General features: G+C 42.3%; 5 protein-coding genes across 8 annotated transcripts; 1 reads left to right on the forward strand and 4 right to left on the reverse strand.

Annotated features, from left to right (window-relative positions):
* Positions 1–8,970: 8,970 nt before the first annotated feature.
* On the reverse strand, positions 8,971–28,656 carry ANXA5 (annexin A5). Its single transcript, XM_063157049.1, has 13 exons — positions 28,556–28,656; positions 28,429–28,471; positions 21,883–21,967; positions 20,776–20,870; positions 20,293–20,406; positions 17,643–17,733; positions 16,631–16,710; positions 16,151–16,207; positions 13,654–13,747; positions 13,190–13,285; positions 12,694–12,752; positions 10,552–10,674; positions 8,971–9,503 (listed from the first exon to the last, which is right to left on the reverse strand). Exons 2-13 carry the CDS (start codon positions 28,435–28,437, stop codon positions 9,441–9,443), a joined length of 966 nt encoding a protein of 321 aa, XP_063013119.1. The 5' UTR covers positions 28,438–28,471; positions 28,556–28,656; the 3' UTR covers positions 8,971–9,440.
* Positions 28,657–50,698: 22,042 nt separating this feature from the next.
* On the forward strand, positions 50,699–55,488 carry EXOSC9 (exosome component 9). 2 transcript variants are annotated; one of them, XM_063157050.1, is made up of 12 exons: positions 50,699–50,814; positions 50,949–51,043; positions 51,655–51,774; positions 51,861–51,963; positions 52,362–52,499; positions 52,613–52,695; positions 52,854–52,986; positions 53,450–53,538; positions 53,720–53,866; positions 54,173–54,363; positions 54,664–54,742; positions 55,238–55,488. In XM_063157050.1, the coding sequence occupies exons 1-12, from the start codon at positions 50,749–50,751 to the stop codon at positions 55,317–55,319; spliced, it is 1,326 nt and encodes a 441-aa protein (XP_063013120.1). In that variant the 5' UTR covers positions 50,699–50,748; the 3' UTR covers positions 55,320–55,488. The 2 variants fall into 2 exon arrangements, with proteins under 2 accessions (XP_063013120.1, XP_063013121.1); XM_063157051.1 differs by having other exon boundaries at positions 54,182–54,363.
* Positions 55,489–55,689: 201 nt separating this feature from the next.
* Positions 55,690–63,126, reverse strand: CCNA2 (cyclin A2). Its single transcript, XM_063157052.1, is given in 8 exon segments — positions 55,690–58,776; positions 59,144–59,277; positions 59,553–59,666; positions 60,437–60,641; positions 61,166–61,389; positions 61,721–61,836; positions 62,662–62,967; positions 62,970–63,126. Coding segments are annotated over 8 exon segments (1,308 nt in total). The 3' UTR covers positions 55,690–58,724.
* A 998-nt stretch (positions 63,127–64,124) lies between these two features.
* Positions 64,125–80,465, reverse strand: BBS7 (Bardet-Biedl syndrome 7). Its single transcript, XM_063157054.1, has 19 exons — positions 80,374–80,465; positions 80,154–80,219; positions 78,832–78,894; positions 77,849–78,024; positions 77,122–77,308; positions 76,395–76,467; positions 75,367–75,483; positions 74,406–74,536; positions 73,718–73,802; positions 72,211–72,313; positions 71,445–71,637; positions 70,386–70,460; positions 69,262–69,327; positions 68,202–68,341; positions 67,085–67,249; positions 66,891–67,000; positions 66,680–66,783; positions 65,093–65,216; positions 64,125–64,793 (listed from the first exon to the last, which is right to left on the reverse strand). The coding sequence occupies exons 1-19, from the start codon at positions 80,407–80,409 to the stop codon at positions 64,660–64,662; spliced, it is 2,148 nt and encodes a 715-aa protein (XP_063013124.1). The 5' UTR covers positions 80,410–80,465; the 3' UTR covers positions 64,125–64,659.
* Positions 80,466–80,929: 464 nt separating this feature from the next.
* On the reverse strand, positions 80,930–114,634 carry TRPC3 (transient receptor potential cation channel subfamily C member 3). Of its 3 annotated transcripts, XM_063157056.1 has the most exons (13): positions 113,299–113,907; positions 104,559–105,330; positions 96,447–96,632; positions 91,828–91,992; positions 89,533–89,749; positions 88,244–88,477; positions 86,885–87,149; positions 86,179–86,374; positions 84,893–85,102; positions 84,311–84,394; positions 83,750–83,825; positions 81,910–81,945; positions 81,350–81,486 (listed from the first exon to the last, which is right to left on the reverse strand). In XM_063157056.1, the coding sequence occupies exons 1-12, from the start codon at positions 113,520–113,522 to the stop codon at positions 81,935–81,937; spliced, it is 2,640 nt and encodes an 879-aa protein (XP_063013126.1). In that variant the 5' UTR covers positions 113,523–113,907; the 3' UTR covers positions 81,350–81,486; positions 81,910–81,934. The 3 variants fall into 3 exon arrangements, with proteins under 3 accessions (XP_063013127.1, XP_063013125.1, XP_063013126.1); XM_063157057.1 differs by lacking the exons at positions 81,910–81,945; positions 113,299–113,907 and adding an exon at positions 114,561–114,634 and having other exon boundaries at positions 80,930–81,486; XM_063157055.1 differs by lacking the exon at positions 81,910–81,945 and having other exon boundaries at positions 80,930–81,486.
* Positions 114,635–121,896: the final 7,262 nt, after the last annotated feature.

The following is a 121,896-nucleotide window of genomic DNA, read 5'->3' on the forward strand; positions in this document are numbered from 1 at the left end:
TTCCACTACCCCAAAAAAAGGCAAAATTCAATCTTCATTTGTGAAAGGCTCTCATATGGGTTAAGCAGATGGATAAAGAACATCTTTCTTGCTTACTCCCTTCGGGCTTTGGTGGGAGATAGAGATTTAGGTTCAGAAATTATCAGTCCATCATTCTTTGGCAGACACAGAAAAAACATAAGTACTGCAAACCTACACTGAAGCTGCTTAAACACAATGTCTGATTTGGGGCATGTCCACAAGTGCAACCAATTTTATGGGAGCTCAGTCAGCTCTTCCAAGTGGAATTTGCAGCAAAATCTTCAGTGACATGTTCTGAAGTGGGCAGTCCATCTCTAAAGTAGGTATGACTACAGGTATTAAGAATTCTGTTAACTAAGCACTGAGTTAGAAATAGCGTGGTAACAGGCTCAGTGCAAAAGGTTCTGTTTGCTACGTACTAAACCAAACCAGCTTCTGAGTAACTGGTGACACAGGATGGATTCTGTTTCTCCTTGCTCTCTTCATGAGTTTCTATAATGTGCTTTGTTACTGTAGCACTTGCTAGAAAAACGATGAGGAAAAAAATAAGCTTACACAGTCTGGCATCAGAAGGCAATTTTTTCAGACCAGCCATGGTGTTCTGCAAGGTTTTCATTATGTGAGCATCAAATGAGACCAAAAGGCAATCAAAAGTTGTTCTGAAAGTGCCATAAAACCTTGATTTCTTCCTGTTATTCTATTCTCTAGAAACTTGCCCACATTGCAGCTTTCAGTGGTGTGACTTGACACTGCTTAACCCTAATCACAGCTCTCTCTCCCTGAAAGCCCTTTGCCACACTGCTTTCTCTAGGACTGACAGCATATTTATGGAATTAAAACCACCCTGCTCATCTGTCCCATTTCTCTGTGCAAGCCAACAACAAATGAATGCACTGCTCCTTGGAGCAAAGAGGTGTCAGGGAAGGAATATCACCAGGTCAGTGTTTTCTAGGCTAACTTCAGAGTGACATAATATCCCAAAGACCCTAACTGTGGTGATCCAAGGCCAAAATCAAATCATACTTCCAGAACTCAGGGAGGAATAATACTTTGCTCTATATTGCTCTGTTCATTCCACTTCTCAGTAACAGCGGACTGAGCACTGACAGTATCAGAAATTACATTCTTTTTTTAGACAAAACCCCATAATCTTGCAAGAAATTTTAGGGGAAAGAAGAATGCAGCTAAGCACATTGACAAGTCTTTTTATGGACAATGGCCAGTTTTGAACTTGCAGAAAAGGTTTAGACTTCACCAGAGAAGCAGTGAACAAAACTTCTGACCAGCAAAGCAGCAAGGTCACTTCTTTTCCAACTTGCCTCTAGGACCGCTGCTGTGAAAGCCTGTTACACCTGCACTCAGAGAATGCTGAGATTACAGCTCCCAGAGAAAAAACATCCAGACCTGTCCAAATGGAAAAAATGTGACAATTACAGACTCTGTAGAAGTTGTCAATCCATCGAAAATGCACTCAGCCATGGAGTCCTCAGAGCCCCTCTGGCAGAGCTCTAACCAAAGGTCAAACTTTAATCCCATTTCTTTAATGCATGTGGCAGCCTGACTGCTATTTCCTACATGGGACCTTGTAAAAAGCACCTTAAAGCCCAAGCTGCATCCAAGTCTTCCAATAGAGCTCTTGTGTGATTCAATCCACAAGGACAAGACAGTGTAAGAACAGGTTTTGTTAAAGCTTCTGCACTGTTGCAATCGACACATGCAAGATTCTCAGTAATTTTGGATAGCTGATACAAGCCCATGCACCCCCTCCCTGTGTCACCAACCCAAGACACTCAGGCTGGAAGCCCCTTCCTGCCTTCTGCTTGCCAGGGCCATAGGACTGCCAGGAAGTATCAGCCACTGTATTGGAATGGAATCTTTAAAAAGATGGGTTTCTCACCACCCACTGGGAACAGACATGACCTTCAGAACATCTACCAGGAGATACCAGGGCAGTCCCAGTCTGCAGAGCCTTGTTGGTGAAACAGATGTGTTCAAGTGATCATATACAGCAAAGCCCACTGCTCCAGGGAGCAGGTTTTGTACAGCAGCACAAAAGGTTATAGAGCAGAACACTGCAGCAGGAGGGCAATCACTGTCAGAAGCAACAGGGGACTTTCAGTCTAGCAGAGAAAAACTGGGCTCTACAATGTAATCATGCCTCTGTCCTTTCTAACCACTAACTATTTCAGACTGAAAACAGATTGTATGTTCAAAACTGGGGCTATAGAGTGAAAGAAATCAGACTTTGATGTGGTCAAGTATCAATTTGACTGTATTACACCAATCTGCTTCAATGACAGCTTTAAGTGTTGCCAATATCATGAAAGATACCCTAAAGCAAATCCAGCCAATACTCAAATAAGACATTTTTGTCTACACAAGTCTCACATCTATGAGTTTCATGTTCTCATTTTAAAAATAACAAGTCCCTTGCCTCAGGATGCCTGGAAAGCTTTGTGCTATTGACTGTTTGACCTTTCCCTTGCAGTTACTGGGGAGGCTGAGCTGACCAGCTTGAGGAAGGGACTTCAAAACCCAACTGTTCAATTGTCAGGCCTTCAAAAGTAAATTTGTCCTGAGCAAGCAGTGTGTGCAGAAAGAAGGGAATGCAGCTGGAAAGGAATAGTGGCACCTTTTAGCACATGTGGATAAACATTAATGTGGCTGTTCCCACTGGCAGTTACTCAAAGAATTTAGTCTGTTCATTTATAACTGGAGTGGCCAGGTTCAGTGTCCTGCACTGAGAGCTGTGGGAACCCTAAAATATAAAACAAAAAAGAGACAGACCTGCTTCTGTTGCCATCAGATCCTTGCTGTCCATCAGTTTGGCATTGCTGCAGGCATACACAACACCTGGAAAGGAGCAAGGTGGGATACCTCTCCCCCTCCACTGTTTCCAAGACTAGGAAATGGCCAAAGTCTGCTTATAACTAAACTTGGGCACACAGCCCTACAAACCACTGCAAATATTTACCAGAAAGGTCTTGTTCACCTCCACACACAACACATATCCTGTGCAAATGAATAAAATTAGAGGGAATTAGGGAGGGACAGATGCATATCCAAAGCTTTCTTTAATTTGTGTTGACTTCAGTTTTGTTTTTCCAGAATGTTTAGGTGAGTCTTCAACCAAAGCAGGTTGAAAAATACTGCCTCATCTTCTTTCCCTAAGGCAGGACCAGCCATCTACAACACTCTTGACAGACTGATCTCCACTGAAAGGTTTCAGCTCATCTTGGCTGAGGTCAAACTCATCAAGGTCAGTCCCAAGAGGCCATTAATTAACAACCTCCTGATTAAGTTGGCATTTTCTTGTGTAGAGAAAGTCTTACAGGAAGAATTTGCAGTTTTAACTTGTGACTCAGTAGGCAGCCATGGGGAAGACAAACTACCTGCTAGCCAGGGAGGTAGGGAGGGGAAATAAACTGGCAGCCGGTAGGGGATGGGCAATTTAATCCAATAACTGGCTGCCAGCAGTGAGAATCACGAATCCATCACCAACAGGGCTCCCAGCTGCTTCCCAGGAAAAGCAGCAGGGAACAGTGGGAGCTACACTCTGCATCTGGTTTAAAACTTACCCATGGACCTCTGCATGAACTTGTCTTGTTAGCTTCTAAGAGTAATTTAGAGCCATGGTCTCCTCAGTGCCACGAAACAGCAAATTCTGTAGCTTAATCACGACACAACGCTTTTTTCCTTTCATTTTGTTTCTAAACTGCCTACCTGGCCATATTGCTGAGGTCCCTGTGGTTCTTCTAGTCTGTGGACAGTAAATAATGACTCCTTTTCTCCTAGTCACTCATCAGTTTGCAGTCTTCTCTCATCCTTGCTTCCCACCAGTCATTTTCAGACTCTAGGCAATGTATGCAGTCTATAGGTCACCATACCATCAAGGCTCTACGTGCACATGGACTGAAGCAAAGTGTGACAAGTGATCTTTTGTTTCAATTCAGTGTTCACTCAAGCCATGCCTGCTTGGACCTCATCTGCCACACAAGAGCCTGGTAAGGCAGATGAAACAAACAAGGAGGCTCTAAACAAATACACATGATGATACATCACTGTGGAGTGAAGGTGACACAGTAGGTGCTGAGCCAAGGCAAAACACAACATAAACAGGTTAAATAATTAGGCAATCATTCTGACTTGGTTTTATTTCCTCTAGCCGGGGGATGCCTTTGACAGATCACAGAGTATTTTTACTCAATGTAAATGGCATTAAGAGGTGATTGCTCTGTTATGCCCCGAAGGTTAACAGATGCTTTATACCCAGCTGCATGGGAGAATCACTGTGTATGCTCCTCATGAAGCAGCAAGTCAGATTACCTGCAGATGACAGCCTCTATAAAACGTTTTCACATCTAAGCATAAAGCAGGAAGGAAAAGGGGAGAGGGTAAAAGGGAAAAAAACCCCAAAAAACAAAATTAAAAAACCCCAACCTCATTCTTCCCTTCACAGGTCATGTCAGCCATGCCTGTACCATTGCTAAGGCAAATTTTGGTTGTGTCCATTAGTGAATAACCTCACAGACCATTTCAAGTGAGGTCCACATGTGAGACCACCCAGGCTGAAAGCAGAGCTGCTCAGACAGTGAATATTATCAAGTGCAAGAAGTGACAAAGCTTCTCGATTTCCTCCAGTTATCCTTATCACCACAAGATTCTTTTCTGAAAGTAAACATAAAATGGCAGAAGGGTGAGCAGAGATAAATAAGTAAAGTAGTTAATGAAGCTATAGAGGCATCCACAGAGTAACTTCCCTGATTTAATATTTCTGCATACAAAGACAAAGCAATCAGTGTGAAAGAACAGAACGTGTGATGAATACTTGGCAACTGATACAGAGCAAGACTTCTAATGACATCTTCACTGGATTTCAGAGATACTACCATCCCTCATTATATGCAACCTGTAGCTTTCTCTTATTGAAGGAGGCTTTGAGAACAGCAAAGGTAAGAGGAAAACACATTTACTGCAAAGCGTGTGGAAATAATCACCCACACCATTTGGCTTTTCTCTCTATTTCCTTCCTTCTGGTTCCCTCAATGTCATGACACATTTCATAGGTGTGTGTAAGAATAACCAAGACTTTTGTTATACCATTCTGCTACCTATTGAAATAAAGGCTAGAATTAGCCAAAAAGTTAAAGCTACCAGATTATTCTCTGGCTGAAATTCTATTCCCATGTGCTCTAGATCCAGGAAGGTTTATGAGCCCATTTCCCACAGATACCAGTGTACAATTACTTTGGCCATTTTTTCTTGTGGTAGCAGACCAGATTTGCGTCTTAAAACATTCTTCCCTTCTCTGCCTTAAGAGTTTGTCATGACATCCTACAAATGCCACATCTGTTACGACAACTGTTTGAAAGTAAAAACAAACCAAAAACCCAAAACGTCATCTTTCCTATCCTTTCCACCCCACACGTTTTTCCTGCTAATTACACTGTTACTTTCTGAAAGAGCAGATCCAGCACAGCCTTCCAATTTCTTTAGAGAGTGCAGGGCACTTATGCTGGTGCTTGAATGATACAAAATAACACCCTGGGCTTACTAAAACCCAGCAGTAATTCAGGTAGTGCAGGTTAGAAATCTTTGTGAATCAAATAATACTGCACAGGAAAATCTGTTCCACTAGATTCCCAATTGTAAATGCGTGAGTTGAGCAAAAACTCATTTTCTCATTTCCCATAATTGAGGAGTTAGAGTGGATATTGTCTATGTTCAGACTGCAGCAGCTAAATGCTTAACATTAATAATGTCATGTGTATAAACACAGCTTCTATTTCCAATCAAGTATTTGTTCACTGCTCTCTCTCATTTCATAGAGGACACAAGATTACATACAAAGATGCTGAAAACATTACCAAAAATTCAATTTTCTGACTCATGCTTTAGGTAAAGGAAAACAGATAAAGCAACCTGAAAAAGGTACAACAGAAAAACAACAACAAAAAAAAAATCAGTAAGGGATTGAAGAGAGAATGAGAGAGCCTGAGCACCACCCCAGCCTGAATGAGATTAGCTGGAACAACAGCACCATCCCCTGCCCACATGGCAAATGGCACAGGCCTGGGGAAAATGACACTCCTTCCCATTTGGGAAATGGGAATTCAACTCACTGCACCGACACCCAGAGCAACTGGAGCTGTGACCAAAGGCAGGAAGAGCTGAAACAAGGTTTTCCACTTAGCTCTGTTTGCTGATTATAGCAACACCTCTTGAAGGCACAGCTAGAAAAAGCCTTGTGTGGTTCATGTGCAGCCACTCCATGAAGCTTCAGTGTTTCTGCAGATGCTTTGTTGGGACAGGAAGAAACTAAGCACATGCCAAAAGCTTTGTTGGGACAAAGAGGTGAAGACTTTTCATTTCCATGTCACAAGTGCCGTGTCAGGACCAATTACAGACAGTGGGCAGGTGAGTTTCCCACCAAGTGCTGTTTAGCCACGTTCCATGTACCTATTCCAGATAAGCCATCAAGTGCCATTTCCAGAGGACACCAGAAATACCCCAACACCACCAAAGCTGTGATCCACCACTCCTCACTGTAATCACTCGCCAATTCTCTGGCTTCCAGATGAATTCTACACTAAATCAAAAAGAAAAGTTATTGCTCAGGCTTTTCATGCATAACATGGCCTTGTTCGTGAATTACTGCTTTCAGCACATATTTGAAAAACTGGATGCCCACAGCAATTCCAGCTGTCAGGGAGCTGAAGTGAGATCAAGAAACAATATGAATAGCACTTATCAATCTAAACCAAGCAAAATCATAATTTGATTATGCATGAATAAGAAAACTGAGGGAAAAGAAATCAAGTAAAGAAGCTCCTTTTTCCCCCTCACTGTGTTCAATAATGCAAAGACAAACATACTGTGATGAAAGCAAATAAAGAATATCATACTTCTGGCAGTAAAATAGGAGCCTCTTAACACAATCCTGTGGGAGGAAGAGAAAGAAAGCAGGAAGGGACAGCAGCTCTCCAGGGAAAACCAACAATATTGTACTTACTGAAGTTTGACTTTGCAAAGAGATGGATAGGATTTCTCAACACTTCTGAATTGTGGCAAAACGGACACAACACAAATTTTCATTACTCAAAATCAGAAGATGGAGAGAAAAAGCCAAACACACCAATGATTAACTATTGCCACAGAGGGAGTAATTAATTCATTGGCAGCTGTAATTGAAAGCTCTCTTAGGAATGCACTGCACTGAAGATTCCAAATCTGGTATTCCTAGAGGAACTTTACACAGTAAATACTACAAATATTATGATTCAATTAACCTCTTTATATGTTAATTAGACTTCTTAGAGTAAGAAATGTTCTCAGATTTTGTTTTCTCTGTTTAATTTCTTCAAAAGGGAAATTCAAATGCTTTTGTCCATTTGCATCTTAAAACTTTCTGCAGATGACTGACCTGGAGTTGTTAGGGGTCAGTGTGGTATCAGAGTCACTACTTAAAAATTCTGCAAGTAATTAAGACCACTCAATTTAAACAATAAGCATCAGGTTTTTGACAAGGGTCAGACTCCACTGGAATAGCTTCACATGTGAACCAAAAATCTACTGAAGAACTAAAAAAAGATCATTAAGATCAGATGATGCTTTCCTAAGAATGCTAAAGAAACTGAAGGAAGCTGAAAAATTACATAAAGTCTAATCTCTAAACGAGTAGAAAGCAGTGCCTTAAAGATTTTTGTACGTGATTTTGCCTTCGCAAATTTTAAGTCATTAAAAAAAAAATGAAACCCATAACTACCAAAACCCCCCAAAACCTCCTGCTATCCATCCCAAGGTATTTCCACACCAGTGGTCATGCCAAGCCGGCAGTGTGTGCAGCTGGCTACGTCATTCCAGGATGAGGAGCTGTAAATTAATCCTTGCTAACACATCTGTAAAGGTTGCACAAAAAGCAAAACTGAAACACTGACAATTCATTTCAGCAAAAGGAAATAAACAACATCTGAACATATATATATATATATATATATCTGAAGATAATTTTTTCTTCTGCCTATTCTACACTGACAACAAAGCACTTAGTAGCAAGAGATCATGACAGTACTAATTAAGAATTACAATGCAGAAAACTTAAACTTCACATTTATTCAACATGAAAGTTTTAAAGCTCTTAATAACGTATAAAGACTCAGTTTCAGAACAAGTATTAACAAGTGCAGTTTCTGCAGCTGGTGTGACTGATTGATAAGCCAAGTTTATAGCCACAGTGTTCAGGCCTTACCAAGGCACGAAAGAGAAGCCTCTTCATTCTCCTTCACACATGTCAATTTGATTTTCAGATCCAGTCATAAATGCTGAACCAAAGCAGAGAATTCAAGGCAGCCCACCAAACAGGCTGGTGCTTCGCTCATCCTGCACTCTGCTCCCTGATAACCCTGAGGGGAGGGATGCTGCAGCCATCCTCCTTTCTCACAAGACCCCTGCCATCTCCGCCCAGCGCAGAACCTTGTTATCCCAAACCGATAAATCACAAGTACAAACTCCTCTGCCAAAGCAATAATTGACAAAGAGCTTTCTTATCTGAAGAACAGATGCCATCTCTTCCTCACCTGCTTCCATTCCAGACCTCCTTGACTGGTTCCTAGAGTGCAGGACATCTACTCTACATTGGCCCTGCACAGCAACTCTCCTTCCTTCCCTGCCCCAGCTTTAGAGGAGAAGAAAAACACAAAGCAGCACAAAATGAGAATGCCATGCCCAAGCAAGCACCAATACTTTGGTTTTCCAACTCTACTGAACAATGGCATCACCACAGCACCCATATCCTAGGCTAGACATGAGGATGGAGAGCTGCAAAGCACCATAGGTACCACAAAACCTCAATAATGGGAGGAAATATATACCAACAGTCTGAGGCAGTGAAATCATATCAAAGGGAAAATGCATCAAAAACATTAGATTAAAAACCACATACAACTGTGATAAGAGGGGAAAAATTTATTGGTCCTTTAGATTTCCAATGATTGCTTGTAATATGTTCAGCAAATTCATTCCAATATTACATACAAAGGATTTCCTTGCTTGCCATGTTAGAATTAGCTTAACATTCAGTGGAAATGTAAGGAATAAAAAGCAAAAAGGATACTCTTGAATTTATTGTCAAATACATTATTATTTTTTCCTATTTCAGCAAAACACCTGTAAAGGACTGGGTTCTGTGCTCAGCACCCACCTTCCACAAAGGTGACTCTCGCAGATCACAGAAGGCACTTGAAATTCCTGGAAGCTGGGACGTGGGGAAGAGGAGGGATAGCAATGCGCTCCTTTTTACTAAGTGCAATCCTAGTATAAATTCAAGCAGCCACAAAGCATTTAGATACAAAACCTCAGGCAGACATGCTAATGAAGGGCTGCAAAGCTGGAGGGCAAGGAGAGCTGCGTGTCCCCGCCCGTCAGTCGTCGTCTCCGCCGCAGAGGAGCAGCAGCGCTTTCCTGTAGTCCCCAGACGTGTCTTTCTGTCAAGGCAGCACAGCAGCACCGTGAGTCACCAGGGCAGCTGCCAAGGAGGGCCCCAGCCTGTGACACACTCATCCCACCCACAGGAAATCCACATGGATGACTCTCTGCTCAGGAACGACGCAAGGAAATTCTCTGCCTCTGACATGAGAGCTGTATTTACACAGACAGGCTGCCAGAAACAAAAAATCTCCAAAAGCTTTACTAGAAAACAGAGCTGCCTGCTGCACATTTGACACATTTGTCTGCAGGGGAAAGTCCAAAGGAGAAGCCCAAAGCAGCACCAGAAGTAACTCATGGGGCAAAGTGCACCTGCCACTGCCTAGAAAGGCACCAGCTCTGCTCCCTGTAATCAATGGGAAGCTCTGATATGAAATCTGTATGGGCCTGGCAGGCATTGCCAAAAAAAACTCCACCCAGGCTAGTTAAGGGAGCATAATGTCAGGAATGACAACAAAAATCATAAAAAGCAGGACTTTCAGTATAAAACCAGAGGAGAAAAATAAAAGTCTTTTGGTTTAACTTTGCAGCAACAGCTGGCTCCAGATTTCTTGCTGGCTCCTTCCCTTCCTGTTCCTTCCCATCCACTCAAAGGAAATTCTGACTCAGAGCAGTTCCACAGTGAAATCCTTTTCATTTGGAAATGTTGCCAAAGGACCCACATCACAAACCCAAGATCTAAACTTCAACCTCATGGTAATTCAGACTCCCAACCCCAGAGTTCTCTGGAGTCAGCACCCTCTCTGAAGCACTGCACAATAAGGAACCCAGACAAGAACAAGGAAATGATGCAGTAGCTAAATATGGTGTATGAGTAAGTGCAGTTTCAGAAAACCACATCATCTGCCCTAGTGAACACTGGAAGGAAACATTTTCCATAGGAAGTGTCCCCCTCTTCAACAATGCCATGTCAAAACTGCAGAGGAAACTCCATCTCAGAGTCCAGGTCACCCAGCTCTACCCACACCCATCCTCTGCCAAGAAAAACAACAGTGAAAACAATGACATCTCAATCACCCCTGCATTCCCTGAAAACAGTAAATTTACCTGAATCATTTGATACAAGGACTTCGCAAAATTCTTTCTGAATTCTTGTCTAATATCCAGCAGATCAACTTCACTTCTTGAAACCATGACTCTGATCAGGGTGTCATCATCAGTGCCAGCCCCCTAAAGGAAAAAGACCAAATAATTTTCAAATATGAGTCTGCTCTGGACAGATGCTGCAACAAAACACGAAATACAAACAAGTATTGTACAACATGAAAGCAACAAGTGGCATCTCAAACCACTCCTGCATTACTGTTCAGCTCCAAAACAGAATATTTGGGACAGCATCATGAGACATTCACACTGAAATGCAGGGAACAGAGAAGCTCTGATCCCTGGACCTCTATCAAGTGCCAGATTCTCAGGCCTCTTATTTCATGTTTCATCTCAGGCTTCAGCTGTGAATGCCCACATAAATGTAAAAGACCCCAGTTCCAAGCTCAGGCAGTAGCACAGCTGCTCACCACAATCGGAACCACGTGTAAACCCCCCTGCAGTGCTCCCTGAGGCTGCAGAACTGCATTCACTTCTGGAACTGGGCACCTCAGTCCCAACGGTGACCAGGACAAAGCAACATCCTACAGCAGGACACAAGCAGAGCAACTTACCCCACCAACTCTCCTGCTGCTCATTATGGGAGCACAGCTTCACAAACCTTTTCCAACCACACAAACATGCCCCACTCTGTTTGTCATGCTCAGTGCTTGAAACATTTCACCTTCCTGTGTGGACCAAGGCCCTGACCCCTCTGCTCAGACAAGGCAGACTCCACACAAGCTGAAGCTGTACAAACTTTGATGTGCTGACCTGCGGATGCACCTCAGGGAAGGACTTGGCAGAGCCCCCACGGTCATCTTCAGCCTAACTTCCAGGGCCACTCAATCCTTCTGGGTGCAATAGTCCTGGATTACACCTAAAAATGCCCTGAAGCTGCTCAGAAGTTATGCCATGAGTCCGGTGGTTTCTGAGGAATAAAAGCCAAGATCTACCCTACCTAATCATGAAAGCCAGTTCTGCCCAGTGCAGAACCTTGTTATGCCCAACTGATAAATTAGAAGTAAAAACTTCCCTGTCAAAGTAATAATTGACAAAAAGCTTTCTTATCTGAAGTGTTGAACGATTTTATTTATATTCAAAAAAACCTCAGGGGATCTCACCAGCACACATTGGTCAGGCTCCTCACAACAGAAGTGTATAAGAATCTAAAGCCTACAGGAAAATTGCAGTCTTTAAAAAATAAAAATAAATAAGAGCAAAGTAATCCTCCTCAGACAGCTCATCCTACTGATACAATACTTTCTATTTTTCACCTGAACCTAATTCTACATTGGTATCCACAGAAGCAGTAAAGGACTTTTAAAAATTAAGCTATCATTTTATGTCTCATCACTAACTCTCAAGCTGCCACCTCATCTTCTGACAAATGCACTTTCAGGGCTCTCCAGCAAGGGCAAGGGAGGAACTCCTCAAGGAAGCTGATAACTTGTCTGAAAACAATAGAGTACCTGACTCTGGTTTAATTAATATTATCCACTGGGAGTTAAAAATTACAGCTTTCCTTGCTTATCTCTTCCCATCCAAGAGAAGGTGAAGCCAACAGAAACATGGATGCACTGCTAATATAATTCCCACATGTAATATTTTGCAGCTGTTTAAGCCTTTCCTTTTCTCTGCTGAGTTTCTTTTGCTTCTCCAAACAGGATGGATAGTAACCAAAATGTGTTCCAAAGCTACCCAATGCCCTCAGTCTGTAAACACTCACATCCAAATCATAGAGTACTAATTTGCACAATCTACAATTCTTTCCTTCCTCAGTACATCCACCACCTAAAGACACTGGCATTTAATCAGCTGGGAAGTGCCCAGTGGATATTGTCAGATGTTCTCCAGTGTAGCAACAGCAAACCAAAGAACAGCTGATGAGACTAAAAGGTCTGTGGTCTGACAAATCCATAACGAACTCCAAGGAAACCATGAATTATTTGTATCCTCTCCCAGCCCTGCACTCCCTGAACCTTTTGCAGATAGTTAGTGATACTGTCAGCATTTACAGTGGCCAAAGAAATTAAGAACAAGCTAAAGGGAGAGGAATTGTAGCTGGGGAAGATGCAAAGTGACCTAGGGAAAACATTTACATACCTTCATGGAATAATACAGGGTCTCAGCAAAATAGGCAGGCACACTTCGGATGCATTTTACTGGAAAAGACAAATTATTTACTGCTATCAAACACAGGGCAATCTCTTATTGCCAAGACAAGGTGTTTGTCACTGGGTCATTCTCTCCAGAGGTGTCACATGGTCTCTTCCTCTGTAACAACTCTTTGAGTTCTGAGATGTAGAACAAATTTATTTCTGATAGCAGAGAGACTTTATTAGTCAAACTCTCCAACACTGTCCTAGATAAGCTGCCAGGAATGCAGGTAAAGGCAGAGCTCTGTCTCAGCTCTGGCAGAGGTGCACATGACCACACAGAAAGCAGTTCACCACCTCTTCTCCAGACAAAAATAGATGCCAGGTGATTATGTTACTAAAGGAACCCTGTTTTCCCACCAGCCTCTGTGACACCTGCAATTTCAGGAGGCCTGGGAGTAAGCCAAGGCAGCCTAGGGCCAGACACGCCAGGACTCCATTACCCACTGCCAGGAGCAGCCTCTCCAGATCACCCGAGGTCTCGCGGTCAATGGTCTCCTCAATCTGGAAGCCAGAAATGGTCATGTACTTGTCAAACACTGCAAAACAAAGGGTGCTCAGTCAGGGAGCAGCCAACATTGCTGCCAGTGCCCCTGAGGACAATGCCCCCTGTGTGTGAATCTACAGCTCAGGTGCTATTGGCCACTCACTGTCTTGTTCTGAGCACCAATTTCCCATCAGATGCCCCCTGTACAACCCCTCCCTGCACCTGGAAGGAACAGCTCCATGTATTATTCCCAATGACCTAAGCAGATTGGTAAAGGGGACTTCTGGATGAGCAAGGAGCAGGAAAAAAGCTATTGTCCCTCTATTATCAGCTCAAAGTAGGCACCTCAATATGGGCTGAGGTTTGCCAGGCTGGATTTCAGGCAGAGGTTCTCAGCCCCTCATTAACCACACTACCTACCCCTCCTCAAGTGGGAAACACTGCGGGTTCCCAAGATAGTGATGAACTTTTCTTCATCTGTTCCCCACTTCAGCTCCCCAGCTCTGAACAAAACCTGTTACAAATTCAAAATATCAAAACATCAGCATTTGTTTTGTGTCCACACCTCCTGTTGAAAAGCTCTATTTGTCTCACTCTAAGGAGAATTAAATTTACTAACAAGCCATAGCTGGAAGGAAAAAATGAAATTAAATTGCCAAGTACTGAGTTCATCTTCGAAATAAATGAAAAATATCTGAAATTGACTGTGAAGGCATTTCCATGAGTAATGCAGCTTCAGGCCCTGAAACTGACTGTGCACAGTCCTCTTCATAAGGACTCAAGTTTGCTGAAGCTGTGATAATACAGATAAAATCTATTCCCAGTACTGCCTTTTCTGCCCTTTTAACCCTTTCCTTGTTCATATGGCATAAAATTTGTTACATGATTGGCTTCAACAGCAAAACCACACCAACCTGGCCCAGGAGGAAGTTCTCCAAGAAGGAGGGGAAGATGGATCTAGAAGCTCTCACAAAAAGGATTTTCAGGCTGATATATTCTTAGCTGTTTGAAACCAGATTTTAATCATGGTTTTAGCACATCTGTGGCTTTTCAGGCAAGTCTGTATTTGCTGCAAAGACCTGGGTGCATTTTCAGCACCAGGAAAGTAAAGCACTTCAAGAAGCTGGAATGAGCAAGAGTCAGGAGAGAACAAGAAAGAAAAAGCAATTTGGAAAATGAAACCATTTCTTTTTCCTGACAGCTGGAAAACTTTGCCCTTTTCCAAACTGTGCTAAGCTTCTCTGTAAGGAGAAAGGTTGTACATACTGTAGTATATATGATCTTTTTAATATTCATGGTACAAAGTGAAAAAAAGGTGGAGAGGAAAAATCTCTCAAGGCATTCACTGCCAGGATATTTATTACAAATAACATATGCTAAGCCCTGCAAATGAATCCAGCACTCTCCATCCAGTAAAAAAATGAGAAGTCCCAGTACAGCATTTAGAAAAATAGCAGCAAAAGACAGATTTAGAGATACTAAAATTTGCAAACAGAACTTTATGTCAGCTTTAAGTAGGTACCTGCCTTGCCACTGGGCAATACACAAAACATACCTCAACTGTATAACTTGAAAGAAGTGATATTCACAAAAGCTTTTTCAACAAGACAGACTTTCTCCTTCAGGCATTCTCAGAAAAGTCCCACAATTGCTTTGAATTAATATTTAGTAATCATAAGAAATTTAAACATCACTACTGAGCAAAAAGTTTGCCTTCTAATGTATCAAGTCCTTTCCAGAATACATGACTCAAAAAAAAAAAGATTGGGAAGCCAAAAATACTCCTACATCTGCACAGTCATGTACCCCAGTTCTGACCATCTGTACCTGGCAATAGCAATTATGAAGTGACTGAATCTGTTCCCGCTGTGTTGGTGGTGAATGGCAAAGTCCATTGACTCAAGGTCCCAGCCCAAGTTAAATGCATGCAGCAAACCACAGAGACTGTTTGGAAAACCAGGACCTTCTCAAGAGCTGGGTTTTAGTGCCTCCTAAATTTAGCTGCTCATTTAAACCCAATTAAAGAGGCCAAAAGGAATCTACCTGCCTACCAGGGCCAGTGCTTCATACGTTTCCTCAATTACATAGGCCCAGCTAAAAGCAAGGCTGAAAATTTTATGGAACAGTCTAGTGCACAATTCAAACATTTGCCCCTCTAATTTTCCAGCTGTAATTGTCACAGGAAATTAACTTTGACAGCAAAACAACAATGCCTTCTGCATTTAAGTGACAAAGGATAGGCCTGTACCAGTAAAATATATTTTGCCAATCTGTCTCTCCATCTTGCTGTGCTTTCAGGAGAATGTTTTATTGATCTAATATTTGGTGTTTACTCTTGTCACCTTGAAACAATCCAATTTCTTTGATCTCAGCAGACAATTTATGAGAGGAAAATGTCTCATGCAGAGTTGTCTGAAATAACTGAGAAGAACCATGTATTAACTGAGTTGTAATCAAATCACTGAAATATCAACCATCACTCCAACAAAGCAAATGGCACCAGCTAGAGACAGGCAAGGACAGGGTTAACTGCAGGCATTCCTCTCCATCCAGAGCACAGGGGCAGGGAGCAGTCATGGACAAGGATTCAATTCAGAGAGAAGTCCAAGTCAGGTATGAAGGAATGAACTGTTAACATCTGAGTTTTCCAGCAGTGGGTCCCTCAGCATCACCAAGCCTCAGCCTCTTCCAATGATCTACTCACTGTTTTATTCAGGCTCTTCATTAAGTAATAAGCAAAACTGAAGTGTGGAAGTGCAACAAATTTTGATCCCAGTATTTCAGGTTTTGACACTTTTGTCCAGAACATATAAGAAAAACAGAGAACCTTAACTGTCACTTTCACATTTGAATTCCAGCTGTTTGCCATCTTTGTGAGACAACTCAAAATACCCCAAACCCTTAGTAAGTCACCCACCTGAGCATCCTGCTCAACAAGAGCCTCATCAACTCCAACATCAGGATCTCTGTTTCCCTAAACAGAAATTCAGAAGTTGTTAAACTGAAGAATTAGCAGATAAGTCAAAAAGCATTGATCTGTTACATTGATCCTGTAAGTTACTGTAACAAGTCACCCCTAAGGCATCTTGTCCAAAACCACCTTGTTTTCCCTTTTACTTTCATGTGTCTGGATGAAATAAGGGCCCTCTTCTCCTTTTGCCCTCCAAACCCCCTCGTAGCAGCACCTGCTACACCCATGGGCATCACAGAAGTGTTTTGCTTCAGCGATATGGAAATTACTCAGAAGAGAGCCCAAGGCTGACCCTGCATGTCAGAGCAAGTGCCTCAGCTCCAGAGCCAGCCCTGCCTAGCACAGGCCCATCCAGAACCCAGCTTAGTCAGCAGGAAGGGCTAAGTGCACCCAGCAGTGAAAGTCAGCCCACAACAGCACACCAACCTGCAGCAGCACCACCAGCAGCCTCTGGAAATGGCCTGAGGTTTCCCCTGTGATCTTATCCTCCAGGTCAGCTTCATACTCTGCAAAAGAGCAACATCCGCTCACCACCGTGCAGGGGCCCTCACTATTTAGAGGGGAGAGCAAGGAAAGGCACAAAGTCCCCTTGACAGACAATTTGTAGAATCATCTATCAGAAGCATCTTTCACACTCAGGACATTCTGCTTTCACCTACATAACACTACCCCAAAATGGAAAATAGAGCACCTCACAGCTCATGTCAGGAACAGATTACTCACAATATTTTGAACTACAAGGTGACATGCATGGATACAGCTCCTTAAGGAACTAAAGAGGATACGGACATGGAGTCATGCTAAAATTCGGCAGTTTCACTGTACAAAAATCATGAGCCCAGACAAGTTTGCTACTAATAAATTTTTCCCCTAGAGACTGTGTTTAGGCTCAAAATTTGTTGAAACATGACAATTTCTTGTGTGGCAGGAATCTGCACAGAACTAAAAGGAATCTGTTGAATTAAACATTGCCCTGAAAAACAAGCCCACAACCACATGGTAAAAGCATCTACTCATGCGGACAGCCAAAAGCTGCACCTGCTTTAGCATAAGTGCACTTGCACACAATACAGAGCAAAAGGCAAAAAAAACACCACATTTGTGGGTTTTTATGTGACTGTTCTCTTGTTTCCAATTACTGAAAATTGCCTTTCAGTGCAAAGGATGAAAATAATGGGTGGATGACATGAATGCTTTTGAAAGAATTCTAACTATAAAGCACAAAGCACCACAACCTGCAGTCACAACCCTGAAATAAACTATTTCAATTTACAATTCAAATTCTAGTTTCTTTCAATATGAAGCTTTGCAACACAGCAGAAAGAATTCCCTTGTATTGGACACATCCATCAGTTCAGAGATAGACCTTACTTCAAAGATGACATAAAATCATATTAAAGAAACTGAACTGAGACCCTTATTTCATACAGAAAATTACCTTGCTGATAAACCTGTTTAATATTCTGCACTTCTGCAGGTGTTCTGGAGGCAAGAATTTCAGTCAACACTTTCTCATTGGTTCCTGCTCCCTGCAGGGGTGCAAGTATGAATCAGTTGATGGAATAACAAAAGGAAAACAAGAAATCCCTTTGACAATCAAAACCAAGCATAAACTTATATATTTGAATCAAATAAAAATATTTTCTTCTTTCTGAGACACTGTGGAGATTTTCAAGATAATTCCTCCCAGTTTGTCTTGATTGTTTTCAAAACCAACCCAACAATTTATAAAAGCCCAGCGCTGCAGGATTCAGAGGGGCCCTTCCACACCCAAGCACAGCCAGGTGTGCCTCATGTCACAGCTGAGATGGCCACAATAGAGAGTGTCACCATACCATTTCAGAAGCTTCAACCCACACAGTAACACCACATCACTCCAGAAGGCTGCAGGCATCTGTCCTTCCTGTCCCTCAGCCCAGCCTTTTATCCCCTCCTGTAGATGCCCTGCACCTGTGTGCCCTCTGCTCCCTTTGGTGGTTGGGCAGTGCCCCTGGGCTCTCGTTACCTTCAATAGCATTCACCTGCTGCCCACAGCTGTAGCACACTGGGGATGAGGCTCAGCTGCAGCCCCAATCATCACAAACTGTGTGCCTACACCTCAGTTCCTTGCTATTACAATCAAGGACATCAGGAGAAGTGAATGGAGTAAGTTTCCATCTTAGCTCTAATTCATACAGTGTCTGTCACCAGCCAGGACACAGATAAGCACAGAGCCACCCAGCACAGATCTGCAGCCTGCTGTGAAACAAACTATATACTGTTAAACAAAACTCTTCTTCCACTGGAAACACTGTACAAGAGAATTGCTAACCCAGATAGTCCCAGCAATTCTGCAGTTCTTAATGACAGCAGCAACAACAACCACTCTTTCATTTTTACGAGGATAGAACTTACAAAAGCCAGGCCAATATCTTGTTTCCACAAGTCTAATCCTTTGTTTGCAAGAACAATCCACTGCTCTTTACACACACAAAGGAGTCACTTCACAAAAGCAACACTGAAATGCAATACTGATAATTTTTTGCTTCAACATGTGATTTTCAACCTTTCCTGTAAGGAAAACACTGAATACTAAACACATGCAAACATATGCAACTGCACACAAAGCTAACCAGAATACAAACCTGCCAGGTTTCAGGCAATCATTTCCAAAATGCAGATTGTTTCATGAACATGCCTACTCAACAAGGGAGGCAGGCACAGTTAAACTCACTCTAATCCAAGCAGCAGCAGTGAAAATGGATGGGACAGCCTTTGGCACAGAGCTAGTGCTCTTAGCTGAGTTACCTTGCAGTGAAGTCCCTGCCATCACATCTGCTTTACTGCTACCCCCCTTGGCTGAGCTGCAGCCAGTACTGACATCCTTTCCTGTGCAAGCAGTCTCTAAAATTCCATGGTGTTTGGTTTAAATTTTTTTTTCAGTAACAAGAACAAAACCACTCCTGTTTCACTACCTCTACTTTCCCGCCTACAGCCATCTCTTTGTCAGTTCCCTGTCAGTCTTTGACTCCTAAATCAATAAGAGGAGCTTGGGAATACAATTTTTTATTAATCAACAAGGCCTTTATCAGTTTCTCTGTCAGGTACCACCATCCTTTCTCCCAATACACACAAAAGCATTACAGAAAATCTCCAGGAATTAAGTTTCTGTTGCCTGAAGGACTATTTGCTGGGACACAGGTGCATGAGCACTTGCTTGCCCAGTTGACTAAAGCCTACATATTAACCAGCTGCTCATCCAGGACCTTGGCAGTTTGCATGGAAGTGTAATTCCACAAAGCACCACCCCACACCAGAGTCAAGTTCAGTGTCCTCTATTTTGATCAATACTGTAAATAGTCCAGGGACATCCAATTCCTGAAATTCCATAGATGTGACAGAGACAGAAAAAAAGAGCACACGGAAGAGACACTGGAATTTCTACACATCCACATTGTAAATTGTTTGTTTACCTAACCTGCCCAGAAAGGCACTAAATGCATTCACTAAAGAGAAAATTTAGAGGGGGGACACTAACAGGCTCATCAATTATTCCCTCTCTGTTACCAAAGGCAGTCTTTTAGAGGTCATTCAATACTACAGACAATACCTGCTCATAATTTTTGTGGACACCAGTTTACACAAGCTCATCAATTTTGGACTTGCACTGCAATCCATCAGGGGTAGCACACTCTGTAGCTTAAATAACAGGAAGAAACAAAGAGCACCACATTTCTGTTAAATGCTCTGAACTAATTTTCATACAGCTGCCTAATTACAAAACCTCAGCTGCTCACAGCAGAAAAATCCAGAGCCCTCTGAACTTCAGCACTGCACTTGAACAGCAAAAAGATTATGAAAGCAACTGCACACCTAGTCATTGTCTTTAACCAGAAGGAACAATTGTTATGCTGTGTAAATTTCTAAACTGCCTCTGAGTTATTAGGATGAAAAAATACCCAGGCAAAACCATGGCACTGGCATCAGTCAGCATTTTTTTTTAAGCCTACTTCTATTAGCACTCCCTTTAGCAATCAAAGTTGATTAAAAAAAAATCAACCAAAAGCACCAATCCTTTCATGTAACACATGAATTCTCTCTTCTCTTACCTTGATGGCATGCTTCAGTGCATGAGCATCAAAAATATACGCTGGTCTCATCAGAGACACCATCAAGGTTTCAAACTTGCCAGTAAGTTCTGATTTCAGGTCATCCACAAGATCCTAGTGCAGAACAAACAGTGCTGGGATGAACAAGGACTAAGCATTTTAAAAGGATGCACATGAGTCTGCAAGCTGAAAGGCTCTGGGGATACAACAAAAAAGACAAGAGAGGAGCACCTCTCTTTCTTATAATTGGTACCTCAGCTGAAGCAAATAAGGCAGGAGAAAAGGATGAACAGACATTTGGAAAACCTGAAATACTTTGTGATTTTTTTAGGATAAGGCAGAGTGGGGGACAGGGGGAGGCAAAAGCAAAAGTAGATATTCTCGCAAGGAATGTTTTACAAGGAATATGGTGAATGTGCCTCATATTTTAAAGTAATCATTGTTAACCAGAACCAGCTCATTTCCAGAGGTATTTCTTCTTACCCTGCCAAATAAGGTTTTAAAGGCAGAAGCTATTTCTTGACGCTGAGCATTGTTTCTAGTGGTGAGGATCGTCAGCACAGTTTCTTCATCAGTCCCTGAAGGTAGAAAGTACAAGTTACAAACACACTTTGAAAAACAAACTGCAGTGGCACAAACTCAAAAGGCAGTGAAAGATCCTTGGACAACAAAAGCCTACTGGCCAACAGCAGAATCATTCAAATAACAAATGTCACTGTACCCCAAGCTGAGCCATCAAGTTTGGTGCAAAAACACGACTGGAGGACTAAACACGTTTGTTCTCCATCAGTGCTCTGATCCAGACTCTGCTCCAAGCACCAGCTATAACACTTAGTCAGTCAGTGCTCCACAGAAAGTCTTGCCTTTGGGCTAACCAACAAACAGCCAACTCCCAGCAAAACTCAATCTAGCAAACCCAAACACCTCCGAGGGCAGCAGTGTATGGAAAACAGCAGAGCTATTATCCATTTTATACACAAAGCTTGCAAGGTAGGTCCTCCCAGCCCTACTCAGTTTGCCTCTAGGCTGAGGTGTATCACACATCCCTCCTGCCCCTCCTGCTTCAGAGCAAACAGCACATCAGGGTTTGTTCTCCCAGGAAATTTTGGGGCAGAAAGCTCCAGTGTGGGTTTACTGACCACTTCCTAGTCTGCTGTGTGCTCACATTCACGCTGTTTGCTCACATTCCTTGCCCCAGTAACTGCACTGTGCTCACACAATTCCAGGGCCAGGAGGCTGCTGTGGATTTTCCATGCAGAGCTCCTACCATGCTGCTGTAATTCTCCACAGCTGTCCCTGTAAATCCAGAGCTACTGCACTGTAAAACTTCAGTGTGCCCAGAACAGCATGTGGAACATCCATTTCCTAATGGGGAATGTGCAAACCCCTTCCCTTTTCCCTCATGCTAACCCAAAAATAAACACCCATGAGAGCTGCACAGCCACAACCAGGACACGCCCAGACCAGTGCAGTCCCAGGGCTGTCATTCCATAGCTTGTAAACACATGCCCTACCCTCATCTACTGAGACAAAAAATGTAAGAAAGGAGGAAGAGCCTTTTCTTTGCTGTAAAATAAAAATTATCCTTACCCAATCCCTTCATGGCCTTACGAAGGGCTTCTGCATCAGCTCTGGCATCGAAAGGAGCAAAGGCTGTCACGGTGCCTCTCGTGTACTAGAGGGGAAAAAGGGGTCAGGGGGAGAGGGAAAAAGCCATGAAATAGAATTTTGCATCTTTCAGTTCATACATGAGCTTAGGTTAAATTTGAATTCACAATCCAAAAGCTGACTGTCTTTTTCTTGCAATTGTCTGGCTAAAGAGCAGTCTGTGGTGTTTAAACACAGCTCAGTCCAGAGGTACTACTATGGATTCCCTTAGCAGTGCAGCTAAACTTGGGTGTATTTACATACCAATTCTGTAAACTACTCTTATCTCCAACACTGGAACCTGAATGCAAGAAAATTATTATGAATTTATCATTTGCTAAATTAATTTGAAAAATTAATTGCACAAACCATGTATGCTAGCCCAAATGGCACAAAGACACATATGGAAATAAAAACTTCTCAAGAAAAACCCTATTGGAACTCTCAAGCTGATTTTTTTCCACCACCCTGCAACTCACTGAATTCTACAATGGCTTTCACTATTTCATCATAGTGCTTTTGACATGAGCAATTTCTTAAAAAGTGATTCAGCTACATTAGTTTATAACTAAAAAAAAAAAAAAAAAAACCAACAAAAAACCACCAGTTCAAACATAAGGGTAAGAGATCAGTTTGTCCAAACACAAAAACAATTCTACTAGGTTTCCATGGAACATGGCTCTTGAGGGAATTTCTCTTTGGATTAAACACAACAGGACATTCATCATCTCTGTGGAAAAGTTTTGCCTTTATTTAAATAGGATAGCTCCAGAACCTATATGTGTTTAGCACAGTAGTTAACTATGGAAGTGGCCAAGAGGGGAAACAGCTGGGTTTGGGGAACAGGAAGGTGTTTCCAGCAGCTGAAGAGGGGAAATTTCCTGTGAGCACAGCCATAAAAACACAGCAATCAAACAGGCAGGGCATTTTTCCACTCTCAAGAAAGAGCACAATAGCAAGTGCCAAGACACCTACTGAGATTGGCACCGGATTACTCCAGAGGCAGCACAGCCTTCTGGCCTTCCCTGGAGTTAGGAATTTCAGCCACTCTGGTCTCCAGTCAATGCACTCAGAGACAGGTCAGCCAGAAGGGCAGGGAGAAAAGAGTAGTAACCAGAAACTGCCCCAGGGCTCCCTCCTGCTCCTGCCAGCAGAGACTCCTCAGGCTCCCACAGCAGTAGCCAGGAGTCAGGTTCACTTCTCACATTCTGACAGATCAGAACAAAAGCGTCACAGTGCTAAATGGCAAGAACAGATTTCTTTGTGGGACATGGTTTCCAATAGCCAGGAGAGCTCAGAGGTGTGACAATCCCACTGGAACACTCTGCTTGTCCCATTATAAGCCATTTTTTCAGGTAGTACTTGGAATGGATTTATCATCATCTTCCTAGCTAATTTCAAGGCTACCATGAAAACAAACTCAAGGATTTGGGACTCATTTTTATGCACTGAATTTAATTTGGTAAAACAGATAAAGACTGAAAAGTCTTTCCTTCCTCCTCCCTTACTACCACTCCAGCCAGAGTGGGGTTATTTATTTTATTTTTGTTCCATATCATCTCAACATAATGAATATTACACAAGTACCACAACTCTCCTTTGGAAATGACCAAAGTCAACAAATCTCAGAGGAAGCAGATACTGATCTTGTGCTTTCTTTTGCTTATCTTGTTATAAGCAAGTGGAATTCCCCTCCACAATCCTTAAGTCTTGTGACAACAGCCCAACATTCCCATGTGGCTGTTATAGACAAGGTATGTGTGAACACTAAATGCCAGATGAAATCTCTCTGCATGGCCCTTCTCATTTTTGTCAACTGACAAAAGCACTGCATAGAGAGCCTGAAGACGCACTAAGCTTGATGAGCAGTTCCTGAAAATCTGGTGCAGCTGAAGCCTAAAAGACTTGTCCTGATGTCTGAGCACCGTTTGCATTCCAGGCATTCCCCTGTGGCACACAGCACTCAGTGGATTTTGGCTCCCCATCTGCCACCACCACCCTCCACCAGAACCTGAGTCACCCCTGCCTTTAGGAGCCACATGTGGGCAGATGTGACACTGCCAATAGTTGGCCCAGTACTGGGAAAGGGTGAAGCTATCCCTAACTTCACATCAGAGCACAGCTCAACCTAGTGCTTTTTAGGGCACTGCAGTGTGGCCTGACAACTGGGGTACAGCAAGGATTACTCAGGCATGCTGTGTTCAACAACCACAAACCCATCTAAAACACTCCACTAGTCACAAGTTCCCTTTTAGTTACTCCAGTTCAGATTTCTCATTTGTGAAATCAATGGACAAGAGCAGAAAGCTCTGCAGCAGTGAGAGCCTCAGTCCACGGAGGCAAGAGCTGCTTCCCCCTTCCCAAACATGGCACATTTTGGCCACATAAAGAGAGGGCAGCACCTCTTCTGAACCACCACCACAGCCTGACCCAAACCTGCTGTCACAGCAAATCTGAAAAGGAGCTATGAACCAGACAAACTTCATTATTTATTTACCTCTACGAAGAGATAGCTTTAGTACCACTAGAAACATTCCTTGTTTAAGTAAGCAGACACACAGTAACACTACAGCCCCATAGGTCCTTCTTTCTTTGGATAGTAAGCTCCCCATCCAGTAGTACCCAAAGCACACAAATGAAAAAGACAAACAGTCTTTGGTATAAATCCTTTTGTAATCTGGAGTTATCATTTACTCAATCACCACACCTTACACCAGGCAGTAAAATAAAAAGATAAGCACAACACAAAAAAGCTCAACACAATGTGTATCACAACATTAAAACACTCCAAACCTACACACATTCTTCTCTGTCTACGTTCCCCAATACAGTGATTGTTGTTAAGGAGTCATGTGTACTGCAAATGAAATTTGTGACTACACACTAGAAATAAACAGCAGCTTTCATTTTCTCCAGACACTTTCCAATGAGACCTAGGAAGCTCCTAGAAACACAAAATTAGCATGAAAAGGCAGAGGGGAAAAAAATAAAAAGACTACGAAGCAAGAGGTAATATTGCTTTAGAATTTATGGCCCTCCAAATGAGCAAATTAACATTCTGGTTTTTTTGTCCAATTCTATGCTAGCAAAGGTTTCCAGAAGATGAAACCTCAGGTGAAATGTTTCTAACCAGCACCTCCAAGTCAATGTCTCCCAAAAGACAATTTAGCATCACAAACTAACAGTGCCACATATCCTGGCAACAGTAACAAGAGCCACTTAATGAGGTTCCTTTTCATTTTCCTCACCAAGACACAAAATATTTCCCACCCACAAGCCCCTGTGTTCAGCCACTGCTGAATGCAGAGCATTGATAACAGCAAACAACAGACCATACTTGAACTGCCTGAGACTCCTTCCCCACTACCGTGGCTCTGTACCACCTACAGCACCTTCTTCTTAGTCAGTGTTCCACAGATGAAGAGCTACCCCCTTTCTCCGCAGCAACAGAAGCAGTGTCTCAAAATTTTGCTGCTGGAAAACCCAGTATTTGGTGTAAAGAAGGTGCTGTGAGACTTTTTTCTTTTTTTTAAGCAGCCATTTGTTTACAAGATGGCACAGGAAAACTGTGGAGTGGTAAGATTGGAAATGGAGAATATTTAGCAGCAAAGAGAGAAGGTAAGCTATTTCCAGCAGACTGAGGACAGCCCAGGAGGTCACGTGCTTGAATAAATGACAGACTGCTCTAAGATGTCTTACACAAGACCCATCTTGCAGATAAACACAACACAGAGTTCACTGTTGACCTGAAAGCCTTCAGAGCCATTGGAGTCCACACAGAGATGCCAGTTCAAACTGTGGTCTAAAACCAATGTGACACAAGAAATATGCCATTAATTCCTGACATTTCAAGGGCAGCACAGTGCAAATGGCATTGTGAGTGGATGGATACAGGCACAGAGTGATGCAAATGTAAAACTAAGAAGACCTGTCTACAAAACACCTCTCCAAGTTTAACAGTGCTTCAGACTGTCTCCTTAAACAGGAGGAGTAAGCTCAGGTCAGCAGACTACTCACATCTGCCCCACTAAATTTAAACTCTTGAGAAAAAACAATTACACAACGTCTGTGGTGAACTCTGAGTCAGTACACCACAGAGATATCAAAGATAGGGAGGAGGGATGGAAAAAAAAAGGAAGAGGGGGTGGGAGAGAAGGAGAAGAGCAAGCAGCATCCGTGTACGAACCAACACAGAGACATTGAGAAATGTCAGGAGTAACCTCAACAGAGCCAGAGGGGGCTGCTCAGAGCCCAGTTCTGAAGGGCTGTTTGTACTTTGGAACATGAGACAGTTTTCTGGAGCACTATGGAGCTGGCAATACTATCCCTGTGCTCAGACTCACAGGGGCACATTGGCAGAACAGGAACTCCAGATATAGTGCAGAGCAGCCACACCTTCGGCAGCAGCAAGTGATCCTTTCCTGGCGGTTTACATGTGGTCACACCAAATCCTCCCAAAGTTTTATTCAGGAAAAAAATTAGGAGTAGCACACCAAAACAGACCAGTCCACAGCACCTGCTGCTTTCTTTCCAGATTTCTGAGCCAGCAAGCACAGGGCAGCAGCTCAGCCTGTTCACTGAGGAAGAGATGGTACCCTGTGCATTGCTGCAGTAACAAAGACCACTGCACACACAGCTGGGAGAAAGGGCAGCTTGTCAGGGCAGCAGTGCTCCCTCAAAGAAAGCACATAAACACAGGCAGACAGACACCAGCCTGTGCAGCACATGCTGTAGTTTTCCTACAAAATGAATGAACCTTTCTATTCTAGACAGTAAACACAAAGTTCCCCAGGCCTTCGAGCAAAGAAAAAAAAAAAAAGCCTTTACAGAAGTGGGCAAGGACAGGTATTTCAGTGACCAAGACTCCAAATATAACTTACCTTCTTCAAAGGTTTTATTCTTCAGTGATGCACCTAGGCTAAACTGAACTCCAGTACACTGTGCTGTGCAGCCTTTGTGAACCCTGCAGCTTTAGCTGTACACAAGGAATTTCTGTCAATTGACAGTCAGCATTTCATGGGCATTTTCACTCTTACCGCCATTTCATAATGCAGCATATAGAACAGGCAGCTGTCATGAGAAGTAGAGCTTCTTCAACTTTGCTTCTTTCATTTTCATAAAATGAGTTACAGGCTACAAGGCTTTAAGACTCCCAGTCTTTTGTGGCTGCCTAACTGCACAGGTAAAGAATACTGCTTATGTGGAAAGCAGCCCTCTGAATGTGGCAACTGGAGAACAAGGCCTCCCTAATAAAAACCCTCATTGTTCCAATGACTTCCATCTACCAACACCCACCACAGATAAAAAAGCCATCCCTCAAGGGTTACCTTAGCCAGTACAAAATTTACTACCTGGAGTCAAGAGTAACTGGCTTGCACTAGTGAAGAATGAAACATTCCTGTTAAGAGCGTGAATTAAAGTTTGTCTCTGTGGGACAGACAAGAGAATATTGTCAATTTCCATGCTTTTAGTAAAAGGAAGTTACCCTTAAGCCTATAAGTAATGCAACACACACTGTAATAAAAGGCTTATTGTCCAAGTACATCCCTCTAGCCAGGTGTCCTGCATTGGCATGGGTAAGGGCTCCTGTTCTCCTAACATGCATCCTACAACCCAGGCCTGATGTATAGAGAAAGAAAAACTCCTCCTTTGTCACTCAAAAGAAAACTCCCCCAAAAAAAATCACAATTTCAAGAATTTAGAAAAATACTATTAAAAACTTTTTTCTTTGAAAGAAGTTCTCTTTCTTTTATAACAAAATTCAGACATAATATAAGTAAATATTCACAAGGGTATTAAACCTAGTAATTACTCCACTCATTAAGTGCAATTATTCTGACCTTTGTGAAAGCCCTAACAGACCTTGATTGCTTTCACTTTCCACAGCAGTACAAACCCCATAAAGCCATTACAAACCCCTACAAATAAGCCATTAAACTCCTATTTTACTTTTCAGAGTGTATGCATTTGGCACAATTATAGAAACAAAGGCTGAAGTCTGCCCCATTTTCCACACCTTCATCCAGGCTCAAACCACAGCAACCAAAGGGCTGCAAAACAAAGTCCCCCCCAAACTAAGAACTGCACAATAGCTCCCAGAAAAACTCATGTTAGCTGTGGGAAAACTGGGAATAGAAATACCGAGTCCCCACTAGGCACTGCCACGGCGATATTTTTTTTCTCCTTCCTTTCAGTGGAAGGAGCCTCCACCCATGCGCAACATAAACACAGGGTACCGAAAACTTGGCCAAATTAGTGGAAACTGGTGGAAAAAAAAAAAAAAGAAAACAAATTGTGCCTGACGTGTCCCTCACATGACCCCCGTTCCCCTCCCGTCCGCCTGGGCTTGTCGATGGGCTGGTTGAGGGGAGCCCGAAAAGAAATGGGTGAGGAGTGAAAGTAAGGAGAGGGATAATACGAGGGATAATACGGGAGCGGCCGGGCACGGGCTGTCAGGCCGTGTCCTCCCAGAGCTGCCGCCTTCCTCACCTTCGCCATCTCTGGGATCCTCCGGGTGGGGCCGAGTCCGAGTCTGTAAAGAGAGATGCGACAGTGAGGGACAGCGAGGAGCAGAAAGCGACAGCGCCCGCCCACCCGGGCTGCCCGCGCCCCTCACCTCCCGCCGCGCCGCCCTGAGCCACCGGGAGCACCGAGCGAGGCAGCGAGCGAGGCAGGAGCGAAGAGGGAGGAGGTCCCGCTGCGGCCCCGCCGCTCTTGCCTCACCCGGGGGCCGGGCCAGCCCCACCCGGGGCGGGCAGCGAGCCCCGGCCGCCTCCCGGCGCTGTCTGCGGGCCGGGCCGCGTCCCAGCTTTCCCCGCCATCCCTGCCGTGCCCTGGGACGGTGGCATTAGTGCTTTGTTTCTTAGCGATCGTGAACCTTTCAAAAGTTACATTTGCCGATAGACAGCCCCCAGCAGGTGCTCAAGCGCCCTCCGGATGAAGTCTGTATAAAATCGGTTCCCGTTAAACTGAAGGGGATCCTATCCCAGCACTAAAGGGCAAGTCTGAACGGAATTCGGTAAAAAGCAGACATTTCATCAGCTGACCTAGCCTGGCTTCCAAGTAAGCCAGGTTAGCACAACAAGCACAGTGTTGAACAGATGTTAGGGCTGTAGTTCAGAAATTGCAAGCATTTCAGGTGGCAGCACTTATTTACTTCATGTTTTCCAGCAGGACCATTTCCCTACCCCAGGAATAGGGAAGATATGTCCAGTTTAGGAGAGCAAAGAGGATGCAGTCTGCAGGGCTACTCAAAGAGCTGCTCCATCGAAGTTGCAGACAGACTCACTGCCTCACCACACAGCCTTGAGTCAGAAGGAGGAAAAGTGACTGCAATGCAAATGGAATTCACTGTCTCTGCCAAAATAAAACATGAACATAATCCCGCTGTGTGAGCATTTAAACATGCAACAGTCACTTCTGTCTGAAAGTAAGTTGCATTTACCTCACAAGCAGCAAGAGAAACATAGATCATGATGTAAATTTAAATATTTTGTCCAGCATTTCTTGTTGCCCCAGCAGTGCACATACAGTCCAGCAAAAACATGGGATCCACCCATCTGGCTTCCTCTGCAGGACCAAGGAACAAACTGTTTGCTAAAATGCCCTGATTTACTCTGATTTCAATCTAATCCATTGAAGTGGCATTGCACACGTGCCCAAAGATGCATGAAGGGAATTGAGAGCTGCTCATAGCATGCATGTGGAAATTGGATTAGATGTAGAATCACAATATTAAAGATAACATTATAGATTATTGTTTTTAAAAAGTGCAGTTGATACTCAAATGGGTTACTTTTTATTTAAGCACAACCTTGCTTAGACATCCAGCCCTTTCTGCAAAATTAAGTCCTTTTCTCCTTACACATCATACCCAGAGGAGACACAGGCCACACTAGATCATGTTTCAAGCTGTACCATTTAGAGTGCAGACATACAGAAATGCAGTGGGAGCTAAAGCCACTCTGTTTAACACACTGCAAAATCCTGTCCATCAGAATGAGGTACACGAACACTGCAGTAAAGGCTCCTCAGGTGCCACATGGAAGCCAAACCTCATTAGTGAATCAGATGTGTGATAAAGAAAACATTATTGGGTGAGGCAGAAATTTGAAAAAAGCTGTATCAGTATCATGTGAAAAATTAATGAGACTCTAGGAACTAAGAAATCTGTAATCATCATTACTGTGAAATATGTTAATAGAATCTCTACTACAGTAAATATCACAAAGGTCAGTAAGTTACTTTCCTTGACACAAAAATATCTCCTAAACTTCACAAATAAAACACATCCTTGCATAACTTGGAAAAATGTGTCTGTTTATCTGACAAATTATTTAGCATGGGAGCACCTGGAATGCATCTGCTCTACCTCCCTCTCCTTGCTGCAGCAAGTCTATCCCAGCTCCCAGCACTGCAACCCAAGGTTTGAATCCTTGGCTCCCTGAAATGCTGGGCATAGTTTAACAGTGACACACAGGCACCATTGCTGCTATCCTAAAACATCTGTTCCAAGTGTGTCATGTGTATAATAGCACATTAAGAGGCAAGGGGGAGAGAGCTTGGCTTTTTACCTTTCAATTTAGGAAAATGGATTTTTCTGGATTATAGGATTTTTGTTTCCTATGCCTTACTTGGTATACTTATTACTTTATGGCAACTCTCAGACTCAAAGAAATGATCCAACATATGCATTGAATTCCATTTTGCCCTTTAAACTTTGTGTTGGGGGCTGTGGATTTGGAATCAAATTAACATTTGCCTTTTATTCTGCAGCAAATGTCTCTGTGTACACTTGGCTTCTCATTTCCAGAGGCAAAAGTCTATTGCATTAAAAACCAAAATACTCCATTCAAAATCTATTCCAATCAAAATACCATCAACCAGCTCATTATTCTGTTCTTTGTGAACAAACATGAGGTAACATTCAGTCAATGGGAGGCTACCATTGGACTTCTAATCAGTGAATAACAAAGAAAACAATCTTGGGAGTGAGAACACAGAATATTTTTCTGCTCTGGAAAGGGTCTGTAATGCATGATCCAAGATGAATTGCAGTGGTAGGAAAAGGTTAAACAGAAGAGAAAGATCTTCTTGCCAACAGACACTGGAAGTAAAACCTACTCCAGTCAATCTGAAATGTTATCAATGTGTGTTTAAGCAAAGGAATATTTACATAACTTCATTAAGCAAAGAGGCCTAGGGGAGCAGGGGGAAATGTTAGAGTAAAACCATGGGAAAGATTCACCAGGCCATTTGGAAAGAGCTCATGTTTGAAAAAAAAATAAACCTGATTATCACAGAATTTCAGCCTTTGAATTGATTTGAATGCAAAAGGAAAAGGCAGGAATAGCTCTATGAGCTAATCCAGATTGAACCTCAAGACATGAACACGTGCCTGGAGAGAAAGGCATTTTGCACTGATTGCCTTCAGCAGAAACAATCCAAGTGAGGCTAAAACAGTTGGAGATGGTGACTCACAAGCACAAGCTGCAGGACCTTCATGGCCACCCTGGGCAGGTATTTCACCTGACAGCAGCTCTAGCAGTCAATAGTGCTCACCCACAAGTCACAAATAAGCCTTCCAGACTTAGTATAATTCTTGTTCTCATTTTTTTACAAATTAAGACAAATTTTCACACAGGTTAAAAAAACCACATGAGATCATAGCAGTCCTTTCACCTCTTAAGCACCTCCCTGCTCTTTGCATCTCCAATCACTAGCAAAATCATACCAGGATGTAACAGTCTGCTTCCCAGGGCTGCTGCTGGCACAGTGCACTTCCAGTTCTTCCTTAACACAGAGCTGCAAACACCTGGAACAAAAACCAGCAGTAAAAAATCAGAAAGTGGCATTGCCTTAATGGTATATTTAGCTCTGGCACACATTGAGACTTGGCAAGCAGGGCCCTGTCAGCTCCCAATCCAATTCAAGGCACAAGACTTGTCCACACAGAGAGAAATCCTGGGGTTGTAGCTGCACAGGAAAGCAAGAGGGAATGCAGGAATTATCAGATATGTGAAATAATTCATTTGATATGGGGTTTCTAATAAGGGGCTTGAAAGAGTTTTCAGAGTCTGGTTGCAGCACTAAAACACATCAGTGTGCTTTTCTGGAAACAATGGAAAAGTCCAGGGGAAAGAAAAGTTAGCACAAAAGCAGTTCAATTCAGAAGCACAGCCCCTTGAAGTTGCTTTTAGGAGTTTGTAAACAATAAATAAGTAGGAAGATGGATTGTTTGCTGTATCAAGGCAGTCTCCCAGCAGGTCCTCACCTCCTGCCCAAAAGCATTGTGCCTCATTTTGCTATTAATGCTATCCCTGAGCTGTTATGTGGTCCTATGTAACTACCTTTAAATGCATCACAGAAGAGAATAAAAGAGCAAGGCCCTCCTTAAAGCAGAGTTTGCTCTGCTATGTATCCAGAAGCTGCAGAAAATGGAAATGTCCTTCAATTTATCAAACAGAGTTGGAGCACACAAATCACATTAAATCACTTCTCACACAGGACAGAAAAGCCAAGGCCTGCTCTTGTCCTAGTTAAAATATTTCCTCCTAAAAATAAAGTCCTATTGCAAAATATTTTAAAAGCCTACTGCAGAGGTACTGAGGGGGCAACAGGCTTACCAAGGGAGATTTTCAGGCTTTGGAAATTTGATGGAGCAGACCATTTCCTTATGGAATTATAAATGAAAATCAGCCCTTAATGCTTTTCCATATTTTAATGTCCCTATGGAAGCGAAAGAGTCCAAAATCCTTGAAGAATCACTGTCAGAAGAAAGGTGAGGCTGGGAAAAAAACAGGGCAGTTGCAAGTTCATGATTTGATTAAGACTGACAGAGAGCAATCTGTTTTGTTCCAGACTTGGTGCCAGAGGATAGAAATTTCCCAGTGCCTCCTTTCCCTGAGCTCCTACTCGAGGACAGCTCAGCACAATTGGAGAGAGCTTTGTGCTGCACTCCAGCACCTCGTGGGTGGAAGGTGTGAGGCAAACACTAAGCAGCAACACCATTAAAATAAGGGACAAGAGGAGAGTTTAACTGGTTTACAGGCAGGGGGAAACAACTTCAAAGTTGAACACTGACAGAAAGTTTATAAAATTTGTTCCCTGCTGCATTTGCTGGCATCAGGGAGCTGCTGAAGGACAGGCTAAGAGTACAAAGTACAAGACTTAGTCTCCAAAGCAACTTCAGTGCTTTAAAAAAAAAAAATGTTTTATATTCCAGCAAAGGCAACTTCCTCTAAGTGATTCATTACTTCTAATCCACAACCCATTACAGAGCAGCACTCTGACAGATTCCTGATTTCTCCGGGGACACCAGTACAATGTGAAGAGGTTAATGGGAGGTACAGGCATTCATACCAATTACAGCAGCAGGCAGCTGAATTTCTCTTACTGGAACACAATGTCATTTTCATTTACTCAGAGGAGGTGCAGGTTTCTTTGAAATGGTCTTTAGAGTAAGATATATTACAAGGTTGCCATCAAGGCAATAATCTCAATTCAAGCAAAGACCCATCACTTAAGCCAGATTCTATGTATGATTCTATGTTACTCTTGGTTACTTGGACAGCTCTACTGCCCTGTACTAAGGCATTGATTTCCAGGCTAATTCTTCCTGAAGAACACAGTTTACATCCTTCATTACTCGTGATAAGGACTCCTCCTCTGGGCAAAGGAGGGAGAAAAGGAGCCAGGTGCTCAGGCTGTATTCCTGCATTTCCAGTTGTTCCAAGCCTCACCTTATCATGAGCAGATCACTTGGGCTTTGTGCTCTGCACTTCCACACACAAATGGTGTATGAGGGCACAGCTCATCTATAATAGCAAACACTTGTCTCCCATGCAGGAACTTTGGGATAGCACTAACTATCCAGAGCAACCAATTCAAGTTCAGAAAGGAATTTCCCTTAGTCATTAAGGCCATTAGTTCTACTTAGGAGAGAGGAGCAGAGAGAAAAAGAATTGAGTTCTGTTAGCTTAATGGAAATTCAAAAAATCTGAGGCACAAAAATAAAAACCACCCATGAGTGGTTGTTTCTCTCTGTGGGGAAGAGAACTAAGTTTAGCTGAAATGAACAGGAATAAGGTCACTAAACAAGTGTGGGCTTTGCATTTACTGTTCCCTAAAACACTTCTAAGTGAGGTCTTGTAACAAGACCTCTTTCTCACCACGGGGACTCCCATTAGAAGCCACACAAGAGTCCTGGGATACAGGAACAGTATTATCTTCATTTTCAAATGGACAAAGGTAAGCTGAGGCTCAGTAGTGTCCCCAAGGTCACTGCTGGGGACTGATAACTGAGCCCAGGTTTCAAGTCACAAGCTACTGACTTTGCTCTGCTTTGTTCTCTCTTTACTTTGCCAAAGGCCCTCTGTGTCACTGAGAACTGCCTCCTTCATTCACCTATTGACTCATGAAGAAGAATCCATAAATTATTCTGAAGGTGCCAGGATAAGAAGCACCCTCCCATCTCCATGTGGCTGCTCTCACCAGACACAGCAAAAGCCTTGGCTCGCATAAGGAAGAGCAGAACCAGGCCCACAGATTTCTGCTTTGATTGTGAGAAAGTAAGCCTGGAAACAAAACCAAAGCCTACATCAACTTCTTTTCTTTTCAGCCTCTCATTAAGTTTCTAAAACATGCTGATCTCAACCTTCCAAGTGGCTATTCACCAAAACCCTAACAGTCTGATTTCATTTCAAACTGCATGGAGTCTACATCAAACCCAAATAACCCAACAGTTTTATCAGGAGGCATTTGTGTCCCACAGAACTTTAATGATTTTTTGGAACTTCATTCTGTCTATAATTTTCCATATGATCCTCAACACTTTGTTTAGTACTCAAAAACACAAGAAATATTTTTAGCACTTAGCTCAAGACTTCTGAAGCCACTTTCCAGGTTTCTACAATACATTTTCATACCTGACCTAAGACAAACCTGCCTAAACTGCCAGCACATAAGTAAAGAGCACTTAAGAGCATTTTAGTTGTTGTGTGTGTTCCAACACACACCCAGACACAAACACTCTAGAGCAAAATGCTCCATTTCTTAATTTTTAAGCTTTAAAAGGCAAGTAGGCCACTCAAAGGTTTATGCATGAACAACACCATTTAAACATGGAGCTTTGGGCATAACCATGGATAGGACAAAATTCCATAAACCTTCTCTTGCTCACTGTCATACACAATCAACAGAAACACAACATTCTGAGTTGGAAGGGACCCACCAAGATCAATGCCGAAGGACCTGTCACTGTATAAACCCCAACCTTCACCTCAAGAAGAATATTCAAAGACAATTTAAAATACCATTTCTTAGCATTCTACTAATCCCATCCTGATAATTGCCAGGCACAAGGGTTGTTTTCTTCCTCCATGGATTACTGACCCTACTGTTAAAAATAGGATGCTATCAGTAGTTTAAATTTCTCACCTCCATCATATTTTTAAAGAGTTGCCTGTGTGACAGAATACTTTTATTATCCCTAAACTAGCTGTTTGCCTGGGAATAAACTATAAGTTCAGGAGACATGTTCACAGTATAATTCCTCTAAAAAACCTCAGTGACTCTGCAACTCCTTTTTTGGTGGAGTTTTTGTTATTTTAATTCATATTTTCAAGGTTAAAACAATTAATATTGCACACCAACAACTTCCACTGTTAATGACAGCAGAGCTGTAGGTAAACCAGAGCCAGGTTAAGGTCCAGATTAGGAACAAATAACATCCTGATGCAAACTGCAGCTCTGTTTACTGAAAGATGTTCCCCCTCCCAGCCCAGCAATAACTTTTATGTAATTATTATTGAGGCATTCACAAAGGAAAACTTGGTTTTCTTGATTCTATTGGTAGTATTTCTAATGCAATTTTTTTCAGATTAAAGGATGAATTCAAAGTCAGGGTCTGCAAGTCTTCTCAAGATCCACTCAGGCTCCTCTGAAACCTCAAGCCTCTTTTTCCAGGAATGGTATGCTTAAAACTGTATTTATTCTTAATAAAAGTGCCTTGATGCAAATCTCTACCCAAGAATTAGTAGCAAGCACTAAACCCTAAACTACAGATTGGAATTGGTTTTGATGTGTTCATGTCACTCCAGCCACATATCCTGACCCCTCACCAGACCAAGGACCAGAGTGGGTTTTTGTCATTCTGATGCTACAGGATAATCCCATTTGCAAGGGGAACCACAGATGCCTGATGTTAAATGTCATTCCCTGCCACCTCCTCCTCTGTCCTGAGCCCCTCACTTTGTTCTCTTTTCAGTCAGTGGTTTGGCTGACTCCTCATGAGCTGCCTGCAACACCACCTGCTTGACCACACCCCAGGTAATCAAAACCCTAAAAAGGAAATTGCTAATTCATTCCAAGCCTGGAAGCATTGCTCAAAAACACAAATGCCCAGATCCAAGAGTGGAGTTCAGAAGGAAAGATGTCACAACTGAGCCAGTCAAATCATCTTCCCAGACTGAGAAAAGAGAAGTATCCAGACCTTGTTATCCCCTGGCATGGGTAAAACTGAGGTTAGACAACATGAAAGTTTTGTCACACAAATTTTCCAAACACAGCAAATCTTGTTCCTCTCTAACTGCTCGAGTCCTAACTCTGGACTGCTAAGAGAGAAGAAAAGGGGAGAAATTCCTGCCCTGATCCCTCCAACACCTCTAAAGCCCTTAGACAGTGCAGGACTTGCAGCAATAGGCTGTGAGCTGCAGGAAAAGGTGGTGCAATCCCATCTGTGCCATGGCACCTGGCAAACCAGCATGTTTCACCTTTGCATCCAAACCACCAAGCAGGAGCAGATGCATTTTATTCCTTTAATGACTCACCTATTTCCTCCTGGGGTGCTATTATTTGCTGAAGACAGCTGTGGATTTAAACTACCTTTTTGCCTTCAGCCAAAATAAATAAATATTTATGGCTAATTAGGACTTGCCTCTCAGGGTTGGGAGGTGCACCTGACTGAACAAGAGGCAGTGCCATAGGTCCTAGGAACAGGGAGCAGCTGCTGTGCCTCTAAGCAGAGGGAGAAACCAGGAAACACCAACTTGACAGCAGCCCCAGCCTCCATCTGCACCAGGATCTATATCACTGCTGTACAGCAGCTGAACACCAACTGACTACGAGTTACTCTGCTGAGCACAGCAGCAGGCAAGGAGGGATGCCTGCTTTTTGTCAGGCTCCCCGTCTCAGTCACTGTAGGAACTTCAGTTTAACCACGCTCAGTAGCAATTTTTTCGAAAAGAGGCATGGTAAAACTCAAAGGGGAAGTGAAGAGATGAAAAATGCAAACGCTGACTTGCTGAAATCCCTTCCAAAACATCCAATAGTCCCAGGGATTTTGAAGGAGGGCTGAACCTCGCAGAAAGTGCGCCATCTCGTGGCACTGCTCGGGAATTGCGGCACTACAGGGGAAAAGAGGAAGGGATTTTTTACCACACACCCTAATGTTCGATCTCGGAATATTTCTGCTTGCTAAGCATTCCCAGCTGCTCTAGGCAGGTCCCCCACCAGCTCTGCTTTCTCTAGTATCAAACTGAGCAGGTTTCTGTAAGCCAAATTTCCATAGGAATAGATCATCTCATGCCAAGAGTTTGTCTTTAACACAGGAAAACTCTACTGAGCTCAAAATGAATCCAATACAGATGTAGTAGGATCAACAGGGAAAAAAAAAACAACCCTGGTTTATGTTTTTAAAATTTTTTGTCATCAAGCCTTTTAAGACTTGGCATTTCCGGTTATATGTTACACACTGAGGAAACCGTTAATGCCCAAAAGACTGCAAATTAACCCAACAGTTGTGATGAACAAAGGAGAAAACAGTAAAACCTGTCAATTAGTCAGCTTACTTCAGTGGAGACTGCAACCAAAATAATCACAATTCACAAAAAGCATTTCATGCCTTCCTCTGTACTAGCACTGAATGGTATTTCAGTGCTTCCCAGTGTTCAAATAATTCCCCTCAAAGGAAAGCTGAAAGGGGAAAGATTTTACAACAGTGAGAAGTCTCTAGACTCTAGGCAGATTTTGGCCAAGTGAACTATTTTTTTTGACACTCATAAATGACATCAAGCAAACAGCTTTCAAATAGTGACTAAGAAATCCAGCCGTGCCTTGACTATGCTCAAAAGACCAGACTAAAGTGGAGGAACATGATTAAAAAAAAAAAACAACACCACTTTTTCATTTAATTTCTGTTTAAATTAATATTGCACAGTTCCATGACTATGCATTTCCTTTCCAAGTTACTACAGAAACTCCCAGGTGATACTCGGTTTTTCAGAGCTGCAGGCTAACACAAGCAGACAAATGAGTTTGTTACAGGTCACACATCTCTGCCCTGTCACAAGCATTTGCTGATTCTTGAGGTCTTTTATTCCTAAAATGTTATCAAACCTTCATGTTTTCCATGGAGCCTGCTGTTACTTACGAGAACTGGTGGCAGAAACAGAAGGTTGAAAAGGAAATTTGTTTGGGGGCTTTGGGCCACAAGTAAAGGCCACCAAGCTGCTATCACAGGGTGGAGGGGACCTTTGTGGGTTCATTAAATAAGTTTGCTCACTGCACTCCCAGTAACCAGCCACCCACAGCGCAAAACAAACTCTTTCCTAAAGCAGATTTACCTGGCCTTGATACCACAACCGACCAGAGGGAAATGCTCTTTTCCTTGAGCTGAAGGCCAAATTGCAAGCTTTCTTAGCTGGGATTGTAACACACTCTCCAGCAGTCTTCTGGCTTTCTGACCTGCATTAAAGTGGCAGGTAACAGTGCCCATAGGAGCAGCTCTGAATCGATTGTGTTCAGCTCCAGGAACCCAAACCTTTGGCTTCAGCCACCAGGGGCCTTGAGGCAGGAATGTCACTGCCCACACTCAGGTTTTGAGAGGCACACAAACTCAGGTGATTCCCACCAGAGCCTTGCAATGTGTCCCTGCTCAGAACCACTTCATGCCTCTGTTTCCCCACCTGAGGAACCAGGGTAACCAGCAGCCAGGAGAGGACAAGCAGGGCACACATTTCCCTCCCAGTTTTTTTTGAGCCATGGATAAAGTGATTGAATTCAGGCAGGTTTGAATGAGGTATGCAAACACAGGGCTGGGGCAGAGCAGGAATGAACCTCTTTTCCTCCATGCTTATTCTTTGCACAACAACATATTGCAGACCTCTAATTCCTCTGCTAAACATCCATAATTTTTTGACAGCTGATGAGTCTCCAGGCATTTATATGTGAATCAGGGCAACAGACATAGACAAATCCATTAAAGTAGACTTCAATAAAGCAGAAATATAAAATTTATAGACTTGTACTTCAACCAAACTGTGCATTTTAACAAAGGAAAAAGTTTATATCACTCCAATTACTATCAGTCTTAACAAAAATATTTCATTAGGGGCTTATGAAAAGACCATGAAGATATACTGTCTAATTTCCATAATTTTAAAGCAAAGGAGAGCACATCGACCCAACACATGGTACCCCTCTGGCTAGGAAAAGGGTGCTAAGCTGTTTTCACAGAACAGACAGAAAAACCTCTATGCAGACACCAGAACTGCTATGGAACTGCTGGGGAGACTTGGCAAAGCAGGAGAGGCCTCATCATCACCAGCTTTGTAAGAGCTCACTGTTCTGGACAAGACAAAAAAGCCTCACATATACAATTCCCTTCACCTCTAAGGAGAGCCACGCCCTGCTCTTTCCTACACAATAACTCAAGCATAGTGAAATACATAAACACGTCACCTGCTGTTCCTGGATCTCCTCCGCCCCAGGCCCCTCCATCCTCACTGGCTTCTCTAGACAGACAGACAGCCAGCCACCAAGCTGCTCCAGAAGGCATCACTACTGCCCAGGCAGCAGCCAAGGCCCGGGCCAGCGCTCCCCAGCCCTCCTCTCTCTCCAGAGGACACGCAGGCGCCTGTCCCAGCGCTTTTAACCTCTCTGTGCCCACCCTCAGCTGCAAGTGATCGAGCTGATCCCCCCTCTCTATTGGCCGAGCTGTGTTTTGTGCCGCTCCTCCTCCCCCTCCTGGCAATGCTCACTGCCCCACGGCTCCCGCGGCCATCAGAATCCCGCAGGGCTCACAGACACAGCCCTGGGCTGTCCCAAGGAGTCAGCGACACTGTCGTGACCTCAAGTTCCGGGAGTTTTCGGGAGGCTTTTCTCATTTTCAGGACGGGAATATCAAGGTTTCATGGCACGTCTGATGTTACCCGGCATTAACGCCCTGTAGAAATGACTGGCTCGAGTACATCAATCACCCCAAAGGAAGAGAAAACAACGGAGGGAAAGTATACACCAGCGATCCTTTCTCCAAGCAGAGCAGTTCAACTTGTCTGCAGCTATCAATCAAAGCTCCTGCAAAACCTGTTCTACCAAAGACAGGTGATCTTTTGCGAAAGACCAGATTCCTCTGAAAACTTCATTACCATGCGTGAGCCTCTTGACAGGCTCCTTAATGCGGCATAAATTTTAATAAGCCAGCACGCAGCACTTCCCAGGTGTTAAATAGGTGTGAGCGTGCCCTGGTGAGCACAGCAGACGTGCAGCGAACTCAGCTTTTAAAGATATTAAATCTCGAAAAAGCAGAAGAGCCATTTGCTAACACAGAGATTAAGTAAAGCCTTGTGCACAAAGGCTAGAATGAAAATTAATTTGTTTTTCTCTACCAACTGCTTTCTTCAGCAAGCAGGGACTTGTCTTTTAACCATTTTTGCAGAGTGCCATTTCTGTCAACACAGATTCAGAAAAAGTACAAAATTAAATTTAAGAAAACCCCACCCATAAAGACAGAAATAATAAACTAAGCAGACTGAGGATGTACATTTTATCCCTGATTATTTAAAAAAATTATCCAGGAAATGCAAAATATTATTTTAATACCGTTGCTATTGACAAGATCTGTTCTGAAGAGGATAATTTTTCTGGAATAAAAAATAGGATATGCATTTTCAGAGAGAAGTCACCTGAAGCACATGCTGCTGAATTTCACTGACAGTCACACTGAAAACATGTAACATTTGGATTTGTCAGACTTTCCATAAAATTCCTCCAATAATTATACAGATTTCTCACAGAACTGATTAATACTGCAATTTTTGTAACTACATGAAGCAATATATTCCCCATTCTCTAAAACTTGCAGTCATTACTATGTGGTAAAATATCAAAGTAGCAACAGTAGTAATAATAATAATAAATTTATTCTGTAAGTCCAAATAAGATGGACCATCATATTCTGTATGGAAAGTTTTGTCAGCTCAGATGTGCCCATACACCTGAACAGAAAACCTGCTTCGGCTGAATTTCCCCCCAAGGCACTTTGAAACAGATCTTAAATGACTGTCAGAATTTTGACAGCCCTTCACAGAGGTGGACTTTCAAAGTGGAATTTGAGAGATGTAACAACGTTTGAAGGGAAGCAACACAGTAGAGAGTTTCTCAGGAATGCAAAAAAATGAAAGATACTGAGCAGGCCTTGCACAGCTGTGGCTGTGAGTGGAGCTGTGCCACTACCTGTCACTGTGAAAATGCACCAGATCAATCATCAGAAAAAGAAACAGATTGCTGTGTTTGCTTTAGACTATTTGGAAATACCCAAATCAGGACATTTCTGACATAATTCTTCAGGCCTCACTGGGAACTGTTCTGGTCCAATGAGCCTTTAATCTACAGATGGGAAAAGAGGTGACAACATAATTAGTGCCTCTTCATAAGAGCACAGCATTATTCCCTCTAGTGACAGTCTAATTTTCAAGGGGCAAACATCGAGCTTTGTGTGTCTTCCCTGCGAGATCATTTATTGAGTTTACACACCTTGTTGTCAAGTACTTCCTCCTGCCTTTAGTGTTAGTAGTCCCCATCTGTACTCTCTTATGCCCTGTTACAGATCTTGTTAAATAAATTATCTTCTTCCTCAGAGTTTTTATATTTCAAATACTTGCAGATGATTTATTTGCCCTATAGCTGCCAGCTAACAAAAGCATACATATTTAACTGTTTTACTCTTTCCTTCTGGATTCCTCAAGGGCTTTTCACGGCTCTTATCTGCCTTCCCTCTGGTGTTGCCGGCAATGGCCCAGTAAAGAGGCGTCCCAAAACCTCGGTGCTGAACAGAAGGGAAACCGTGCCCCCTCCCAGGACAGGATACCTGTGCCTGTGCACTTCAACAACACGCAGCGCTCGGGAGTAATTTCCTACTAACGATTCCATCTTGGATTTCTCTCACCCTGCAGCTTGTTTACATCTTCCCTCGATGATTCATCGGGCTAATCTTTTAGAGCCTTTGGCTTACTTCTGCCTCTCATCACTGATTGAACAAAAGGGTGTACACCTTCTGTTGAGAGGTTGGACAGTGGGAATTTAGAAACTTCCTAGAAGATCTCTGGATCTTTGCACAAGGGGCAGCCTGCCCTCCTTCCGGAGCAAAAGGGTCAATCAAAGGATTGGCAGCATCAATCTTTGGGAAAACAAATCACCCATAACACCAGCACTGAAGAGCTGTATAACCATCCACCTTCCACCAGCAGAGGGGAAAGTGTTGCCTCCACAGCTGTGCCCTAAAACACAAATCAAGAAATGGAAAATTGTTTGAATGGAGCAGATGTTTGATGCCACTTGGGTGTGTGATGCCAAACAACTCCCTTGCTTGTCCTTCCAAATTACACTGCAGATGACAGCACTGGAACATGGAGCTTACTTAAAAGCAGCACTCATCTTGTGAATTGGAGGTATTTATTGCTGCACAGCAGGTGAACACATTTGTGAAATGACAGCATTTGAGATGCGGTACTAGTACCAAAACAAGACAAAGCAAAGAGATTATAATCCTCTGACCTGCAAGTGTTTCACTGAGTAGCCCCCATAAACTTTTCTCCTGCACTGTTGGTGTAAAATGCTTACATGTCAGAAAAATCATGTACTACTTTCCATTTTCCAGAGAAAGATAACTGTGCCCTGTCAGTCATGCTTGTATAGAGTCATTACAAAAATCAGAATCTCTCTGCTCCATGCAATACAGTAAGTATGAAGGGCTTCTGCATTGCAAGTTATTAAAAGTGCCCCAACCATTGTCAAGATTTTAAACACTTCACTTATCTGTGAAGTCATTCTGAAGGTAATCTCCTGGTGCTCATGCAGAATATGTGTTGCAGTTTTATGGCTACTCATATTAATTGAGCAAAACCACTAGTCACCTTCTTTTTAATCACTGATGTGAGGCCAAAAATCATTCCCACCATTTTCACAGAGGAAGGACAAGAAAACCATAGAGATACGAGGCTGATGAGTCACTGGCAGGGAAACCTACACCGGATTGTTCTCTCATCACTTTGCCATGACTGAAAAAAACCAGCCAAGAGTGGAGAAGGGCAGCTGGGGCACCAGGCACTAGGAGGGGCTACAGACAGCAAATCCTCATGGCCCGAGGAGTGTGAGGCAGCATGGCATCAGCTCAAGGACGAGTGCCCCAAAGAGCATGTCCTTGCAAAGCCCCTGCCAAGCAGAACTGCACATTGGGACAGTCTGCATAAGAGATGATGGATCTGTAATGATGCAAATAAAAGATCTGTTCTAAATCCCAGAGTGTGCAACAATTTTAAAAGCTTGAAATACAAAGTCATAGTGAGCCAGCTGAAAGAAGGGCCAGAGCAATCCCTCTGGAGGAGGGCCTCTCCAACTTGATTGTAACTACCCCCGCACCATTAGCAGACTTCCCCCATGCCAAGTCACCCAGCAGCGAGCAGGAGGAGAGCTCAGATCACTGCAGCAAGGGCTGGAGAGCTGGAATATCCTGTGTTCCCTCCAACAGCGTCCTCGTGCTCGCAGCACGCTGCCTTGTAACAGAGCAATGCACAGCAGGAGTGGAGCAGGCACATCGCGCACTGAGAGGCACTTGTTGAATTAGCAGCAACCTGCCCTGTAAAAACACACCCCACAGCAACGCTGGAGACCTGGCTGCCTGCAGCCACACCGCCACAACAGCTGCCTTCTAAATGTGGCTTAAAGAAGAATGCCTAAACCCCACACTTTTAAACAAGAACACCAGCTCTACAGCACTGAAATAATTTCTTTTTGCCAATCTCACTGCACACCTGATAGCACCTATTCTTAGCTTCTCCACAGGCCCTTCCTGTAGGGACAAACCGGTGTCTGTCCATCTTTTGCCATGGTGCAGAAACTCACCAGAGTGAGCACAGGTTCACTTAAGCTCACACTCTGAAAGGCACCCTGGTTCCAGAGAGCTAAGAAAAAAACGTGCTGTGAAAGGTCTGCAGCCAAAGGTCTGCACAAATTTCCTAAAGGCCTCAAACACAAATTTCCTAAAGGCCCAGCAGCTGAGTTGCTTCGTGGTTGGTGCCACCCCTAATGCCTTGCACAGGATGGGAGCAGTCAGCAGGAGGTGGCCGCTCAGCCACACTGCATGGACACCAGCCCCAGGCATTACCTGGGGAGCAGCAGCTGCTGTGCTGGGGCCAGAGTGGTGCCTGAGGGACATCAGAGATGGGGTAGGGTCAGGCATGGGCTGTTGTCAGGTCTGCTCCCACTCCACAGGGAGTGAAGCTTGACATTTTAGCTATATGATGGAATACTTGGAATTTTAGCTACATGATGGAATAGCTCCTGTCGAGTAATAGGAGGAAAACTGAATTAGATGTGGTTGAAGCAGGGGGAGGGGGGGCAGAAGTTCTTTTAAAAGGTGTCTCCCGCACCGGAAAACTCACATTTAAAAATTCTGTAGTCAGGTCAAATTCGGATGTCTGTAGGCCAAAGGAAAGCCAACATAACCTCCTCCGCAAAGAAAGCCGGAGGGGAGTTTTATAATACTTTCTTACAGAGTAAAAGCTGCAGGGTGGGCGCACCTTCAGATTTCCCCTGAATTTTCCATGGCAGACGTAGCTACTCTAGAGAGAGCGCGGGCTCGTTGGGCGGCCGAGGACAGGCATGCTGCACCGGCGGAGGAGCGCTCAGCCCGTGTCTCCCCGGGGGACGCGGAGAGGCGGAGGCGGCCCCGGGGGCGGCCCCCAGCCCTCCCTGCGTGTCGCGGACTCACCTGGGGGCGGCCCGAGGCGGCGGCGGCGGGCGGCTCCCAGCTCCCGGCTGCCGGCGCTCAGCCCAGGGCTGCCGGGGCGGCGGGAGGCGGCGCGGGGCTGCTCCCGCCGAGCCCCGCAGCTGCCGGAGGAGCAAGGACAGCAGGAGCAGCAGCAGCAGCAGCAGCAGCAAGAACAGCGCCAGGTAGAGGAGCAGGTTGAGCTCCCACTCCATGCTGCCCGCGGCGCGGCTCGGCTCGGCTCGGCTCCCCGCGGACCGCTCGGTGCCGGTGGCGGCCGAGCCTCCTCCCCTGCGGCAGGAGAGGGGCACCGGGCGGAGGGGCCGCGGAGCCCGTCCTGCCTTCACCCCCCGCCTCTGCGGCCCCTCCCGGCGGGGCAGCCCCGGCGGCAGGAGGGCACCGGGGCAGGGGCGGTCGGTGCGGGGGCACCGGGGCTCCACCGTGCTGGCGCTCCGAGCCTGGCGCGTGTTGTCCCCGCTCCCTGGGCACAGGTCCCCAGTCACACAAACGATGTCACACAAACGACCGCCTGTCACCGGCAGGAGAAGCTCCTGGGGTGGCACACTTCGAGTCGGAGCCTTCCGTCCAGACTGAAATGCCCACATGTGCACCCATCCTCGCTGCCTCCCCAGCCCGAGTCACCTTACACCGCACAGGCCAAACAGCTCCGAACGCCAGCGGCACCAGGAAATGTCTCTCCCCTTGAAGATGTTTGAGAACCCTGCCCGTGGCCCGAAGCAAAAACACTCGTCAGGTATTGCCGTGGCAGTAGGAAAGTTATTCCGAGTTTTGGCCACTCGACTCAGATTTTGGTGAACGATATGATTGTGATGGACCCACCATGAGTTCTGCCTTTCATGGTTCCATCTGTCCACTTCCCTGCATGATTTGTCTTGGCTCGAGTCATATTCCCAAAGCCTCCAAGGATTTATAAGCCAGGGAAGTGAAATTTCAGAGAGGGAACATTAGCACGGCTGCCTATACTGCAAATTTTGTGAAGGCCTGAGAAAGTACTGTTTTCTGAAGAAATATGTATTTAAAAACAGCTCATAAATTCTACTTCACCAACCCTCCCAAATTCTTAACATAAGTATAGCATCACCCCAAGTCTGACCTAAGGAGACAAATATGTATTGAGTGTATATGATTTTACACCAAATCTTCTATCCTTGTGCGACCTGTGAATAGTATTTCACAATAGAGCTCAATATAAAAAATTGAGGCAATTTGGGAAAATGATCGCTTACCTTTTCTTGAAGTAACAAAACATCATTCTGACAACTTTATCCATACTGTAGAAAACATCACCTGGTGGGAAAAGGCAAGACCTGCATCCATCATTCTCTAGTGCTCTCTGTGATCTCTGACACAATAATTGGACACTTTCCCATTTTGCTTGTATTACTATGAGCAATCCAACTACTCACAACAGTTTTCCTGTAAGCATTTCTGGGCAGAGAATGAAGAATTGGGATCTTTGGAAAATATGGAGAGATTAACACATGGCACAGAGAATACTTCATGTGAGACAGTCTGCTCTTGTGCATGAGACCCTGCTGAGAGGATGTTCTACACAACAGGAGGCACTTCTCAACCACACTTCTATCTTTTAACAACCCCTGCATTCTAAGATACAACTGTAAATGTGAAATTTCATGTAAAATCAGACAAATCAACAAAAAAATGCATCCCCTGTTTTAAAAGGAGCATTTTAGTATCCAGATTTTAAGAGAGGCTGTCCATGCAGAACAACAAAATCACTTGATTGAGAAAGATTATGACTTCCAGCATTTCAAGGCAGTCAAAAATAATTTCTGGTCTGTAACAGATACTTGGAAGCTGAATAAGCAGGAGAAATAATTGGAAAAAAAAAAAGCCATTTTGATTTAATGGTTTAACTTGATTATCTGATAATCCCCAATGTTATTAAATGTGCTGTCATCTCTCAGGGATCAGATGGGGCTCATAAGCTTGTCAGTACTCTGGATTTCCTCTGTATTGTAGGACTATCAATATTTGTGGTACCAGCAAACATTTTCTGACACCTTTCCAACAGGAAAAAAAAAAACCAAACTAGATTCCAAATAGATATTCACTTAATTTTCACACTCCTGAGCTCTTGCATCAAGCCAGCATTTACCTTACCTCTCAAGTAATATTTGAGATTAGGATATGAGAAAGCACTTTTTTTCAGGAAACAATTTTGTTCTATTTTTGCCTGTTCCCCATGAAATGAAATTACAGTTTCTACTTTAACATAGACACCTGTTGGTTCTTAAGAGAATTTGAAGATGCTTCTAAAAGGTTTGAAAATCTTAAACCACACTAAAATCTGAACTCAGACATTGGTTTTGTATATTCAGAGCCTTCAACTCAAACTGTAACAATTCTGGCTTAGCATGACACTTAACTCAGCAACTGGTTTCACTTAAATCCATAGAAATCATGGAAACAGTTCGCCTGGAGACAGGGAAATTGCAGGGTATGGAGACAAAAAAAGGAGAGGTGTAACTTATTTCCCTCTGACTTTGTTGCTTGCCTGGCATCCAGCCTTGGAAACACTTCCCACTTTCCCCAAGGGATTGCTGAGGGCTGGGAACCAGAGTTCATTCCATGCAGCACTGTCTACAGGATCAGAATTTCTGGCACCACCCTTTGGAGCAAAAAAATTCTTAAATTCTTTCATGAGAGCAGTAAACCCCAAGAGGTGATGTGAAGGTTAAACTACAGGTTGCAACAGCAAGAATATTTTGGAGTTTACCCTGAAATGTAGCCTATGTAGCCTATGGAAGATGATCGAGCTAGAAGCATCCAGCAAGTAGATGAAGATATTATTACCAATTTGCCTTAAGCTGGTGTTTGGATGATTTTCTGGCAGTTCTGGATCCCTTTCTTTTGTCTGTTTTGGTTTTGTTTTCTTTTTTTTTTTTTTTGTTTTTTTTTTTTTTTGGTTTTTTTTGGGGTTTTTTTGGTTTTTTTGCTTTGGTTTTTGGTTTTGGGGGGGTTTTTGTTTGTTTCTTTGGGGTTTCTTTGGGGCTTTTTGTGTGTTTTTTGGTTTGTTTTTTGGGTTTTTTTGGGTTTTTTTTGTTTTGTTTTGTTTTGTTGTTGGTCTTGTTGTTGTTTGGGGTTTTTTGTTTGTTTGTTTGTTTGGGTTTTTTTTTTAAATAAAATTATTTGAGCATATATACCAGGCAACTCCTTTCCTAAATTTTCACCTTGGAAGCTGTGACACATTCCTTCTAATATGTAAGGGACAAAGGTGCTTATCTGTGGTTCAGATAAAGAGCTTGTTTGAGTGCTTCCCTGGATTGAGATTCCCTTGTTTGAGAGCTTGTTTGATCCAGTGTTTCCCTGGATCCTGGCCAGAATGTTCCTCATCTCAGCGGGAGGCAAGGATTGCCCATCCTCCCACCCCCCCCCAGAACTGTTCACCATAAAAACAAATAAAAAATTTAATTATTACATCTAGGCAGAGCCTTTCTTCCCAAATAACCTTATCAGCGGGAACAATGCATACATCATGTCATGCATGGGTGTGGAAATGAGCAGGACTTGCAGCCAAGCAGCAGAGGCACATTGCAGTTAAGGCTGCTATGGAAAGAGAAGGTCAATTTCTTATTTATTTTGATTAGGCCATAAAAATTGCTGGCAGCTTGCTGTCAAGAAGCAAAGATTCTGATGCAGTTTGCTTTTCTTCTCCAGTCCTCAAATGAGATTTTCCCTCCAGGCTCGGTTCAGTAAGATCATCCAATTCAAGCATTTCAGCCCACAGAGCATTAAGCTCAAAAGAAGAAACGCTTCCATGTGGGCTCAGTAGATCATCAGGATCTTCTTTCTAAAAGTTCCTGCTTTAGCCTAAGTACCTGTGATTTATTTGCTTATTTATTCACTCTGCAGGGTGCAACACTCACTCCCTCTGAACACCCAGAGTATTTCCAGAGTACAACCACTGTAGCCCTGCCCTCCACTGTTCAGAAACACAGAAATTTCTCAGCTTCTATTTCATGAACCATTTATACTGACCTTATTTTCTGTTTACCCTCCTCCTACAGATTTCCAATGCTGTGGTTTTACACTTCCTTAATTTGTCCATTAAATCCTACACCCTTCCTAGCACATGTGCAAGCACCAAAGCTGTAAAGTAACCTTTGTGTGAAGAAGACAGGCATGGATCAAAGGGGACACAGCTGATTTCCAGCCCCAATACCTGACTTATTTCCCCTGGAATTACATCCAGCTCCCCCTGAAGCTCACCATCATCACCACCTTCTCTGTTTTGAAAAGGGTGCTTTGCCACCAGCCTGTTGGATTGAGGCACCTAACAGTTCACTGAGAGAGCAGGAACAGGAATTTTTCCCACTCCACTTCAAGCAGAAATCTCAACATACGGTGAAATTAACATCTTTTTGTAATTGATGAAGAGTAAGTAGTTTGGACGACTCCCACAAACAAAAAAATCCCTTCCAAATTTGCTGTTAGTAAACTTGAAGAGTAACAGAATTTAATCCCAAGCCTTCACTAATGAATATTGTCACCAAATTCACACAACAAAAACGTAAAATCAGACAGAATTTCCACATAAAGACTGCCAGTAAAACTCCAAGGGCTAATTGCTTATTTTTGGCCTTGGAGAAGGAGTGTCTTTCTATAATGTCATCGATATTGTCTTAATATTTGTGACGATATTTATCCTAAACTGAAAGTACAAAACCAGCATGGGAAAATCAGGCAGCACTTCTCCTCACCAATACAAACTTGTGAGTTTCAGAAACACAACTTACATTTTAGTTTGTACTAGAACTGTAGTGTGTTAACAGGGTTTGAAAAGACAGCCTAACTGAGATATTTCAACACTTTTGTGTGGAAAACGCCAGTGTCTGGGGCTTAATATTGGTGGGAAGATAACATTTTCTCGTTATAGCTCAAACTAGGCATAAAGGCCACTTGTAAAGGCCTTTTTACTTACGGGCAACATCTCAGAACAGCAGGGAGGGATGTTCCTCTGGCAGCCTGGATGTCTCGGCTGCATTTTTCCCTGCAGCACTGACCGCCGTGCTCCCGACACCGGCCCGGCTGCTTCCTGAGGGCTGCAGGGCATCCGCACCTTGCGGGCTGGGCACCACAATAGTGTGAACCACTCCAAATGTCTGGCATGCATGTTTTGTGGGTTTTTTTTAAATTCCAGATGGCTTTCCCGACACCGGCACTCCGGCATCAGCTCACGCTGCCTCTGTCCCTCACGTGCCGCCTCACAGCTGAGGCGCACACCCTGCGCTGCTGCGGCTTCTCCTCGGGGGCTGTATGCAATTTTAGGCACCAAAATGGAAGCAATATGGAAAAGACATGGAGCTGTTGGGCAGCACGAGGATGCTGAACGGCCTGGAGGGGAAGCCGTGTGAAGGGCGGCTGAGGGCACTTGGTTTGTCCAGCTGGCGGAGACTGAGGGGAGACCTCAGCATCCTCGGGACGGGGAGCGGAAGGGCAGATGCCGATCTCTGCACCCTGATGACCAGGGACAGGACTCGAGGAAACATCATGAAGCCGAGCCGGGGCAGGTTTAGCTTGGAGAGCAGGGGAAGTTTTTCCAAGCAGAGTGTGTTCGCGCCCCATAAGGGATTTCTCAGGGCCGTGCCCTCCCTGAGGGGACGCGCGCAGGGGCGGGAGCGCGGCGCGTGCGGGCTGGGCACGCGCGGCGCGCGGCAATGACGCGCGCGCGCTCCCCCTCCTTCGCCCGTCTCTCCGCCCGTCACCCTCACGGCGCGGCCATGAAGGCGACGCCGCTCTCCAACTGCGAGCGGCGCTTCCTCCTGAGAGCCATCCAGGAGAAGAAGGTGCGGCGCCGGCATCCCCCTCCCTGCCCCTTTCCCCATCCCTTCCCCGCTGCCCGGCTGTCCCCGGGATCCGCGCCCGCGCGGTGCCGTCGCATGCCGGGCATGGCGCGCTGACCCTCCGTGTATTCCCGCAGCGCCTGGACGGGCGGCAGTGCTACGACTACCGGAACATCCGCATCTCCTTCGGCGCCGACCGCGGCTGCTGCATCGTGGAGCTGGGCAGGACCAGGTGGGAGCGGGAGCTCGGCTGCGGGCCCCGGCTTAGCTGGAGCCTGAGGTTCCCAGAGAGCTCTGTAAACAGATTTTAACCTTTCAAGCCTTAATGTCGTAGTATTTCAAGGGTAGGAGCAAAGAGGAGAAGATGGAAATTAAGTAAGCGGGAAAGGGATGGTGTTTCCGTGATTATTGTAGTTACAGCTAATTTATAAAATGCAAAATTGTTCCCTAGTTTCCCTATATCTCGCATTTTGCATTCTTCCCCAAACCAAACGACCCTTTTTTGCATGTGTAAAAATGAAATATAAGCACTTTATGCATATGAATATGCACAATATGAGTTATCGCATTATGAATATATGCACAATATTTCATTACATTTTCTCATGTGTTCGAGTCAATTTTTAGTCTTAAAAGACAGGAGTATGTTCTAGTTCTTAATGTTTGGTTCTTTCAGTTGTTGACCAAAGTTTAAATCTGTATGATAGGCGTTGAACAAGAAACTGTCAGGAGTGAAAATTACAAACTAAAACCCTAACCACGTGCTTTTTCCCCAAGTATGTGTTTTGTTTCTAGGTTTTCCCTGGTATGCTCTGTGACTTGGTGCTTTCTTTGCCTTGGCAGGGTTCTTGCCCAGGTCTCGTGTGAACTCGTTGCCCCTAAGCCCAGTCGGCCCACGGAAGGTGTGCTCTTCTTTAACCTGGAGCTCTCACCCATGGCTGCACCTGGGCTGGAGCCTGGCAGGTAATGAATGTCTAAAGAGGACTAAACAAGGATGGCATAAAAGCCACTGTAATCGTGTTGAGTTTGGGTTAATTTTGTTCCAACAGGCAATCCGAGTTACTGGTGTCACTGAACAGACTGCTGGAGCGATGCCTCAGAGACTCCAAGTGCATTGAGACTGAATCTCTCTGTGTTGTTGCTGGTGAAAAGGTAGGAAAACTTCACTTCTGATGGGTTTAAACTAAAAGATACATGTAGTCCAATTTTAAGTTGGCCTCTGTCTTATGTTGGATAGTAGAAGTACTGATTTTAGGTTAGTGTAAAGATTCACTCATCTGATTTGAGAGGATTTTTACTTTGCCTGTCTGCATAGGCTTTCTGAAGTACTGGGACCCTACAGAATGATGTTTAAATTGTGCTGAAGTGCTGCATACTTCGTCATAACTAAATCTGGGTATCTTCAAATATACCAAGATCTTTCATCTTCTTAATCAAAGACCTAAGGAAAATATACTGGGTTTTTCTGGTTCAAAAAAAATGAACTAGTTTTAAAAAAAAACAAACTTCTGTGAAATCCAGCAGTTTTGTTATTTTTTTGTTTTTGTGAGGTTTGGCAAATTCGGCTGGACATGCACCTGTTAAACCATGATGGCAACATCACTGATGCTGCCAGCATAGCAGGGATTGTAGCTCTGTGCCATTTTCGCAGGCCAGATGTGTCTGTGCAAGGAGAGGAAGTAACTGTGGTAAGTTGTTTTTGTTTTTTGGTGTTTTTTTTTAATTTCCTGAAATTTCTTTGTCACTTTAAAATCAAACAAGTTTCATAAATAACTGTGTTCTGGGCCAATTCCTTTCAAAGTACACTCCTGAGGAACGTGATCCTGTCCCCTTGAGTATCCACCACATGCCCATTTGTGTCAGTTTTGCCTTCTTCCATCAAGGGTAAGATTTTGAGGTCTTATGTACCCATATAAGGGGTATAAACCTTATATACCCATAGTTATTAATATGCAAACCAACTCCTTTGTTTAATTGTGTTTGAGGGTAGTAAGATACCTCAAATTTCGACTGTTGCCTCATATTTCAAACCTTGATTCTAGGACCTATTTGTTGGTGGATCCCACTGAACGTGAGGAGCGGGTGATGGATGGGCTGCTGGTAATTGCCATGAATAAACACCATGAAATTTGTACCATCCAGTCCAGTGGAGTGGTCATGCTGCTGCCAGATCAGGTAAACCTTTGCTCTGACCAGTCCTTCTGTGGTGTACTGACTGCTTCCTGTGCTGCAGTCTTGATGTGGTAATATCCGTGACATTTGGAAACTGAGAAGTCAATTAACTGTCTGATTTTATTGGAAGAGATTATGTATTTTTTGTCTTAGTGGAAGAGCATAGTACTGTGTACCATGCTGCAGAAGGGATGTAGAAAATGCATTGGTTTTGGTCAGATATGCATATTTTTATTTTCCCTGAGATTTGGCTGAAAAAAACCCCTGCAAATTATTTCCAGTTGCACTATGGAAGCTGTTAACTTTTTGCATAAAGTCTCAGTGAATCCAGACCCTCATGCTAAGGTGCCATATTGTGTTTGTAATTCCTGTGATTGAAATGTATGTGATTCTTAGGATGCTCTGTAGTTTCAGTTAAAAACCTCTTGATTTCCTGGTTGTAAGCTGCTTTTTGTATGTGTAACAGATTCTGAGGTGCAGTAAAATAACAGCTGTTAAGGTTGCAGAAATAACAGAACTGATTCAGAAAGCCTTGGAAAATGACCAGAAAGCCAGGTGAGTGTTTTGGGAAGGGCTGGAAATGAGATTTTTTTAGGGAATAATGTCAGATTGTGGTTTCCGCAGCAAATTGTCTTCACTTCTATTTGTTTTAAATAGCAAGCATTTGTATATTTGAACTTGAAAAGAGCAGCAGTTTTTGGTTATCCTGAAATAATGTCTGTTGCTGAATGGCCAGGAAAGAAGGCGGCAAGTTCGGCTTCGCAGAATCCATCCCCAACCAAAGGATCACTGCCTTCAAAATGGAGAGTGCTGCTGTGGACACCAACGACGTGGAAGAACAGGCTGGAGAAATCATTGCTAAAGCTGACCCTCCCTCAGAAGTGTATCTTTTCCAGGGTATTACCCAAGGGAAAACCAGACTAACACACATCTAAGATTCCTCTTGGGTTAGGTAGCCATATAACCTTGAGAGGAAACATCATCATCCTCATCATCATCATCCTGGTCTTGGTTCGGTCTGATTTTAATTCCTTGCCTAAAGTGCAGAGCTGAGGTCAGAGCTGTGATTATTACATTGACTGGAGAAGTGGCACTCTGAACTCCCCTTTAGGGCTGTTGTCCCCAGCTTTGCACTCAGAATATAAAGAAATGTACCAGCAAACACCAAGGTTTTTCTTAACTCCTGCAGTTTTGCCAGTCCAGTAGTGCACACTCCTGGCACAGCCCAAACTGGGGAAGGAATAGAGAGCTCCTGGGGAGACCTTGAAGAATCTGAGAAGGAAGAAGCAGCAGAAGAGGAAGGTGAAAGTGAGGCAGCTGCTTTTGAATGTGTGAAGGTGGAGACTGAGGATACAAGTACACTGAAGGAAACTAAGAGTGGTAAGTATTTGTTTTCTTAATATCAGATCTTATTATATCACTTTATTAACAGTTTATAGTTAAAATGTGAAAGGTCTGTAGGAAGAAAGAACCATTGTAGCCACTTTACACATTTGCTAATTCCACTTGACCCAGTCAGTTCTTTTCAAAAGTTGATTTCTGTAGTATGGGGAGGGCTCCAAATGAATCAGTAACCCCTCGGGATGTTTGTTTAAAAATGCTGTGGTTATTATTTACAGGAGTTGTTTGTACAAAGCTGACCAGCAGTTTGGGGTTGGTGGGGTTTGTGTGTTTTTTTAGATGAACCCATTGTTGTGTCCGACAGCGAGGAGGAAGAAGTTGTCATTCTGGAACCACAGGAACTACCAAGGAAAACAAGGTAAGCAGCAAGTGGAATTAGGAGGGGAAAAGTTTGTAAGGAGTATTACCAGGAAGGGCAGGATTTTGGCAAGGCCAAGAAAGGTTTCAATGGATAAAAGGGAATACAGATATAGCTGAGAGCAAGGAAGTTTAAATCTAGCTAAATCTCTTCTGTCCTGGGAGGCCAGAACCTATCTGGCCTGCAGCTCATTTGACTCATTTTAGTCCTTCCAGAGGGAGTGAGAGCATACAAGTGGATCTCAGTCAGAGGCTCCTGAGAGCTGCTGCAGACATTCTGTGTGCTGCATTAGAGCTGATGTTGAGTTTTACCTCCAATAAGTGAGATTTGCTGCTGTATCCATGGAAACCCTTGTTGTTGGTGCACTTTCAAAAGATTAACTTACACCTTGGCCCCAGGAATGGGGGGGAGTTGCCAAGTTATGGATAATCAGCCTGTGTTATTTTGAAAAACTATTCAGTATGTTTCTCTGATACAACTGTTGTTTGCTGACAGAACACAGGCCAGCTCCAAACAAGAAAATCCAAGTAAGAAAGCATTTAACAAAAGGAGAAGAAAGAAGAGAACTTCTCGTTAAAGCCACCATCCCTCCTGCAGGAATGCTGTATCATATGGATTTTGGTGTATTATTACTGAGTTTATTTTTGTAGATAATTTTATTTCCTCCCCTCCCAATATCTGGCTTTGCTTTTACATATATGTTAAACCATTGTACACAGATTTAAATAAAAAAATGGTGCCTGAAATGGTAATTGAAATCCTAGGTTTGGCATCCAGCTGCAGCAAAAACTCACCTAGTTCAGCTTTCTGCACAGGGGAAAATCAATGTGCTGTTATTAAAGCCTTCTTGCCCCCATTACTCCACATCTTACCTTGTACTCAGACCACTTTGTATGAAAATCAGCAGAAATGCATGGACTTAACAAACTAGCACAGAACTTCAGCAGTGGAGTTTCTTTAAAAGTTTAATTAAATATTACATGCAACAGACAGGAATGCTTCTTGAACTATAGGCAAAGAGTTATGCTCTCAATTTAGGATCAGGCAAAACAAAGAGACAGGGAGAATTGCAAAATACCTGATCTGGGCACTTTGTTTGCAAACAAGTGACCCTAGAAACACACACATATTTACAGAGTGAAGCAGGGCTATTTTACAGGTGACCTCAGTGTTACATGAGCTGTGAACTGGAGAGGAGTTACTGCTGCAGATTTTACATTCCCCAAATCAGGTTAAGAACTTAATGTAAAAAAAAACCCAAAACCATATGTATATAACATTGCTCCCAGCCAGGCAAATTTTGAATCAAGTTGTGCTCTTTCAGGAGAAGGGACCAACACACAAACCCTCTTATCTCCAGGAGCTAAACCAGTGCATTTTCTTAGTGTCAGTTCTTCCAACCCAAAGTCACTGTCCTGAGTACAAAAATGGGTGAAGATGCAGTTCCTTCTTAGTTCTGTAGTACCACAAGACTGTAAACTTCTTCAGAAAAAAGAACAGTACCTTTTGCACTGCTGTTTCTCCCTTCTTCACATGTAACATCCCTATATTCCTTTGAGCCTTGAGTTGGAAAGGATTAGAAGTTAACCTGGATAGGCTTAACAGTAGTACAGTACAACCTGGGATATTTTGTTCAAGGCTTAGAAGCAAAAGCTGGAATTGTCCCATATTAACTTTGGAAAATGAGAAGGTGGAAAAAGATAGCACTTAACAGCAGAAGCAAGAGCTGCCCTGAGGAAGGAGGACCATGGTCATGCTGGGCAGTGATGCCAGCCCCTGACTGGGGATTTTTTGTTAGGCTGCAGAGGAGGTCGGGTTGATAATGGTGAAAATAAAACTCAGGGAGCATGGAAGAATTTTTCTCCATGCTATGGGGACAAATTCCATCGAAACTTGAGCACAGCTCTTTGATTAAGCACTAAATTAATACTAAAACCCACTGAAGTCTTTTCACCTAAAGTACTGCTACTTGCTCCTTTTCTGGAGAAAATATTTCATAAGCTTCCTTTAAATTACCCCTCCAATGTTGCTATTTCTCAGTGGTCCTGGAATACACCACAGAAAGGAAGGGGAAGGCAGAACCCAGTTTCCCCAGAAGAGCATTGTGGCCTGGAACCTTCAAGTAATTGCTACCACTCAGCGTTGCCAGTTGTCTTTCCAAGGTCACAAACAGGGAAAAACACATTCCTCCCTATGCAAACTCCCTCTCCTGCAAGGTTAAAGTGTTTCCAACCCCAAGCACCAGACATGATATACCGCACAGGCTGTCCCAAATTAATTTTAGCATTTCAGTAGCAGCCCACTGAAATTCATCTAAATAAAGGCTGCTGGCCAATGAAATATGGTTTTTCATTAACCATTAGAACATGCATAGAAGTCCAAGTGCATCCTAAGAAGAACAGATTGGTCAAAAAGGCCACTCCTGCTGCTTATTTCGACCAGAATTTTGATCACCATTGCTTTTGTAGTTGAGGTGGTTCAGGGAAGGCTCAGGCAGGAGCACAAGGGTGGGGGCAGAATAGTAACTTTGTAGCTGCTGAGGTGACACAAGGAGTTCTTTCTCATGAACCGCTGCTGCTCAGCCTGACAGAGATGACGATTTGAAAAAAAATATTTCCAATAGCCCACACCCAAACAGCTGTTGGACATCTGTGGGGAGGAGTTTATACTGCTGGGTGCCCAGATAACCAGAGACAGCACCGACTCCAAGCTGAAGAGGCACAGGTTTCACAGGGCAGCCCTTGTCAAAAGGCTTTAGGAATGAATGCCAGTCTAAGATGACAGCACTACCCCTCAGTGATTTTAAGCTATTGGCAAGACCACTAACATCAGATACAAAAACTGTTTATTAGCCAACCCGGAAATGGCTCAATTCAGCCCACTTCCATGCACTTGCTGCTTTACATGCCAACAGCAGCAGTACAGGGCAGCATCACTCCATTTACACAGGCTGAAGGTAAACATCCACTTGATCTAATGCTGATTGAATGCCAGTTTGCTTATGTAACAGTTGCAGAACTAAGGAAAAACATGGCACATTTTTGCTGCGTGCCAGAGAGGAGCTACTCCCAAGCATGAGGGGCGTATGGAATTCCTGCTGCTTTGCTCTGCACGCAGCCCATCCATGTCAGAAGATATTCCCTGCTCTTGAGGCCACAGAGCAGCAGCTCACCCACTGCAGTTTAACCCCTCCACCACCCCTTAAGAGGTACAAGACAAGCAGACTGAGGACTAATGTTCTCAGTAGGCATCAATGGACTTTTGGGACAGCCAACACATCAGTGGGAACTCCATGGCTTTGCATTAGTATCAGTTTTACACTTGGACCAGAAGATATTGACAGCAAGGCCATTTTCTGTGTAGTGGAAGCACAAGGTATGAACTGGTGCAGGGGTTTTAACTGTGCAGTCCCTGCAGCAGAGCACTCAGCCTTTCCCCGGATGAAATCTGGCACTACATTATACAGCAACTGGGGCAGGTCCTAAAGAGCTTCATGAGTCGGTTCCAGCAAGGAGCTCTCCTCGTGGCCAGAGAGTTTCTTCCAGTTTTGTAGCCATTAAGGCAATGTTTTGGATCTATGCTAAGTCTCAGTTTAAACTAGACAGAATAAAAATGCTACTGATACTCTGTGGAAACCAAATCTTTCTTACTCAGAAGGAGAAAAAGCCCTACTATAATAATGCACTGCTAGTATTAACATTTAGTCTATAATTAGATAAGCAGTCTCAGACTTCACGTGGCCTGCATGGTTAATTCTGTGCCTGAAGAGAACATTTTGATAAAAACACAGCTAAAACTCTTAACAAGATTGCATGTACAAAAGATTTACATTAAAACCATATGAAACTAAACTTCATAATTGAAGTCATCAAGGCCTGTATTCATATTCTGATTGATCATATCTAGAATCCTGAACCATGTTTAAAACTGTACATCATTTTCTGGTAATATACATCTCTTAAAAAGATCAGTCTCTTGATTACTACAATAAGTTTAGTGTGTCTGGTGGGTCAATGAGAGATACTCCATGGTACCTAGAGAGGGAACAAAAGAGGCAGGATGTCATCTTGCTCAACCAGGCAGGCAGGAAAAATTCTGGGGCTTGTTGGCTGCCATGCCCCACACAGATTTTTAGGAGCATTAGGTATCACCAACTGTAGGAATGTCAAGAAAAATTCCTCCAGTTTCTACCTGACAGTTCAGGCAGCAACAGAACACCAAGTATTGCCTGACAAACCACAATGTAAAAACCCCAAGGAGTCTTGTCATCCTCTCACTGAAGAGGTGAATTTGGTTAATTGAGTGTGCCTGAAGACTCAAAAGATACATCCCACACCCACACCCTGCCAGGCAGTTACATGCTTGGACAAATCAGCCATTAACACCTCCACAGATACTCACTTGCTACTCTTGTACTTTTCCCTTATGGACTGTTGTGTGTGCTGGGCTGCTTTGAGGTAGGTGTTGTGTAGGTCTATGAGGCAAGGCTTGATGTCTTCAAGGGTGTAGCCCGTTACTTTGCACAGGGATTCAGGCTGAGGGGAAAAAAGGAATGGGTGAGGGACATTTGAATGTTGCTGTTCACTTATGGTGGTCACCAGTAGTGGAGTCTTTATCTTTCTGTTGAACTATATTTACCTCACCCCCCTACCCCATTTTTCAAACGCCACAGGGAGCAATCCTTAATTACCAGCCCAGGAGCACAGAGGGGCTGCAATTCCTGGAGCCCAGGCCCAGCACTCAGAACTGTGTACAAATACACTGAGCATACACAGAGGCCTGTGAGGGCTCACACCAGAGTGCTACGTACCCAGCTTTGTCCAGTGAGTGTGTAATCTGCCAGATGAAATGCTGCAGCAGCAATAACTGATGGCAAGTATTTCAGGTAAGGATCAGCATCAATTAGACTCAGCTCTCCCAGGTACTGCAAGGGAAATGAAAAAGGGAATCATCTGCTTCCAAAAGTTAACAGTTGCTCTGGAACCCTAACTTGATCTTCCAATCCTGCCATCAGCTGGAAGGACATCTTTTATCAGTTTCCACTTACTTTCTCTTTAAGCATCTCCTGCTAGCTACTGCCAAACAGCATTCCCAGCACTTGCTTTCCCAGCACATTTTATATTTACAAACATACAAGAACTAGAGGGAAGAGTGTAGTCAGGTCCGACCTCTGCACAGTGAGACAAAGGCTTGTGTTTAGGGCCTCTGGTACCTACCACAGAGCTAGGATTTACTGTAACTTCAGCTGAAAGGTTATCTGTGCTTTGTTCTAGAAATTAGTCTCTGGATTTAGAGCTTGCTGCTGGTCGAGGAAAAAACAAACCAAAAGTCCTTTTTTGCCAAAGTGTGTTAGTGGTCTTGCCAAAGTGTGTGGGTAGGTGTGGCAGCTGTAGATAAGAGAGAGGGAAAGATCTGGCAGTGCAACAAGCCCCAATTTCAAGTTCATTAATCTCTGCCTGCTCTGAATAAGGGTGCATGCTTGAGCCAGGCCAAGTGCCAGCCTCTGATAAGAATGGAGTATCCCACACAGAAAGTGGCAATAGGAGTGTTAGTTCCCAGCAGTGGGGCATGACTTCTGCAGGAGCACAATTCAGAAGGTGTATATATGTCATACATATACACAAATATATGTGCAATAAGTATCTGCAATAAAACTCTCTAATTACATGAGCTGAGCTAGTAATTCCTACTTACCATTGACAGGCTCTCCACTTTAGCATCTGTCTGCTGGTGTAGAAAGTACTGGGTGAGGAACTGGTTGATTGTTGGAGCTGCCAAGTCAAATGACAAAACCTTCAGAATTAAGTGCTCCATCCTTAGGACCTGCTTCTTGGTGTAGGTGTCATCTGTGATGTAGACAAACTCAGCTACTTCAGGAGGGTAGATCTCTTCAAACTTTCTGCCAGGAGAAACGTTTATGAGTAAATAATTGAGTACTAGAAAACCACCAACATTCAATGAAATGCTCATTTAAATTCTGACTTGGGAAGGAGCTGGGCACTGGTGCCAAACAAGTTTGCTGCAGTTGGTTCCATAGCTCTTGAATCACCAGGATTTGAAATTAGAGAGCTACAACAGCATGATAATTCAGGACTAAGGAATTTAGTACTTGGAGTCACTGAAACTCCAGAATAACCCACTGAATTAGCAACTGGGGCAAGCACAACTTGCTTTTCACATGCCTTAAGCATATTCCCTCAAATACTATTTTAGATGCCGGCTGCTGCAGCTGGAAATAACAGATTCTCACTTTAGGGGCAAACTTCAAAGATAACTGCCCAGCTTTTAGGTGGATAACTCTTGATTTTTCTCCTACTGTGAAACCTTCCCGAGTCAGTCCTGCTCTAGGCAACAGAACAGCCCCAAGATTTTCACTGGCATGAAACCAGCAGGTGGAACACAAAATGAAGCAATTTCACTTACGATGCGAGCAGCATAGCTGCAGTACCCACAAGCTGAAGTTTTCCTCTCAAAACAGACATGGATGAAAGAAACCTATCAATGTAATTTACAGCTAAGTGCAGGGTTTCGTTCTGTAATTTGTATTCTTCTCCAACTTCCACCAGCCAGTCCACAAGAATAGCCCGCATGTTGTTTGTGATATCAGGTTGCTTCTTCATGTAGCCTATTTTGGGCTTGCACTTCACCTGTAGGTTTAGATGACAGATAGAGTTGAGGCTGGACCACGTGCTGGTAGGGAAGCAACTGTTTAAACTCCATTTATCACAGTTTAACAAATCAGAAGTAAACACTGGTGAGTTCAGGATCAGTAAGTTCTATTTCTGTAATCTCGCTTTCCAGCTTGTGCGTGGCACAATAAACTTTATCACAAGAAACCAGTCCCGTGCTCTTATTTCTCCCTTTCTAGCAAGCTCTAATTTAGTCACTGTCTTGGTAACTCATGTTCTGATACATTTCTCCACCCCAAACTCTTCCCCCGTGGGCTGTATGCAAATAAGAAAAGGGACAGCAGCTCACCTCCATTTCCCTCAGGTATGAATGGATTTCACTGATATAGTCTGGCACGTTATTAACGTTTGGTGCTTTCTCTTCTGTTTCTGAGGTTATTGAAATATCCATAATACTTGGAGAATCTAAGCAGAGGATAACAGCCATGTTAAAATGGGCACCATCACATCATTTCCTCACAGCACAGGGAACCTTGTGCAGGCTCACTCAGCTGGACTGAGAGTTGGGGAGGGTCTATGGAAGTGAAATGTTAGTGCAACAGGAAAGTTTTCCCCTTCCCCTTTCTCCACTTCCCGCTAAGAATAATGAGATGGAAAACTCTCTTGCAATTATGTAGTGCTCAGTGCACCCTGTGATACCTTGTAACATAGACGTGGATCCTGCAAGCTTAGATCGTGGCTTAAAACAGGGCAGGGGTGCCAGAGCTTTCAGTAGCCTGCCGAAGTGGATCAAAGAAAAACCACCCCCCGATATTCAGACATATGCTACAGAAGACGGATCTGGTAGTTCCCATTTTTCACATACTGGCAAGAGCTCAAAACACTTGCACCACTAACTGGCAGAAAAACCTTTAACGTTTTGGGATCTGCCTGGGTCAAGTCCCCTTCTAACTCTGTAATGGTAGCAAAGGGTGAGGCTTTATGGGTTGATCTTGTCTGTAATCTGGTTTCTCTCGTGAAGTACTGATAGTCAAAGCTGTAAATTATAAAACGGCCTAAACCAGGAGGGGATAAGAACGCATAGGCTCAGCTGCATGGCAGAGCTGTTGCACTCAGGTAAGCAGGCTCAAAGGAACCGAACCAGCCCTCGTCCCAGGCCACAGCTCTGCAGCTGGCTCTGGGAACCCTTCCCTGGGCGAGCTCCTCCTCGCTGCCCGGGGGCAGGCAGGGCCCTGAGGGGAGCAGGTGGGACGCGGCCTGCACGGCGCCCAGGGCCGGGCTCTCACGTACCGAAGCTCAGCTCCATGGCGTTGCCCAGGGGAGCCAGGGGCCGCCGCTCTCCAAGGGCACACACGGCCGCACGCAGCCCCAGCGCCGCCTCCTCCTTCTGCCTCGCCGGGACGCCCCGCTGCCGCCGCGGCTCCCGCTCCCCGTCGGGCTCGTCCACATGGATGGAGAAGGGCTGGTGTTGATGCTGCTGCAGCCCCGCCGCCGCTCCATGGCCCTCGCAGCCGCCCCGCGCCGCCTGTGGGGAGAGCGGCCGTCAGCGCCGGGCCCTGACAGCTCCCGCCGCCGCCCCTTCCACACCGCCCCGCTCCCGCCGCTCCCCCTCACCTGCAGCGGGATCCCGGCGCGCTGCTGCGCCCCCCGCAGCAGCCCCAGAGCCACGCGGGTGCCGGCGGCGGGCAGCGGCGCCGCGGCTTTGCCGGCCGCCGGCGGGGGCACGTTCTCCTGGTTCTCCTGCTCCGCCAGCATGGCCGCAGCAGGAGCCGGGGGCAGCGCGGCGGAGGGGACGGCGGGGCCGGAGCGGCGGGGCCGGGGACGGGCGCGCCTGGAGCCGCCCGCGCCGTTCAAGTAGCCCGCGACTCTTGAACCGCCCAATGGGCGAGCGCGGCGTCACGGCCGCGCCGGATGGGGCGGACAGAGGGACGGACAGACAGACACAGGCGGACGCGGGGGGCGGGCAGCGCACGGGGAGGGACCGCGGCTGCCGGGGACAGCAGGCCCCGCACCCGCCCAGGGCAGGGAGAGAAGAGCCTCGGGCGTTCCCGCCGGGAAACGTGTGTGGGAAGCGAGCTGGAGCTCGCCCAGCCGGGCTCCTGAACGTGGCCCGGGAGATGGGGGAGTTCGGCCAGGAGAAAGGGAGGCTCAGGGGGAGACCTCATCCCTCTCTCCAGCTCTCTGAAACGAGGGGATAGGGAGGTGCCCGCAGCGAGGGGATAAGAGGAAATGGCCTCAGGATGAGGCCATAATAATCCTTCGATTGACAAAGAATCGCAGACCACAAAGGTACTCGTGTTCCAACCATCCTGCTCTGGGCAGGGACACCTTTCATTAGACCAGGCTGGTCAGAGCCCCATCCAACCTGGCCTTGAACACTTCCAGGGATGGGGTATGCATAGCTGCCCCAGGCAACATGTGCCAGGGCCTCCCCATCCTCAGATGAGACAATTAGGAGAAAAATTACCACTGTTAGAGGGAGTCACCATCGCTGGAGGTGTTTAAGAGGTGTCTGGATATGGGGTTGGGGGATGTGGTTTAGGGGTTACAGTGATAATGACAAGTTAATGGTTGGACATGATAATCTCAAAGGTCTCTTCCACCCTTGGTGATTCTATGTCACTTCAATGAAGTTGATCTTTTTTACTGGCAAACATTTCTGTCTCCACTGGCTGCTTCATCTCTCGTAATTTTAAATAAAACCAAGTGAGAAAGTAGGTGGAGCTTTGAAATGAAGCACAGGGAGGCTGGAGAAGCACTGAGGAAGTTTAATGCCATCCATTCCTAAACAAATGTGGCTTTAAATGGAGCTGCTATCAGTCTAAAATTCAGAGTTCTCCCCCCTCTGTACACACCAGCTACATCAGGGTCTGGTGAGATTCTCACACCACATTCTCAACACAACAGGAAAAACTAAGTTCGGTACAGCTTAAACACACAGATTTTTTCCAAATCCATCCAAGTTTCTGGAAACAGTTTCTTCATCCATTCTTGCAGCTGGGGGACAGGCCACTCCATGTCATCCTAAACAGTAGTGAAAACATTTTTGCCAAAAGGATATTTGGTATTTACATCTGGTCTTTCTTGAGCTCTTAACACTGTACATAAAACCTCTGCACACAGTTAACATACACAACAGTTTATAGGAAATTTTCTACTGTATCCAATATGGTAATAAATATGAATAAAAGCTAAGAACTGACAGTACAACAAAAGAGTAAAAGTGTTTTTGACTTGATACTGAAATGCCTTGGTTAAAACCAGAAAAATTACTCTGCTTTTTCCTTGTCAGGCAGCATCAAAAAAAGCGATCAATCCATCTTGATCACAGCCATCCAGAATTTCCAGAAGGAGAGGAACTTTGGTTTTCACATTGGTGCCTTTAAATTTAAATTTATCTATGAAGAGATCTGTGATCATACCTGTAAAGGTAAAATTCCAGGAATTACTATTTATTTTCAGTAGGAGGTATCTCTACTTTTAATTCATGATTATATACCAAGTATTCCAGTTGTTAAAAGAGTTTTTAAAGTTTACGTTCAACTGTAAACAAATCCAAGCCACTTAACTTTGATACATTCTTAAGTGCCATCCTGAATTTGAACACAATCTTTAACCATGTCCATAAAGACAAGAATCATCTAAATATAAGCAGCTGTCTATTTCAGCCATGTCTCTGGATGTTAAGCTCCATTTCAATAAAGCTTTATTGTCAACAAACCATAAAGTCTCTCGAGATGTGCAGGTTGTCTCTTGTACTCCTCCAGCAGCTGATCTGCCTCTTCCAAAATGCTGCGGTATTTTGGGAGCAGGAAGTCCAGGTTGCCTTCATGAACTTGTAATTCCTCAAAGACAGTTGAAAATGGTAAGAGCTAACAGCAGGTTAAGTGTTGTAAGAGCAGGTAAGTCAGAAGAAATGAAGCTTAGATATGTCAGAAGGAAGTACTTCAAAGGGAAGACAATCCCCTTGTAAACTAGCAAGTGTTATTTCAGAGTGCCTCATTTTCTAGTCTCCTAATGAAATGCCAGATGTCTCTTCATAGACTGGATTCTCAAAATCCTGCTTATTTCAGCTTCCAGCTCTGAGCCAGAACAGGATCACACCACACAGACTCAAGTCTTGACTATACCTTCATTTTTAGAAAAAATGAATTCCTAAAAAAGTGTAGCATTCCATGAAGTCTGAAGGGAAAAGTAAACTCTGAAAGTATCACTCAATTTGTGACAGCAGAAAGTTTTGAATGCCTCTTCTAAAAAGCCTCAGTCTATCAGCAGACCAATTTGGGATGGTTGATAGTACAGACCTTTTTATCCTCCAGAGAAAGGCACACTTCTGTTCTAGACAAGAGGTAATGGTGTTGTGCACTGAGAGTCTGCTGGGGTAACAGCTTTTATCAATCATTAGATTATTTTACTGCCTGTCAATAAGTTCCCATCCAAAAAATGGGTGATTAAAAAATTCGTCAAAGATTTGCTGTCTAAAACAAGCAAGATGTACAACAGATGTACATTGCACAACGACAATGTGCAATAAGAATTAATTCTCTATTATTGTTTAAATCCCTCGTTTGCCCAAAAAAATAGTTTCAATCCCAAACCAAGCCCAAGTAAAACCCTTTCAGTGATAATAAAGATTCACACTGGTGTCACACTGGTTCTCACTGGTAGTCAGCTTTTCTGCTATCTGAAGAGCTCTGACAAGTATTTGAATCCCCTAAAAGGACAAAAGAGAACTGGCTGAACATTTTCACCTCCCCTTCCATTAAATAATAAATACCAACTCCATGATGGTGAGCTTTAGACAGGAAAATCCTGGCTCTTGGGGAAAAAAGTCTTAAGAACTGAGATGAGCTGCCCAACTGGTACCTCCCAAAGGCTACTGAGGAAGGTATTAAGCAAAAGATTCAAAAGCAGATGATTTAGAAATTATGAGACACTGGGATGAAGTTCCAAAGCAAAGAAATTGCATCTGGCCTGAATGACCTAAAAAACTATAAATGTTAGTGGGAAGGGAGAAGGAGCTGGAAACTAACAGCAGGCTAGGAGAGAACATCAGACAATAAAGCTGGCTGCCCTCCTACCATCCAATTTAAGCATCTTCAGTAATCCTACATGTTATTCACTAGTTATAGAGCAAAAAAGAGAATTTTCATTGGAGAAATTTCTCTCCTAGACACTTCAAATACATGCTTTAATTTAATTTAAGGGAACACACCCCACATGACACACATGTGACTTGAGCCATGGTTTAGTATCTGACAGCATAACCCCCCCATATAGATCAAACCCCAAGAATTCAGATACTTACTCTCAAAGCATCTATTAAGTGCACCTTCTTGGCCAGCAGCTGCTGATACTCTAATTTAGGGTGGATAAGCTTTAAGGTGTGCCTCACAGATTCTTCATTTACATCTAGCAGGAAGTAAAAAAGAACCCCAACAAGCAAATGAGTACTACGTATTCCATTTATGGGAATAACAAATGAACTGAAGTACAACAAAATAGAGAAGAATTTTTACCATATGATATGTTGAGATTAATCTTCCTTTTAGTAGCTTCTTTGGAAAGCACATCTTTGAGGATGGATATTGTAGAGATGTTGTCAGATTTAAAATATCCCTCACCTTTTCTATAAAAGAAGAACAGTTTAAAATACATAAACTTGAACACACATGCATGCATTCATGCATTAGGTTTAGTAATTGTATTTTACCTGTAAGTACTTTCAAGCTGTGTTCCCAGGAAAGTGTTCTGAAAATAAAAGGTGATGCACTCTCCAGCAGGAGTCTTTTCAGGCACCTCAGGCAAGCAAAACACAACCCAGGAGTGAATTTCAGCAAAACTGAACTGGCCTTTGAGCATAAGTGTATTCATGGGCCTGTGGCATTGTGAAATTAAAAGACAAAAAGGACAGTTAATATCTAAGCAGGACGGACTCTGTTCATGTAAAAAAAGCTCAGTTCCATGTGGTGGTTTCCTTTTAATCAGCACCCTGTAATAAAACAGGTCTCTCCCTAAGTACAGATACATATTGTAGATTGCAGCTATTTTTCTGTACTTCAAAATGCAAAGCTACATGCATATTCAAGTTCCACCGCCCACTAGGCATGTCAGATCTAGGAAAAAAAAAACAAGTTGGAAGTTTTTGATGTCCCACTGCAAGTTGTTAAACCTGAAATTTAGGACAAAGGTAAACAACTGACAAGAGCAAATATGACTAAGACAGCCTCAAGAGCTTCCCATGCTGTAAACCTCAGATGTAGCATTTTTATCAAGAACAAGGCATGGTGGAACTCATTTGCACACTGAAGCCTTTGGTATCCTCCCTTCAGTTCTTCAGTTTTGGTTTGAACAAGCAGATCCTTGGAGGCAATACAAGATGTTAGTGAAGTGGGCAAAAATCCATCAGAAACTGTGTAAAATACAAAACTCCTATAACAGAGAGATAAAGTCTTGGCTCAATTTTGGGGCCAAGTTAGCTGTGAGAAAAAAATTAGAGGAAAAGGGTGGAGCAGAGAATGAGGCTGAAACTGAAAACACAGTTACCTACAGAGGAAAGCTTCCTTTCTACCACACCCTCAGCTCAACTAACACATGGGGCTGAACTGCCACCCATGGCAGTAAAAGGAAAAATAGCCCCAAAACAAGAGTGGCAAGGAATCCATTTAATCCATTATTTCTATTAGGAAATCCATGAAATGGAACTACAGGCTCAAAAATGTAGGTTAGGGCTTACAAATTCCATACTTAAGTTGACCGAGCAAACATTTCAGCTGCCTTGTGTCATTTTTTCCAAGTGAAAAAAGGTATTGATTTTCCTTTGCACATACCTGTCCTGGTCAATAGAATGAGTTCTCTGGTGAAGTGAAAGTGGCTTAATTTGATATTGAAGAACTTGACAGGTTTTTGGTTGGATTCTTGGAGTTACATATGCTTGAAGTGTCCCGTACTGTCCTTCAATCGAGCGAACCTGCAGAGAGGAAAGAAGAACCCCACAGAGAAGAAGGAAAGGAAAAAGATAATTTTACCACTGTTTGGAAATTTAGTGAATATTCAAAGTATGTTAAAGACAGCCTCTAGTATTTCAGGAATATTTACAGTACTACATTTACTTGATAGTGCCACTATAAACAAAGCAGATGAGTTTTAAAACTAAATGGAGCATAGTCCAGTGAAGTGCTGCTGTATTAGATGAATATTAATAGCACCCTCTAACTCTGATCAGTTTTCTGATCAGTTTCTGATCAGTTAAAATAAAAAGCCTCAAAAATTGAAAGTTTTACGTAAACATGTATCAGATTAGAAGACTGCAATAAAAAAGAGAAAACCTCATGCCTGTGGGCATGCTGAGGATTTTCCTAATCAGGATTTCCTTCATTATTTCCTGTGGTGGCTGCCATAAAATGTATGGATTTGGTAGATCCTTAAAAATAAATTCCAAAACACCCACATGCCTTTAAGTATAATAAGCATGGGATGATAGGATTTGCTTCCTCTTCAAAATACAAATTGAGCCTATATTCCCTTGTTAGTTCCCAATGTCATTTCCTTCAAACACTTCAGAGAATAAACAATGCCAGAGCTTTCTTTCCCACACCTCCCTCAGCTTTAAGGTCCACACATTGCCTTCAGAATTCTATGTTTTCCCAATCTGTGGTGTCCCCATTGCTTTCATCCTAGGGACACTCAAAAAGATCCCAGGCTCTCCTCTGACATATTTTTAGAAGCCCTTAGAAATCCTAAAGACAAATAGAAAGGAACACAAGCCCCAGGTTAGAAGGTCTTAGGAAAAAAACAGCAGTAGAAATTGGACTGATCCACATGGAGAGCTCTTCATTCCAAAGCAGGACTAACCATGAATTTTATGAAACATATTTTTGAGCATTTTACCTTAAGTTCAAGTCTTGTAGTATTTGCTTGGCATCTGTAAGTTGCAAGAAGAAAGTTGCTATTTGGCTGAAAAAAGGAAAAAAAAGAATTAAACAGGAAAATAACACAAAATAGGTCTGTGGATTCACAAAATCTCTACTAGTCTTTTTTAACTGTAGCTACGTTACAGTGAAGTTTTTGCTATGCATGCAAAACTGTTTACAAGAGTTAAATACAAAAAAGCAATCCTTGGTTCCCCTGAATGTTCCAATTAGTTTTAATTATGATGGAGTTAAAAAAATAAAATCTCTCTGTAAGAAGAAGTCAACCAAAGCCTCTTACACTCTTTAATATCTCTACAAAGATTACACAGATACCTACTTTTCATCTGAAAAATGCATGTCAGCCCACTCCACTCATCTGCAAAATTAGTTCAACTTTCAAAAGCTAAAGCAGGATCAGTAAGAAAATACACCCCAAAAAGCACTAAGTTAATCACCACAAATGGCACAAAACCTAAAATAAAAAGCTGATTTCTGGGAGCTCCAGGGCAGAACAATGATGTGCAAATTCAGTTCTTAAAACTAAAAAGACTGTTAAAAGGGAGAAGATTTTACAGAAGATTTTAATAAATCCTAAGGTGGTTTCAGGATTTTCTCCCCAGCCCTCAGTGTCAATAGTAATTCTAACTATTTAAGTCTGTAGTTATAACATATAAAAAAAGGCATGCAAACATTTGACTCCGCACACAGTAGAACTGTCACATTCTAAAGATAATTTTTAGGAATTAACTAAGAAATGTAACACTTTTCACCTAAATTACTTGGAAGTAAACATACATGAGTCTATGAAATCCAGAGAAGAGAGCAATACTGAATGTCTCTCACAATCCTCCTCAGGAACAAAAAAAAGGAAGAGAGGAGATATTTTTGCATATTTAGGTTTGCCTTACATCAGGACCTGCCTGTAGCTCCCCATTCTGCAGTATCTCTAAAGAAGCTGTGCTCTCCAAAATTACCAGATGAGCAGTTTAACTGAATGTATTTTCAATCAGAGATATATACATCCAAGTTCTATTTTTGCTACAATATTAAGGGTTTCCATCATGCCATCTCTCCAGACATCCCCTCTTCAGTTTCACTCACCTCAGAATCACAGCTGCTAAAACTAACAACAGCAGAATTTTTATCCACATCCAGCAAGTCCAGTGGGACATCACTCTGCAGAACACAGGAGGAAGGAAAAAGCAAGAGCTTACATTCCTGAGTAGCTCCAAGTGCATTTATCCTCTGACTGTCATCAAGCTTTGTAAGGAGAGAGAGGCAAGGAGATTGCTTCATCTCAGAGGCAAAAGCCTAACAGACATGCAGCTTACTCCTTAATCCTGGAGTAGCATGATGATCTTGCTCTTATTCCCTTTACAGAGTCCTGAACTCCTGGGGGGCTGCTTTACCACAACCTCAGTGTAAAATCTGTAACTGTCTTTCAGACATGAAAGGTTGATTAACAATTTCTTTATTTCTCATTTAGCTATGGAAACATCTGATATTATACTGTGACAAATTAGCTGTAGCTTAGCATTGCTCTGTAACATCCTTAATAAAAACAGGATTTTTATTAAGAAGTGAAAAATAAATTCGTACAATACTACTTTCCCATTTGTTATAGAAAAATCACCTCATAAATTCCTCCTTGTCACATTTTTCTCCTCATGCATTTCCCAAAATAGGTAATTCAGTACTGCTACTCTTTCTGACTACCAAAGATGGCATTAATTTCAGCTGATACAGTAGGAGGAATAATTAAGGTGGCTGTAATGGGCAGGACTATTTCTCCCCAGCTGCACACAAATCAGACACTGTTCCACACTGGAAGTGAACAGGTGGCCCATAACATTCTGAAATTAATTTTCCACTACAGAGGGCACTTAACTGGCGAGTGAAGATGTGCACCCCATTTAATTGGTGTTTAAATAAGGATATGCAAAAGCAAACACAAAGTTACAAAGAAATCTTCTGTTACAGCAGCCACTTTGGTCTATTTTGGCAATGTAAAGCTGCTCTGCTCAATATGAATTTGTTGTATTTTCTCTCTTACAAGCATGTCATGTCCTTAAGATGCTGCAACTTGGCTTTCTGAACTAGAAAGTCTCTGAGTGTTTTATTTATGCATCAAGAAATCCACCAAGAACAAGCCCCACTGACCTGCACCAGGACATTATCTATGGCTGTCTGCACCTCCAAGATGAGGCTGTAGCTGGCATCATCCCTGTTCAGTGTGAACTTGTCATTGACACTGAAGGCAGGTACTGAGGAAACTGCAGTGCTGGAGTGAGAGGACTGCTGGTATTTCTCCCGTTCCTGGAGCACTTTTATCTGCAATTGTTCCAACTCATTCCTAGAAAAGGAAAACCACTCATAATGTCTTCAAAAAAAGGCAACTATAGAGCTAGACTAGAAATTAAATAGTTTAAACTTGCAAGGCAATCATGTTTATCTCCTGTCCTCCATATTTCAGCCAGAAGTGACTGATGGCTCCCCTTAGATGTACTTAGCAAAGATAAAATATAAACTCTATCACATGGACATGTGGATTTTACATGTTCCTTGCCAAAAGAGGGTTTTGAGAGAGAGGAAAGGACAAACTTTTTCCTTGAAGAGTACAATTCATTTTGAATAATATGGTAGTGACTTATTTCCTGCCATCATTTAGAAGCTATAGAGCAGCAAGGAAGAAAGGAATCTTATCTTACTGGCACTGAGGCAGAAAGCATTAAGACATCATCATGTGAAGGCAAGATAGAAAAAGGCTGTGAAATGAGGCTGCTATTCATTTCTACTTTGAAAAGGTTTGATTCTACTTCTAGATATATTAGTGATAAAGAAAATCCAGTGAGATAAAAAGGAGAGATGACATTTCAGCTTTTAACATTTCCATTCTTCCATTTAAATTTCTCTCTAGCACAATTACCTTAAGGATGAAATCTTGTTCTGCATTTCTTGACTTAATTTAAGTTCTTCACCTGATCCACCTTCTCTATGGACAGGTTCTGTAGTCAGTCCTGTCAGCCAGCCTAAACCAATATATGAAGTTTATATTCCTTATAAGCTAAAAAGAAAATTCTACACTCAGCTATTTTATGTGTGGAGTGATGTTTGTTCCACACACTGGCTAGAGAAAATTGAGCCCAATTTAATCCTTTTGTGTAGGATTAATCCTAGACACAGAGCAGCACTTTTTATGGGTTTCATGCTTAAATTGGAAAACATTACTTTGTCTTCATTAAGTACTTTGAGCAATAAATTCCTTTTTAGCAGTTTTTAACTGAGCAGTTGGATTTTTTCTCACAAATTGAATTACTGGCAGTACTGAAAACAAAATAAAAACTGTTCAATGTGTTTATAGCAAACTAGATGCTGCTCAGTAGGCTTAGAGGTTGGATGTTGATGCTTGAAAAAGTTATACTTTTGCTTACTAAGTTACATTTATTTCTAAAACCAAATACTAATTGATTATATTCTGATACCTCAGGTATGATATGCAGAGAAGAATGGGTGCTTACAGCTCCAGTTCTCTGCCAAAATCAGTCTAGCGCACATCCGACCAGAATTCACCTTTGAAAGCCCACAGGGAAACACGGGCTTTCACTTTTCCCCTTCCTTCTATCATCCAGGATCTTGACAACATTCCCACTAAAAGAAGCCACAAAGGACTTAGGGTGCAACAGTACCAAGTACTGCCAATCATACCAACACAATTCATGTGAGGTCAGGTGCAAGGGACTTTTGATCACTCAAAAATGTTTACAAGAAGTACTTGGAACAGCATTATTTCTCAGTAACTGACTGAAGATTGCATCTTGCCAATGGTATGATTTTCATCACAAGAAGTTTCAATAGGTTAACTTTTAGCACTGAAGGTAATTAAAGGCAGAGAATTAGCAATATTTTAGCTCCCATCAGCTGACAAATGCAGCATGTTTATCATGGTCTCTGTCACAGACAGGCCAATAGCTCAAGGCTTACAGAGGAGCTGCTGGGATGCCTCACACAGGGGAGCTTTATTTCCAACTAAAATCAAAATCAACCCCATTTAAAGCACTCTGAAGCTGAAAACGAATGAAATAACATAAAACACAGAAAAATAAAATAAAAACATGCTTGTATACCCACACTTTTCATACATATTAAAAAAATCATAAATAATTTGTATAGACATACTCATTAATTCATCACATTAAGGCAGCAGTCGACACCAAAATATAGTCAGCCACTGTGTTACACACGAGGAATATCTTAAGATCTAAAATCTTCACAGTTTAAATGCAGTAAACTTTTTTAAAGTGTAAATATTAAATCAGAAGAAATCTTCTCAACACAAAATTTTAAGAGATGTGAGTTGCACTAACAACATAACCTGCTTCATTTTATCACCTCACCACACATGGCATTTATTGTGTCAATGACATGAAGCTTACCTGAATATGTTGCTGCTAAAATTTCATCATAGCCATCTTTTCCCACACAGCCACCCTGGATTGATGAAATGCTCTCTGACAAAGCCTTCAAATAAACACATTCAAGCAGAGGGAAATATCACTGCACTCATTTTAGAAGCTTTTGGATGATCCTATTCCACATAGCAAACATATTGAAAAGTTGAATGCAAAACACTGATAGACAGTGTTGTTCCAGCAGAAATTAGCAATCTGACTGAAGTGAAATGATCCCTCTGGATCCAATTACTATTTTAAACAATTGATACCAAAGTAATTATGCTCAGTGAAGCCCTGGCAGCTTCCATTTATTAACCTGTAAATCACAGACTATGCACAACACTCTTGGGTTTTTCACTCAGAAAGCAACTCTGGATTAGGTTTCACCCAGCAGTCAACTAAGCCAAAACTTTAACACTCTCTACATTATTTTGATTTTTGCTCTCTACATTGTTTTGATTTTTGCTCAAATCACAACTACTTCACTTTCTGATTCTTACATGTTACCATACTGATTTCAAGTTCATATTGTCAATGTTACAAACCTCTTAAATTAAAACCAAACCACATATTTTAGCAGTAACGATCCTGTAAATTTTGAAATACTGATTTTTATTTTTAATTAATGAGTTGGGTTTTTTTCAGCAGAGTATGAAGAATGAGGACTTACATAATCATGTCGAAGGACAGGATCATCAGCACTCTCAAAGTTATAAATCTCTATCATTCCATCATCTCGTCCAACAAGTAATTCCTTAACTCCATCTCCCAGAATGTCAAAACTATCAATGCACAGAATACCTAATGAAGAAGAAAACAATGCCATTTGCTTCATCTTTATCAGTTTCTGATACAATAATACACAGGCCACACTCAGTTACACAAAACAGAGTCCTGGCCAGCTTTTAGTGAGATTTCTGGATAAGTCCTCAAAGCTGAAGTCCCTCCCCTGTGCTTCAGACTCAAGGTAAACTTTTTTGGTTCCATATTTCACAGAAAGACTAAGGACATACTAAGAAGCATTTTAAGAAAATAATGTGGTGATAACTCTTATGATTAAATAAAAATGTATTTATACATTCCATTCCTGATCTTGTCCTTTACAAAGCAGTAGGGGCTAACAGATGCTCCAGAAGCAGCACACCAAGGCTAAAACTGGGAAAGTTTTGATCAGTTATTGTGGAGACACATTCTACCTTCAGACAAAACCCTTTACTATGACTCTTAGAGACCTTAAAACCACTGAACATCTGATAAGTTTGGCAGGTGTGTTTGCCAAATATACACACACTTAGAAAAATTACAAATATCTCAACTGAATTTGAATCAACACTGTTTTACAAACACCACTTTAAAAATAGTGTAAAAACAAAAGTTTGCTACAATACTGGAAATGATATGAACACAAAATGCAAAGCAAGACAAACTGATTCAAATTACTTGTCAGAAAATCAGAAGACTTAAAGATACCTTAGTCATGTAAGTATCACATGCTGATATAACCACAATGACATAATCACATTATTCCTCCAGAGTTATCTATGAATAAGATTTCCTGATTACCCTACTCTTAACAAAGCCTCAGGTATGCTGGAAAGCTAAAGAATGAGAAATTGAGACACATGACATACCTCCTCTCTTCTTTTCATTTCCAATTTCCCACCTTGGTATTGCCTTGGTACCAGTAATCTGGGTGACACCCAATTTCCCATCAGAAGTCCCATACACAATTTCTTCCCCAGAATCACCTGAACACAGAAACTGAATTTAGAATTGATAAAATCAAGCACACCAACTTCAAAATGTTGTGTAGTTACACTCTGCAGCCCATGGGAAAAGAAAACACTGAATTAGTAATGGAACTGTCAGGCTTCAAAGCTGAAAACAAATCCATGAAAACTGCACCCATCCTGGTCATTTCCTTGTGGCTATCACTATTCTGTGTTTGGCTGCACCCTGCACTTGAGTTCTGCCTAAAAACCAGTCAGTATTTATTACTATGTATTTCATCAAAGTTAGGCTGAAGTATAAAGGCTATTCGATGGACTTGACAGAAGAAAACCAGAGAAATCCTTTCCAAACACACACCCAGCAGTGAATGTTGTGCCAAAATCTCAGCAATGAAGAACTACTGTTCCAAACCAGCTCTGGATGTTTGTCACACAACCTAACTGAAACTAAATTAAGCACCAGATTAACACCCTAAAGAGATTTCTATGAGGTTAGAGCAGATTAGCAGGAAGGATGACCAAAACTATTTTAAGTTTGAACCTTCCAGGCTCAGTTTATGTCAGCTCTACTCAATATTCTCATCCATCCATCTATTCCAGTTATGGAAATCCATGTGTAAGGGAAACACAAACCCAAAATCTGAACATGGCCCCCAAAAGTCCAGTTTGTTTTTACACAATGAGACCTCAGATCTCACTAGTGTTGTAAGAGGCCTTCAATTAAATGTGAATATAATTTAGAACTGTCTAAAACAGTCATATCTCTATGTCTATTTATATGTAAAAGAATTACCTTGCATAGTCACTTTTCTGCTGCATTTTTAGCATCAGCTTGAAAATCAAGATAAAATAACTAAGACAAGCTACATAATCTTAAAAATACAGTAAAACAGTATTATTAATTATGTGTATATTCAAAGTCTTATTACCCCCATTTCCATTGCTCAGAGCAAGAACAGCAGGTGGTCCAGGAAGTTCTACTTCATACAGCAAATTGGATCCCTGAAGATAAAAAAAACAATCTTCAATTAATTTGTTAAAAAAATCCCCCAAAACAAGAAAAAAAAGGAACTCCAAAACACCAGCCACATACCAAACCAATGTCCCACAATGACAAAATTATTACAGATCATACTAAAAGGTAACATTTACTTATTCAAACTCCTATGAGAAAACCATTTCTAAGCCTAAAACAGGGTGAAGTCTGTAGAAATAAAACATAGGACTATTGAAATGTTTCCTGGATCATTTAAAATGATAATACTCATCTAGCAATTTAATTTGTTAAATAGCTTAGTATCACTCAAGACTTGTCGCAACAGTAATTGATGAGAGCAAGAATTCCCAAAGTGATAAAAACTTCAGGAAATTAAATGAGTATGTGAGCACTTTTAGTTACAAGGGACCAATTTGTCATCAACTTCCACCTATGAATCCCAAAGCCTGTTTACAGTGGTTTCATTAATCCTCATTTTTTACAAGTTTATGATAATGATTTTCCTTTAAAAAATCAGCAGAAAGGGAATGCACTAGCAGCAACACTCCCAAGTAAGGCACAATACACTAATCCTTATGATGTTTAAGCCCTGTTCCCTTAATAATCAGTCCAATTCCATAGCATCCATACATAAAACATAAAGAAGGAGACATTTGAACCTGTAACACCCTGAGCACTCTGTCCTGACATGCAAGCACCGGTGTGATGCAGCTCACTTTGTCTACAGGAAGGCAGAGAACATCATTGATTTTATCTCCTGAGAGGAAGTAGTGCTGGTCCTTGCAGTCACAGTAATGGTTATAGATGTAGCTTGCACAGAGAAAGAGATCTGCTCCTGAAATGTGCCTGAGGAGAAGAAAACACTTCCTGTAGCATCTTGCTGCAGCAAGAGTCCTTTATGCTTTTATGCCCTACTATGCTCACAGCTCCAAGGTATTATGGGCCCCTGCAAGCTGTTCCAGCTTTTAGAGTTCCTTATAAATACTAAAACCATGTGGTTTCTACAGCTCTCACATTTCCACTCCTATCTTCAGGTAAATCCCTAAGAATATCTTTATAGAAATTTCATTATTATATTTTTTATGCTGATTTGTCCATGGCAGCATCTTACAACACAATCCAAAAGAGATTTTGCTCCAGGAGCTCTGTGGACAGGACACACTGTGGCAATAACCCCAGCTCTGCTCACACAGTGTGTGAGCCTCCAGACCACTCCCAATTCCCCCCACATTTCCAAGATATCCCCAATTCCTCCTACAGGTCGCAGCACAAGATGAAGCTGGACTGGCACTTAATGTCACCTACACAATATGCTTAAAATTATTGCATAAAATCATAAACTAACAATCTGCTAGAGCTCTCAAAAATGCAAATTATCATACATACATAGCTTTGATGCTTTCAGTAAGGTTAGTTTCAAAGGAAAGAAACTGCTTCCCTCTTTTTGTGAAACCTCTGACTTCAGATCCTATAGCCACAAAAATTTTCTCTTGTGGTGTATTAAGAGCTCCTCCCAGCTCCAGTCTGGAGATCTTTTGTCCTGGCAGTGTCTTGAACACTGGCTGTCAACAAGAAAGCAATTTTGATCAATCACAATATTATATTTCTGCTAATCTTTTAACATAAAGGATAACAAATTGACTTTCAATTTCTGGCAAAACTAAGATGCAATGGGTTGTACACAGACAAAAATAATCTGCGTATTTATTTCAGAATCACAGAGTAACCAAGCATTTTATGAGTAAATAAATACAAAAAAGCTTTAAAACATAGTAAATTATGACTTCATTATTTCATTGTTATTAATTCATCCATAGGGAAAATTCAGCACTGCTGTCAACTGTGTTATTTGTGGTTTGTTTTTTATTTTAAAGAACAACACATACACACACTCTCTCTCACATGTTACATTCTTATTCCAAAAGTCTACATTGATTTATTTGTATTGCTATAGAATACTTATGAGCTAACCATCAACTTGGAGAAGAAAACCTGTGAAATAAAGTTATTTTTTATTGAGCTGGGCATGAAAAGCAATCAGTTTGTCCAAATCCCTAAGGTGATTTAATGAATCTCTGCAGGTTTTTGTCCCATTGTAATAACTGTGTATGTGCCCAGGCTTAAGCCCAACTTGGCTGAAGTGCAAAATGTGTGGATATTACTTTTCTTTCACATTACTTTTTGACTATAACTGTGCTTGAACAGGCACGAGATCAGCGTTCCCTCACCAAGTTAGGCATCAGTCCACAGCTCTACCAAGAAACTTTCCACTGGCATCTTATTTGCCACGTGAATAAATAAGGGACTTCCAAAGTTCACTGGGAAGAACATTGCAAAAACAAAATTTTAAATGGAACATTTCCACTTACCACAGCTTCACCCTTTTTTATGCCAAAGCACGTAACGACCCCATCCTGATCTCCAACAACCACCTTCAAAAGTACAATACAGTGTTATTTTTTATTACACACACAGCTGTGGTTTTAAATAATGCTTTACCTGTATTCATAGAATCACAGAATGGTTTGGCTTGGAAGGGACCTTAAAGATCTCTCAGCTCCAGCCCCCTGCCAGTGATAGGGACACTTTCCACTACCCCAGGTTCCTCAAGTTCCATCCAACCTGACCTTGAACTCTTCCAGGGATGGGGCAGCCACAGCTTCTCTGGGCAACCTGTGCCAGTACCTCATCACCCTTACAGGGAATAACTTTTTCCTAATATTTAATCTAAACCTACTCTCTTGTCAGTTTGAAGCCATTCCCCCTTGCCTGGTCACTATATGCTACTGTAAATAGCCCCTCTGTTATAAAATTAATTATATTTTCTAGACTATTTAATTACATACTTTAAAGTATACTTTAAAGATCTATATAAAATGCTAGAAATATGATGTAGAGCAGCATTTCAAGGACAGGCATTTACAATCCTTTTCCTGCTTCTACTTGTAAACGTCAGCAACCATGAGGTGAAGACGTACTTGGGAAAAGTTGTGTTTTCACACTAAGACTTTATTACCGAGGGAAAAAAAATGCAGCTCTTTTTATTGTGTTTCCCTAACAAGGTTGCCTTAATTAAATTAAGAAATACTTAAAAATAAATGTTTTATAGACTCATTAAGGTTGGAAAAGACCTTTAAGATCATGAAGTTCAACTATCAAGTTGTCATTATTACTCTAACTCCTAAACTGGCACTCCACCCAGTGCCAGATCCAGACACCTCTTAAACACCTCCAGGGATGGTGACTCCACCAGCTCCCTGGGCAGCCTGTTCCAATGCTTGACCATCCTAACAGTAATGGTACTACTTCAGGTAATATACCAGGTATAACAGTAATGTTACTACTTCAGGTAATATACCAGGTATAACAGTAATGTTATTGCATCTCAGCTTCAGGCCATTTCCTCTAGGCTTAAATGTTAGTATAACCAAAATAGAGAAATGTGGAAGAACTCCCTTGTGGTTTCAGCAATGCTGGGAACTACAAAAATTCCTTCCTGGTTCTGAAGTTTTCCAATCACGAAGTCAGATTTTTTTTTCTCTTTTTCTCCAAAATAAGGTTTTCCAAACCCCCCAAATGGGGTTGCACAGTCTTTCCCTATAATGTCCTGTATCTAAGGAAATCTGGAGTTGATTAACGCTAGGATGAGGCAGAGGACAGGAGAGGCAGCGAAGCACCAGGCGCTCGGTACCTTCTGCGTGGCCTTCTTGCCGGAGGCGGGCAGCAGCCTCATCGTCTTCTGCGCCGTCACTCCCACCTGTGGATGCAAGAGACGCTGCACAGCGGGGCCCGGAGCGCCGGGACGCGCCACGGGCAGCGCGCAGGCCCGGCCGCACGGCGGCCCCTCGGCCCCGGGCGGGCCGTGCCGCCTGGTTCCCTTGCCGGGGCGCTGCCGGCGCTGCCGTGCCCACCTGCAGGTAATCCACGCGTGCCAGGCTCGGCTCCATCGCTCCGCCGGACGCGCGTCCCTCCCGCGGGCACGGCGCGCCCGCCGCCCGTCACCGCGGCAACCTCCACGCGGGGCCCGCCTCTCATTGGCTGGGCGGGCGGACGGTGGGCGGGGACTCGGCCAGACGGGCGCGGCGATTGGCTGGAAGGCGCCGGGGCGGGGTGAGGGGCGGGCAGAGCCGGGAGCGCCCCGGAGCGGCTCCCGCGGGAACGACCCCGAGCGGGATCCCGGGCTCGGTGCCGAACGTGCGGGAGGAATGGTTTGTTTAACAACGAAGCCAAAAGTATCTGCCCTGCACGGGGTCCGAGTTAAAAAAATAAATCCTTTCTCTCCGAAGGGTAAATACACTGAATTAAGAAAGGGTCGGCGCGAGTACGTGAATACACTGACATGTTAAATAACGCTGCTGCCATCACATTGCCACTTACCTGGTTCTCAGCAATTCCATGAGTTCTGGGCTTACACGCGTTACTAGCACCACTAATAAAGAACAAAGATTTCAAGTAATCCCCCACTCATCTCTAGTTGGTTTATTGTAGTATGAAAAATCCTATTTTGTACCTGGACACTGCAAGGAACAGAGTATTATACTGTGTCTGTTATTTTTTTGTCTTGCAAATTTAGTGCAAAGAATTCTCCATATGTAATCATAAACCTGTTAAAATATCAGCAATCGATACCATTATACCTTTTTAATGCATAAATGCAAAAAAAAAAATGTTATGATAGTTCTTGCTTTTAAACAATTAAAATGAAGAGAGCAATCTTTTTGTGGTGAGTTAAAAGTTCCTAAGACTAAATTCCAGAGAAGCTGTACATAAAGTTATTTAGTGCTAAAAATCTACAATACATTTTTTTCAAGTATAAGATACTGAAATATTATTGCCAATAAATAGTTGTGCTGTCATTGAAGCCACGGTTCCTTTGTTGAATCATTCACATCTCAGCATATTGGGATTTAGTTTCTCACTGAGTTTATGTATTAAAATTGCCAGCTCTTCTGTTGCTTGGGACTTATCCTCCAACAGTTCATAGCGAAGACTGGAGATGTCCTGTTTGATTTCCTTTAATTCACCTGCATTAATAACAGAAAGAAACACTCAGTAGTAAAGTTTGACATTCAGTGAATACTCTCCTGTTAAGCCACATCAGTGCCTCTTTCAGATTATCATCCCAAAATGTTCATGAGAGCAGGTATAGGATGGGTCAGGAGGATTTACCTCATCCTCATTCTCAGTGAGATGTGTCTCCAGCCCTAATAGCACCTAAGGCATTTTAACAGTCCATTGGGGTCTTACACTATGCTCCATGTATATATACAACACCAAAGATTCCCAAAGGGCTGTACAAAGGTTAATGAATTAATCACACCAACTCTGCTGAACAGCTGGTAAATATTAGTATCCCCTTTTTAGAGAGAAAAGGAAAAGAGGTTTTTTCTGAAGAGGTGTGCCAAAATCACAAGGAAAAGTGTGGCAGAGCTGGCAGTAAAACTCACAGCTTCTGAGTCTCTCTCCTCTTCCTTACCAACATCCTTGGAATTAGAAAAAGTCAACCAATTTAACATGATGTTATATTTTGACACAAATACAAAAAACACATTTAAACAAAGACAGCTGTCAAAGCCAGGCTTATAATAATCAGCAGCATGTATTGCTTTGTAGGATATTCAGTTCAAGAGCAAAGGCCTTTAAAAATGTTCAAATCTGTTCTTCCAGCAAGTGTGAGGGACGTGAATTCCTACACAGCACCTGCCTCGGGAAATGATTTGTCATGTACAAAATACAAGAGTATGAAGAGGCACCTAAATTCTCTAGTGATGGAGAGCAGGGAAAATCTCTAGACTTTTGTTAAAGTAGTTCTAGTACAGAAATGCCAATGTTTTCTCTTTAGGCTACAGCAGACTCCAAGAATTCTGTCTTCAGAGGCTGGGTCTGTGCTTTGGGTACAATGAGATGCTCAAGACACAGAGCACTTGGCTAGCAGCTGAAGAGTGATACTCAAGAACTCAAGGGTCACTTGCCCTCTACAAAACCTGGTGCCAAAGCCAGAACCATGATGTCAGTAAACCCTGATTCTTCTGTGCTGTCTTTCTAATTTAAACACATCTCTCGCAACACCAAAGTGGCATCAGGGACCTGGAAAGGGGCTGGCTCTGCTGGTGACAGAACAGTTTTTTCATCAGTCACTAGGTAGATGATTTCCTACATCACAGAGCAGGAACAGGAGGAAAGCAGTGGGAATTCAGGAGAGCAGCACACTGAGAGGATTCACTTTTAGGAGCCTGTCTGCTTTTGTCACTGACAATCACAGCTCTGTACATCCACACAGGATGGGGAAGTGTCAGGATAACAGTCAGTGCACAATGCTTGCCTTTTGAAGGCACTGAGGGGGACTTAATTTAATCTTTTTTGCTCCCTGCTTCTTGCTGAAGAGAGTTATAGGTAAGCAGAGAGCAACTAAGGAGCCAAACAGAAGCTTTGCTGCCTTAGCTGAGAGCTGAGCAGCCCTTTCAGGCCCCTCACACCACACATGCACACAGCTGCCTGATGCTGCCGTGCCAGTAAAGCATCTTCTGACCCCAGCCTGTCCATCACTGCATCACTCTATTGCTTGATAGCATTCCAGCTAGAGTTTTTGTTTGGGGATCTGCCCAGAGCACAGGGGTTTCCTTGTTGGACTGCAGGCCTGTGTTTCATTCCTAGAAGGTTGGAGAGAAGAGGACAACCTTTGCCATAATCTCATCCCAGTGGTGAGTTAGGGTGTGCAACTGGAGCAAGCACCTCTCACATCTGCCAGAGAGCTCACATCCACTGTTTCTCAAAAGGTCTCCCACTAAAATAGAGGCTACATTTGTCATTTTTTGTCACCATGCAGCTGACTGTAGAGCTTTGTTTAATGATGGGCAGCTTCAGAGGTGATTATTCCTCACAGCTTTATGAAGGGAGGACAAATAGTTCATGGTGTAAAGTGGTAAATTGTGTGCAATTGTGTATTCAGTTGAATGAAACAGAGAGGAAGATCCTGCAGCTTTGATTAGGACTCTGGAAGTGTGAATACAGTTAATGGCTCCTTCACAGATATCCTCTGTGCATTGTCTGTGCTCTCATTTTATATCTGTAAAATAGGAGCCATAATATTTCTCAGTTCTACTTCTTTAGTCCTAGTTTTCCATTTTTTGATGACATGGGCATACTTTCCATTACTTCCTGAGCCTCGGTGCATGTGAAATACAAACAATCCCTCTTTTCACTCAAAACCCCCATGCATCAGTGTAATACTGGCTCCTAATACAACATGAAAAAAGCTGCCTCTGAATATTGCAGTCTCTTTCTTACCTTCATTGACTTCATCATTTTCTTTGTCCACTTGTGCTTTCAGAACATAGCGTTTTATCAGTCTCTTCATTATTTGCTGCCAGATTAAAACAGTTCTATAATCAGCTGAGATTATATAATTAAACATTGTTCATTTTTCTTTCTTAGCTCTCTCTGTCACACCAGCCTAAGAGAAAGAATGAGCAGCCCCAGATGAAGTACTTGCCTCAAATGGAGGCATGCTGGGCAAGGAAGGGAACAGCCAACCTACTCAGCTTTCACATCCCTTACCCAAAAACCCATTTCAGATATTCCTTCACCAGTTTCAGATGTTTGCTCCTCACATGTTCCCAAGGGGGTCATCAAAGACCAATTTTAAGTACTGCATGAGCTAGTTTTGAAATGCTTCAAATAATGGGCTTGGACAATAACTATGTTTTTTTTCAAGGAGCATCCTAGAGTTTGATTTCTACAGGAGGTTTTCTTTCTCTGGTGAAGGCAAACTGTACTTGAAGCACAAAATTCTGCAAGAACCTTCTCACAGTTCTATTATTCAGGACAGTGGTCACTGTATGTGCTTACCTGATAGCGTGTTGGCTGATTGAGAATGCTGTTAAAACTGTGGGATTCAAAAACTCTGGAATTTGACTGAGTGAAAAGGTTTAACTAGGAAGAAATAAGACAAAATTAAAACAAATTATGGAACACAAAGTTAGGATTCAGGTCCATTATTATATTTTAAAGACATGTTGTTCCATCTTTTGATATATCAGAGTATTATTTTTTAAAAAATGAGATTGCCTTGAATTCTATGTTGGTTTTGTTTTGGTTTTTTAATGCTGATAATTTTGGCCATCATGTTCTGAGGAAATAGGCTTAAAGTATCTTTAATCAATATTCAAGTAACTCCTTGTAGGAATTATTTGCATCTTTGAATACTCATAAATTTTTCTTTTCATTGTGTTTCCCCAGATTTGGTTGTTCTAATAAAATTTTAGTCTATTTCTTGTTTTATGCAGTCTGAAATAGAGATTTATTGCTATAAATGATTAATTACTCTACTAGCATCAGAAGCATGGATTACAGGCTAAAACTAAAAAGAAAAGAAGACTGGTGGAACAGACACACAACTCTTTCCTGCAATGAAAAGATCTCAGAACCTACCCTTGATTTGGAGTTTCCCATTCCCATTTCAATGTCCTTCTGTAGCCGTCTCCTCCTGCACTTGGAAAAGTTAATGATCCTCATGATGAAATAGAAAAAAGATTTGGGGCTTGGTACAAGACTGAAGGGTGGAGGTAATGTTTTTCCATCATCAAAATATGACAGCCAAAGTTTAGAACGAGCAAACTTCCACTCCACATCACTGTCATCCTGTGTTGGGAAATAAAACAGATGATGCTCTTGGTTTTTGTGAAGTGCAAACGTTCTTTCAAAGAAGCTGCTTTGAAAGATCTTTGTGGTTTGAGATAAAATATTATACTCTTGCTAATAAGACTTCCAGCAGTCCTGCAGAAATGCAACCACTTCACTGAGTCTATTTTAACCAAATTTCAGTTCTCTTTATGGCAACATTTGATTGAGAATACTTAGTTCAAGAACATGAAGCATTTAAGCAAGCATAATTTTTGCATCAAGTGAAAGCCAACATATAAACTCCCTGCTATTCAAAGTGGAGCTTTCAGGGGTTTTTCAAGCCTTGTTTTTCTTATTAAAGTGGTCACATGCGCTTGGTACTTGCACAGGTGTTGAAGTATCAGGCTCAAGGCAAAAAATGGCTTAAAATGGTAGTGCTCACAGTTTTTTACATAACCAGGACAAGTAACTCCAATTTATAATGGAGTATAGAAAATGCAAACTTTGTGGTCCTGAAGAAATTGTGTTAAACACTGACAAACCTATTTTGTCCTCACAGATTCTTACTGAAGTATTCCAAGGCTGGATTATAACTAGTTTTCTCTCCTGAATTCACTAATATTCCCCAGAACTCATTGAAAAGACTGGGAATGACGTATCCATTTGTACACCATGTCTTAGATAATTGTTCTTCCTGTTTGTGTGGGCGTGTGCCTGCATCTGTGTGAATGTAGTACTCTTTGAACTCAGGGTCTGGAAAACTGGCACTATAAATACACTTTTACTTTCATTTCAGCAGCCTGAGATTTATTTTTGAAACCCAAGTATCTTCAATACTATACATTTTCTGATTTGTTTTTTAACTGCAGTTGGATGCCAAGTACAATGTGTACACAACATGAGATAAACTTGTTTAGATCCTGTGAGGTTCTGCAGCTTGGCTGAGTTGTTAGATAAAGTCAACCTTCTTCATTTTGTGATATCTTTTCCTGTGGTAATCTCTTTGTACTTTTTGCATACCACTGAAATAATTCCTATTAATTCTGTCCTTTTTACAGCATAACAGACGAGAACAACTTGAAAAGAGAACCCACCTCAATTTCTTGATATGAACTGTTGATCATGGCAATCAGCATGTTGAGCAGAACCACCACCATTGTGACATTGTATATGCCATAAAGAACATAACCAATGTTCTCAATGAACTTGTGATCGTATTTGAGGACAACAGAGGTTACTTCAGACAAGCCAAATATTGACCAAAATAAGGTCTTGAAACTTTCTTCCACTCTGTAGGAAAAAAAAGAGGAAGGCATTATTACTAACTACACAAAGAAATAGAAAAGTTATGTTTACAGTGACTGATAAACAACCTCAATTAATTTGTTTGTGAATCAGAGCACTTATCAAAACAACAAACATGCAAGGAAGCATTTTCCACAGCACTTTTCATTTGTCCTCTGTGCTCCACCTATCCATCACAGCTAACAGAGCTGTAACAATACATGCAGAACAACAGGAACTAGAAAGGTATTTTATATCAAGTAATATTTTCTTCCAATTGGTAGCCCACAAGTCTATGTGACTGAAATATATACAGGTGAAATTATTTCAGGCTGAAATGAAAGTTTCCATTATACAAACAGGGAACAATTGGTCTTTTGTGTTCTGCTTTCTGAGGTCTTCAGTTTTATTTTAATGCTAACAGAGAGCACACAATGTCTCACAGACTTTGTTATCTTAATGAAAAACCTGAAAGTTTTGATTGGCTTTTTACTTACAATGAAACCTCATACTTACGTCGTAAAGGCTGGGTTCAGTTTAGCTCCAAGGTAGTAGGAGTACAGTATGAACATTCCAATCATAAATGCAAGAAATACCATAATAAAAAGGACCATAAACTTGAAGATGTCCTTTACAGTCCTTCCAAGGGAGATCTGCAAGGGCCCAAAACTCTCATTTGCAGGAAGGATGTAGGCAATCCGAGAAAAGCTGAGAACAACAGCAATTGCATAAAGGCCTTCAGATATTATCTGAGGATCAGATGGGAGCCATTTATCTCTAGCTGGAAGATATGAAACACAGGGGTTACTCATTCATCACAATCTTGAGGAATAAACCTTGATAGGACTTTCCCATTAACATGTCTGAATTTAGTTGAGACAAATATTTGAAGAGTCTAACAGTTGCTGCTCTATTCCTTTTTCATTTAAGTCACAAATTATGAGTTACATTACCTTCTGTTAGAAGAAAAGTGACTTGAAGAAACATGACATTTTCTTCTGCAGTTTGCATTTTAACCTGAACTACACAGTAACTAACTTTTACTGCATTTTTGTCTCTATTAGCTATCTTAACAAGCACTATGCTAAAGCTGGGAAATTTATTCCGATTTGGTCTTTTATTGATGGGCAGTTAAGTGCTGCCTGATTAACAATTTCATTTACTAGTCACAACAAGCTTATTCTTTTTGCAGGATATAACCTAGCTCCCATAGTGACCATAAATATTTTTGTCAATTACCTCAAAAGAAATAGGATTGTGGGTTTTACACACAATGTGCACAGAAACAATTGAGTTACACAGAAATTCATAAATTACTATGCGAATTCACACACCATTTCAGCAGAGCAACACTGAATTAAAATGTGTTTCATATCAAAATACCCTGTGTTTCTAAATGTGTATTTACATATGCACAATGGTTATATTCAGATATTACATTCAGTACACAATATTCAGATTGGTTATACTGCAATTAAGGTAAGGAACAAAACCAAGTCTGCTGTTACAATATATTGAAGCCCATCCTAAAATACTCTGTCAGCAGCATTTTCTTGTGTTGTAAATACAGATGAATCACACCTTTATGGACAATCTCTGCACTGCAATAAGTATTTTGCAGTTTTATTCTATTTAAACAGACAGGAGGAAATGCTGATAGATGCTTATGAACATGAATAACTATCAAACAACTGAATCAAAAAATAGAGAAAGGAATCACATCAATATTTTAATCTGTTGTGCAATTAGCTAAGAATAAAATATAACTTCCAAATGTTTAAAATCAAGGGGGTCAAATTTAGCTCTAGGGTAAAGAGAGCCTTCTAAATGCATCCTTCAAGCTTTTTCCATGTTTGGAAAAAAAACTAAGCTCACCATAAGTAAAGTATTCAATTTCTGGAGGAAGTGTGACCTCGGAGAGGTCATTCTCCTCAATGTAGTTGTCCACATACTGTTGTGCTTTTGTGGCCTGAAGGAATGCCAGGAGCCTGGCTGTGAAAGCAGCAATAAAAATGGACAGCATCCCAAAATCCAGAACATTCCATAACTGCAAGATGTATTCCCTGGGTCCTTCTAGCCACAGCTCTTTGCATTCTGACCACATCATACCTGCAACAAGAAATGAAAAAGCACAGCAGTGTTTGCCCAACTGTGGTCATTTAAATTCCCTGCATTCTCCCATTTCATGGAAGTGGATGATACCAGTGGAGCAGGGATTCACTTATTTGCAGTATCACAGCCTCATCACTAAGGTTATTCTCTCTTGGTTTCAACAGGGTTCATCAAATAGCAAAGTATTAATTGAGATTAATTAATGGAAACCTAGTTCAGACATCACCCCACAGAGGGTAGAGTAGAACCCTGACTTTTCAGTGAAAGTATTGTGGCTAAACAACAAAACCTCTGTAATTCCAAAGTAGAAAAAATAAGGTGTGGGGGAAATACATCCTCTTACTCTCTTAGCATTTACATTCCTAAGCCACTTCGGAATCAGAGGGTTTAATTTTTCCACAAGAACACAACTACCCAATAACACAGATGACCAAATATAAGGGGCACAATTATACTACTGTTTTTCCACTTTACAGAAAGTGATTCTTTTCAGTATAGAAAGTGGAATTTGGCTATGTGTAATTTGGTTTTCTCAGTTAAACTTCTTCTCAGAAATTAATTTGTGTGGATTTAATCCAGATCACAGCCTCACCATAACCATGAGATGCATTTGTTGTGAATCAAGACTCTTTCTTGATTCAAAGAGGCTTCTTAGGGAAAATAAAAACCCAAGAAAAAGCAAAATCACAACCCCACAAACTTTTTCTTGTTTCCCTGGCTGTGTAATTCAAAGGGGCTGCTGCTGCCATCCCAACTACACTCGGAGCAGCCACACATTGGACTGGAAAACCCCAGTCCTTGCCTTCGGTCACATAAAGAGAAAAAGCCGTAACTCCCAAAAGGCAGCATGCAAGGGATACTCACCTCCCTCCCCCGACACAGTTTAGGATGAAATTATTCAAAATCTGTTCTAATGTCATCTTATCTGCCCTAAAGGTTTATAGTTGCTGCACACAGCAGCTGGATCAAAGCTTTGGGACCTGGGCTTCTCTCCTCCCTTTCAGAATTTTTATTTGCAGGAAAACAGGAAGATGAAGGGGCAATATACCTACCAAGAACCCACACCATGATCAGCATTTCTGTCCAGGTGAACTGGGTGGTCTTCACCCTAAAGATCTGCTTGGGGTAATCAGTGACAGTGACATTGGGCAACGTGGTTATGCCCTCGAATCTGTCTGAAGCATTGAACACCAGCAGGCCTAGGAAAATAATGAAGGATGCTGCATGTGCCACAAATTTCATAAATGGGCTTCGAAGAATTCTTCCAAGCTGCAAAGGCAGAATGAAAGCAGTCACTCAGTTTTCTCAAAGAAACACCAGGCATTCCAGAAGCATAAATGGGCACTCAGAGCTCAGGACAGCCAGAAACTTCATTCTTAAAAGATATTCTTCCAAGAGCACTCAGGTGTGGTGCTTTGCCATTTCAGACAAAAGGCTCCCACAGGGAGCCTCCCAGAGTGTGTTGTTCTGTTAGTGAGTGCTCATGATACTCCACAAGCTCTAGATGGCAATGTTTGAGGGGAAACACTGCAAGGAGCTGCAAATGTACCGTGGCCGTGACCAGAAAGAATTTGTAAAGCAAGTTCAGGGAAAGATAAATTTTTCAAATCTCCAACTCCAGCAAAACATTTTCCCTAACAACAAGAGAGTATTATTAACTTTTCTATAACTACAGCTATAGGAAAAATTAGTTGTTTTCTTATGTCTGGTTACTATATTTCATTCACAGAACACATGTTCAGAGCTCTAAGTGCCAAAATAAGTTCCTGTGTCTATCAAAACTAACGACTGTTCCACAAAATGGACTAAAGAAGATAAGATCAGAAATATTAGTGGTTTTATAAATAAGTTCAGCAGGTTTAATTCACATCTGCACCTACTAAAAGAACAAAACAGCAGCAGCAGGGGAAGTCTGTCTGCACCAGAAGAGGGGACCAGCATCTTACAGAAGATCACATGAGCTTTCTTATTTCAAGGAATTGTTTTCCTTGAAATTTGGGTCAGCTACTATGAACTAAGCAAACCAGCACACATTAAACTGCACTTACTACCTGGGCAAACAATCTCAGGTTCCCTTCCTGCTCCTGACCTTTAGAAGGTATTTTGTAATTGCGATATCCAACCACTGACCTGAATGTATAGCACTTTTATTTGACATGAGCACTTAGGAAAAACATCTGTTTTCTGCTACTGGGAATTAGAGCTCAAGGACAAATGTCACTTTTCCATATTACACACCAGCTATAAATACATTAAGATGTTCCTATTATATGGAGCTGTGAGGAATATATTTACTAAAGATATTAATAGAAAGTGACATTTCAGAGAATAATGAGAGTAACAATTACACTATTTTCATAAAGGTTTATCTTCAAAGTAAATAAATATTTAACCCAGAGAAAAGATCAGGTTCCCTTCAAATATGTAGATGAGAAAAACCTTATCCTCTTTGAGATGAACTAAAAGAATGAAATATAAAATAAACTCACAATTCTTTGCTTTACACTTGCTAGGGAAATGAAACTGAAAGACCACATTCAGCACAGGAGTAAACGTACTTAAAATTTTTAAAAATGTTAATTCAACAGAGAAATTTTCCTTCATCTGATATACCAAAGATCTATGAATACACCTGATTTGCAAACAATTCATGTGCTAGAGACCATGAGGATTTCAAAGAAACCGCAGTTCCTTTCCTTGTGAGACCAGCAGCAAAGGTGGGAGCACCCTTACGTGTTCACAAATTTTTTATAAGGTAAGAGTTTACAGCTATGCTCTTTTACAAATTCACTCCACTACACAGTCAGAATGATGCATTTAATTTGATTTCTGCTCTATGGTTCAGCTGGCAAACAGACCTCCTAGGGCTGGGATAACAAATATTTTACTTAAGATTAAGTTCTGCATCAGTAAAGTCAACAGATGTTCTGCTAATGGTTTATATGGGAACAGCATGAGACCTTAGGATGCCACCAGAGGAGACTTCATAAAGAATCTGAGTGGTGACTTTCAAAAAATCCATATTACTAATATAATAAATTACACAGCACATGTGAGGTGAGCATAACCTAGAGAAATTTAAAAAAGAAAAAAAGCTCTTAAAGAAGGTTATTTTTCTCTCCTTCAGTTTAATGTTAATTTACATTCATACTTCATCACTGTGGTCCCCTCTTTACAGTGCAAGTAACAAAAGCCCCCTTAGCGCCTTTTGGCGCAAGGTTAGGGATTGCTAAAAATATCATTAATTAGTTCCAATTTGGAAGCAGCAGAAGTTGCATGTTGACTGCCAGGAAAGGAAAAGCAGCTCCAAGAACAGCACAAGACACATAATTTATAAAATTCAGTACCCTGCTACATGGTGCAATCCAATAACCAATGGCTAGAAAGGGAAGGCCCAGTGCCACAACCAGCACCACCAGACACTTGATAGCTATGGTCTGCTCCCGTAATCCTGAGAGGTTTTCATACCAGATGGTCAGGAGCTGTTGCTGACAGTTTGGATGGGCCACAAACTGCAAAGAAAAGGAAAAAGAAAGAAAAACCAAGACATGCTGTCACTAATAAGAAGAGTTACATAACTGCCACATGCACAATTGCAATCACCTAAGGTCTAAATTAACACCAGATATTTAAGAACCATGGCTTTTTTCTCATTCCCTTTTAAACAAAGGTTAATAAACGAAGAAACTGCCACATCACAAGAGCATGTGGGACACCAGTTAAGCACAAGGGCAAGCAGCCTGGTTTTCACAGCAGTTTGAAGAACTCTGGTAGTACACTTACCAATAACTAGTGAATGAGAATAAAGAAGGCTAGGTGTTTCACAAAAAGGGGGTTGAAAATAAATCTGATAACTGATAATTTGTGTTGGATTAAGAGTGAGATTTGCTGTCAGTTGGTTATACTCTGGAAAAAAAATGAAATACTGTAAACCTTGGATACCCATTTTATTATCCCTTGTACTCTGCAGAGATCATTATGTACTACATACACTGTTGTTTGCCAGGTCTTGCTTGCAAAACTCTATTAATATTCCAAATCTCATTAAAAGTGCATAGAGTAGTACAACAGGACAGACTTCTTAAAGAAAATCAAATTAAATCATTGGCAATGAAAACAGGGAGCCTTAAACCTCTCAAGAAGAGCAATCTGAAACTGCTGCATGAACTTTAAAAAGGAAGGCAATCTTCATACTTTAATCTACTTTGCTGTAAAATTAAAGTCCCTAAACATTTTGCTATGTGATGCATTAAGGAGTTACTTCACATATTAATGCAGTTTGTACATAAAGTGGAGTGGCCAAGAGAAATAAATAAAGAGATTGTAAAAAAGTTCTTTAAGAAATTAATGTCGACTCCAGCTGCTTCTGTTCTTTTTATTAGGCTGTCACCTTTGAAGCTTATGCACCATAAAAACTGCCAGCTTGGCCCATTTGAGGAGAAGAGATTGGGTTTTTGTGTGTTTGTGCATTCTGACATTTGCCCCTAGCCTCTTCTTTTGCTAAGATAAATTTCATTGTCAACTCAGGACATCAAAGGGACAAATCCCTCAGCAGATTAACTGTGGACAAAGGCAGGAAAGTAAATAGTTATTTCAAATTACAAAGACATTTTAAAAATCAGGCTTAAAACTGTAGGGAAGAGGAGGGAAGAAACACCCACATCATTTCTTCTGTTACCACAGGGAATGGGAAGAAACACTAAAGGAGCTTTAAGGAAGTTTACCCAGGGCTGGGAATCAGCCCATGGGCCCTGTGGCACCTTATCCAGAGCTCTGTGCTGGTTTATTCTCCTGATCTATCAACATTTTGATCTGACACTGAGAGGAGATCTGCTATAATTTCCAAAAAAAAAAAAAAGGGAAGACTTAGTGAATAAGATGCCAAGAGTTACGGGCAAGATCTTCTCTGGCAGTGAGTCTAAAGGCTCTAGAGAGGATCTTAGTGACTTATTTAACTGCTGGCAACTGCACAACATGCACCACTTCCAAGCCCTCGGAGCGAGTTGTGTCACTTCTCATCCATAAAAGCTCTGAAATTCATCCCTCCTCTCTCAGTCTTTACTGAAATACTTCAACTTATGATTATGTTTTTTTTAGTTTCAGCAACTTTAAACTATGCCCACCCCTGTTGCGTGTGTGTCTGTATTACCTGTATTTGCCTGCAGCTTCATCTCCTCCAAGGACAATAGGTTCACATCACATTTTACCTACTGCTCACAGCATCCTACAACCTTGTTCTTCCTGCATTTCTCCTCTCACTCTATTTTCCATGCAGTTTCTCACTTTTCATTACATATCTTGAGCTTATTATCACATGTATCTAATACGTTCAGCTCCAAGCAGAACCTCAGTGAACAAAAATTATGCATGAGAACAGTATCTGGTCACTAAAAGAAAAAAAATCCCAATTTTAATGTAGCTGCTTTTCCAAGTATAATTGACAGTAACACTTTTGATGTTTTCAGTTTCATGACCGTGAATCAAGTCATCAGTATGTAAATATTTTCCTGTATGACTCAGAGTGATTATGTTATTTATTTCTGTCATCATAATGGCTGGGTTTAGATGGAGCAAGAACAAATCCTGGCACACTCCAATATACTAACACACAAAATAAAAAGAGATTTTTGCATCTTCTGTCTTATCTATCAGCTGAACACTTCAGGGTTTGAAAATTAACTCTTGTGATTTTATTCCAGCTCTTATTGATTGCCCTGGAAATTCCATCCTGATTTTTGTCTCAGCAAGAACTGTAGATTACTTGGGCCAGTATCAGCTCTTCTCTGGAATTTCGTTGGCAATCTAGAGACAGAGTTGAGACACAAAACTAAAAGCACTACTACAGTAGTAATTCAGCATACAGAGCAAGACCAACTTGCCTTTTTTTTTTTTTTTTTTTCATTTTCCTCCTGCTATTCCCTTAGTCCTCTATTGGGGCTGCAGTTTCAATCTGAACCTTAGCTTCAAAATCACATCATGTTTAAAAGATGGGCTCCACTTTGGTGCAGTACCCAGGGCATTAAGTGCAAGATTTTCATTACTAATAGAATTTAAAACTCCCTTCCCCTAGCAGTGAGGTTCTGAGCACATTTGCTGCTTGTCATATGTTTTTTCCTGCCTCTGCACAGGGCATAGGCTCATTACCCATTTCATGGACCTGCTGCTCTGTTTGGCTGCACTGCTGGAAGCAGGGAACTGACCTTGATGGACCTGACCTGGAAGCACAGCTGGAAATACAGAAAATTAAGGAAATCCACCACATCCTCGTCTGCTCCCTATGGTGAGAGGATTAAAGCAGTCCCATGTGGAGCTCCCACATCTGAATCTGTTCCAGTCAGGATGTCACTAGAATCCATCACAGCTCTGACAGAACAAATCCCAGCATGAAAGGACCACCATGGCAGAGACATTTCCATCCTTGCCATGCCCTCTGTAATGGCCACTTACAGGGAACTGCACATGTATGGTAACAACTCTGCACCATTTCCTCCCAACAAGATCATTCCTCTTGTAGGTTCTGAACAGTGTTGGTCATGAACTGCAGCCAGCACTCTGAGCTTCTCTCTTGCAAGAGAAGAGAACAAGTTTGCTATGAGGAATTATCTTTTTGGTATTATTTAGACTTCTGCTATTCTTAACAGATCCGTGTGGCCCTTTGCTCAGCAGTGAATTTCATCAGTGACAACAAACTCATAAAAGAAAACCACAGCCTTTAGTGTGAAAGCTGACAAATGAGCATCAACAAAGTTTTGGTACACATTACACTGCAATAGCATAAAGAAGTATATATTTAGACACTAAAGCATGCTTATGCACTTTGGTTTTTTTTCTCCCCAGTTCCAGTCTTTTAAATTAATTTAATGCTTGTATATATTTACCTTGATTTTTGGCAATTAATATGCATTTATCTGCTGAAGACCAATCCTTTACTGGAAATGATGATTTGCTGCTTGGGATATATGTTTACAATTTTTATTATCAATCTTTTGGGGCCGTCATAAACACCAGCAATCCCCAGTTGCTCTGGCAGGGTCCTTACAATTTGTTTTATATGGCAGATTGGCTCAAGAGGTGGCCACAGCACACAGGGTTATTTATTCTGAGAGACACAAGGCTTCTTGTGGAGATGATGAAACTATAATGGCTGTAAGGAATGGAAGTGATGCTAATCACACAAATAGGTAGCTGTAAATAATACATAGGCCCTGCTGTACTTCCTGCCTCCTCTCACAACAGGACACAGTATTAACTATTTTCTGTGCTAGTCTAATGTGGAATCTTGAGGAGAACAACATAGTAATACAATAAAAACTACAATGAAAGGATATGTATTTATGTCAAATATGTGATGCATAGTTCCATTCTTTAACCCATAACATTCATTCACAAAATACAAACTACTTTGAGAGAGGCATCTACTGAAAACACTTGCCAAAACACCAATAAACACAAAGGTGAAGAACTGAAATGAATTGACCAAGCAGCCACAGATATATTCCATGCATTTCCAGAGCTGATTTTTAAAATATTTTTAAAGGAACAAGCATGGTAAATCATATGGCATTTCTCACTACAACACACAGTTGCAGATGAGTTACTTATGGGTTGAAACCAACACAGACTTCTCTTTGGAGTAGCTATTATTTCATTGACTGACAAAAGACACAGCCTGAGTGTCACTGAGTGAAAATCTGGCTCTACTGAAACACCTTTTGGGTTAATCAGGAGAAGGATCTGACCAACTGTGCAAAGCCTGGCTAGCACACTTCATTTATGTCATTACAATCTCCTGCCACTTCTCAGCAGTGGGAAGTAGATTAAACTAAACTCCTTCATTACAGTCCCCTTCTGCCTTGTGAGAGCCTTGATTACTCACCCCACGTCTCAGTTGTGCATCTGACCACCTGCAGAAGGAGGAGGTGGCAGTGCCCTGCTGCCACAGTGCCTGAGAGCTGTGAGCAGTTACCTTTTTGACTTCGTACTTGATGGCCAGCTTGACGCGGCTCAGGGACGCGCGGTGCCTCTGCGCCTCCAGCGGCTCCGCGTTCAGGTCCCCATTCAGAATGGCCTCCACCTCCTCCGAGTCCCGGCACAGGTCCAGGACGCCAACCACGAAGTCCTTGCACTGCATGGACAGCTTGCGGTAGTCGTTCTGGAACGGGAGGAGGACACGACATGGCCTGTCACACGTGTGCTTAAGAGTCAGTGGGGAGGAGAAAAGGACCCGTACAACTTGATAAAAATGAAGTGTTGGATTTTTACCGTGTCACGTTCGGAGTGTATCACATATTACAGAATTCTCGTACAGCAGAATGTTCTGTGGGAACCCAGAACATCCCTCTGACACTCCAGGACGGCCAGGACCCCTGCCAGGGGGCTCAGAAGCTCTGGCACAGAGTCCAAAACACCTGTGGTTTTGATTATGACCCGTGGAGCAAATTACCAACCTTATATGAAGATCTGCAAGCCACAACAGTTTAGGTAGCACAACAGTGAAGTTATCACAGGGTGGAAGAGTAGATTTTGGGGTTTCTAGAATAGGGATTCAGGAGGCAAGATGAAGGGATCTGGGTGTGTCCAGCCTTTCTCCTTCTTCTTCTTGGCCTCCATCTTCTGCTGTGATGTTGGAACTTACAGATTGGTTTAGAGTAGAAGCTCACTGTCTAACGTAGGTGACAGGTATTGGGAAGTAATTGTAAACATTGTATATATAGTTTTCAGTATAAAGACATAACACCGCCCCAGAGGCAGGCAGAGTGCCTGGAACTGTCCTGCTGGATGGACCTCAGCAGGGCAGGAGAAAATTTTTTATAGATAAGGAACAATAAACAACCTTGAGACCAAGAAATGAAGAGCTCAGACTCCTTCTTCAAGCACTGGGCTGGGAAAAGAGACTTTTAACATCTGTTGGGGTCACAGCAACCACCAAAAGATCCCAAGACAGAATCATTCATTCTCTGACACAAGGTGAACACCTAACAGCAGATGTTTAACAGAGCATGGGAACATGTACCATTATATATCAATAACCTGGGTGGGCAACAAGGGGCAGCTGAAAATATAACAATTTCACAAACAAAGCAGGACCAGGACTATTAAAAAAGGAACCTCATTCCTGCAAAAACTTTGCTGACAACTAATGAAGTAATTGCCTGTGAGGCTACAAATACCTTTTAGCTCTTTCTACACTGCTCAAGTGGCTGATTGCTCATTACTCTGATGTACACCAGGTACATTTCCCCCTTTTTCCTTTCCTACCATCAGGCACAGTGGGTTACGGAGTAACTGCATTGAGTAACTGCAGGACAAAAGCTTGGACACCAACATTACAGGCAAAACACCCCAAATTTCCTGTAAGAGTGCTCTGGAAAGAACAGGAGACTTCATCTTCCATACATGTTCAGTCTTTCCAAGGACTAGCCTACCAACATCAACTATTTGCTTCTCTCTAATCTTCCTCCTCCTCTGACAAAACATTTGTGGCTGCATTTCAGAATTTTTAGCTAACTCTGTAAAACATGCACATCTGAAATTTTGCATGTACTTTTGTTTATACTTGTAAACATCTCCCACCACCTCTGTGACATTACCTATGAAGCCTTATCTTGATCTTTGCTTCAGCACAAACCTAGGTCTTCATTTTCGTGTCCACGTCCTCTCAGGTTCCTAGAAATTCCATATCTGAAATGTGGCCTCTGATTTACTCACATGAGGCTACAGCTGAAGGAGGAAACTTAACTGAATCTGCCAATTTTACCTTCAGTACACAAGTAAAAACAGCACAACTACCTTTTTCAATTACTCCATAGTTTTTCTTCAGGTTTTTTCCTCTGCCAGACCACCAAAACACTCATTTGAGCCCTCTGCCTCTCCATTTTTTGTGTTTTACTGTTCATTTCCAGATATTGCCTTTTCAAAATTACTTTTTGAGGGTGTAGATTTTCCCTTAGAGGTGCCTGTCTTCTCAAAGATGTTTCCTTACTGCTTCTGCCCTCATAATTTTCTCATTTAAAATATTTTTTCCTGAAACCCTCACTTCATCCTCCTTTCCTAAGTATTTTTACCTCCTCCAAAACTACCTACCAGTAGTTTTGCTAAATTTTCAACTTAGCATCTACACAATGAGGCAGAGAAACTAATGTGCTTTCAGTAGTTTCAAATTATTTTGGGAAATGATGGGAAAAGAGGCTGCATAGGCTAAGTGCAAGAATCAGCCATCAATCCCATAGGTCACATTCAGATATGAATCAAAATGAAATACTACTGGAGTCAAACAAATACTCCTAGAAGTTGTGTTATTACACAAGACTAACATCCCTGATACAAACTTGGCAACAACCTGCCCGAATCATAGACCCTAAACAGGATCCTGTTATTTTCTTTGGTCATAGAGGACAAATTAATTCAGTCGTTAGTGAAGCAACAGGATGTAAGGTTATTTTAGATTTGTTTCTGGTAACCAAGGGGAACAGGACAAATGAGCCAATTATAAAAATGATGCTGGGATGTGTGATTAAATTCAGTGAAGGGATAAGCAAGCTAATGTATGACCAAGATTTAGGACTTAGAAAAAGGCAAAGTGCTGCCTTATACATCAAGAGTTCTATTATTGTTATAGTGCAAGGATTCCATATCACCACAGTTCCATACCTCCTCGATGTTTCTCACAGGCAGCTCCTCTGAGCACTGACTGCTCCTGGTCCTTGCAGCAGCCATCTGACTCCAGTTCCCACCAACCCACTCTTTTATACCACTGCTCTTATTGGTGTGGCCTGTTAACATCAGGCCTGCTCCTCATCTTTAGTAATTGCTCCAGCTGCAACTCTTTGGGGATAAGATTACATTCTGTACCACCTTCATTTACCCATGCTGTATCCCTTTACAGCAAAGCCTCATAAAAAAGTTAATCAAGGGAGTGAAATATACTTGCCTGCATGGAGGTCTGAATGCAGATAGAGCTTTTACATGAAATGTGATTAGATCTCACACACTACAAAGATAAAAACCCTGCAAAAGAAGACTCCAGGATGGTGGCTAGAAAATAGCAGCAGTCAAAAAAAAAAAAAAAAAGGGAAAAAACAAAGAGGAACAGTCTTTCATGACAGCCTAGTCAAGAAACAGCTTCATCACAGAGGCCAAAATGCTGAGTACAAACTGCTAGAATACAGGTTTTGTATTAGTCAAGTGCTTCATGACATAACACAACCCAAATTTTGTCCTTGTATGAATAAACATGTGCTGTCCAGTTGCAGGGAGAGGCTTCAATTACAAAGTGTTTTCTCATTATTTTGCTAATTGTGAAGAAACAGAAGAAGAAATAGTGGATTTCTAATAGTTAGGAAATAATAAGAGTTATTTCCACGCTTTGCATGTTTGCCTACGACAAGAGTTACCCAGATTTCTTCTAATAGCAGTAGAACAACAGTAAAAACATGAATGACATGTTTCTTCATTGGTAGATACACCACTTGCTTACAAGAATGACGCTTATTGCCAGATAAGATTAACGATATCATGGATGAGGTTTAATTCTGTCAAATTTAAGGAATAAATAAAGCCTACATTATTCACAAATGCTGCTATGAGAACTGCAAGCCAGCATGTGCATTCTTAATATCCCACTCTGGCTTTGAATCTTACAGCAAGAAAACTTGTCAGATTTCCCTCTCCAGGTCTTTATTTACCTATGTATTAGCAAATCAAATTTATTCCAGTCTATCTGATTGCTTTACAGAATTAAACAGACAAACAGTACCTGATTCTCAAACAACCTTCTGCCTCTAGGGTGTTGTGTGAATATAAGGAATTTTAATCTATGGCCCCAGTCATCCAAATCACCTCTGCTCACTCCTGAGAACATACAAATTAAGACACCAGATCAACAGTTGCACAAACATCTTGGTAACATCAAAAAATATCAGCCTGCACCCTGTGTTTCCAGGTTCCCAGGTGACTCTGGGACATTCAGGCCAACTGACGACGACTGGAATTTCAAAGCTGTGTTTCAGAGGACTCTGACACACATCAAAAGCCTGCCCAAATTTGTGTGTTCTGTTCTCCCTCCCAACATCAAGCACTGCCCTGTGAATTCATCTGGAGTCTTGACAAAGAAGGTATCAGTCTGTGTGCAAAGAACAAAGCGCACGAACAGAAGACCTTCAGCTGATTGCGCTCAAGATTTGCAACCACTGCAAAGGAAATTTATTCTGAGCCATCACATGCAGTCAAACAAAATGTAGGGATCTGTGTTTTGGTACACTCCTGCAAGCACCAAAGCTCACGAGCAATGCACAACTAATTCACAGCCATTACACTGAATCATAAATGCATGTTATTATCTGCTAAAGGGCCACTTCGATATCACATATATGGTGAGTTTGCACATCTAACTGTATATGCAAAGAAAACACATAATTGCACTAATGGTTATGGATCTGTCCTTTCAAAAGCTGAGTCTAAACCTAGATCAAGCTTGCACACTCTTTGTTAGTTCAGCTGAGATAACACTATGTAAATTTACTTGGAACACTGACAGATTCTGCTTTTAGATGCACGTCCACATCTTCTGTTCGTTCAGTAGGAGCTTTTAGCAAAACTGGGACCAGGGATTTTTTTTATTCTATAGAAAGCAGGACTAGCACCTTTTTGATCCTTGCCAGAGCAATTTCAGCTGGGACAATTGAGCTTGCTTACACAGGACAGTATTTAGCTGAAAGCTGGTATAAAGAGATAACCACAGGGCTTTTAGCCACCTTGTCCTCTCTCTTCCTATGGTGACTCCAAAGGAAAGTTCCATCAGCTGTTCTGACTGCCAGAAATCCTCCCTTCCCTGGGCAATAACAGCTTTAAAGTTCTCAGGGAGGAGGGTGAATATCAATTAACTTCAGTAACCCAACCCAGACACTCCCTAAGCCACGCTGCAGTGGCCATGGTCTGCTAAAAATAGAACAGGAAAACATTGAAATCGGGAATATTTGTGTTGCAAACTGCTTTGTGGTGCTACTGAAAAGGAAAAGATAATCCTCCAGCTATGGCAATGGTCACTTTTTTACATTAAGACAAGATACAGTTCCAGTTTTTACAATTTGGTTGCATTCCTGGCTGAGATCAAAGTGAAATTCCTGATATCATCTGAAATCATGCAGGCAATCCCTGGAATTAGGAGACCAGGGGGACTAGGAACGCCAAGTAAAGTCAGAGAAATACTGCACTCCCTGCCCTGGCCATGAGAGAATTGAATAGAGGAATACATGGGAAGAAGACAAGTGGATGCAAAGATCAGAAAGGATCAAAAGTGTCAAGAAGAAATAAATATAATAGATGAAGAGCAAAAGGACAAACAGCAGGTTGAAACAAGGATTTCACAATTGGAAGTAAGGAAGCTTGGAGATGAAAGGAGTAGAATCAAAGGGTCTTTAAGGCTCTGGTCTCCTCATCTATTTTTTTTAATTTTCAGCACTTTTTTTTTTTTGCTAAATGTTATGCATCTTCCAAGAAAAATCAGGGCTCTGTGGTTTCTTTGAATCCTTTCCCCTAAAAGGAAAATAAAACAAAACCTAAAAATCAATGTGATCAATCAGGTTTTCTTGAGGAACTGACTGTCATGAAAGAAGGTCCTAAATCACCTTCCCACATTTCTAAATCACTTGTGCAAACACTGGTTTGTGCATTGGAATTTCTTAGTGTAAATGATAAGCAAGACGGGCAGACTGGGCTTTGCATATGCAATGGATGTTAGGTTCAATTTCACAAGCATTCACCAGGAAACTTGGCCCTCAGGTGTTTTTAAACAGGTTCAACCTATGCTCTTTCTCTGAGGGCAAATCACCCAGAACGGTATTTTCTGTAGGAGTGCTCTGAATCCTGGAAGCAGAGCACACACAGGAAACACTGTGGCCTTAATGTTCCATGGATACTGAGAATAAATTGTGATTTAAACAGATTTGTCCATTTTTTGTTGTGAGACAGATGAAGTATTTTGCCCAATTTTCTCCACCCTGAAACAGTTCTGCTCAGTGCTGTGCTACAGATTGAATTTGAGTGGAATACTGGAAAATTTCCAGTGATGATCCTAGAGGAGAATGCAGCAGAAGTCTGCAGGAATGCAAATTCTGGATTAGAAGCCTTCTCCTCTGGGATGTGACAAAGCACACAAGTTATCAGCCAAACACCTTCAGATGACAGATCTGTAGGGAAGAAAGCACTGAAAAGGGAGTTACAGATGGGAGGAACTCCAGGGAAACACTCAGCTCTCCCATCAGGCTTGATAGAAACAGAAGGGAAAAAAAGAGATGTGACACCAATGGGGAGAGTAATTACTTCACTGGAATGTTTTGACACTGATGAGAAGCTGGAACTTCCACCCCAGCAAGGAATCTGGGACAATTTTTACTGTAGGTGCCAAAACTCAATCACCTGATACACCTGGCAAGGTTAGTAGCCATGAAAGTGCTATCCAAAAATACTGAAATCTGTGAAAACAGTGAATTCTTGGGGTTTTAGGCATCCCAAAATAGCAGGGAATTACCATTTTAAAAATGGAAATCATTTTTTCAAGCTCTGGTTTGAAATTAAAGCTCAATCAAAAATCTTTACCTTTTCTCCTTCAAAATTTCAAGTTACTTGTTTTTCTGATGAAATTTGTATGCATGGTGTTAGTACCTGTGAGATGGGAGTCTCCTATTAATTTCTCTCCACTGTAATTTTTCTATGCAATTCTAATCACCTACATCCTTGCCTAAAAAAAACACAATGCAGCTTGCCCTAATTTAGCTTTTGAGGGCAGGGTACTTTTTCACTTGAGGAAAAAGAAAAATCTGACATTTTTTCCTGAATAAATACATTGAGGAAGTATTCAATTAATTTGCCAGGTTACACAATACACAGCATGGTAAGAGTGAGTTCCTTTAGCAAAGAAAGGAGAGGAAGGGTTAAAGATGAATTTTACATTTCATCAGTCTGTGTTATAATACATTAATCCTTCTCACCACTGAAAATTTATTTTTTAAATTCTCTTTTAACTCACTCAGCTGAATATGGACCTATTCTTTCTCAGGAATTTTCTTCCTCTTCTGTTAAATTTCACTTGGTTAATTTCTGCTTCTTTCTCCAGGTTGTTGTATATTCCTTCTGAGTACTCCACAGGGTAAGCAGTGTCTGCTGCTGTTTGGAGAGGTTAATGCATCCTTTGTCTCTCTCAGATCATCTTTCAAGATATTAAATGAGCAAGTGGTACCCAACATTGGCCTTGCAGAACCCCAATAAAGCTGCTGTTACACTCAGAGACAATGCTGTGAATATCTCTACCCACTGAGAGCAGTCTGTCATTCCCCAAGCCAAGTTTTTCTCATTACAAGCAGATTACTGGAGTTGGATTTTTGGTGGGGTTTGGCTGCAGGGGGAGAATGGAGAAAAAGAGGAAAGGTCCTTTCCAAGGAATCCAACTGAACAGGAAAAGCATTTAAAAAACCACTGGGCAACAGTTAACTAAGCCAATAATTGAAATATATAAAGAAGGCAGGACACTGACATACGAAACCAGATACAGCTGAAAACCAAGTAAGAGGACCAACATCTGTCAGCAGTCTAACAGCTGGTTTTGAACACATGACATTCCTAAAAGGTGCATCCAAAAAAAAAAAAAAATCCACTCTGGGTATTTTTAACAATTTGGAGACATCAGTCAAAATCAGTACAAATTAAGGTCAGTGCTGCAGTGCCCGCAAGAAAAGCCAAATATTTCTGCTTTTTGCACTTATATTACTCAGCATTTGTAACTAAGAACAGTCCTTGTGTGCTGCAGGAACCAGAATTGTTTTCTGTCTGCTGCAAGGTTATCAGAACACACACTTTTTCCAATTTTACCAAATTTCTCCAAACACAGCAGGTGCAAAAGCAATTTTATTCCATTAAAAATTCCTTCTAAAGGCTTATGTATCAAGAATAAAAGAGACAATAAGATGAGAGTATTTGTAATTGGAAAAGTAAAACACGGGGAATCATTTCAGCATCTAAGGACAACATGAAGTAGCAGCAACTTTAAAACAATAACAAAGACAGAGAATCACAAAAACATTACCTTGAATTCTTTTTCAATGTTGGCCAACTTGGCAAGTTCATTGCTGAGTTCGAGAGCAGTGAGCACTGGATCTTCGCTGGAGAGGGACAGATAAGCCGGACTGGCCAGTCCTTTGTAGGCATTTATTCTTGACCTAGAGTGACTGAAAGAATCATGTTTTTGCTTCTCTGTACAGTCATTACATTTGCAGAAATAATCATGAGGTCTTTCTATCCTCGCTCCTTTCATCAACAGCATGTGCACGACTTCGTATTTTTGGCAGTGGGCGGCTAAAATGATGGGAGTGATGTCTGGAGAAAAGCGGGTACCGTCTTCATCATAGGAATAAAAATCATCATCCTGGAGCTCCTGCTCACAAGGGCTCAGAGTCAGTCGCTTGTTTACCGAAAACCCAGGATGATTCAAAATTGCTTCCACTATCCTAATGTAACCCTTGCTGATTGCGAGCAGCAGGGCATCTCCAATCCGTGCCAAGTTCTCTTTTTTTAACAGAAGTTCTGTCACTTCCAAATGTTCATTCCCCACAGCGAGCTGCAAGGCGTTCTGGCCCATGTAGTCAACGCAGTTGACATTGAGCGTCTTTGACTCCTCGAGCATTTTGCGCACCACGGGGATGTTGCCGTACTCGGCAGCGTCCAGGAAGCGCTCCTCCTCGGCCGTCAGGCTCGTGCCCCTGTTGTTGAACATGAAGGCCGGGCCCCGGATGGCCTGTCGCCTTCCCTTCTCCCTCATCATGGTCATCCGCCTCAGGGACGGGCTCTCTTCGATGTACCTAAGGAAATAATGAGCAAGAGGTAACAAATTTTCACTCTGGTGCTAATTTGTAACTTCCAATCCTGTGGCTGCAACAACTTACTTTGTGCCTTGTCCTTTGCCCATTTTCTGACAAGCAGTATCCTGAATTGGGATTGCTCTTGCTCGTCTGCAATCTAAAGGCACTCACAGGCTCAATGCCTCAGGCCACTGCTGTTCTCTTAGCATGGTCAAGATTTATTAACATTTTTCATTCCTTTTAAGACATTGCTCCTCTTCAGAAATCCCTCCCATATACAAAATGAAAACTCATCTACTGCTTTCAGTAGTAATTAATATTATCCATCACAGGCATTCAAGCTGATGGTATAAGTAAGGCAATACTTAATACTTACCATGTTGTAGATCACATAAAAGTGAGGTGAAAACACATTTTCTTCAGGGTGTCTTGCCAAGCAACACGTGATGAAGCTGATAACACCTGATAACAGCTTCTTGTGTTACTACTAGAAACGTTAAACCTGGAAGCTTCTACTCACAAATCACTTTGGTCCAATTACAGATTTTTGGATGACAATACTAAATACACATTGAGCAGACTTTCTACAAGTAAACTGTTCACAGGTTCCAGGCACCAGGAGTCATCAAGTATAGACTGGGATCAGCTCTCACTCCAGTGGACTCCTGCAATGCTGTGGATTGTATTGGGCCTGTTGCTACATCACCCATTTCAGGAGCTGAGAGGGGCTGTGTGCACATTCTTGTACCATGTTCAAAAAAAAAAAAAAAAAAAAAGGCAAGTCAAAGAGTTAATGAATGAAAACTGGGATAACTGCTGCACTAGAAAGAGGAAACCTGGGTGTAGGAAAGAAATGTTTTAAAGGAAAATGAGAACCAGCAAACCCGTGAATTCTCCACAGAAACCAGTTGCAAAAGAAGAAAGAGGGAGGAAAGAGAAGGGTAACAGATGAAAAGAATGGCTGAGCAAGCTAATTTGGCAAACACAGAAACTGGAATTATGAACCAGTGAATGTGCTCAGAGAACAGACAGATGGGATGCTGAGCTGGATCTAGCAAGGCAAGGAAACAAGAGAGGGGCAGGGAGGTTCACAGCAGTGAGACTGGACAGAAATTGCTAAGAGAAGGGACCCAGGATGAGAGGCTGAGGAGCAGACACTGCCTAGCTGGAGAAAACAGCAGCAGGAGACAACTGCCTGGCAAGGTCAGCAATCTTCCTTGCCTTTTCTAGTCCAGCTGAACAGTGAGGAAGGCAGCCTCCAGCTGCTATCAGTTAATCCAGTAGCTCAAGAGACAGAGATCACTTTGGATGATTTCATGGGCATGGAGACACCAAGTGCTGCTGATAAACAATATGACTTAATGGAGGTGTGCTTTGAATATATACAATGCTCTACATATATATATATATATACACACAATACATAGAGATAAAGAAATCTTTCAAGTTCCAAATTTGTTTCTTAGGTCCTACGTGCCTCTGTTTCTCATCTTTAGAAAAAAGAACAGTTGGCTCCCATCTTACAGGAGCATTGTGAAAATTAATTTTTTTTTTCACTTTGCTGAAAAACTCAGACACAGGAGTAAAAGGCCAGACAGAAAAACTGAAAAGGAAATTAATCCTTCTACCCTCAGTGCATTAGAAGAGATGTGAGTCCATGTAATGAATGCCAAGGGCAAACCAAAATATTAAACAACCCTTTTTAAGCAAACCCTGTCAGTCTGCAAAAAAGACAGAACCAAGGGAAAAATGCCACACACACCTTTGGGCACAGAAGGGCTCTGCATTAAAGTGGACACAGTAGCATCTGCATGGGCAGCTTTGGAAGGTAAACATCCAAACTGATGCAGGTTCAAATCCACAGACAGAGAAACAGCCTCCTAAGTGCTGCTGGGGGTTGATTTTTGAGGGTGTGGTCTCTCAACGAGGAGCTCTGTTGCCACTGCACAAAATATGCCCGTTGCCATCTCTGGATGCAGCACGGCCGGCCCCAGGATTTCTCATTGGGCAGAACTAATTGCATCCAGGTTCTAAGGACAGGCCTGCCCTTGCAGCTATCTATATCAAAATGTACAATCTTAAGCACTTTATCACAGCCACAAACATCCTAAAACCCAGTCCAAGCCCTGGGCATTTCAGTGAACACAAACGGGCAGCTCAGTTGTTCATCAAGCAGAGAGACTGTGAAACTCATTAGCAAGGGCAGGTCTCTCCTGGGATGAAGCATTTGATCTTTTTACCTTGTTATCTGTGGCTGCCATTTCTGGACTACCTGAAATAGCCTGAGTGGCACCACAGAATAAGCAATGTTAACTGCTATTTACTCTTTGAAAGATGTGGTAAAACTTCTCTGGCAAACATGACATGATCCATTCTTTCTTTTTTTTCCCCACTTCCATACCACTTTCTTTAAATCTATAAAAAAGGCTGCATAACACAGAGGATTTGTAACTCTGTTAAACACAGACTTGATTTAATGTCTTAAACCTCAGGCATATTTCCCACTTAGGAGTACTCAGAAATAAAGACTTGAGCCCAGAGTGCACATTTTGAACAGCCACAGTTCGCTGCTGTCTTATTCCCCAGCAAAATCAGAAGTAAAACCAGATACATTGTCTTCTCATAGTTTCTTTCTAAACAAGATCTTATTGTCTTTGCTGTTACACTTCCACTCATCCTCCACATCCAAAATCACACAGATACAGAAATGTAGTGTTTAGTGTTATGAAGAAAAAAAATTATAGCTATTAAAAATGTAACAAAGACAAAACAAATTGACTCTTGCTGACTTCTTGTTTTAAGAAGACTCTAAGCTGCCACTTTGAATCTCATTTATCTTTTATGAAATACACAATACATTTTTTCTTATATATTCAGTTTAATTTTTCAGCATAATTTGAAATATGACATTTATTTTCATTTTATCTACCTTCCTTTCAAACCCCACTATCTGGGTGATCACTGAGGTTATTCATCTGACTTCTGCAGAGACACACACATCTCCTTTCAAAAGTGTCCTCTCAAGAGTGGCTTCCTAGGAAGGAAGATATCCTTAACTGTAAACCTTTGGACAGAAATGATGGATCTGAAGTGACTGCAATACCTTCCCAAAATAAAGATGGACGATGCTTGGTATTTTAATGACTAAAATATTGTCAAGGCATCTCCAAAAAAAAACAAAAAGCAAAAACTCTTGTGCAGCACCACAGGGCCACGAGGCTGCTGTGTTCGTCTACACTTCTCCCCTCTTTTTTTCCACTTTTCCCTCAGCAAATTCAAGGACCTTGAAGCCAGCATAGCTCTGGTCAGAGTAATGCATGCAACAATCGGGTACAAGGTCTCCTTTTCCTTTTTCTGCTTTCCTTTTCTTACATCTAATATTTTAGCTATCCCAAACTATGAATAAAAGAGTTAGTTTTTAGTTTTAAGTGTTTGACCACTTCCAGCATATTTTATATGTATTATTTGCCATCTGAAATAATCAAGCCAGCAAAATCTCAAGTTGCATCTCTCAACATCATTAGACTGGCTTAAAAATATGATGAAAATAGAACTAAGTGTGCATTAATTACTTGTGTTCTATTTGCAAAGCCTTGAAAGTTCAAATATTCAGCCTTGTCTCTGTAAGGTACTGGCAACCTAATTTAATAAAGGGGGAAGGAGAGATGGGAATCATGATGCTCCTCCTCCCAACTGTTCCAAATAGTTGAAAAACACATACACAAAAACATCAAGATATCTGTAGAATGCATGGCAATAAAACCACAAAAGAACCAAGTGAGAAAAATGCCCAATTATTCTGAATTAATTGGCCAGTAGAGATTAAGAAGGATGGAATTGGAGATCAGCCATGCTAACTGAATCAAGCACACCTGTCCCACCACATCTGGACACGTTTCACTCGGCCCTGAGCCTGCAGCTGTCTTGAGGAACTCCAAAACTGCACTGGAAAGAAGGAAGAACGTCAGGAACTGTGCAGCAGCCTTCAGGATCAGTCACTCCTCAGCTCTGCTTTGCAGCAGAACTCCCACGTGAGTGAGGCCAAGGCTCCTAAAGGAGCACAACACCTTTCAAGGCCTTTCCCTAATGATAAGCATCACAAGCTCTCAGACACAGCAATGTTGTGTGCACTCTGAACAATTCATTGGTTCATTACAGACCTGGTAAATAAGACATACAAAAACCTCTCCTACATTACAACATGTTTTTGCTTACCTCAAGTATTTTCATTTAAAATGTATGATCTTCATATGGGAAATAAAAAATTATTTTAAAAAAGATTTTCCATGGAACAATCAATGCCCACTCGTCTCCTGTTTTACTATGACCTTACATTGCATCATATCCTTGCCTGGCCAGAGTTATTCCTACAAGGAATGTACAAAGCAAGATATTTGAGCAGCACAGCAACTACAAAGGACTGGAAAAAAGCACAACAATCTCTCTGCTTCTGCCATGGGCTATTTCAATTACAGATTTCTACTGTTACTCTACCTATCCCTTTTCATGTTCAATCTAGAACTGCAGCAGAAAAGAAATGTGGGATGGAGAGTTGACCTGAGAATTCCTTTTTCCTTATCCCGCTCTTTATCTACAGCAATCCAAAGGATTTATAGTCTTGTTTCTAAGTCTACTTTTTAACAGTGCACACAGCGTAAGCAATTTTAAAGGAAAGGAGAGTAGCTGAAGAAACGGAGATTTTATCCTGGGTCTTCCCCGATCCATAGAGAAATTCATGCTGAAGAACAGGCTGTTACTCTCCCTGAACTATCACATGCAATAAAAGATGGCATCAACAATTTACAAGCAGTTTACCCCCCTGCTAAACTACAGCACACGAGTGATCTTGATTCCGTTCTAGCCCTGAAAAGGAAATGCAGCCCAGTGGTAACAGACAGATCTGATAAGCACACAATGCCAACAGCTCTTAAAAGAAACAACACCAGAGTCAGCCGAGCAGGAGATGCAGATCGTGCCTCTTGTTCTGCCAAAAGTCACCTCTGAGGCCCCAGTTTGAAAATTAAAGACCCATAATTGCCTTACAGAAGTGCTCAGACACACACACACAAGAGCAGTTGTAGCTAATGTCTCCTGAGATTTCTCAAAGTAAGCCATCTCAAGTGTTTTATTTGCTACTGCAGCAGAAAAACCAGCTCTTCCATGGGAGGAAGCAGCTCCTAGCTCTGAGCAGGACCACAAGCAGCGCTGGAGGGGTAATCCCCCATCCTCACTGCCTTTCCCAAAGGAAGGCTTTCCCCTCTCTCCAGTCTCTGTTTCCCCTGTGTCAGAAGGGGCCAAATGGGAGAAATGTGTTTCTTCACCACTAAAACTGGCGTCTCCTTCATTCATGCTGGCTCATGTTCCAAAAAATTTGGGAGTCCCTGCACCAAAATCCAAGATGCATTAAATGACAGCTTCCTTTTCCTTTCTGTCAGCTACTGCCTGCGCTTTCCAGAAGAGGGAGGCTAATTCAGCTGAACAGCAGAACATAAATCAGGCCAGCTGCAAGATCTGACTGAAGTCCATACTCTCCCACTGGTCTGAAACGACACAATCCATCATCCAAAATGCCCTCATGTCATCTCACACAAGTGCTGGCTCCAAACTGGAAAGATTTAGTCCAAAAAAAATGGAAAAAAAATTACAGTGAAATATCAGGAGGAGGTGTACATGCACTTAGGGGATGGAACAAACTCCTGCCCCATGAAACTATGCAGAGCTTTTTCTGACCATTACCCTTCAATAACTCCTCAAAGGAAAATACCAACCCTCAGAATTCCTGTGGGAAAAAAGGACCATGTATTGATGGCAGGAGGGCATCTATGCACACACAGAACAAGGCAAACATCTCACCAGGAAAGAGCCAAGTTAACAGGGCTGTACCAACAAAGAATTGTAAAGCTCCTTTGAAACTTAGTCCTTTCTCTGTGTTCTGTCTCTCTAGCCAGAAAACTACACTGTGATTTTCAGAGAGACTCAGGAAGTCAGGTATCTGATGCCTACATTTAATTTACAGGTCTTGCCCACCTTTTCCCCACTGGGGCATAGAGTACCCTGTGAAACAAGTACTACCTCCAGTCTGCAATCTTAGTGGGAATCTGAGGTTAATTACTTTTTTTTCCCAGCCATATTTGGCACAGGAGGGAGCCAGCTGTACACTGACAGGCACTTTGCACAGGCTGCTGCTTTCAGAGATTTCAAACCCAGCAATGTCTGCCTTCATGGGCACACTCCTTCACATCTTCCTGCCTCTTTCCCTCACACCTTGTGCTGAGTATTCACACTACAAATCCTTCCAGCCAAGGACTCTCACTCTGTGCCTGCTAAAGCCTGACATGTGTCAATCTGAGCACATCAGGAGCAAGCTGATGCTCATCTTTATCTCATCAACATGCACAATGATTTTAGACACTTGCACCAAACACACAATGTTACTCCAGGAGAAAAATCCCGCTGCTACACCAAGGATAACCACAGTCACATAACAGGGAAAATGTAATTCTGTGTCTTTTGCCTCTACACCCAACAGTTCAATATACTCTTACTACATTAATCCATGTCAGTTCTTTTGTCAGTCCATTGGGCTCACAGATTCCCAGGATATCAAGAATTATCTACCAGAAACAATTCCATGAGACAGAGCTCACTCCAGGCTCAAACACCTACAGCTGTGTAAACTGCACTCCAGTTTGATCCCCCGCCGTGGTGTAGTACGCATTTCTTCAACACAGGACCATGTCAACCTCTCTAGAAGGACACTTGGGACCCAGAAGTTGAGGACTCACAGCTTACAATTCATCTGAGCCAGCTTCAACTGTCTAAAAATAATGTGTCCAAGTCTCTTTTTATGGCAGATAAAGACAGGCACCTCCAAAAAAGAAGATAAATTGCTATACTACTTTTCCCACTGCTATTTCTGCTCCCATTCCATCATCTACATGGGAGTCTAGACAAGTAACTCAAGCACAACTAACTTTCTGACAGCTGAAGACATGTGAAAGACCAATTCACTCCAAGTGCAAATTGCTGGGCACAGGGTATTTGTGAAGAATTTATGCACAGGGATGGTAAACCCCACCATTACTTGTGGTTATCCCATTCTAAACACTACCCTAATTATTTCTGTACTTCACAGTTTTCTCTGGGGTGATTTTAATTAAGGCTTCTACAGATGCTGAATATCTTATCTCAAAACTCAGTGTTTGCTATCTTGTAATTAAAATATTTAATTAAGAACTAAACGTTGTCAGGAAAACATAAAATAGTCAAGCAATCCTCTGAGGTTAAGTCTACCTAAACTGCAGCATGATATAAAAATTAGTGAATTATTCATGGACAACCTACATTTTGGAAGTCAGGGAAAAGAAAGTTATCATCCCTACTAGTAACATTGAATGCATTTATTTTGCAGTAAGAGTATTTGCATGGGCAGCATCTCTTCATGTATCTACATAGATAGATGTTTAGGATTGTGCCTTTAAAAATAAATGGATATTTTGGAAAAGCGCATCCAAGCAGGATAAGGTGCATCTCCAGAACTAAGGCTTTTCTGTACAGGTGTCCTAGATTTCTGTGGGGAATTCCGTTTTATCTCAGCATAGCTTTTAAAAGTATATAAGAATAAAGCGGCAGCATTAGCAAGGGGTTCTCTGGACCTTAGCCGAGCCAACAATTGGTCAATTTCCCGGCAGCTGCACTTCCATCCAGAGAGAAAATAAGAAAGGGATGGACTCTTCTCTGCCCCGGCACACACCTGTGCCCGCCTGACGCCGAGGAAGCAGAGCCGGGGCTGGGGAGGGGACCGAGGGCAGGCCGGGGCACTCGGAGCCCCTCGGGGCGCTGGGAGCCGAGCGGCCGCTCCCGGGATCGGCCGGGACGGGGCCGCACCCCCGGGCCCAAAACTCGCCGGGAGCCGCGTCCCTGCTCGGGGAAGTTGCCCCTCCGAACATCCCCCCGGGCCCCACTTACATGGTGCTGGCAAAAGGGGGGGGCGGGTAGTATCCGTAGGGCTCCCGGAGGGTTTTGACAGCTCTTTGCGGCGGCGGAGGGGGCTCCGGCCCCCCATTGACGCCTCTCCAGCCGCGGCGCCGGCGCTGCTGCTCCTCTTCTTCTGCCCCTTCCTCCTCCTCCTCCTGCTGCGGGGGGAAGGTCACTCTCCCCTGCTCCTTGCTCTTCCTGCCCTTGCTCGACATGGTCAGGGTCCCCTTAGGCGGCGGCGAGCGCCGCTGCTCCCGCTCCCGGCCGGCCTCGTCCGGCAGCGTGTGCGGCGGGGAAGGAAGCAGGAGGAGAAGAAAGGAGACACAAGCTCTGCTCGGTAGGGAACAGAGCACCTAGAGAGGACAAACCTCTCACCACAAACCCACGGCCACCCCGCCGCCCGTCGGCAAGGCGGCGCGATGCGCAGCCTGGCAGCGAGAGCCAGGAACTACCGGCGAGGCGAGCAAGACACAGGGCTGCCAACAGCGGCGGCGACTCTGCTCCCCTCCTCCTCCTCCTCTTCTGCCTGTCATCATCCCTCACTAGGACGGCATCATCACGGAGGCAGCGGGGCCACGGAGAGCGCACCCGCCTCCCACAGCGAGCGCTCCGGAGAGGAGGAGGCGCGCCCGTCCCACCTCCGCCCCTCAAGGCCTGGAGCGGGGGGCGTGAGGGGGCGGCGCTCTGCCCCAGGAGCGCTACAAATGCCCCCCAGCCGCCCGCTGTTGCTGGCTTGGGGTGAATCCTGCTCCCGCCAGGTCGGGTGTGAGGGGAGGTCCTCGGGAGGTGCCCGCCGAGTTGGGCGTGGGGGGACTCCTGAGTAGGTGCCTGCCGAGCTGGGCGTGAGGGGAAGCTCCTCAGGAGGTGCCCGCCGAGCCGGGCATGAGGGGATATTCTCGGGAGGTGCCCGCTGAGCTGGTTGTGAGGGGAAGCCCTCGGGAGGTGCCCGCCGAGCCGAGCTGGGTGTGAGGGGAGATCCTCGAGAAGTGCCCGCCGAGCTGAGCTGGTTGTGAGGGGAAGCCCTCGGGAGGTGCCCGCTGAGCCGGCGCCGAGCCCTGAGGGAGCCCGGAGCCGTGAGGCGGGGGTCTGTCAGCAGCAAGGTAATTCTGGCCAAAGAGGCCCAAAAGCGGCCAATAGCCCGGCCGAAGCTGTACAAAGTTCGGCAAGTGCTTAGAGAAATATCCAGCCCCACATTGGAAACAGGTGTAGTTGAAATTTGCAGTTAAAAAAAAAGGTCCTTTTGACTGACTTACCGAGCAAGCTGATGTTCCCCGAAGTGTTCTAGATGTCTCTGCCTTAGGCTTGACTGTTGTATTTCTGTGTGGTGCTAAGCTGAAAAACAGTGGGAGGATGCTGAGACGCCCATGGCATGTAATCAGAACAAATTATGCTCTATAGAGCCCAGTCACAAAGATTTCTCCTGTAGAGGCACATTACCTCTTCCCTTATTAGGAGATTTTTTTTTTTTTTTTTGGTGCGTTATTTCACAGGGAAAATTATTTTGTGAGAGCAACCCCTTTACAATCAAGGCAGAGCCTGTGAGCATTTTTTTTTTTTTTTTGCAGAATGGTAGGTACATATAGCGTGCATGTGTTAATTTATATATAATAAAGCCTTTACTTTGTCTGCATCGTGCTGAGATGCCATTTTTCTCTTGCTTTAAACTTTTTTGAGCAGTATGGGTATAAATTTCCATGAAACCACATTCCAAATCTGTATTCACGTGCTGCTGAAGTTGAAATTTATTTAAGCTTTCCTATTACTTCAGAGAAAGTGGACTTTTTATCCACATATCACCACTAGGAAGAAATTCTTGTTTGTGAGTCTCATCAAGTAGTCTTAGTGTAACATACTTATTAGCTCACACTGTTTGCAGTACTGTCCCTGGTTTTGCCTTTGTTGTTTTCTGTATGTACAAAGTTTGTCCTCGTGAAGCACAGGAAAAGCCAGCCAAGGGTTTCACAGAGATAATTTTCTCAGCTGTAGCCATGAAGGAAGAAGAAGGCTTTGTTTTCATCAATTTAATTAACTTGCATCTTGAACTGTTTAGGGAAGTGGGTTTTTATGTTTTTCATCACATGCAGAAGCCCTTTGACTTTCAGTGGAATTATGTACATAACAGAGCAAATTTTGTTCTCCCAGAAACTAATATATAGTGTAGCTACTGTAGCTCCAAAGTGCTTGGGGTTATTAATTTCAGTCTAGGTGTCTAACCTAATTATACATCTGTATTAGTGTTACACATTTTAAAGCACAGCCCTGCAGCAATCTGTCTGCATCAAACCTTGTCTTCTTGCAGGGATCCTTTGACTCAACAAATGGTACTGCCCGTATTGTGTTCCTTTTTTTAATAAAAGTCCTCTGTTATTGCAGGGGGGCTACAGGAATGGACTTTCAATTGCCTTGAGTATTTCTCTTGAGAACAAAACATAAAAGTACAGCTGAAAGTCAATGAGAAATGCTCTTGCCTCACAAATGTATGCTCAGAACAAGGCCTTCACATATCAAGGTATGTTTGGTTTTTTGTTTTTTCTTTTCAGAAATAGATAGAAAATTGTTTTAATATTAGTTCTTAGTTTTAAGGAAGCTTTATTCTTGCTTTCTCCGTTACATCTCCCATGACTAACTTGAATTGTGTTCTGTGGGCTGTGGGTTTTTTTTCATAATTTGAGTATTGTGTAATAGAGATTGGTTTGCTGTTCTTATAGTGAAAGGTAATGTTCTATATGTTATCCAGATATTATCACTAATAATGCCCTGGAATTCATCCTTGGAAAGATGACTTGGAAGTCGTCCTTGCAGAAACCTTCATGATACATCTCTCCATTTCAAGGGGTAAGATGATAACTCCCTGAGTAATCTTAGTACTGAAGGACAAAGGTAGTGTAAAAACAATTTACCAAATCCTTTTTTCTTTCTCCCCATACTGTCACAGAGCCACCAAGCTGAAATAGATGGTTCCTTAGATGTGTTTAGATTGTGTCATATTCCCCTTTGTTTCTTTCCATGAGATCCAGCCTAAAACCAGCCAGCATGGCAACAAGAGAATCCACTGCAAATCTCCAAAGTACTTTGCATGGTTACTGTGTTAGAAATAATGCATATTTCTAAATGGAATGTGTAGGGTAGTTCCCTTGGTCACAGTGAAGGGGTTTATAGGGAATTTACCACAGTTTGAAGTGTTAGGCTGTTACCATTGGATCAGGGATGTGAGAATCCTGTTATCATTTAACTTCAGCCATCACTGCCTTACCTGACAGTAAGAAATTAATAATCATTGCTGTGCCTTGGTGCTATGGTGGAGGATCAGAAGTGCCAAATTCAGGGCAAATGAAATGCATGAAGCTGCACTTCTGAAACAGCAAAACAAGTGAAATCTAAGAGTACTGAAATTATACCTACACAATCCTGGTCAGGGCTGAATGTCCCAGAAAACTGATTTTTCTTAATGCTCATGTTTTTGAAAGCATTTATAATTTCATTAATCCCAGTGTTCTGAATATTTATTTTTAAAAATACTTCATGTTATCACAGTACCAAATAGATGTCAACATAGCCAAGTTGAAGAAAGTGAGGGAGAAAAGATGAGTAAACTTGAAATTCCAGGCGAAGCAAGGCAGGCAAGCTTGTGCTGGCTGTAGATTCAGCTGGGCAAAGACTTTACAGTCAAAGGCTGCCAATCCAGTACATTTTGTGAATGCTGAGTTGAATTTACAGGCTTTGGAAGTGATGTCATTTTAATCTAGAAAAATGCTTCCTGGAAGTTGCTTAGACTGGAGTGAAGTAATGGAAGGAACACTACCCTGAGGACAGAGCAGGAGCAGAACAGCCCCAAAGAGTTACAGCTAACAGGGAAATAGAACAGGGGTGGTATTTTATTACTAGGTGCTAGGTTATTCATCATTTTCTTGTAGAACATGGGTTTAATGCCATAACTATTTCATGTTGGATTTGGAGTGGCAGTCAAAATAGAATCCCTTGTTCTTTTTACCAGACTGACTTGATGAAGCCAAGGTGGAATTGGAGTGGGACAAAGCTTTGTTTATATGGATAGAGTACTCTCTGGCAGAATTTTTGTGTCCTCCTCAAAATTGAGATAGATACAACTCAGATCTCAAAGTTTCCCTTGGCAGTGTTCTTCATGTGGAAGGGAATGATCAAGAAAGAGCTTTTCTAAATTGAAGCAAAGTGTCTCCTAAGAATGCTCAGCAACACCTTTCCTTGAAAGATTGTCCGAAACACGAGTTCTGTATGTCTCCCATTCTTTTTCAGCTTCTTTAAACTCAATGAATGAAGTAAACATCTGAAATATGAAAACAGATAGCACAGCTAGAATTTATTATAATAAAATAGCAGGAAATGTATTCAGCTTCTTAGACTAAACTACCATAGCAATAAGACCTTGCAGGTCTATGAAGCACCTAAATCAGCAGATAATCACTTAAGTAAGATTGGGAAATGTGATGAGGAAAAAGATCATTATGCCCTGGGGTTATCCCTTACCAGAACTTCTCTGACAGGTACATTGACACTGTTAATTTGAAATTAAATCTGACCTGTTTGTTGAAAATTGTGTTGTAGGCACTAAGATCTCCTTGTTGGAACCAAGTGATTTAGTTAAGAACCAGCAACATGCGAGAAACTTCTAGTAACCGTTTCCCTTGTGGAACCACTTGTATGTTACATGCCAAATTATTATTTTTCTGTTTATTAGAAAAAAAAGGAAGAGTAGCTTCCCTCAAGAGACAAAACTGTTTTTTATTTGCTTGAAGTGACAGGTGAAGAGAAGCAAAAAGACACTCATGGTAATGCTAGAAATAGAATCCAGGTCGTGCAGTACATTGAACCCTTCTCCAACGAGTGTGTACTACTTTTACAAAAATTGGGAAGTTGGTGGGAATAGCAACAGTGTAATGAAAGCAAAATTGGCCTTCTTTGCCTCATACTGGGAATTTGCCTACTTGCCAAGAACCCAGTGTTTTCAAGGACATTTAGCTCCTACATCAAGGACTTCTATGAAAGTCTAAACAGGTTCAATCAGCGTGAAGGCAAAAGGAGTGATGTGATGTCACTGATCTGTAAGCAGATCTCAGCCTCAGAACTAATATTATGGTTTAAGGCTTTTTACATGAGATGAAAAGACACATTCCAGAGACTTGAGCCTGTAATTTCAGGCACCCTGTGCAGCCATTCAGGCCCATGTGAAGTGAGTGGGTATAAAATGCTGTCAAATCACCTACTGCAAACCAGGCCCTCAGAGCTGTGCATTGCAATGGTATTATGTGGTCTACTTAATAATAATAGAAGGCTACTGAAGTGCCAGTGGTACCATGAGGTAGACACTGGCTACATTTTCAAAGAAAAAATGGACAAATACTTTCTTTTTTTGGCATTAAGTGGCAACTATATGTACATTTACATGTTTGCACCTATTAGTTCCTTTTTTCCTAAGGCAAGCCAGGTATGTCTTTAGACAAATCCAATCCACTTTGGAACAAATCCACAGGATCCTGAGCCTGTGCCAATGAAGTTTCATTCTTCTCTTTTCAGTCCTACTAGTAGAAATTAGAAGTTAGCAAGCTTGACACTTGGAAAGGGACTGCAGAATCAATTTCCCTTATCTCTGCATTGCCCTGGGGACTGAATGTAGCTTGTAACCTCTATAAACTTTACTTTCTTAAGATTTCCTTATCGTTTCTATATAAAGGCTGGATTTTTTCCCTAGATTGGCTTCTCTGTCCCTGTGTCAGCCGATACTCCTTGAGAATGTAAACATGAACCTTAGCCTACAGCTGAGTGCTGGGAACCACATGATAAGTAGATTTGTTGTCACAAGCCAACATCTTTAACAAATCATTTTTCTTTTTGACAGTGATGCAAATATGGGTGGGTGAGTGCAGTGTGCCCTCCTGTCACTTGGCTGGTTGATAACAGAAGTTTATTGCAGGGATATTTCCAGTGTTTCAACTAATAAGGCTGAGGGTTGCAATGGATGCATGGAGTGCAGAGTAGCTCTTATTTTAGCAAGTTATCAATGATTTCCATCCTGTGCAAGTAATTAAGTCTGAGTATTTTTGGACACAGTTTGATCTTTCTCTGATTGGGGGATTTGAGTCACTGTGGGGATCAGAACAGGGGAAGCAGGACATAATAAAAATAATAGCAAAAGGCAGAAAGGTCAAGTGATGAATTCAAACAGTTCACAGTGATTTTTAAACCCAGAAACAAGTGGCTTTTCCACACTGCTTTGTGTTGTAATGTATTTTAATCTGTAGACACATTCTCACTTGTGACTCCTTAGCAGAAAGAACTTCAAGCAGCAGCTCACCAGTATGAAAGACAAATCTGAGTGAGCTGCATGGCTCCCTGAGGAGAAAACCCTTCATCCAGGTTTGCACTCTTCTAAGCCCCTTGACCAGGGTGTCTGGCAGTTCTGACTGAAAGATTGCCTGATTCTGCCATAGTTCAGAGCCTACTTTCCTTAAACCTCATCATTGGATAAATACCATCTGGTCCTAACTACTTGCTGTGCCTCAGAGCATTAAACTCCTCTGGTTGGAAGAGGAGTAAATACCACAGTGCATAGTGTTGATTGAAAATGTAATCTCTCCTTCTGTGGGCTGCTGTGGAGTAGGTGATAACATTCCAGCAGAAGTGCTCTCTGTTTGAGTGACAGCAACTCAGGGGGTCATCCCAAACCCCTGCTTTCCATCCTGTGGCAGAGGGATGGACAGCTACCATGGGGAGGAGATCAAAGGAAGAGCCTGCTAAGCACTGTGGCTGTGCTGTGAGTGGGAGCACCTCCTCCTGTGCAGTGCCAGAGCCATTTGGGGCCAAGGGAAATAAAAGCCTCATTATCTGGTACAGCAGAAAGCGTGTTTCCAGCTCTACCAAATAATTCTTACCCTTGAAATGCTGTTCAGTGCTGAGTGAAGGGCTGAGCTCTCTGAGTGCCATCATTCCCAGGGGAGCAGGAGATGATATTGGCAACTGGTGGGTTAGTCTTAAGCCTCCAGGTAATAAACCTCTTATAAAGAGGCCTCAGCTCACCTCTGAACTAAGAAAGAAACAGAAACGTTCATTAGGAATTAATCAGAATTGATATCAGAGGCATGGTGAAGCCTCAAGTCTGATTCAAGCAGCCACAGGTGCCAACACCCTGCTTTTCCACAGCATAGAACATGTTTAACTCACCTCACCATGGCAAGTGGAGGTGTTCTATAAAAGGTTGGGGATCCCATATACTGTGTTATGAAATGAAAAAAAATTCTATATGTACTTCTGTCACACTTGTCCTGCCTTATATGTAAGAAAAGCCAGTGTTCATAAAAAGGAGTGAGGAAAGACCAGCATTTCTAGCAACTGAGAGGTGCTCAATAACAAAAAGAAGAAAACCCCAAGCAAACAGGATATTTGGAAAAAGACTATTCCTGTTACACTGCTGGTAACAATCTTTGAAGCAACTAACAGAGAAGATGAGAAAGTGTGGGAAAAGGGAGATATGACATTATCAATTATTCCCTGCAGGCAATTTAGAATATATTGAAGATACAAAATCTTTTGCCAAGAAAATTAGAATAACTCTTCTGTTGTCAATAACAGGTTATGTCCCACTGAATTAATATGTGTTTTGGGAAGGAAGAAGTTTGTAGAGGTAAAAATAAGGAAAAAGAACCTCAGCACTTCTGTCTTTCAGTGGTCCCTGTGGTACCCAGCATGTGTGACCAGGTGCTGACACACAGGTATGGACATCACATTTCCCACTTTAGTTTCCAAATTAAGCAAAGCAAAAAAACCTTTAGGGATCTTGTCTTGGTGTTTTTTTTTTTTTTTTTTTTTTTTTTTTTGCTTTGGTTTGTTTGTTTGTTTTGTTTTTGTGGGGTTTTTGGGGTTTTTTTTGGTGAGTTCAGGTCAATTCCATCAATCCCATTGCAACCACAATCAGTGAAGTTTGAGATTGATATTTGGCTTTCAGTTGGAACAGTAACCCATGAAAAGCTGGGAGAAATTTTCCTGGGGTTTCAGAGCAGAGCCAAGTCCAACTGGACTGGTACCTCAGACAAATTAAGGCAAAAAGGTAAAACTCAGGAGACCCTCAGATGCTGCATTAATTTTTCAAATATCCCTGTCCTGGTTTTTAGGAGTAAACTGCAACTACAGCTCCCATTAAAACTCAGAGGATGAGAGCTGAGCTGCTTATTCAGCAGAAGAGCTTGAGTAGAAGGCCAAGTATTTTGTGATAACATGACAGACAGACACTAGGAAGTGTCTTTCATGCAGAAAGCATTTATATGCCTATAATAGAGGTATTTCCATCTCCTTCAGTATTTTTCATTACATTACCAGAGCTGCTGTGTGGAAACTATCTGCAACAATGAGGGCTTTGTCTAGGAATCCCACCCCTTAAGCTTCCAGGTTCAGCTAACAGGGATTTCTTACCAATAGAGAGCTCAAAGGAAATTCATCTGAATAGCCAGAGGTAGAGTAAGCCCTGAAACATTGAAATTCTAAGCATCAACATTAGCCCATAAGGGGAAAGTGATACAAACTGTTTCCTTATCAGATGGAAAAACTATTGACAGAAATGTG

This window comes from Melospiza melodia, chromosome 5, assembly GCF_035770615.1.
Source record: "Melospiza melodia melodia isolate bMelMel2 chromosome 5, bMelMel2.pri, whole genome shotgun sequence".
NCBI classification, from domain to species: domain Eukaryota; kingdom Metazoa; phylum Chordata; class Aves; order Passeriformes; family Passerellidae; genus Melospiza; species Melospiza melodia.

Coding starts and splice junctions, on each gene's coding strand:
- BBS7 (XM_063157054.1), bottom strand. CDS start 80,409: ATGGAGCCGAGCCTGGCACGCGTGGATTACCTGCAG. Junction 76,468..77,121: donor GAGTGCTCAGGGTGTTACAG/GTTCAAATGTCT, acceptor TTTTATCTTCAG/GGATCCAATTTGCTGTATGA. Junction 71,638..72,210: donor AACAAGATTTCATCCTTAAG/GTAATTGTGCTA, acceptor TTCCTTTTCTAG/GAATGAGTTGGAACAATTGC.
- ANXA5 (XM_063157049.1), bottom strand. Junction 16,711..17,642: donor TAAACAGGTTTATCAGCAAG/GTAATTTTCTGT, acceptor GCTCTTTTGCAG/AGTATGAAGCTGACCTGGAG. Junction 10,675..12,693: donor CCCTGTATTATTCCATGAAG/GTATGTAAATGT, acceptor TTTTTCCTTTAG/GGGGCTGGCACTGATGATGA.
- TRPC3 (XM_063157055.1), bottom strand. CDS start 113,522: ATGTCGAGCAAGGGCAGGAAGAGCAAGGAGCAGGGGAGAGTGACCTTC. Junction 91,993..96,446: donor TCAAGTACGAAGTCAAAAAG/GTAACTGCTCAC, acceptor TTTTCTTTGCAG/TTTGTGGCCCATCCAAACTG. Junction 84,395..84,892: donor TGGGAAACTCCAAATCAAGG/GTAGGTTCTGAG, acceptor ATTTCTTCCTAG/TTAAACCTTTTCACTCAGTC.
- EXOSC9 (XM_063157050.1), top strand. CDS start 50,749: ATGAAGGCGACGCCGCTCTCCAACTGCGAGCGGCGCTTCCTCCTGAGA. Junction 53,539..53,719: donor GAAAATGACCAGAAAGCCAG/GTGAGTGTTTTG, acceptor CTGAATGGCCAG/GAAAGAAGGCGGCAAGTTCG. Junction 54,743..55,237: donor GAACTACCAAGGAAAACAAG/GTAAGCAGCAAG, acceptor GTTTGCTGACAG/AACACAGGCCAGCTCCAAAC.